At 41.3% G+C, this 124,760-nt stretch overlaps 5 protein-coding genes across 13 annotated transcripts; 2 read left to right on the top strand and 3 right to left on the bottom strand.

Annotated features, from left to right (window-relative positions):
* Window positions 1–10,817: 10,817 nt before the first annotated feature.
* Window positions 10,818–42,622, top strand: mcph1 (microcephalin 1; the record flags this gene model as incomplete). The annotated part of the gene is made up of 12 exons (XM_080016961.1): window positions 10,818–10,854; window positions 10,971–11,062; window positions 11,147–11,265; window positions 11,417–11,501; window positions 12,922–13,033; window positions 13,232–13,363; window positions 19,866–19,954; window positions 20,313–20,350; window positions 20,454–20,616; window positions 20,795–20,872; window positions 39,600–39,837; window positions 42,570–42,622. 12 exons carry the CDS (start codon window positions 10,818–10,820, stop codon window positions 42,620–42,622), a joined length of 1,236 nt encoding a protein of 411 aa, XP_079873087.1.
* Window positions 24,440–36,096, bottom strand: angpt2a (angiopoietin 2a; the record flags this gene model as incomplete). Its single annotated transcript, XM_080016257.1, has 9 exons — window positions 24,440–24,600; window positions 25,313–25,443; window positions 27,825–27,991; window positions 30,297–30,398; window positions 30,818–30,945; window positions 31,187–31,425; window positions 31,719–31,840; window positions 32,764–32,919; window positions 35,896–36,096. The coding sequence occupies 9 exons, from the start codon at window positions 36,094–36,096 to the stop codon at window positions 24,440–24,442; spliced, it is 1,407 nt and encodes a 468-aa protein (XP_079872383.1).
* Window positions 42,623–65,658: 23,036 nt separating the features above from the next.
* On the top strand, window positions 65,659–93,799 carry agpat5 (1-acylglycerol-3-phosphate O-acyltransferase 5 (lysophosphatidic acid acyltransferase, epsilon)). 5 transcript variants are annotated; one of them, XM_080016526.1, is made up of 11 exons: window positions 65,659–66,210; window positions 67,685–67,754; window positions 67,869–67,984; window positions 68,082–68,171; window positions 68,746–68,836; window positions 73,408–73,569; window positions 80,342–80,465; window positions 92,564–92,646; window positions 92,824–92,925; window positions 93,019–93,106; window positions 93,276–93,799. In XM_080016526.1, the coding sequence occupies exons 1-11, from the start codon at window positions 65,992–65,994 to the stop codon at window positions 93,316–93,318; spliced, it is 1,188 nt and encodes a 395-aa protein (XP_079872652.1). In that variant the 5' UTR covers window positions 65,659–65,991; the 3' UTR covers window positions 93,319–93,799. The 5 variants fall into 5 exon arrangements, with proteins under 5 accessions (XP_079872652.1, XP_079872648.1, XP_079872649.1 ...); XM_080016522.1 differs by lacking the exons at window positions 92,564–92,646; window positions 92,824–92,925; window positions 93,019–93,106; window positions 93,276–93,799 and adding an exon at window positions 81,167–83,199; XM_080016523.1 differs by lacking the exons at window positions 92,564–92,646; window positions 92,824–92,925; window positions 93,019–93,106; window positions 93,276–93,799 and adding an exon at window positions 81,144–81,241.
* Window positions 93,800–93,950: 151 nt separating this feature from the next.
* On the bottom strand, window positions 93,951–100,617 carry LOC307242188 (glutathione S-transferase 3-like). 4 transcript variants are annotated; one of them, XM_080016527.1, is made up of 8 exons: window positions 100,551–100,617; window positions 100,334–100,440; window positions 97,686–97,795; window positions 97,451–97,502; window positions 96,860–96,992; window positions 96,623–96,764; window positions 95,331–95,456; window positions 93,951–94,437 (listed from the first exon to the last, which is right to left on the bottom strand). In XM_080016527.1, exons 3-8 carry the CDS (start codon window positions 97,770–97,772, stop codon window positions 94,297–94,299), a joined length of 681 nt encoding a protein of 226 aa, XP_079872653.1. In that variant the 5' UTR covers window positions 97,773–97,795; window positions 100,334–100,440; window positions 100,551–100,617; the 3' UTR covers window positions 93,951–94,296. The 4 variants fall into 4 exon arrangements, with proteins under 4 accessions (XP_079872653.1, XP_079872656.1, XP_079872654.1 ...); XM_080016530.1 differs by lacking the exon at window positions 100,334–100,440 and having other exon boundaries at window positions 100,551–100,597; XM_080016528.1 differs by lacking the exons at window positions 100,334–100,440; window positions 100,551–100,617 and adding an exon at window positions 97,906–97,992.
* A 2,170-nt stretch (window positions 100,618–102,787) lies between these two features.
* LOC307242632 (serine/threonine-protein kinase ICK-like) lies at window positions 102,788–120,936 on the bottom strand. 2 transcript variants are annotated; one of them, XM_080017153.1, is made up of 14 exons: window positions 120,804–120,936; window positions 117,739–118,001; window positions 114,766–114,820; window positions 111,762–111,883; window positions 111,594–111,673; window positions 111,373–111,505; window positions 111,096–111,267; window positions 109,077–109,244; window positions 108,305–108,685; window positions 106,538–106,737; window positions 104,859–105,001; window positions 104,560–104,676; window positions 104,337–104,444; window positions 102,788–103,655 (listed from the first exon to the last, which is right to left on the bottom strand). In XM_080017153.1, exons 2-14 carry the CDS (start codon window positions 117,837–117,839, stop codon window positions 103,504–103,506), a joined length of 1,932 nt encoding a protein of 643 aa, XP_079873279.1. In that variant the 5' UTR covers window positions 117,840–118,001; window positions 120,804–120,936; the 3' UTR covers window positions 102,788–103,503. The 2 variants fall into 2 exon arrangements, with proteins under 2 accessions (XP_079873279.1, XP_079873280.1); XM_080017154.1 differs by lacking the exon at window positions 120,804–120,936 and adding an exon at window positions 112,389–112,421 and having other exon boundaries at window positions 117,739–117,816.
* Window positions 120,937–124,760: the final 3,824 nt, after the last annotated feature.

Below are 124,760 nucleotides of genomic sequence, written 5' to 3'. Positions count from 1 at the left end.
TACCAGACCACTGATAATCTCCCTCGATCTAGGGCTCCACGCAAGATCTCACCCCGTGGGGTCAAAATGATCACAAGAACGGTGGCCAAACATCCCAGAACCACACGGGGGGACCTAGTGAATGACCTGCAGAGAGCTGGGACCAAAGTAACAAAGGCCACCATCAGTAACACACTACGCCGCCAGGGACTCAAATCCTGCAGTGCCAGACGTGTCCAGGCCCGTCTGAAGTTTGCTAGAGAGCATTTGGATGATCCAGAAGAGGATTGGGAGAATGTCATATGGTCAGATGAAACCAAAATAGAACTTTTTGGTAAAAACTCAACTTGTCGTGTTTGTAGGAGAAAGAAAGCTGAGTTGCATCCAAAGAACACCATACCTACTGTGAAGAATGCGGGTGGAAACATCATGCTTGGGGGCTGTTTTTCTGCAAAGGGACCAGGACGACTGATCCGTGTAAAGGAAAGAATGAATGGGGCCATGTATCGTGAGATTTTGAGTGAAAACCTCTTCCATCAGCAAGGGCATTGAAGATGAAACGTGGCTGGGTCTTTCAGCATGACAATGATCGCAAACACACCGCCCGGGCAACGAAGGAGCGGCTTCGTAAGAAGCATTTCAAGGTCCTGGAGTGGCCTAGCCAGTCTCCAGATCTCAACCCCATAGAAAATCTTTGGAGGGAGTTGAAAGTCCCTGTTGCCCAGCGACAGCCCCACTAGAGGAGATCTGCATGGAGGAATGGGCCAAAATACCAGCAACAGTGTGTGAAAACCTTGTGAAGACTTACAGAAAATGTTTGACCTCTGTCATTGCAAACAAAGGGTATATAACAAAGTATTGAGATGAACTTTTGTTATTGACCAAATACTTATTTTCCACCATAATTTGCCAATAAATTATTTAAAAATCAGACAATGTGATTTTTTTTTTTTCATTTTGTCTCATAGTTGAGGTGAACCTATGATGAAAATAACAGGCCTCTCATCTTTTTAAGTGGGAGAACTTGCACAATTGGTGGCTGACTAAATACTTTTTTGCCCCACTGTATATATATATGTGTATGTATATGTGTATGTATATATATGTTTATATGTGTATGTATATATATATATATATATATATATATATATATATATATATATATATATATATATATATATATATATATATATATATATATATGTGTGTGTGTGTGTATATCTCTCGCTCTCTTTCGCCTTTCTTCCTTCCTTCCAGGATCCCAGAGGCAGGTGCTGTGGCCGTCCCCGAGAAATGTGAGCTGGTTGTGGATAGGGAGGCCTGCTCTGCAAAGGTAGTGCTGAGAGAAGACAGGACAAAGTTGTGCGACTAAACAGTCTTTTATTCTGCTTTGTTAACATTGTGAAGCATGGGGATGGTAGCTCAGGCGGTAGAGCTGGTGGTGTAGTGATCTAAAGGTTGCTGGTTGGATCCCAGGCTCCTCCTGCTAGCATGCTGTAGTGTCCTTGAGCAAGACACTTAACCCCTAATTGCTCCTGATGGCTGCGTCCGTCAGTGTTTGAACAATTGTAAGTCGCTTTGGATAAAAGCGTCTGATAAATGACTAAATGTAAATGTAAATGTAAATGTAATTAAAAGTCCAAGATAAAGTGAGGCGGTTTTTAAATGTGTTTTTGTGTTTGTGCGTATCACGTCTGCCCCCGCCCACCCCCCCAAAAATGAAAACCTATGTAAATGGAGACTAATGTACCCTGTTTGATTTAAATTCTGATATTGTCGTTGTGCCAAAAACATCAATAAAGGATGCATCATGTATTTTCCCAAAATCTCCCTCTCAATAAATTAATTTAGAGCAACATCTTGTGTGTCTTCGCCATTGGTTAGATATTTTTAATGCACACAACTTATTTTCTGTTTATGAACAATGGATATAGTGTTGAAATGTGTTAAGTGGGTCTATATATACTGATTATCATTATTGAATTGGGTGTGACTTTTTCTTTGTACTAAATATTGGCATATGGTGGCTAATGAGTTTCCTCTATGGGAATTAATGAAGTTATGTCTATCCTCTGAATATTTCCCATTCTAAGGTGTAGTTTAATAGTTTAGTTAGTTCTCTGCTGAGAATTGAGCTCTCAGTCCAGTGGATTCCCACCTTCAGAAAGCATCAGATTTTCAAGGCATCTCCATCACACAGACCTTCCTTTTGTTCCCTCAGTCTATAACAGGTTAGTGCTGTGGGCTTTCCACATCATGGAGGCCATTGGCAAATCACTGCTGGTATTGATTCTTTCTTTCCTTCTTTCTTTATTTCTTTCTACTAGTATCACTACTATAGTAGTATCTGAGTAGTAGTTCAGTCATCTTATAGCCGTAGTGTCTGTGTAGAGGCATATAGGGTTTGGGCTTTACTATTGCAATGTGTCTTTTAAATATATTTAAATGATAAGATTATAAGAGGATTGCATTGAAAATATCAGCTTACTGTTAATATTCATCAGTTGTGTGTGGCTGTAACCATGTTATTGTTTTTCTATAGGCAGATAGAAAGAAAAACACAGCTTTTGACACTAACAAAAGTAGTTGTCTTTGTGAGTAAATGTTGATCTAGAAGTAATAAAATGCATAGCATGAAATAAAAATAATAATTTTAAAATTTTCTGCAGTTAGAAACCAGATACGGTAAACAAATAATTTATCATTTCTTGTCTTTTAGCATATAGATATATTTTTTTCGTGTTTCGGGTGTTTCAATTCGCTGAATTTGTCTTCCTATTGGGAAAAATATTAATAAATATGTTTTAAATTATACTTGTGATTGTTTTCACTGGTTTTTCCTTGTGTGTAATGTGTTTCTGTAATGTCTGACTGAATTGTATTTTTTGTGATTTTATAAATGTTAAAAATAGTTTCTCTTGAGAAAGATATTCGGGATATTTTTATCTCACATTTCTAAAATCGCCAGGAGCAGTCAAATATGTTGAAAAAACCTTTCTAGACGGAAAATTTGATTTTATTCGTGTTCCTTTGTGGGTTTTTTTCTCTCTCAACGTATTTTCAAAACCAAGTTTGATTTATAGATAGTAGAAAAATGTTAAACCGTGGAGTTAAATAGTCCCATTAGATTAGATTGAAACACAGTTCACTTACCGATCTATTGTTTACTTTAAAACACGAAGCGGGTGGCGGAAGATCGAAATCATATCCCGGACCTTCATCTGACTCGTGCAATAGATCCAAGTCAGTGTAAGCAGCGTGTACTGGACTTCATTTTCCGCGATGATAGTCAGTTCTCCGACAGCGACGCAGAGAACGACAACGATGCTGAAACTGATACCGGCGTTATCCCAGACTTGGAGAATATTTCAAAGAGCAGATTTCAACTTGAATGTGATGATGAAACTAAATATTTTCAAGAGTAAAAGACATGCCCGTTGTTGTTACAACCAAAGAAGTTGATGATGTGATCAAGTCCGTTGAGGTTGGTGATGAAGATTATTAAAAAGTAGCAATGCACAAGATTCTCAAGTTTACCCGCAAATGCAGCTAGGGGCGAAAAGAAAATGAAAAGAGGCCCCAAACTCAGAGTGTAGCTGGGGTAGGGATGGGGTAAGCCCACATAATAACTCCATCAACTTTGAAGATATTTGGCATATGCACATTAATAAATTAAATGACACACCAAGGCTGATATACAGAGACTCATATTATTGATAGACTCTGATACATCTTGATAGACTGATACATTTTGTTGTGTTTTCTGTACTTTTAAATTCCTAAAAAATTCCACTTTTATAAAACATGTATATTCTTACTGTTAAATAAAAGCCTTTTTAAAAAACAGAAGATGTTGTGTGTCAATGGTGCTGTTCAACATTCCCTCAAAACACAAGAACAATGCAGAGATTGCCCCATTCAGCAGGCTGTCAAGTCCCCATTCAGCAGGGTGTCAAGTGGCCATGCGGCTGTGTTGGTCCTCCAACCATTTGCATTCTGGGAGCTGGCTGAATAAAGCCAAGTGTGGGGGGAAAACTTTGAAGATGATTACCTCAGAATCACAGTTTGCCACACCCTTGTAATTAACAAGTCATAGCTTTAAAGATATTTGCTTGATTTGCACAAGGGACACCTTGTTTTGAAGCTCTGATTCTTCACTTCCAAATTATGCAAAAAAAAAAGTCATAAGCCACCAAATGTACCTAAAGTCTGCAGTGGGTCACAAATATAAGATATATAAAAGAATGATTTATTTTTACACACGTGGATTATTTTTTACCCACGTTGATTTTCATTTTACACACATGGATTTTTATTTTACATGTGTATTTTCATTTTACACACGTGTACTTCCGTTCCACACACACAGAGTTTTGACACAAATTTCCTGACAGAACAAAAATCCACATGTACCACAGCTATTTTCGGATAGCACCTGATTGCCTGGATTTACAGCTAATGTCTTGGTGCCAGATATCACAGGACATCTTCAGAGGTCTTGTGGAGTCCATGCCTCGTCGGGTCAGAACTGTTTGGTGGCACGAGGCAGAGCTACACAATATTAGGCAGGTGGGTTTAATGTTGTGGCTGATCGCTGTATAAATTCATGAAAGTGGACAAAATCACTCTTTTAACATAATTTTGAAGCCACCTTTGATCACTGCCATGTTCCTTGTGCATTAGATGGAAAATGAAACTGTAGATTGTTTAATAGAGAGAGGCCAGAGCAATCCCCATCAAAACAACCATCTTTAAGACAACGTTTGAATCTTGAGACATATCGAAGCTCATCTTTCAGATTCTACTCCTCACATTGGGTGGACTGAGGACAGAGCTTGGTGGAAGATTTTCTCTGCAGGTCACACGCCGTGCTAGCGCTTATGAGGCCCAATAAAGGATGTTAGCAATTAATGGACTATCGATAAATTGCTAATTGTGAGAGAAAAATGTAGATGATCAACTATTTGAATGATGTTTTACATGTTGTATTATGGACAATAGTTTTTTGTATGTTACATAGTTTTAAAACTCATTATCTCTGGGGTTTATTGAGTCTCCCAGAGTTTATATGAAGAGACTATTCTTTCTAAAAAATGTCAATTGTAGTATTGGAAAAAAACAGACCACTTTCCATCCTCACTTAACCTTGTGTGGAGATAAGGATAACCCCAAGGGAGCCTTAAAAGAGCGCTGTGTGTTTGTTTTACGGCATAGTAGGATTGTGACCGGAGTTTGACTGTTAAATCACTGTTTGAGGAACACCCAGGGATATGATTGAGCGTCACAGTGTTGTAAATGACACCTGACCAATGGCACACAATCTCTCTTTGGTATAAAGCCCTCTTCATCAGTAATAGGGGTAGACTGATCAAAACACTGCTTTGAAGCATGACTGTATATTTTCTCTTTATTCTGCAGAATCTTTCTTTTTCTTTCGGCTGCTTCCGTTAGGGGTCGCCACAGCGATCATCTGCCTCCAATACCTTCTGTTCTGCGCATCTTCCTCTCTTACACCAACCGCCTGCATGTCCTCCCTCACCACATCCATAAACCTTCTCTTTGGCCTTCCTCTTTTCCTCTTGCCTGGCAGCTCCATCCTCATCCTCATCCTCAGCATCCTTCTCCCAATGTAACTCTCATCTCTCCTACACACGTGTCCAAACCATCTCAATCTCGCCTCTCTCACTTTTCCACCAAACTGTCCAACCTGAGCTGTCCCTCTAATGTACTCATTCTTAATCCTGTCCATCCTTGTCACTCCCAATGAAAATCTCAACATCCTCAACTCTGCCACCTCCAGTTCAGCCACCTGCCTTATTGTCAGTGCCACCGCCTCTGAACCGTACAACATAGCTGGTCTCACTACCGTCCTGTAGACCTTCCCCTTCACTCTTGCTGGAACCCTTCTATCACAGATCACTCCGGACACTCTTCTCCACCCACTCCACCCTGCCTGTACTCTCCGCTGCATTGGATGGTTGACCCCAAGTACTTGAACTCATCCGCCTTCTCCACCTCCTCTCCTTGCATTCTCAGCTTTTTGCCACCCTCCGTCCCATTCAGGCACACGTCTTTTTATTCTGCAGAATAAATATCATTAACACCCTGTTTTGTTTTCCTGTAGCGGGTAGATTAACCTCAACCTGAACCGCACAGGAGAATTTCTCCACTATGAATAAGCATTTAATTGATTAACTTGTATCAATGAGAGTCTTTGAGGTGCAGGGCTTTTTGTGAAAAAAAAAATAAAAATAAATAAATAAATAAAATATAAATAAGAAAAGTAAAAACCCAACTTGGAAGTAGTAATACTCGCCGGAACGAGTAGTAGTAGTAATAGAGTAAATGGAGGCTTCCGGAAGAACGACAAACAACAAACATGGCTGCACGTAGAAAACAGGAGCTTGTCGATGCCAAGGAGGAAACTATATGTTGAATGTTGCTCGACAACATGTGATACGCACTTGTCTACAAGTCAAGCCTGTCCGCTATGATTGAAAATGTAGAACATTAATTCTTCGAATGAATGAAGCTGTAGCAGTTTCGCCTGCCACGCGTCATCCAATTGGCAAGTTCAGGGACCTCCAGCACAGAGATACAGAAGACCGGGTTGTAAACACCAGTTTATTGTAGAGCGAGAGAACTTGTTGGCATTAGCCCAGGAGCACATAGACATGTGACATGACAAGGGCGCCTCTCCTGAGTGTGTGTGGGGAAGGGGGTTTTACCTGCTGCTCGTTAGACCAACCAACGAGCACTAGGTATGCAGCCTCTCTGATCCCACTCACCTAGATCCAGGTCAGGTGTGGCTGCTCAAACCACACCACATACCCCCGACACCAAACTCAGGCCAGGGAGAATACCTGGCCGAAGCCTACACTAACAATCAAGTATAATAATAAATCGACACTAATCCACACTCAAACTAATAAAACCGAACTAATACTAATCATGAAGTTCATGAGTCCTGCGCCCTCCTGCCGCTAATTTAGGGATCATCTAGACAAATAAATACACCAGTGTGATAACAGTGAACAGCTTAAAGCAGCATTATTTCTCCACTCAGATTTTCATGACTGTGTGCCCAAATGCAAGTCAAACAAGCGCTGCTTCATGAATTCCAGATCCATCAGGGAAGCAACTGCCCAGTCAAAGTAAAAAAACAAACGAACAAAAACAGTACGTTTACTGTATCTATCTATCGGTGTGTGTGTGTGTGTGTGTGTGTGTGTGTGTAGGCATACAACTGTTTAAGATTAATAAATGTTTATATTTATATAAAAAAAATTCAATAATGTATACACAAATTTAATTTAATAAATGACGAGAAACAAGGGCTATTAATTTAATAATGTTGGCAGCCTCACGGTGGGGCTGGACTCCGCATGCTTATGTCTGAAACGGTGGGTCTGGAACTGCTGCATCTAGTACAGCTGCTCTCCGGCTCTGAAATTGGATGACATTGGAAACACGTTTCTCTTTAATCAATGGTGTCATGTGAAGTTGGAACTTTCTTCAAGCTCGGCCTCCACAATGTTTCAATTAGGCACCGATAGCAAACATCATTTGATGACTTGTTTGAAAACATGAATAAAAAAATAGGAAACATTCACTTCAATGAACAAGACTGAATCTGTGTCTAGTTTATAGGACAACTAGTCTGATTTAACAATAAATCAAAATGTATATTATTAAATAAAATGTTGACGAGTGTTCTGCTGAGAACAAACCTAACAGAATGCAGCATGGGATGTATTGTAAAATATAAGAAATGCACATGGTTAAATACTGGAAACATGATGAAAAGGAGATTTTTTTTTTTGTGTGTGATATTGGTACTGTTACAGTCACTCTTGTGTATTAATTATTGTTTATATTTTGTGGTTAAAGTGGTAATCTGTAAGAATAATTTGTAATATTAATGTCATATTTTGAACTTTTTTTTAAGCTGGCATTTAATAATAATAAGAAAAAAAACAGCCATTCAATGTATTTGTGTTATACATATGCTCCTCTACATGGTGGTGCAGTGGTTAACTCTGTCACCTCACAACAAGAAGGTTCCTGGTTTGAACCCTGGTCAGGGCCTTTTTCTGCCTTTCTTCGCCAGGTACTCCGGTTTCCTCCCACATTCCAAAGACATGCAGGTTAGTTTAATCAGTGACTCTAAAAAATTGGCCATAGGTGTGAATGTGTGCGTGCATGGTTGTTTGTCTCTGTATGTCGGCCCTGTGATAGACTGGCAACCTGTCCAGGGTGTACCCCGCCTCTCGCCCAATGACAGCTGGAATTGGCTCCAGCAACCCCACAAGGACACGCGGTATAGATAATGAATGGATGGATGTTGCAACAAGCATCAGGCCTACTAATGGGGAACTGAGAAATATTGACAAATAGCCCCAAGTCACATGACCCATATGTAAAATCAGCTGTTGTAGAATCTGATTTAGACTGAACAACACTTTATATTAATATGATGTGTCTGACTTTTAATGAGTCCCCCGTATTTAGAACGGCCTATTGTTTTTTTGTGAGACTAGGATAACTAGAAGTGGCACTGAAACGTGATGTATTTTATTACAGTATTATTTTCTCTCTCTAGTCTCACACCTTCAGATTGCATCTCACTGTGCAAGCTGTATTTTATTTGATTTGCTCACCATTGTGTGTTCTTTACAGTGTAGGTTTTTGCCTTCTTGAATCTTAATAAAGACAATATCCAAGTAACAGGCATGTATGTGTTCTTGGCTTGTCTTCAATCATCAGTGGAACTTTGAAGCTTTTGCTAAAATTCGCTCATGTGTTCAATCTGTTGTGGTTTTCCCAAACACATAAAAAAAATAAAATAAAAATCATGCAAATAAGTGGATAACATGAATGTGATTGTTTAAACCTGAATGTCATACTAGTTTTGTACTTTTATTAACCTAGCAGCTTTATAAGAGAAACAATTTAGGTTTATGGTTATTTGTTACGATTACGGTCTGGTGAACCCTAATGCAGGACACAAAGGCTGTGGAGTAGGTGCAAGGTTTAATGTAGAACAGGGAGGATCAAAATCAGGGGAACAGTCAACAGAAAAACTTATCGACGGGAACCAGGGTCCAGGGGAAGAGGTGGCGGCAGAGGATCGAGGATCAGGTTCCAGGGACAGACAGGGAATGCAAAATATATATATATATACACACACACACACACACACACACACACACACCAATCTGACCCAAACACAGTGAATGGGGAACAGGTAAAATAAATGAGGTGTGTCGAGTGTCGAGGAAGGTGAAGAGAGGTTCTGATTGAGGACAGGTGTGTAGTGGCAGGGATGTGAAACCAGAGACAGACAGAGGGACCTAGAGACAGACAGAGGGAGCTAGGAAACAAGCAATCCGTAGGGCAGTATCCTGAATATATTAAAATCATTTGCTTGTCTATTTCTTTTCTTCTTTTTTATGCTTTAACGGTATTGTTTATTGTCCTTTTTATGTTGTCCTTGTTTGTTACCTTGATGGATCTTGTTTTATGCTGCCTTGTTCATCTCTCTTGCAAAATAGAGGAATTAATTAATCTCATTGAGACTTATGTGGTTACATAAAGGTTTAAAAAAAGGTTTGTGATAAATATTCCTTTCTTTTTCACATTTTTATTTTCAAAAAGCCTAACTGACGTCTTATCAACAATATTATCAGGCAATCACGTATAATAATACAAACATTTTTCATTAGAAGGTCAAAAAATATTACAATTAAACACACGAAGACAGACTTAATTAATATGACAAAAAGGGGAAATTATAGAGAAGTGATGATCAAATAATCAAAGTGTAGGAAGTTGAAGCGGGAATAAGGAACTTGACCGTGGTGACGGATATGACGTCAGTAACGTATCAACCAATGAATAGATTTTTTTCCCAGAGTTCCTAGCGTCACGAACAGCAAGCGCGAAGGTCTCGCTTCTCTATTGTGTAGATGTTGTATGTATGTTGTGTTATTCCTGCTAAATATAAGGTATGATTCACACATTTCTGTTATTTACACGTTTGATTTGTAACTACATGTCGATCAGCTTATTGACGTTATATATGTTTCATTTAACTTAATGATTCACACATTTCTGTTATTTACACGTTTGATTTGTAACTACATGTCGATCAGCTTATTGACGTTATATATGTTTCATTTAACTTGTGCTCAATACAGGTTTGCTATACATGTATATTGTCAATAGTTGCTACGCACAAGATGAAATTCAATCATATGAAAGTATAATATGTTTATTTTTATATTATTTTTCATTTTAATTTTTACAAGTTTTTGCTTTGGATGAAAGTAATGGTATACAATAGTTTAGTATAAAAATGTAAGTAGGCATAATAGTTTTATATAGTAGTAGTAGTAGTAGTAGTAGTAGTAGTAGTATTATACAGTAGTTTAGTATAAAAGTGTAAGTAGGCATAATAGATTTATATATAAGTAGTAGTAGTTTAGTATAAAAATGTAAGTAGGCATAATAGTTTTATATATTATTAGTGGTAGTAGTAGTAGTAGTAGTAGTAGTAGTAGTATACAGTAGTTTAGTATAAAAATGTAAGTAGGCATAATAGTTTTATATATTAGAAGTAGTAGCAGTGGTAGTAGTAGTAGTATACATGAGTTTAGTATAAAACTGTAAGTAGAGCCTTTTCGTGTTGAGAAACTCATCCCTATTAACATCATCCTCACACTTTGTACAATACACGCTACATTAATTCAAAATGAGCAAATCTAAGGTTTTTCTGGCTAAAAAATATGTTTTTGTCATCCGTGTTCTTTCTACAGGTGGATTAAAAGAGACCCATGATGGCCACAGGAAATGATTGTACAAGAATTCTCAAAGGTAAATGATTGATTGGGCTTACGGGAACAGCAATGGTTTGAGGTCAACCCTAGTACATTATGTTTTTTTTTTTGTTTGTTCGTTTTTATTTATGCCTGGAATAATTTTTTCTGCAGATGTTGTTGCCTATGTTGATGTGTGGTCCTCGAAAAAAACTGAAAACTATTCCAAGTCATTTATCCAGCAGCTCCAACAAATGGGAGCTCAGGTGAGTTTGGAGAGCCTTTTGGCATACACGCATACATTCATATAAAGCCCAAATTTTTGTGTGATATCCTTATTTATTTTACAGGTATCCAAAACCTTTACGAAACAGGTCACCCATGTAGTATTCAAGGATGGCCATCATGTCACATGGAAAAAAGCCAAGAAAACGGGTGTAAAGCTTGTATCTGTTCTTTGGGTTGCCAGGTAATTTACGATTAAGTGATGAATGCCTTCAAAGTTATATTCACTTTTTGTTGTATTCAGAGACTTCCTTAAGTACTTAAAATATGCTACTAACTATACAACTTAGATTTGCCGATTTTGTTTTCCTGATTTTTGGTTAAATCCTGTGCAGATGTAATGATGTTGGCGAGTTTGTTGATGAAGAGTTGTTTCCAGCCATTAATGATGAACATGATTCTGCACTGAAGAAAAGGACGGTGAGTAAAATAAGATTGACTTCTGACGTTGATCGATTTTCTTAGTCTTATGCTATGGGCACACTACACGACTTTCAAATACCCCTTTCCCACTGCACAAAAAATCCTGTAACACCCGCGAACATCCAGCATTTGTCACCACTGGGAAAGCAAAAACCCGGGTCTCACTCCTGGGTCCAATGACCCTGCAATGGACCCGGGTTTTATCATCTCCATCTCCGATCGGCTCTGATGTGAATAGGACACCCAGGTCGACCCACCAATTTTGGCTCCTTTCCTTGCACAATGCGACGTCCGTTAAAATTCCAGACGTTGGCGCATAAATCGACATTGTCCATGTATGCCATCATTTCATATCCAATTATAATTCCAAATCCTAAGTTATTGACTTTTTTCCACATTGGGGACCGTGAAATGTTGTGAGTGTGGGGATCACACCGTGGGGACCACAGATGAGAACCCCGACACTACCCTCCACTCCCCGCTGCCAAAGGACCGGTGGAGTTTAGTGTATCCATCATGGAGTATTTGTGTGCGGATATGCACCGGCAGCATGGAGTATCCGTGCTGCTTCTGCTGTCGTGTTGGAACGTTTATGAACGATCCGATTCTTTTGAAGAACTCAAAATACTTTATTTTCAAAGTTTTACAGTTTTATATTGTTGTTTGTTTTTAGTTGCTGTCTCCTCTACTGTTTTGTTCCCAATCACAGTGGAACCATGACACGGCCCTTTTTTGACGTGTCGTGACATAGAACGTAACGCACCAGAAGATTTTTTTATTTTTTTGTCAGAAATTTAAAACAGGTTCGTTATGTGTTTCTGGCTGCTGCTCTGGTGCACTCCCATCTCTTCTTCTGGACTCATCCCCACCCCGTGTCTGCTCTCATTGGCTGTAGCTTGTTGCGTCCCTCCTGAGTCTACCCCATCACGACCCAATATCAAACCTGCCTGATAGCTCGCCCGGCGTCTGCAAGTCATTGCAAGCAGTCGGATCACATTGTAGAGCAGTTCACACCACACGCTTGTCGCTCACAGGAGCGCGCTATGATTTTCCTCCAATCGGCGATCTCCAAAAACCTGTCAGTGAGTGGAAAATCAGGCCAGAATCGCATAGTCTGAATTCGGCATAATTGTTGTCAGTCCCAAACCGCCCATGCCTAGGATTGCAAAGTGTCTCTATCGATTGTTGCGTATTAGTGCAATGATCAATAGAGTAGAATCGTAATAATAAAAGTATTGCTCCTTGCTTTGTAAAAGCTTATTTGCCCTCGATTAAAAATTTGTATTAATATGCTGTTTAGTCATTCAGTTTGAAAAAAATAAAATAAAAAAATCACAAGTGGAAAGTTTAAGTCACTAACAAAGGCATGAAAAATGTTTTATTGTTTAATTAAAAATTGTTAATGTGTTTCTTACAGCATCGTTGCATGCAGCCAAAGGATTCTCCTGAAAACACTCCTGATAATAACAGGAGAATGAAGATAAAATTGGATAAGATGATGCAAGGCTTTGTGCGAAAATCACCAATCAGTAAGAGTCCACTGTGCTTTTTGAAATTGATTGTTACAAGATTTTTTTCCATTTCTATATTTCACCAGGTTGTATCATTGAGATTAAAATAAATTTTCTTAGAGAGACCCCCTCATAGCATTTTGTACGTTTAATACCCCAACATACAATTTGTCACTCCATTGTCACTCCACTCTGATTTCATTTTGAAACTTTTAGTTGCTGATATTTCTGGATGCATTATTGATGAGGAGCATGGGATAGTCTACAGCCCCTTATTGAAAAGGTCAGACTCTATGGCACGGCGTTTAAAAGAAATGAAGGAGAACAGAGTGAACCTTTCGCTCACAGGTAAGTTCCACAGGCTTGGAAAACAGGTCAAACCAAAAAAAAAAAACACACCCAACTGGGAGGTGACACTGATCTAAGGCATCTCTCAGCCTCACAGATGCTGGAATCCAGCTCATCACCTGTGCTTGAGCCTGATCTTGGAACTACACCAACTCTACTGAAGTTACTGGGTAAGAACTTTGTCCTCCTTACTGAAAAAAAGCAATTAAACTGTCACATGCTTTTAGTTATTTGGAATGCTTTTCCTCATAAGTAGCCCTGAAACCAATGTACAATATCACTATGCAGGCCCTAAAGGAAGACTTGTTTTATTAAACCTAAACCTTATTCATCAATCATTGGTAGTCTTTCCGAGTGATGGGTTTCATAATCTTTTAAATTGATCCAGTATTGAGAGAATAGCTTTAGTCGGTTGCTGTGCAAAAAAGAAAGTTTGTGTTAAAAATATGTATCAGTTTTCCTTTAAACTAATTATGGTGTATGCAAAACGAAAATTTATTTGTTTTTTTTTTAATAATGCAATTTATCCTAAACTTTAACCCTAATCTCCTTTTGTAGTTTAGATGCATTCATATTAGGTTGGAAAAATAAATATTGAACCTCCAGTACTGTGCAAAAGTTGTAGGGACTTGTGAAAAAATTCTGTAAAGTGAGGATGCTTTCAAAAATAAGGTAAACAAAAAAAAAAACACGTAAATCAAATAAATATTGGTGGGACCATCCTTTGCCTCTAAAACACCAACGGTTCTCGTAAGTACACTTGCACACCATTTTTTAAGGTACTCGGTAGGTAGGTTGTTTCACTTGCTTCTGTCTCTTCATGTAATCCCAGACTGGGGGCCATAGCGTCTGGTACAGGACTCTTCGTTGTTCTTTTCGCTGAAGTTACCTTTTTATGACTCTGGCTGTTTTGGGTCATGCTACAGACATATTGACACACTAATGCAGAAGATGTAAAACGGCCATCTAAGACAAATGTTGTTGTGAAACATCTAAAGTGCCTAAAACTTTTGCAAAATACTGTATATCCTTCTCTGTATAGCTGAAGCTTTATTTGGCCATCCCTCTCATATCATGAAAGAAGGTATCCTAGAATTGAAGCTTTTGTGTCTTCTCTTCTCATGCAGCTGGCCAATCCGATGATGAATCCGCTGCTTCTGTTCCTGCTCTGTCCCCTGACGGAATGCTTTCTCACTACCTCGCCGTTAAGGAAGATGAAATTAAACTCTGTCATGACACTGACAACTTTCCCCTTGAGCCACTCCACAGAGAGATCTCCAAAAAGCCCTGGCTGTCACCTTGCAGCCATGTACCGAAAAGGATATCATTTCAATCAGGGATGCCTTTTAAATTGCCTGATTTAGATTTCAAAGAGGTAGAGATGCGGCACAAAATAATTTCAGGGAGGTGCTCCATCAAAAAGGATCATGTTTCCAAAGACAATTCCTTTGGACTGTTACAAGTTCCCCGGCAGCATGACAGATCCACAGACCCGGAGAATGGTCACAAAAAATTAACACCGTCTCAGTTAAATTTTTATAGCTGCGCTTCTGGGAAAAGTGGACAATCTCCAAACAATTCAAAGATAGTAAAAGCGCCCCCACCCATCATTGGAAACTCTGTAGTTGATCCAGAACAATCGGAAGGAAAGTCTTTAAAGAGAGAGGAACCGATAGCACCTAAACTATCGGGAGCCTTGTTTTCTGCGCTTACACAACCTTTCACCCTTTCCAGGGATTCTTCCAGTGTTGCCTCAAGTTCTGTCCAGGACGATGATGGCCTATTTGAGGACTATTTTTCTGTGGCCAACTGCCGCCAGATGAAACAAAGACCCCTTTTGCCAACCCCCCCTTCCGAGAACAGGATTCAGGTTCCTTTTGAGCTGGAGTCTGTCTCGGGGAAGAGAAAAGAAAGGAATGCTGAAAGAACTGGCTCTGAGTCGGCACCTCCAGAAAAGAGAAAACCGGGATTAATTCAGAATGCCGGGAAAGCTTCCCATCAGTCCAATGACATGCATAGTGAACCCCAAAGGCATCCCAGACATCGCCAAGTCCCAGAATCCTTCCTTTCTGCCGACACCCCCGACGACAATGCAGTAGCCCCTGCGACCAGGAGAAATAGGAGGAAGAGTTCTGGGCCTAATGAACTAATGAGCCCAAGTGATTTAGATACCCATTCTACCAAGCACAGAACGATGTCCACTCCTATACAACCGCCACCGTCACGCCTCATCAGTGCCAGCGCGGCGTGTGACCTACAGAGAACATCTGCCGCCAAGGTCCATCCTCAGTCCACCCAATGTGAGTAGTAGAATCTGAAAGAAGAGCTTCGATATGTCTCAAGATTCAAACGTTGTCTTAATGATGCTTCTTTTGATGAGGATTGCTCTGATCTCTCTCTTAACAATCTACGGTTTAATTTTCCATCTAATGCACAATGAACATTGTGGCTTCAAAATTATATTAAAAGTGATTATGTCCACTTTCATAAATTGATATGCACATATCACTGGTATTACTTTTGTGACAGCAGCGAAAATGTTCTTTGTATTTGATAGTCTGTATTGTTGGTTTTTAATTGTTTTGAGTGATTACAATTACATTGTTTTGCATATGGCAAGACAGTCATAAAACTAACATCTTGGTCTTTCTAACGACATTTCTAACGTTTAATTCTGTGGTTCTGATTCGATGTTGGTGCTCCACTCAATCAACTCTGAAATTACATACATGGATGTAACATAAACATATTAAAAAATAGATGTGTTTTTTTTAATGGAAATTTCCCATGTGACCTTCAAACACAATGGTAATTAAAGATTCATAACATGACATTAGAGATTTCATGTTATGAATCTTTAATTACCATTGTGGATACAGCATCCTGTCCTTCATGTCAATACATCAGCAGAGATCTGAAATTATGCACGGGCCTATGAAATGCGTATAATTATGCTTCGTGGCATGTTATCCAAAATTTTCTGGAGGCTTAAGTCAGTTAATGCAGTGGATTTTAACGTTTGTGGTCATAATTACAGATTGTATTGAAACTCGTCGCAGGCACGGAATCAATTCCTCGCTGACTATTTCCCCCGAAATCAATAAATGTGAATGATCGCTCCCATGGATCTCTGAAACCAATGTACAATATCAATATGCAGGCCCTAAAGGAAGACTTGTTTTATTAAACCTAAACCTTATTTATCAATCATTGGTAGGTATTCTGAGTGATGGGTTTCACAATCTTTTAAATTGATCCAGTATTGAGAGAATAGCTTCAGTCGGTTGCTGTGCAAAAAAGAAAGTTTATGTTAAAATATATTAGTTTTCCCTTTAAAATAATTATGGTGTATGCAAAACTAAAATGTATTTGGTTTTATTAATATAATGCATTTTATCCTAAACTTTAACCATAGATGCATTCATATTAGGTTGGAAAAATAAATATTGAAAGTTACCTCCAGTACTGTGCAAAAGTTGTAGGGATCGCTCCCATGGATCTCTAAGATGGTTGCTCCTCGAATGGCGTGACAACTGTTTTTTTTGCCCTCGTGGTTTTTTATCCATCACAACTAGTAATAGGTTGTTTTGTTTTAGGTTTCTGTTGTGACATGGGACTAAAGAAAACGGCCGAAACTGAAGGTCCACTTTCACAGAAACGGCAACTATTCGGAAAAATAAAACTGAACACTGCATTAATCTACAGGAGTGTGGCTCTTGATATGTCTTGACTGCACAGCATTAGTGAACAATGTGGGTTGTGTCATGGCCGGCAATTTGTACAGAAATAATCAAAGAATTAGGTCGATTGAAAAGTGGAAAATGTCGTGGGAATCTGTCTCAATCTACAGATAGTTCTCAGTGTCGAGTAAGTAGTTCCATGGGATTGGCTTTTGCTTTTATTTGTAATTGTTTTAGTGTTTTCGCTGAGGAAGCAGATTAACATAAACACATAATAATAATAATAATAACTAAAATTTATATAGCGCCTTTCAAGGTCACTTTACAGGAGAGGGGCACGGGGGGGGCGATTAAGGCAGAGAGGAACATAACAAAACAGCAGCTGCCATGTGAGTGCTTTCATGCCCCCCCCCCCACAATGTTTTTTGCAGCACATTTTTTTTATTTAATTTCAGGTGGAGGAAGTGAACGTACTGTTGAAACAGCTGGTCCCACTGAGGCTGAAGATCAACAGGGTTACAAGAAAATGGACAAGAAATTGAAGGTACTGATGACATCCTAAGGCTTTTTTGGTGATATAATTTATATTGCTATGTATAATATCAGTCAATATCGGTTGAATAGATCAATGAACAAAACCAAACTATATCTGAGCAAATTGAAAAAATAATCCATTCGTTTGTCAACAATCCAGTGATGGATTGCATGGGAGCTGCAGCATTGCTTTGAATTACACAAGAAATGTGGGGGGAAAAAAGTTATGAAAAAATAAAATATAAATATTCTGTATTCTTGGCGGAACCTTTGTGATTCATCTATATGTAAATCTAATATGCATATTGTATAGGAATTTATCTCATTGACCAACTAAAATATTTGATGCAGTAATCTTTATGATAATGCAGAATCATCCATCCTTCAAAAATTACAATGATACGGAAGAAACGTGAAATTTGCTTGTACAATATAATCAGTAGAGGTTTCTTTCACTGTGGCTGCAACTCCTATTGATACACTTATTTAAGTTTACACCAAGACAATTAATGCAGCTTGCTTGTATGCGTTGTCTTTGTGTAGTACTTACAGTATGGTGTCCTGTTCTTTCCTCTGGGATGGTAGTTTCTAACCTCTCTGCTTGAATGCACCTGCGCTTTTTTTCTCCTAATGCTCACATGAAGGCAAAGTCAGTTGCAACAAAACTACTTTGATCTCAACTTTAGCATCTTGTTTACATTGAGAGATTAAAACCCAATCGGTGCAATAACGATGATGGACAGATAGAATATAGCAGAATAACTATGTCTCCAAGGGGAAGATGGATGGATAGATAGCTAGATAGAAATATACTTCATTCATCCCCAAAGGGAAATTGCAATTGTCTCAACAGCTCAACAGCTAGCAAAACAATAATAAAGTATTAAACCTACAATGAAAATATAAAGGAGAAAATGGTAATACATAGATACATTTGAAAATAGAAGATAAACCTAACAGTTAACTGTACACAATAAAATATGGCAATATACACTAAACCCGAATGATAAACAAGAAATATTAACTAAAAATAACAACAGAAAAACGATAAAAATTTAAAGCAAATAATTGAAGACCAAAAAACACAAAACAGGTGCAGGTGCACACTCGCTCCCTCTATCATTTTGAAAACAGTACTGTTAGGTTTTTATTTTATTTTGGATGTTTTAAATAGGCTATTTTGGAAAACAGTAACATTTTTAGAATGTTTTGAATAGGCCATTACAAAGGTGCACACCACATTTGCACACTGCATTTTTTTATGGGCAGCTCTTGAACGCCCCAATATGGCGACCATGTCGGACAGAAAATGGGTATGCATCTTGCCTCTTGTTTGGACTGATGGAACATCACGGATCAAGGCGTGCTGAAGACGTTTCTCGCCTTGTTGTTGTTGTTGTTCTGGCATGAAACCTCAGTAGCTGTTTGGTTCCCGCCACTAAACACGCGCACGCACACACTATAAGCAGTGAAGCAGTACATTGGTTCTTAAGGAACAATAATAACATCTTTTTATGACCATCTGGTGTGTGTGTGTGTGTGTGTGTGTGTGTGTGTGTGTGTGTGTGTGTGTGTGTGTGTGTGTGTGTGTGTGTGTGTGTGTGTGTGTGTGTGTGTGTGTGTGTGTGTGTGTGTGTGTGTGTGTGTGCGCGCGCGCATATTGTATATAGATACAGTATAAGCAAGAGAGCGAAGTCAGTCATATCCCATATGAACCATGCAGTATGTTTTTACCATCAGAGGTTCTTCTGTGTCATCGGTGCCGTGTGGGCTTAGTTAGGATCCTGACCTCTCTTTCTTTGTATGAATAGCGTTATTACAGTGTGTGTCGAGCAGAGACCATCAAGACCTCGTCATACTCTCAAGAATTTCCTCCATTTGTACTTTGGGGGCATGTGTGTTCAGGAGTCCCGCTATGGTTCACACCATCTCTTTGTGTGAAACTCATGTTATACGACTATTTTGTGCCTGCCTTCTTGAGCTCCTGCCAGAACGTGAACATTAGAAAAGGACATTTACCCTAAGAGGAAACCCATAAAGTAGCTGCTCTTTTTATTTGCTAGATTTATATGGACAAAATAGCAAATTCACCTTTTTTCCCTCTCTTTTTGATTTCAACAGGCGTCATACACAAAGGTTGTTATTGTCAGCAGTGTGCAGTGGAGTTGATGGACCGTTTGGTGTTCAATTTGTATTTTGACCGTGTATTCAGAAGCCCTTGACCCCTGACTTCCTCCCTGGCAGGAAAGAGCCCGTGTCCCCACTCCCCATCTGTAACTGCCACTCAGGTGTTTGTGCTGACGATGGCCTCTTGTACCGGAGCCAAACACATGAGCTGATGCATGGCAGTCGCCACAACGCACCCTCACCGTTCCCCGTAATAAGCTCTGACTGTTTTTCTCTCGTTCTGCTCTCGGGGTCCTATTTCCTCTCCTGGTCGTCACGATCAAATCCGGCTAGGGTTAAATGTGCGCAGAGTGCCATGGAGCAGTAGACTCCTCCACCTGCTGAGAGCTGTGAAACTGGACAGATAGTAAACAAAACAATAGTTGTATCCGAATTGCGTGAATGCATTGCAGTATGCAAATGCACATATTTCAGATTTTTGTGTTCCAGTCCGTGTAGCTGTAGCTTACGTTTAAAAAAATTAAAAAAAATACAATTTAAACCTTGAATTCAGTTTACACATCAATACTGTATGATGTTCCCTGATTTTCTGTGTATCTTTGTTGCAGACAGTGAGAACTCTAGTCATGACGAGCTTGTCCACTGAGTGAGTAATGAAGGCATTAGGAAGTCATTTTGCTGGAAATGTTATACTTTGTTTGTTGAATGGCTACCTTTGTCATTTTAATTTTGTTTTTGTTTAAATACAGCAAGCAGCGAACCGTTTCCCAAGTTGTTAAAGTGCTGGGTGGCTTCTCCATTGAGGACCGGGTCTGCGAGACCACGACGCACGTGGTGTCGGGGGGATACCGGCGTACGCTTAATATCCTGCTTGGCATTGCCCGCGGCTGCTGGATTCTCTCCTTTGAATGGGTGTGTAGTTGTTAGGTGGTCGATTTTCTTTCCCTATTGAATACAGAATTTAACTCCGACAATCTCATAGACTTGACATTACATCATTGACTGTTATAGTAACCTAAGTAACAGTCAAGTATAGTAATGTTTATGCAATAGCGTGAGCTTTGTAGCAGATTTGTGTATCCTTCAACAGATTTTGTGCAGTTTGGAGCAAAGACAATGGATCCCAGAAGAACCCTACGAGCTCTCGGACCATTTCCCTGCAGCGCCTGTAAGTAAAAATACCCCGCACTTAGAATGCAGGTTAAACAAGTGCTCATATTAGAATTCATGGCCACGACATTGCAGTCTTTTTTTGTGTTCCAATATTCAAAAATTGAATATAAAAGATATCATACCTAAAAATATCATAGTCGATAAAGTATTAAACATAAATAAACATACTGGGCTATTTCTGGTCCACAGTCTGCACTGAAGGTAGAACTTTTAAGCTTCTTAGGACTAAACTTGAGTGGACTTTAATGGAGGTTTATAGTGTGTGTTTATAGTGCTATGTATATCATATTTCACATAGCACTTAAATATCGATTATTCGGTTCCATTTGGTTATTTTTAAGTAAAAAAACAAAACAATCCTCCTTCACTCTTTTGTCCCTCAAATGTCTACTTTTCGATTTCTCAGCCCCAGTATGACCATTATATTATTGAAGGCCTGCTCAGAGTAAAGGCCCCAATACCCAGGCAGAAGGAAGTGTGTCTGTAACCTGCTAATTTTTATTGCCAGTCATCCACTTTGCTTGTTTTTCCCAAGCATCCTGTGTGAAAAGTGGATGTTGGCTCTTCCTGTATTCATCATTCATGAGGTTCTCTCCTAGCCAGTGTCTCTGGAGGTGGGACATGGGGTCTTGATACAGACAACTGTCATCACATTTCCTCTTGTCGTAAAGGTTAGGTTTTTTTGACAGTGGAAACGGTTTGGCTCCTGAAAGCCCTTCATCAGCCCTGCACTCTGTGGAAGCCTTCGGCCCGTGTTGCAAATCATATCTTAGACTTTAGTTTATCCTTTGATTCCTCTTTGGAATCCTTGCAACCTGAGAAAAGTGAGCAAGATAGTTACTGACAGGATTAAGAAACTTTTTCATTTATTCACCTCACCTCGTTCGAATATAATACATTTAAATCCATATAATGTAATAATAATAATGTATGTGCAGATATCAGATGATCAATGGAGATATTAATCTGTGAGCAGCTGTTAATGTGGAAAATTAGAACTGTTCAAACCGTCAGCCAGTAATTCATGTTCACTACTACTCTTACCTTACTCTGTTTTAACTTTCCATGATGTGTTGTAGAGGTGGAAATTATTTGCAGGGACTATTTCTTTTAAATTTCCATATCGTCAAAACCAGCAGCACTCAAATGCTGGTTGCCTTGAAAAGAGTATCCAAATCCACAAAATCCTAATGATGACAGACATGCAGTGTTTTTCTTTGCACTGTTTATTATGAAAGCATGAACATGCACAAGGGGAAGCGCTTCCTCGAACAGGATGAAAAACAGACCTGTTGAGATGTTTCGGTGTTGGACAACGGTGTGCAGCGTTATGACCAGAGGCATTGCAACAACTGTCATCACAGTGGCAGTGCAGTGTTTTTGGCTTTACATGTGATCAGTGACAAAAATGCTAAAAAACATATTTGGCATTACATCAACATCAACAGGGCTCGACAGTAATGGTTGCCACCAGATTGAGTCAATTGGCAACCATTTCATGACCTCTGGTTGCCCCCTTTGGCAACCACTTTTTAAAATAAAAAATAGGGACAGCAAACAGCAGAACTTGCACCCCACAATAAATACATTAGTTGCATTAGTAATATTCAAATATTCCTGTTACTGTCAAAACCAGAACAGCGCATGTGCGTTGGTGCTTTTTTACTCATGTACGCAGGCACCAATACGGTACAGCAGTAAAGCAAGGTTATTACAGTCAGGCATACAAACAACTTTCGGGGAATCTTTTTTCACATCAATTTGGGTGACTTGTGTGATTCGCCCAAACCGATGCAAAGAGGTTTTCTTAGGGGGGGGGGGACTCATTTTGGCCTATCCGAGAGAACGACACCATCCACGATTGATTAACTAGTGGACTTGTTCTCTGATATTATGTTAGAACTAAGAAAACTATGGCTTTAGGCTCCAAAGTGATGCTGCGTATACGGGCTCGGAAAACTGTAATGCGTGTCGGAAGCGATGCGTTCAGGGGAACCCGAAAAACCGTCGGCTACCACCGTAAATATATTTCAGGCCTTTTTTCACCATACATGTGTTTGCATCCTTGTACGGTTAACTAAAACTAAAAACTACAACTAGGTGTGAAAAAAACATTTATTTAAAACTATGAAAATGAAAAACGAAAACTAACTGAAACAATATTGTGTACTTACAAAACGAACTAAAATAAAAATATACATGAAATGTCTTTAGTTTTAGTCTTTTTTTGAGTCCATTTGGTCAAATTTGTCAACATATAGTAGTTACAATAAAATAACCAGTTATTATCTATGTAGACAGCATTAATAATGAGCATGGCTCAGACTTATCTGGGGGAGAGCTACTTTTAAATGGAAAGATGCAAAATTTGAATTTACCATTGTTAACAATGAGGGGACAAACAGGAATGTTGAGATTCTTATTGTCTGTGTGGCAAACACATACTGTACATGTGGGTGTAAGACAGAGACAGACACAGGCTAAGTGTGACCAGAGGAGTTAGTGTTACCACATCTCTTGTCTGGACTTGTGTTTCTTCCCCTCTGAGGATTCAAATTCTGTAAAGTATCAGATCAAACACAAACTACAAAGAATTTTGTTTGGGTTACTGTAATAAGGATTTCAAACATTCGTATATATGTTACATTTTCTTTTTTCAAACTGATGTAAAACTGCCAAGTATGTTAATAACTCAAAATACAAGGTGACTAAAAATGGCAACCATATTTTCAGTTTCAGCAGCCAAAAGCTGATGCCTGATTGCCAGCCTACCAACCACTTTTTAAAGTTAATGTTGAGCCCTGATCAACAATGGGGGCGTAGTCGTATGTTAAGCCGAGATCAATTCCTTGAACGTCTCCTGGAGTGTTTGTTCATTTTTGAAATACAACAAACACCACCATATAATTATCTTAAATAATAACCTAAAAATGTAAATATTAATTAAACTATAGTGTGTGTGTGTGTGTGTGTGTGTGTGTGTGTGTGTGTGTGTGTGTGTGTGTGTGTGTGTGTGTGTGTGTGTGTGTGTGTGTGTGTGTGTGTGTGTGTGTGTGTGTGTGTGTGTAATCTTAATGGAAAAACATTTGTGTGTCATTTTACTTGTATTTTTTTTTATTGCCTTCAGCAGACACTCATCAGAGTGATTTAAAACAAGCATCCTAAGCCTTTTCATGGCCTAAGTACATTACATTACATGTTGTACCGTGGATGTTTAATAACAGTGTGGGAGCTAATTATTGTTGCACCATATATTCAAAGAAATTCAGTTAATAAAAGTTGATTATTTTTTCAGCTATGTTAAGAGATATTTTCTAACATTGAGATTTGTTATATTCAAAACTGTTCTACAATTACATCTCTCCTCCAATGAATCAAATTTAACAACCATCTTAACAAAGTTGTTTTTGTTCTTTTCCTATTCATCTCAATTGAGTTCATGTAAGAAGTTCATGTTATTGTTGAAGTCCTTTGGTTCTCTTACATTTTATCTTTTTAATTGCCTTTGCAAGGCAGGTTTTCTCTCCTTATGTGTTTGAAGTGTGACTCATCACCAGGGAATTTAGAAGTCTGCTGGTCTGATCATCAGTGTAGTGGACTTCAATGAGTAGCCTGAGCCCTTCCAATAGTACCATTTGATTCCATTGAAACGGTTTGAATTCTGGCCTTGCTGGTAATACATTCCATTCAGATTGGATGGCCCACAGGCATCGAACCACCACCCTGGATGAGGGAAACAAAATGAATCCATTGTCAATCTGATGATGGTGTTATTTGACAGCTAGTGAAGAATGTATGCAATGTGAAGAAATATAACATTTACACAGTACTCGAAAATGAATATTTCATCATTTTAGAGAGTCTTAGAAAAAGATGTATCTGTTAAATTAAGAGAAATCTTTAGATTAGATTACTTCTTGCGTCTCCTGAATCTGTAGCAGTGTAAGAGTTTGCCAAGTTCAGTTATAATTGGGCTTTCCCACATACTGTATACGCCTAAAGGATGCAGTATATATTAAGCTGCCCTGCTCTTCCCACTGGCTCATTGCATAACTGTATGCAAATGTCCCTGGTTGTCCTGCATTCCTCTGTGAAAGACCCCTTGTGGAAAACGTCCCCAGTAAAGAGGGAGACAGAATTCTGGCAGCGTTGGTTAATTGAGGGCCCTGAACGCCGCCCTCTGCACTCTGTTCCCAGGCTATTAATGTCAGTGATCGTAAGGGCTTAATTCCCCAATGAGTTTATCAGTGATTCATTTTGAGTTTATTGTGCTCTTTGACCTAGCAAAATGTTGTATTCCTTTTAACTTTCTTGGATTTTCAGGGAGTGCAGGGGTTGGTTGTTGGGGGAGTTTCGTATAGTAGAAATCTGAAATTTAGGGATGCAGCAGTGAATCAAACATGCTGCTCTTGAAGGACAGACTACTTTTCTTTACCTCCTGTTGTCAGCTGCGAGCACTTGCAAACACATTTGTCGTTGTCTGCGTCTTTTGTGCTGAAATCACTTCCCGGCTGGCCAAGGCTGCTTATTTTGCCTGCTGTCCCACTGTATCCTTTGAGATTTATCCTGTAGGATAAAAGCGGGGGGAAAAGGGAGAAGAATTTCGAGGATGTCAATGACTGTGATTGGGTTTCCTCAGGCAGCAACTTCTCCTTAATACACTGAGCTACCTGGTAAATCCATTTCTTATATTACATGTGTATCTGTCAGTAATCTGGTTGGGTTTTGTGTATTTTGTTAAGACACAGACATCCAATATATTGCATTATTCTTAATATACAGTAAGCTTCCACTCATCTCTTGATATCAGCTAATACATGACAGTGTTTTTTCGGCTTGCGGTTCTGCAAAAGGTTGCATATATTTTTTCTCGTATTGCAAATTTCTTTGGACTTGTGCCAGATCTTGACATCTGTAACAGGAAAATGTAAACACAATAAAATCATCTTTTAAATCAGATAGTGTTTGGAAGGTGTATTTGATCATTAGTTATTGGCATCAGCAACATTCTAAAGCCCCTTTGACACATGGAATCCATAACCCGCATGGACAGTCTGGATACATTACGTCATTCCCGCATGAGAGGTGCCTAATATCATGCGAGACTGGATAACAGAATCGCTTTTTCGACCAGCGCTTTGCTCCCCATCTCCCCACCCCACGGACTCTTCCTTCTGTTAACTGGATGGAGGGGACAGATCCGAAACCCAAAGTTATTAAATCAGTGTGATCATTTTCAACCTGTCCTGCACTATCTGCCTCCGGAGAAGGAATGTTCTCCACCCATTCTAGCTCTCCCTGTCCGCTCACTCCCTTGCCAGCTCTGCACTGCGGTGCAGCCAGCGGGCAAGCGAAGAATGTCTGATGTACCCGCACGGTCGCACAGCACCCCAAACTGTAAAAGACACGTCTAGTGTCCAAGTGGAATTTTTAAGAAGAAAAAGAACAACATTTTAAAATATGAAGACCTGTCTCCGTAGAGACTGGACGTGTTTCAGTTTCTCATCTTTGCAGCCGAATGCCACGGTTCGGATCTGACTCGCTTGTTTCCGAATGTTTTTTTTTTTTCTTCCCGAGAACAAATAATTCTGTTAATATTTGTACATACTTCCATTTACAGCCGCACCAGCAATTTGCCGGAAATTATACTACTTCTAGAGTGGGGAAATTTAGGGAACAACTTTTACGGAACCACGAGACCAGCTCCCATTCCCACATGACGCCAAAACGGAACATTGCCGGTAGGTTTACGGCTTTCAGTGCAAGTGGGAAAGGGGTTTAAGATTAATTCAAATGGATCAAGCCTCTAATAGCCTCTGTAATATGTTTACATATACATGCTCTGAAGAATTGAGTTTCTGTAGAATTATAAGCCATACAGCATGAGGGTAAAGTTGAGAATAGAATGAATATTTCACTGAAAAATCTCCTTATAGTGAAGCTAATAAGTGTTTTTTGTCGGGGTGTCACGATTCTCCAAATCCACGATTCGATTTGACTTAGGATTTTAAGGTTATGATTCGATTTTCGATTTAAACCTTTTTTTTTTTTTTTTTTTTTTTTTTGTACTAAAAGCTATGCCATTTTTAGACTATCGAGTCTTGATTTGTAAAGAAAAACACTTGTTTCTCGATAAGTAACTCTGAGTCAAGTCACAATAAATCATTATAAATAATGTTGTTTTTTTGTAGTGGAATAAATCTAAACAAAATATTTCATACAATTTCACAGATGCTTGGGAGCAGTAAGAGACAAACTTTTCAACACACTCCAAGTGCATCTCTTCTCCCCCGCTCTCAACCTCCGTGCCCGCTCTGTACAATCTTCTCTTATCTAACTTTTTTCCTCATTGTACCTATATCACAGCATCATGATCTGTTTAACATTATCTTATCTTTGATGTCACAATCCAAATCATATCCATAGCATTAACTACTCTTATGAAGTACGTACCGGCACTTCTCACAAGCTGCCGGTCTCTGTTCTGCCCTCTCAAGTGGAAAGATCAAGTGGACATATTCTAAAATAATATTTTTTTGAATCAGAGCAGACTTTTTAAATCATTAGAAAGCACAAGCTGAGAACTCCGGTGCCGACGCCCCCTTCAGTGATAGAGTATGCAGTTTATTTTCAGATAACGTTACATTAGAGATCACATTCATCTCGTCTTGGCGGTCAAGATTCATGTCGGACAGTGTTACCCACATAAATACGGGCAGAACCGCAAACCTGATTGTGGTTTCGAAGTTTGAAATCAAACGCTCATTTAGATCAATTATGAATCGGAATCGTGACACCCTCAGTTGTTAGTGTTGAGGTTTTACAGATATAATAGATACAGTGCTGTTTTTAAAGTGACAAAATCTTTGACATCCTTTGATTTTGATTATTATGAATATAATATTTTATAATGTCAATATTTTCTTTGATTGTCGGGGGAAACATACCTGTAATTTTTGGCTTCGCCTTGGAGCGAGAACTGCTCATACTGTGAGAATGCAGCGTTTTCCTCCCAGTCGCTGAGCTGGATCCTCAGCTTGTATGGTTGCTGGTTTGTCAGTGTGGAGGTGAATTCGTTTCCTAACCAGTGTTCCCCTGAAGGGTCTCCAAACCCCTAATAGAGACATGCGGCATATCGTTAAACTTTTGTCGTTCTGCAAATCATTAGCATAAATCTTTAAATTGTTAAGGAAAAAAAAAAGATTTATCTCTTCGAGCTGAATGAGCTGTGTCATTGGAAGCTGCTCATTTTATTCACATGCCCTAATTTCTGTCTGACTGAAGGCACTTCAGCCAATAAAAGGCAGATTGATGCTATGCTTATGAAGATTTATAATTAAATTGGCGATCGACTCCGTGGATTTCTTTTTTATTTCTTTTTTATTTTTTATTTTTTTTCATTAGAACAGGAAGATGTTTTATTTTATGTACATACTGCGAAAGGAGTAGAAAATGTTAAGGATCATGTCATCCTGTGGGGCTAAAATGTGTGGCAGCAAATACCTGGAGTAAAACCAAGCACTGGGACAGGTTGGTGTGGCTCAATAAGACCCTGAAATAATCCCTGCAGTACCAGTTATTTTGAAGAACACACGCCCAGAAACACACCATAATGCTTCAAAACAAAACAACAAAAAAAAAGAAAATTCTCGATATTTAATTGTTTTATAAATAGTAGAAATTACAATATAACTTTAATGGTGTGAAGAGACGCAACTCGTCGGGTTTGAAAAACCATCCACTGCAGCAACATTCTCTCAATGTCATCTGTAAACTCAAAATATATCTGTTAAAGTAACTAGGTCGATAATATTGTAATGGTTCCTTTGTTTTGCTACATTTCATTAATTTAGCTTTAAATATGAAGAACTATTTTTCCGCGTGATTTTCAGATTGGAGTCTCAGGAAACGACTCCGGATAAGCTCAATGCGCTCAGAAACGCGAGGTCAAAGAGCTCAGGGCTCCTCATCAAATAACAGTCAAACAAAACCTTTACACTCAGGACAGGAGTCAGGATTGGACGACCAAACAATCGGCTAAATATCACATTCAAATAAAGACACATTGACGTTTTAGTCCTCACATCCAGTCCGGCGCTTTCTAGTCCTGCTACATCGGCTTCAGGTCGGGGGACACCTCAAAGTCCGTGCCTGTGCACGCCTTGATGTACTCTGAAGTCAGCCCCTCCCACACTTCAGAGTCAATCCCTTTGTTTTATCCACGTCGAACACAGCCTTTTCCATAATAATACGATCCACACACTGCTTCCCTGTCAATGGCAAGTGGCATTTCTCCAAAATCTTGTGCTTCCCACCCTTTGCTGAGTGCTCCATGGTGACCACCACCTTGGTTCCAGTGCTGGCCACCAGATCCATGGCTCCCCCCATTCCCTTCACCATCTTACCGGGAATCATCCAATTAGCGAGGTCCCAGTGCTTTGACACCTGCATGGCCCCCAGCAAAGTCAGGTTGATGTGGCCCCCTCTGATCATTGCAAAGGACTCATCGCAGTTTTCTTTTTCCATTTCTCCTCCAGACAGCGGTGCACAGTGTGCATGCCTGTTCCCGACTCCCGTGCCTGGGTTTATTATGCCTGATTATTTTAGATCAATTAATTTTCCCCAATAAAATCGCCAATTGACGATTGCTGCCCCCCAGCGATCAGCAATTGGAATTTTGCACAATCGCCCAAGCCGAATTAACACCCAACCTGGCAGCACGGCTACACCTGGTGTGGCACACTGCTTTGTGCAGAAGGTACTTTGGGCTTTTTTGAAGCGCTTCCGATCCCGAGAATGCACCCTTAGCAGCACAACTTTTAAAATAGCAAACTATGCTAATCTTTAAAATATATGGTTATTTTATGTGCATTTGAAGAAGCATAAATGGGCTGTATCATAAGTGGCAAGGATGCTATTTGTATAATCTATATTTGGGATCAGTTAGTGCCCTACCCTGCGCTATACACCGCTGTGGATTCTTCTCATGTGCTGTTGGCGAGTGACAGATTTCTCTTGTTTCTGAAATGCTAATTGAACTAGGTGATGTCTGGAGGTGGATTTATGGAATGGAGGTGTCAAAAATATTGTCTGTCATCCACGATTAGTGTCAGACCAGTGGCCAACTGGCCACATCTTGTGTGAACTGTGGTCATTTGAATCATATGTTACACAAATTTCCTCTTTTCATTCCATCCCTGATGAGATCATGCAAACCGCATCACCAACAGAAAACTTGAATAAAATCTTAATGGACCTTCTAATTTTTGGTTGGTCATTTCTGGAGACTCAGACTTGTCTTAAGCTCTTTTAGTGGATGGTAAATAACATTTTTGGCCTCTTGGCTTTGTGGATTTGGAAACTGTTACCAAGACAACTTTGTTTTTCCCTGGTGAAGGAATTCTCCTGATTGCTTTTACCATTTTGTACTCTTTCCACGTCCGATGAAAGTCAACATGACCATCAAATCGTTTCTGCAGTATTGTCCAGCCACCTCCTTCTGTCTCCATGTCACAGAAAGCCTAAGAAGCGAGCAGGGTACACGCGTTACAAAACCTAATCAGAATTAAATTTGTGATGAGAAATCTATTAGAAATGGGTAATGTGGTTTCAATTGACTTTGTCTCAAAAACAAATGATACAGCGAAACAGACTTCGCCCCTAAAAATTATCTGTGACTATTCTTTGAACTGGGGCATGCAAACCTCTGGTGAAAGGTTCAGTACATTTAAATTCATCCAGTCCGCCACCAATGACAGAATTCTCAATGACACAGTCTTCCCTTAATTATCAGAGTGATGTTATCACTTTGTTGTTATGACTTCCTTTACAGCTTTACTGCTTGACACTGAATTAACTGAATTTGAAATCTTTATAATGGATTTAATTTTATTATGCAACACATCCCTAGTGCATCTTAATGAAATTAAAAAAAACATACCTTTATCTCTTGTGTAGTATTGGGTAGTGTTAGTGCATAGACTCCACTTTCACTGTTGCCAGACTTGAAAACAGCCGCACAGTCCATGTATGTTCGAGGTGTGTCCTGCATCATGGTGGGTTTGCGCTCTGCAGAGGACATGATTAAATAATTAAAAAGCGAATCCCTTAACAACCAATGTGGAGCTCCATTGCCACTTGACACTAATTGCTCTGGTGTCTACTCAATGGCTAACTCCAGAAAACTGCCGTTTCCAGATGTGTGGATGTGCGAGAGCTGGAAATGGATGCCGTGAAGGCATTAATGCTCTGTCAGCAAGGACCAAATAAGGTTAAAAATGATTTCCCCGGGTCTGCAGTGGGAACCCACCTACAGCTGTGTTGACGGAGAGGGTGTGGATCAGGCTGTTTACGGTCTCAAGCAGCTCCTGGTGCTGGTGGAGAAGGACGGTGGTGTTGGAGGAGACGTGGAGTAGCTGCTGCTCCAGCTCTCCTATGACAGTCGTCTGACTCTGTATCAGGGCCTGAAGCTGTTCCTTCTCCTTCTGCAACGTCTTCTGCTCCACCTGCCTGCGCTCCTCCATCTCCCTTACTCGTTTCTCCAAGAAGCTGAGAAGACAAAGGCTTTAAGGCGGGCAATCGTCACCACTGATACCAATTCTGAATTGGTCTAATAGAAGGGGTCCAAGACACTCCAAGGTTGATATAGTTTTGCTAAAGCGTATGCTTATGTGTTCAGTCCAACTTAATAAAGGCTTTTTACGAATATATCCATCTCAGTGCCTTGGACCTCGAATGGAGGCTGTTTTTCGGCTCAGCATCAGCTTCAATCTCTCCTTTGCTACACAAAGTGTTGGTCAATCCCAACGCATCTGTAGATTTCACTCATTTTTTTCAATTACCTGTTTTTGTCGTTCAGCTTGCTTATTTCATTCGTTTGCAGGATTAGTTGCTTTTCCAACTTGTTGGTTGACAATGAGTTCTCAAGAATCTGGCGTTCAAGTCGAGTGGTATGATTTATTACCTAAAGATACAGGACAAAGGGTAATTATAAAAAAAACTTTAACGTTTTGAGTACTCTAACTCAGAGATTAGAGATTTTCTTAAATGCTTTAAATATTTGTGTTGGGTTGACATTTTATATTATCATTAGATCAAAAATTTAGCATTAGCCAAATTAAGATTTTTATAGGTTTCAGTTTCCACAACAGCGGAGAATGGCCTTAAGTTTCCAACTGGGGAATTTATTCTATTTTTGTATACATTACATTTTAGAGAAAGCTCTGTGGCTTGCTCAAACCATAACTTAAGACAGACTTAAAGATACTATAAAACCCAAAGTAGAAAGTATGGTTTGTGGAGGGAAGTAGACAAATTAGATATGTTTTGGATGTTATAGATACATCATGCCTGTTTATGCAGACCAAGGTAGGTTTACTGTTGGCAGAGATCTGTACCATATGTATTAAACTAAGGTGCTGGCTGCAGGATCGCCCCTCTTCTTTCACGTTTTTGAAAACTGAACTCAGCAAAAAGCAGGTTGTTTACTCGAATCCCAGTAATGTATCTCCAATGGGGCTGTTGATGTTTTTGAACAGACGGATGTCTGATTGTGACAAACTGATTGACCCTTTCTGTGGGAATACAATTGGGCTAATAACAGGAAATGCTGTTCACTTGGCTCACATAGGGACACTGGCCTTCAGCCAAAACAATATTCTCGCACAGTCGGATAATGCGGCCATCTATTCTTTTTGTTCATCCTTAGCACGCTAATTAAGAAGGATTATTTAACACAGCGAGTAACAGATTGAGTGTAGACTTAACGTATAATGATCTTTGAAAGGGGATTGGAATATAAAACTTGGAAAGAGAAATACGATTTATTTGTCGTGAATTTCTCATCAGTCAGTGATTCTTGTGAGTATGTGTTTATCGCAGCCTCACCTGTGCCTCCACATTTGTCAGTTTCCGTGTTTGTTCCGCTGTCTGACTAAGGAGGTTGGTTCCAATCTCAATCATGGTGGCGGTGTGATTGTGCACGGCGCTCTGTTGGAGCTGTACCATCTCCTGCTTCATGCTGTCCTGTATGTAGTTCTCCAGCTGCAGAACACGGTGGGAAGAAGCTTTTCATTTCAGTTCTCACACGGCCTCTGTTTCTGATTTTTCTGCCTTCAAATTTTCTTGCCCAATCATGTCATCTTCATCTGCCAATAGTGTTACTTGTATAACTGTCAATCATTCCATTCATATTTAATTTAATTTTTCCATCAATTTTATTTTTATTTACACCGTTCTGTCAACTCCTGCTTCTCTAGCCCCTGAATTTCCCCCATGGATTAAATTAGAAACCTTCCACTGATTCAACCGTTTTGAGGGTTTACTTTAAGCTGCCATAGCAGGGGTTGACCATGAGAAGGTTTTTGAAATTTTCCAGACCAGTAACTTTCTAGACTCACTCTGCCAGTGAAGTCACTCAGAAGATATAAAAATAGACAAATAATTATTTCATTATGAAAGAAATGGTTAATTATAACAATATAAAACTCAAATACTGTAGACTACATGCATCATTTAACTTTATTTCACTACTGTATTATTCTTTACCCCACCTGTACTGTTACAGGCATTTTTATTTAACTTAAAATCTATAGCACAGTATAAAGTGGACATTTTGTGGATTCTGCTGTCACACTGGGCCAATGTAAGGCTTCACCAACTGGCAAGGCAATACTATCAGACGAGCAGAGTTGAGTTGTAGTTGACGTGGCAGTCGTAGGATGTGTGGGCGGCAGCAGAAATGTCTTAAATTTGGCAAAGGTCAAAGCTCCATTGACAAAAGAACCTCAATGAAACTCTGACCATCTACCTTCGCCGCGATGAGAGCGGGACCAATCATTACTTCCTGCACTGTGTTCCTCAACGGCAATCAGGTCCCTGGGCCCGTAAACAGGATGGAAGTGATGAGTGAGGAGTTACATCCTTTATAAAAGTGTGACTGAGATACAAGTGGGAACCAGTGCCAGTCTAATATCTTTGGCATCGGCACTAAATTTGCGTAATCAATTAGGGTGTTTACTCGCCTGTCACCTAAAATAACCTATATTAGTGTAGTCAAAGAAAAACACATCTGCAATTAGTCTTGATTTTGTTTGTCTTCCCTTGATTCTCATTTTGTTTGTGTTCTTGGATACACGGATTCACACAGAAGATGGAAGCGTGTGTCATTTATGTTGTTGGCAGGATAAAACAATGGAAGCGACAATGATCTAAACGGTTGTTCACTTCTCAGAAGTTTTGTGAAGAATGCCCGTCTGTGTTCCTCATTCACATAAAAACATGACAAAGAATTTACACACTAAATTCAGTCGGAACAGTTTTATGGTTCGTGGAGGTTGAATGGTTAGTGGCCAGTGGACTTTATAATTAAAGATGTGTCAGACTTAAATTTACATTGTATAATTAAAAGCAGAGTTTTTAGGGCTGGGTTAAAAAAATAATAATCCATACTCATACTAATCCATACTAATTCAGTTCTATTGTTTAATTTTTTGAATCATTTTGAAAATGGGTTTGGAAGTTACAGTATGCAACCATTTTTCGGTTAAATTAAATAAGACTGTAGTCAATAGGCTGAATTTGTTCTGTTGTACCATACGTTTGTCAGATGGTGAAACTAAAAAGTTGGTAGCAATTTTTCATTATGTTTAAAATGTCAATATATCGACAATGAATCGTACTGGGAGCCATCTCATCGATATCAGATTTAATCAAATTGTGACCCTTTGTATGGAAATGGAATCGAATTGTGAGATCTTGCCCAATTTTTGCGGCTGAGGTTGTCAGGTTAAGAAGGTGATCTTTCCTTCAAAATCAAATTACATGCAGTAATTGCATTCAAAGCCTTATCAGAATATTTACAAACTGCTCTTAAAGAGAAACTCTGATATTTTTGGACCTAGGCCTCATTTTTTTTTTCAAGCACTGGGAGTCAATTCCTGTGATTGGCTTTAGAATAACTTTAGCCGACTGCCGTGCAACGGCGCTGAAAAACATTGTCGCGATGGCCCCATTGTTACAGATTCTGATGCCAATCACTTGGGTTGAGTCTGAATGATCTGAAAATAAGATGAAGGTAAATAAAAAAAAAAACAAAAAAAAACGATTCCTTTAACTGAGCACAACAACAGAGACATTTGCTTTTTTCACACACTCAAAAATGTGGATCTGGCAGCACTTAAAGGGATGCCCACTCCTCTGATGTGACTGCGTGTGTTGGCATGTTGGAACACACACAGCAGCATTTAGCAGACCTCCCAGTGAAAGTTCCACTTTGTGGAAACATCTTTCTATTTGGGGAAATTGATGACACAAAAAAACAGACCCTAATCAAAGTCTGAAAGTATGTGTTTCTACCCCAATAGCATTGAGAGTCTGAAGCTAAACAGTCGTTCATAATGGCATCATTGTTTGACTTTGAAAGGCTGTGAACAGCAGCCATAGTTATCTGAGGAGACTGTTCAATGATTCCAGATGGTGGACTAAGCAGCATTTAAAAAATAAAAATAAAGTTCAGGTACTATAGTTTATAGTATATTATATAGAATATAGTGTAAAAGTATATAGCAGCAATGAAACAATAATGTGCAATGGGCTTTACAGCGGCAGTGCAGAAAGTAATATTACAGTGAAAACAGCAGTACCTATAATCCATTTACATCTGTGACCCCCATTCATTCAGCTTTTGCAGGATAACTTTGCTCATTGTAGTTCTAGACTTCTGATTAAGTTTGTCATTAACAATTAACAAAAAAAATAACCAATTATCATTCATTCTCTTTATATGAGACTGCCAGGATACATGTCCTGGCAACTTTGGATGGGACGATTTGACTTTGTTTGATCACATTTTTATGCCGACAAAGCCAGGGCCCAAAATTCAAGAAGGATGAAGATTGAAAGGAAACAAATGAAAGGATCAAAGGAACTTAAAACATCATAATTAGGCTATGAGATGATGCCGTGACATTACTAACTGCGGAGACCTTCAGAGAGATGAGGTCAGATGAATGAAAGTACCTTGAGGAGCCACTGTGTGTTGTTCTCCATGATGGTCTCCAGTTGCTCCAGCTTTTGGAAGGACTCCTCGTAATCTGCTGGTCCGTCCTTCTGGACCAGGTTCCTGTAGCCGCTGCTTTGGCTCTGGCACTTCTCCTGCTCGGGCAGCAGGAAAGTGTAGCTGCAGGGACCGTTTTGGATCCGGTACTGTGTCTTACCCATGCTGCTCGCCAGAGTCTCCTTATGTTGTGTCCCCAGAGCCAGGTAGAAAGTCACCACCATTACGCGAACATTCAGCATTTTGGAAAGTTAAAGGTATGTGGCGGAGGAACAAAAAAAGCTGCCACGATTGCTCTGTCGTCTTTTTATGTTCTCTTAAACAAAGACGTTTATGCTGAGGTCAATTCCTTCTCAAACAAAGATCCCAGTGTATACAATCCTCTCTCAAAGTTGAGATATTTAATCTCACCGAGCCGCCGGGGGGGTGGAGTTCTGAGAGACCCAAGGTGGGGTGTCATTCCATCAGGTTACTGGTCCCAGACTGCATGTGTTCTCTATTCATTAAACCCCACCCCAGCCCCTTGTCCTCTCTGCATTTGCTCCCTCTGATTAGTTAGCTGTGTGAGTTGTATTAAAAGCACTCCCCCTTCCCTGTGGCCAGTGAAAAAGCCTCAGAGCCAGAGATTCCTTTCAGTCGTCCGTCTGTCCCCGTAAATACAATAACCACTCAGATGCAGATACACGCATTAAAGGTGTTCAGATGAGAGCGGGTCATCCAGAACGAGCATAGCACTACAAAGCAGGTGTGAGGCGCCTTCTCGAATCTCCTTCTCCTTCTGAAAACGTATTCAGGATGCAGCTGCCAAGTTCAAGCAGCGTCTACAATGGGGACAGCTCCGTCATGCCTTAGCCAAGCCCGCTACCTCCTTGACAAAAGCATAGATGTGTGTGTGTGCGGCTTCAAAGCAGAGAACAGTCTCTTGGAAAGCCATTTGCTAAGGAAGTTTGTATTACTATTTTTAATTTTTTTTAGTTTGCCACCAAAATGTGAACGGATCTGGATGTAGTTAGATGGATGTTAATGGAATTGTCAAAGGAAGAGAAAACATGTTGCACAGTGTTTCCTCTGTAGAGCTTTGTAGAAGTTACGCATGGCTGTCCTGTTTCACTTAAATGGCTCTCAACTCAAAAAATATATCAACATTGTTATTTTAATGCTTTGCCAAAATGATCACACTGATGATATTTGTGAGCTAGTTTAGCCAGAGTGTGGAAAACAGGCTGGTGGCAAGCAGACCGAGGACTGAGGCGATGTCCAGTTCAGAAAAGGCAATGGTACAGATTTATTTACGCTGAAGAGAAAATATTTATATGAAGTGACTCAAAAGAGTTATAACGTTATTTGCAAACTGAGGATAAAATACTCCGGCAGCACAGCCTCATTCTAAATGGTGAAAATGATAATTTGATGTGCAGAATTGGACAAAATTATACAATTTTATTTCACTTTCTTTTAAGTGACACAATGGAAGATAGAACTTTATAATGAAAAAAGTCTAACCTATACAAAGCAGAAAGACAAACAAATAAACATTATTTTAAGAAAATGGACCAAAAAAAAAAGGGATTGTGGGAATTCATAGCTAAGCTTTGAAAAATGAACTGAAACAGAGCTGTCTCTTTGTAATACTTCTGTTAACTTGGTAAATTGTAAAAAGTCTAGATTTGTGTTTGCTCCATCATATGAGATTAAAATAGCGCTTTTATTTTTTATAGACAAACTAGAATAGAATATTGTCTTATTCCTTATTTTGGGGGAGACTGGCTCTTGGACACCTTTTTAGTTCTGAATAAGACTTGATTGTAGCTGATGAACCTTAACTTATTAAACAGTTGAAAATATATTGATAGATCTAAATAAAATAGTTGTATATTGTTAAATTAGCAAGTTTATTCACTATATTTCATCACAATCACTATATATTTTTTTAGTTGGGGGTTACTTAATAAAGTTAAGCCTTTTGGGCGGTCTGTGTTCCTATGTCTATGTTCTCCGGTGTAATTTTAACTTGTAGAAAGTCTTTGCGGTGGTGATGTTATTTACCAGAGTGATCTTTATTCAAAAAGCTGCAGAGTGCTGCAGGTGTGCTGGACAGGAAGTGAGTACTCGCTGGAGGATGTTTTGTCCCGAGTCCAAGGGATGTTCCTCAGACACCGTCATCTTCCTATCTACTCAGAGGCTTTGCCCTGGACTTCCCTCAACACCCAAACCCCTGGAGAAAAAAGACTACTGTCTAACACAACATCAGAAGTAGCTTTTTGCCTCTGTGGGTCAACTTCTTCCTCTTCACAACTTCAGTACGAATTGAATTTCATTTTAGTTTTCCTTCACAGTCAGGACAGGCGTGTTACAGTAGCTGAGGCAGAATGGTAGGAAGTGGTCTGATAGGTGTAAAGGAAATGCAATATATTTAAGGCACATTACGAAAGAGGAAGGCCTTTTCCTCGTTCCAAAAACACCATATGGGTTCAGGTGTTAAGGCTGAGTCACTCCAACAACACGTACATGGGCGCCAGAGCTTGTAACTTCACTGTTTTGTGTTTAGAGAAAGCTTAGGAAGGAAGTGACATACACAATGACCTTAAAAGAAAAAAACAACTGACTTTCAAACTCTAATCCTGTTTTTCCCTCATTGTGGAATGTGAAACTTCTATCATGGCCCTGTTTATTTTTATATATATATGTATGTATGTATGTATGTATGTATGTATATATGTGTGTATGTATGTGTATATATATATATATATGTATGTATGTATGTATGTATGTATGTATGTATGTATATATATATGTATATATATATATATATATGTATGTATGTATGTATGTATGTATGTATGTATGTATGTATGTATGTATGTGTATATATATATATATATATGTGTACATATATGTATATATATATGTACATATATGTATATATATATATACATACATACATATGTATGTATGTATGTATGTATGTATGTATGTATGTATGTATGTATGTATGTATGTATGTATGTATGTATGTATGTATGTATGTATGTATGTATGTATGTATGTATGTATGTATGTATGTATGTATGTATGTATGTATGTATGTATGTATATATATGTATGTATGTATATATATGATATATGTATATATATATATATATATATATATATATGTATATATGTATGTACATATATGTATATATGTATGTACATATATATATATGTATGTACATATATATATATGTATGTACATATATATATATATATATATATATATGTATGTACAATCAACCGTTGCAGCAAAGCAATTACACCTCATGAAGAAAACTGAAAAACATACCCAAATTAATATTTTGTGTACACACACACACACATATATACACATATATATACACATACACATACACATATATATATATATATATATATATATATGTATATATATATATATATATATATGTATATATATATATATATATATATATATGTACATATATATATATATATATATATATATATATATATATATATATATATATATATATATATATGTGTATGTGTATGTGTATATATATGTGTATATATGTGTGTGTGTGTGTACACAAAATATTAATTTGGGTATGTTTTTCAGTTTTCTTCATGAGGTGTAATTGCTTTGCTGCAACGGTTGATTCTCTCCCTCCAGATTTGCCGGCTCCAGCAGCACCTCTCAGCCGGGGAACATCAGCAGGACCTGTTCCAGGGGCAGCCGGCCATGTTTGTCTCCCAGCACTCGCAGCCGCCCATCCACAGTCTGGTGGAACTCATCCAACTCTGCGGAGGAACAGTCTGCAAGAGCGTGCGCCAGGCGGGCATCTGCATCGGGAAGTACAGCGGCAGGAGAGCAGAGGGCAGTAGACTGCTGTCTGAGCAGTGGGTTCTGGGTGAGACGCCTCTCCTGCTACTACTACTACTACTAATGTACTACTACTACTATTATACTACTACTATAACACCACAGTACTACTGCTACTATAATACTACTACTAATATACTCCTACTTTAATACTACTACAATAATACTACTACTATTATACTACGGTACTACTCCTACTTTAATACTACTACTACTACTACTATTATACTACTGTACTACTACTATACTACTATAATAATACTACTACTATAATACTACCAATATATTACTACTATTATAATACTACTGTACTACTACCACTACTATAATACTACTACTGATATACTACTACTACTTCTACTACTACTACTACTACTATAATACTACTACTAATATAACACTACTACTAATATACTACTATAATACTATTACTAATATACTACTACTATAATATTACTAATATACTACTACTTCTACTATAATACTACTACTACTATACTACTACTAGTACTACTAATATACCATCACTATAATACTACTACTAATATACTACTACTACTATAATACTACTGTACTACCACTATAATACTACTACTAATATACTCCTACTATAACGCCAGTACTACTATAATACTACTACTAGGACTACTAATATACTACCACTATAATACTACTACCAATATACTACTACTACTATTATAATACTACTGTACTACTACGACTACTACTATAATACTACTAATATACTCCTACTATACTACTACTACTGCTACTTCTACTACTACAATAATACTATTATACTACTACTAATATACTACTAATATCACACTACTACTTATATACTACTATAATAATACTACTCATATACTAATACTATAATACTAATAATATACTACTACTACTACAATAATACCACTACTAATATAATGCCACTACTACTATACAACTACTAGTACTACTTAATATACCACTACTATAATACTACTACTAATATACTACTATTACTATAATACTACTGTACTACTATAATACTACTACTAATATACTTCTATAATAATGCTACTATAATACTACTACTATAATGCCACTACTACTATAATACTACTACTATAATACTACTACTATAATACTACTAATATACTCCTACTATACTACTGCTACTATTATACTACTACTAATATACTCCTACTATAATTCTACTTTTACTACTATAATACTACCACAACTACTTCTATAATGCCACTACTAGAATACTACTACTAGTACTACTAATATTATACTACTACTAATATACTACTACTACTACTACTATAATACTACTGTACTACTATAATACTACTACTGATTTACTACTACTCCTATAATACTACTGCTATAATACTACTACCACTACTATCATACTACTGTACTACTACAATAATACTACTACTATTATAATACTACTACTACTATAATGCTACTAGTACTAGTACTACTAATATTACTACTACTAATATACTACTACTATAATACTACTCTACTCCTACTACTATAATACTACTGCTATAATACTACTACTATAATACTACTATAATACTACTACTACCCTTTATGTGTATCATACCTTTCATACACTACATGCCACTTAACGTGCTTTACAGAAGACAAAATTAATTGAATAAAAATAGGTATACATAGGAATACCCATTTCAGATTTGGGTCCTCAATTTGGGCTTGGGTCACGATCATTCCTCAGCAAATTATTTTTAACCAGAATCTCTCCTCAGAACACAACAACGTTGTGGACTGACCCGCTGCTCCCGCCCAGTGCCACAATCGCCAACATAGTTGTAACTGATACGTCCTTAGTTCTCGATAGATTACACAGATATTCTATTATTACTCCATTTAATTCAATCATTCAATTGTTCTGTTGGAAAGGGATCTCAAAACTTTCTTTGAGTATAAGATACACGAAGAGAGTACAGACCGGGTGGAGTGGGTGGAGAAGAGTGTCCGGAGTGATCTGTGACAGAAGGGTTCCAGCAAGAGTGAAGGGGAAGGCCTACAGGACAGTAGTGAGACCAGCTATGTTGTACGGTTTAGAGGCGGTGGCACTGAGAAAAAGGCAGGTGGCTGAACTGGAGGTGGCAGAGTTGAGGATGTTGAGATTTTCATTGGGAGTGACAAGGATGGACAGGATTAAGAATGAGTACATAGAGGGACAGCTCAGGTTGGACAGTTTGGTGGAAAAGTGAGAGAGGCCAGATTGAGATGGTTTGGACACGTGTGTAGGAGAGATGAGAGTTACATTGGGAGAAGGATGCTGAGGATGGAGCTGCCAAGGAAGAGGAAAAGAGGAAGGCCAAAGAGAAGGTTTATGGATGTGGTGAGGGAGGACATGCAGGCGGTTGGTGTAAGGGAGGAAGATGCGCAGAACAGAAGCAGAACAGAAGGTATTGGAGGCAGATGATCCGCTGTGGCGACACCTAACAGGAGCAGCCGAAAGAAGAAGATGCTAATGAGAGAAAATGTAACACATTGCATTAAAAGATTAAAAGAAAATTTTTAGCATTTGCCTGAAAGCACCTGCAGAACTTGCCTTATATTCTTTGGTTCCATAATTTAGGAGTGTATTTAAAAAAAAAGGCTGCATCTCCAATCTTTGTCTGAGTGGGGTGTTGTACTTTTAGGCCAGCTACAGAACTGATCTGACTCTTCTCTGATGTCTCATATTCCTGAAGCAGGTCGTCCTCTTATATTGTTGTTGTTTCTCCTCAGACTGTATCACACATCTCAAGACACTTTCCTACGAAAGCTACACCTTGGAGTGAGAAACTGATTAAATGAAACACAAGAACTCAGTCAGTGTGTGTGTGTGTGTGTGTGTGTGTGTGTGTGTGTGTGTGTGTGTGTGTGTGTGTGTGTGTGTGTGTGTGTGTGTGTGTGTGTGTGTGTGTGTGTGTGTGTGTGTGTGTGTGTGTGTGTGTGTGTGTGTATTATATATATATATATATCTTGCATCTTAATGAACTTTTCCCTAAAAATTATTCAAAATATGGTCCAAGTCATCTCACATGCTCCCTTCGAGGTAACCTTTACTCAATCTGTGATGTTTTTATGCTCTTGTCTGTTTTTATTTTGAAAAATGATATTGTAACAGGTCTTACGAATAATTTACATTGAGTATGGGGAATTGAAATGGAAAAACTGAAAAAGGGCCAGATCATGTTTTTACTGTTTTTAATAATAATTCTAATTCTGTTGCTAAACCACATTAGATACATTATATATATATATATATATATATATATATATTTTTTTTTTTTTTTTTTTTTTTTTTTACAGAATATATTGTCATTTTGGTTATTTGATGCATTTCTAAATTAGTGCTGAACAGTTTCTCATTATATCTGACGAATAAAAACATACTTTTGGTAATCAAGCTGGCAGTGTTATGATTGTCAATTAACTGTTCAGTTCAATATCATTAAATTATTTATATTAGAGCAGCTCTGCACTATGCAAATTAAACTTAAGTATGTGCTGGAAAATGTGCCTGGGACATTAAATCAATGTGCAATGTCTGCGCTGAAGAAGGTATAGAGGGGGAAAGTGGTTTGGAAAACAGTTTCATCAAAGGAAGGTGATTGATGAGTTTCCTCGAATAAAAGAATTGCAAAACTAAGCCAAGATGTCTGTTAAAAATGTATTTAATTTATTTTAGATTTTGGCATTACTATCTGGTGCACATAATCTATAGAGATTAAAATGGGGACCCTTTGTGCTATAAAAATATAAGATTAAATTATTTTTTATTATTGAAAACTCTGAGATATTGTACAAATTGTGGTACCACACTGTGTGGTCATGTTAGATTGTTTAGTTCTCACCTTTAAGGCATTTGAAATTAGAACCAGAATAAAGTAAAAAAGTTTAAATAAAACCTATCTAAACATATTTATTCCAAAATATGTCATTCAAGATGAAAATAATATGCTGGCAATGAGCCATTAGCTGTTTTAGGGAGTCATGGTTTAAATACAATAGGTGGCAGATTCTGCTGTAACCTGTGGACAAAAACAACTGCAATTTAAACTGTACACAAATCTAAAAGTCATTAATGCCTAACCCACAATTATTATTTATGGTAAATTTACCATTTAATAAAGGATGACATTACAAGACCAGATGGGAAATGTGTTGGATACTTTGTTCTGCTGTCTTTGTAGTATAGTTTATTGGCTTTTGGTTGGGTAACTTAAAATAAATTATGTGTCATATGTGACCTTATCTTAATTCCCTAAATACCTCTGTGGGGTTATTCTTCAGCAGAATGTAGAACTTACATGTTTTTTTAATGGGAAAACTGAGGGGGTTAAGAATAATAAGAGCCAGTCAATTAAACAGAGTCAAATTAGTTCATTTAAAATGCATTATGTCAACTTATTGTAAGCAAAGGAAATAATTAAAGTTTGTTTTAAATGTTTCCAATTCGATATATTTTTCTGTGAAGAATGTGCTGAAAGTTCTTTCATGGTGTTTTTTTTTAATTTGCATGGTTATTTATTGTCCTATCTATAGAAGCCCTAAGAAGGCCACACATTCTCACTTTTTATTTACTTCGTTTTCCTGTGATAACGAGTTAGTTTCATTTGTTTTCTGGAGATCTCGAGTTATTTATGTCTATCTCGAAATAGCAAAAGTTGTTTTCCCGAGATAACGGGAGAATCTTCTCGAGTTGAGCCTATTTCTGTTTTGTGCTTTTATTCTTTCTATTCCAAATTAGTTTTTGAATGAATGAATATGTTACAACGTGTTACAACAGCTGTTACAACAACAACTCACTTGATCTTTTGCTAATGTAACCCTCTTCTTGGTTGGTAGTGTCCAGTCTTCTTGGCCTGTGGGCAATAAGCGGGCTACACTTTCTCTTTGTATACTGTTCTTTAATCGACACCAATACGGCATGACAGTGTACACCCAACGTCACTCTCTCCGAGTTCACTGCAGGCTTCTAAACAACTGTCGCAAATGCCTACTTGTATTACACTCATAAGAGTCCCTCGGAAACAATGCCAGGTAGGAACTAATATTAACTCTGAGGCAAGGGACATGAAATAGCAACCTAAATGTTATGCATGTAAATATATACTTAAAATAACAGTTAAAGTGCTATAAACGATAATTAAATAATTGTTGTATTTAAAGGTGCAGTGTGTAATATTTAGTGGTATCTACTGGTGAGGTTACAACTGACTGAATACCCCTCCCAATGGCAATGCAACATGGCAGCTTGAAACTCGCAAAAAACATGAAATTCCTCTCTCGAGTCAGTGTTTGGTTTGTCCATTCTGCGCTACTGTGGAAAGATGGCTGTGCAACATGGTGGCCTCCGTGGAAGCATACCTGCTCCCTATGTAGATGAAAACGGCTCATTCTAAGGTAACGAAAACACGATTCTTAATTTGATGGGATGGTACACTAATTAAAACGTACTTATTTCTAATTAAAATGAATTTCTGCCAAGTCCGTTCTGTAAATTCTACACACTGAATCTATAATAGTAAACCTAATTCTGCAAGTCCATAATAATACTGTGGAATTATTCCTACTGAAATATACAGTATATAATTTTCCACAATATACTGTTCTACTTAATAAGCAAGATAAATAAGTATAATAACCTAATTCAAAATAACCCAAAAGGGGTTTTCGTGTAACTTCTTCTTAGTGTAAATGGGGTTATACTAAGATGGCCAGTGAGGTTTTTTTTTTTTTAAACTCTTCCAGGACTAACACTTCTGTCATTCATTCAGCGACACCAAAATGGAGGATTGTCTCTTTGCTGCCTCGAGGGACACAGGAAAACCTGATGAGAACCTTGAAAAATGTGGCAGGACAAGATAAATCATGTCTAAACAAGCCTTTTAGACACCTGTTCAACCAAAGCTTCCAGTGGGAATGTAGGCATACTAAAGTCACCTGTTCAACTACTAGCTCTAGCAAATCAGTGAAACTCTGACAGGTTTTAAAGTTATTGCTCATAAAGCTTGTAGCCTTTCTGCATCTGTTAACGATTCCAAATGTGCCAATGTTTGTTAACAAACATGTGGCAGCTTTTTTATTTTTTATGGAAAACTAGTGTTCCTAATATTGTGGCCAGTATATATTGTTCCTAGCTAGCCCAGAAAAATGCTGCCCGCTTTAGTTAGCAAGAATGCTGAGCGTAGGTCATGTGATGCCTACTCTATGTACACAGCATGTGTGGGGTATTTAGCAATTGACTGAAGTCAAATTTTCACTGAGGTCTCCATTGATATCAATGCAAGATAAGTGAAAATTTGACCTAAGTCAATGGCAGAATAACAGAGGAATTCGGCTACCGCCATCTACGCCCCCGGCCTATGGATCACCTGGAACTTAAAGTGCTGAAAAGCCAGGTACCAACGGGTGATCCGTGCGTTTATATCCTTTATGCATTAGAGCCACTGCAGCGGGGAGTGGTCGGAACAGCGGGTGAAACGGAACCCCAAGGGGTAGTACCGGAGGGCTCCAACGGCCCACTTGATGGCCATGTCAATCATCAAGGGGGCATAAAATCTCTGTCTAGCCTCAATGTGGCACAGAGGCTTCTGTTTTGGGCCTACCCACGTCTGGCCTCACTCAAGGCTCTTTATGTACTGGGGATTCTGATCCGGGCAGCAGACCTTCTCTCCAGGTCCAGGTCTCTCCTGGAGGTGTGGAGACTGTACCCAGAGGTGGTGGTGAGCTTGTGGACTTGCTTTGGCATAGCCGAGGCGGATCTCTTCGCATCGAGGGAGACAACCCATTGTGAGATGTGGTTTTCCCTGAGACATCAAAGCCTGGATGCTCTGTCTCAAGAGTGGCTGCAGGGGTTACCATACGATTTTCCCCCACTACCATTAATTCGCCATACGCTGAACACAATCGCCCTGGGGAGCTACAAGGTGTTGTTATTGGCCCCATGGTAGCCAGGGAGACATTGGTTTCCGGCGCTCATTTGCCTGGTTCACGGCCGATCCTGACCCTTGCTGTCAGGGCAGACCTCCTTTCGCAAGGCGGGGATCTGGCATCCCAAGCCAGCTGTCATGCAGTTGTGGCCCTGGCCCTTTCTCAGTCCCTCTCTCAAGAACGGAATATGGCTGTCCTGGAGACCATAAGTAATACCAGAGCACCCTCCACATGCACCAGTCACGAAACAGAGATGGAAATTGTTCTCATAATGGTGCCACAATAGGGGTTGGATCCCATCAACTGCCCGGTGGCTGAGGTGCTCCACTTCCTCCAGTCCCTGCTAGATTTAGGGAGGGCAGCTAGCACCCTGGGGATGTACACCTCTGCTACCTCTGTCTTCCATGAGACAGTGGGGGGTCTTTCCCTGGGGAAACACCTCATGATGTCTGAAGTGTGCTAACCGACTGTGCCAGGAGACCCAATATGAACCAATGGAGCAGTCGGATCTGAAGCGCATGTCGCATAAGATCGCATTCCTCTTAGCCATATGTTCTACCAAGAGGGTTAGTGAGCTACACACACTGTCAATGGGTGAGGAGTGCTTGAGGTGGAAAGCCAAGAACACAGGCGTGTCCCTGTGGCCAAACCCGTTCTTCTTCCTCAACGTGGTAAGCTCCCAGACACTGAATCAGGCAATTGAAATGAAGGCATTCTGCCCTGATCCAGCTTATCAAGGGAGAGTGGCTCTTCATGCATTGTGTCCAATAAAGCCACTGAAGGCTTACTTTGATCATACACGGCTGCTGAGGCAGGCACATAGTCAGTTGTTTGTGTGTTATGGCGGTAAAGAGTTAGGCTTCCCATTGTCTAAGCAGTGTCTATCCCACTGGCTGGGAGAGACAATTTCCCTGGCCTACTCCAGCCAGGGTCTCTCAGTCCCTAGAAGTCTGCTGGCTCACTCCACTCCACTTCATGGGCAGCTTTAAAGGGGGTTTCCCTTGCGGATACAGTTACAGTATATGTGCATTGTGGAGTACTCCATGCGCTTTTGCTAGATCTTATATGGTAAATGTGACATCCGCAGCAATCGGCTCCACGGTTCTTATGTCGGCTGCTGACTCATTCAAGGTGAAGACTGTTGTGACGGTCAGAGTGAGGTCGAAATAGATAAAAAATCAGTGTGTCACAGAGAACTTAAGTTATGTCCATAACTATAGATTTACGAGAGCAAACGATGACCATCACTATGTCACTCATCACTCGGAACAGGCTGAGGCATTCCAGGCTAAGGCGTTCCATGCAAGAGGGAGACACGTGCTAACCGGATGCTTTATAGACTGCAGGTCCAGCCTCTTAAGGTCAGTCACATGATTCTGTTGATATAATTTTTTCGAAGATGGGTAGAAGTATGGCATCATTGAAGGTGAAGACTGTGGTGATGTTCATCGTTCGGTCTCATAGATCCATAGTTATGGACATAACTTAAGTTCTCTGTGACACACTGATTTATAAACCTCTTGCTTCTGAGCAGCAGACATCAGATAATGTTATCGAAGCTCAAAAAATGAAATATCAAATCGATGAATCTGCTATTCAGCAAGTGGATTCCAACCCTGCCTCCAGTACCAGAGATTGCAGAATAATCCAGCACGTGACAGAAACCGAGAATCCTCAATCTGTGATTGAAGGGCCAATTTCCAACCCTGTGCCCACAAACAGTGAATCAGAGACTTCCCTTGAGAGTCAACAATGAGGTGTCTTGGAATGAGTGGCGTCCCAAGACAGTGCCCATTGTATAAAATAATAATTATTAACATACGGTACCGGGGGTCTCGAGAGAGACAGAGCCCATTGTCAGGGGTCCTGGTGATAAGGGAGGTGAAAACGTGAATGGTGACCTATGTAGGGGAATCAGAGGGTCAACATTGTCTCTGGCTTAGCATAAAAGCACCTGCCTGAGTTTCATTCCACAGAGAATCCATCCGGTTCGGTTCTTTCCCGGACATCCTAGGCAAGTCTGGTCTGATGCTGTTCTTTTGTAATAAAGCTATTATTTTACTCAAGTCGGCGTCAGCGGCCTCTCCTTCTTCATCAATACATCTAATTCATCAAGAAACTACAAAGTGGCGTCACGGACAGGATCTACTGGGCCTCACCTGCCAATGCTGCCTGCTCCAGCAAATGACCACTCTCAGGGTGAGTGTTACCTCACAAAATTGAGCTGTGTGTGGTTCTTGAGGCGGTAGTATTTTGTGCAAATAGGCTGCACTGACAAGAGCATATTGTGCGGAGATGGAGATGATGTGTTGATGTATGAAGTGAGTTTCCGTCTAAATTGGGGTTTTCTTAAGTTGTAAAAGATGTAAATAAGGGGAATAAGAGAATAATAAATGAAGAAAAAGAGAATTAAGTTGAAATAGAGAATAGAGACGAGAGAAATAAAAGATGAAGTTAAAAGTAATAGATAAAGGCTTAAAAGATGTGGAGAAAGTAGAAGTAAAAAGTAATTGTAGAATGGCAGAACTAGTAGCCAAAAGTTATTTAAATAACCATGCAAGATTAACTAGTAGCCAAAAGTTATTTAAATAACCATGCAAGATTAACTAGTAGCCAAAAGTTATTTAAATAACCATGCAAGATTAATGGATACAGGGCCCGTATCTCCTTAAAAAGTAAGACATGTGTACATTAAATGCTGCGTGAAAGTTGGCAACAATAGTTGATAACAAAATGAGCCTTCTTGAGAGAAGGACTAGAATCACCAGAAAGTCTGCCTACACATGCATGTACACATTCAGAAAAGAAAAGAGAATTTCCTGCTCTGAATTATGAGTAGGATTTGTGGATTGTTTGGTTGGTGTGTGAGTTTTTTTTCTCTTTGTGCTTGGAGTGTGTGACAGTGCTTGTTGTGAGTTCTGTTGGTTAAAGGAGCAGATAGTCTTGGTGAAATAGAAGGAACAGTGGGATTTTTGATGCAAGAGAAGAGGTTTTGTGTTTCGGCTGCTGAGTGAAGGGAACCAGCTTTGATTTATGACTCTTTGTGTGGCCTAGGGGAGCTGAAACAGGATGTTTGTTCGCTGACGACCAGTGTAAACTGGAAGGTGTGACTACATTTAAGAGGTGGAGCAAGGGCTGGTGCTTAGTCGACTCTCCCTGACAAGAGGGTGTTGAAAAGAAGCTCCCCTCTCTCTCTCTCCTTTCTTAGTATGATAGAAGGAAATAAATAAAAATAGAAATAAAATTAAATAGGAATATAGAATAAAAACAATGAATTAGAGGGGATATTAGATTGACTAATATATTCTTTAGATTTAAATGCGTAGTATGAATAAAAGTAAAACATTGCTTTATTTCAAATGTGCAAGAAATAAAAAAACTGATAATGTATGTCTCATTGAATTGTAATACGTATAAGAATTTAGAGTGGTCTTAAGACACTGAACTCTTGTGTTGTTCTTTTTGTTTTTTCTTTCTTCCTTTCTTTTACTTTGCTGAGTGAGAGCTTGGGGAAAGTTGGAATGTGTCTGAATTGGATCATCCAAGGGGCAGATGACAAGACATCTGGCAGTTCTTCACAGACACCGGAAGCTTGCGGATGACAGCGCATAAGAAATTCTTAATCTCAAATGGACGGCGGACCCTGAATGAGGACATCATGATCAGGAGTGTCAAGTGGACTATTCTTAAAAATTGATGGTGTTATGCAGGTTTTTATAATATTGGGGTTTGTTTATTACAATATAACCTGTATTATTGATGAAAAGTCTGTATTCTACAGTAGATATTTTTAGTGAGACATATTACTTTGATTTAGTATTGTTTTCTTTTAAGTTTTCTGTAACAGGGTGAAATGGATATATTGGGACCTCAGGTGTTTTGTTTTTTTGCGAGGTTTTGAGGGACATTGATAATAGGCAGGGACAGGTTCATTGGAGGGTCCGATGGGTCGACCAGCCTGACTTTGAACAAAAATTTGATTTATTTCTGAGGTTCTGAATGTATGCATTTATATGTAACATCCTGTACAGTTCTCTAAACCCTTCTTCTTTGCGGTTAATTGATTTGGAGTGCAATAGGTGGTTGCCTGGGGCAGAGGAACCGTGAGAGAATATTCCTGTCTTGATTGTTTGTTGAAAGAACTAGAAAGGAAGCTGCCAGATGGGTTTTTCGCTCTCACACTCCACAAATGTATTGTATTGCTACGACTAAGCATGTTCAGAAGGGTATTATATAATCCGTTTGTTTGTTAGTAGGTGAGTTCTATTAGGCCAATTAATGTAGTAACTTCACTGACTCTTATCTTTGTCGAGACTTTGTGTAGTCTCGAAGGGGGGAAATATGAGGTGTCTTGGAATGTGTGGCGTCCCAAACAGCCCCATCGTATAAGATAATTACTAAGAGACTAAGAGACAGAGAGAATCCTTCTGGCTCGGTTCTCTCCCAGACCGTCCATGGCAAGTCTGGTCTGATGCTGTTCTTTTGTAATAAATCTACTATTTACTCAAGTCAGCGTCAGCGGTCACTCCTTCTTCATCAACACATCAAACAAATGAACAAATTGAGGTGAGGACTAACTGAGATATTGTACCGATCAAAGAAGATTGAAGAAAAAGCTATTGTGAAGGAAATATCTCTGAGTAGGCTTCTTTGTTAAAACTCGGAAATCCCCCCCCTCAGATAGACGTATCGCCGACCGCTTAGGTTCGGAATGGGCAGCGGATAATCAGTCTGGAGGACCTTGGAAGTGGTCAATATTGCAAGAGAATCAAGAGAATCGTGGTTTTTGTTTGTTTATCTTTATTTTTTATATATTTTTGTATGTTATCCAATAATAAGTTCACATTATTGAATACATAATTAGTATTCTTGATCCCTCCTAACAAAAGCGTTGAGGGCAAGAACTGGAATTGTACTCTCCTTGTTTCCTCCTAGCAACAGCGTTGAGGGTAGGACAGGAACTTCTGTTATTGTCAAGATTACATTAGATAAATTAATAAATAGAAGCAGAATGGTTCTCTCTTGTTTCCTTCTAGCAGAAGCATTGAGGGTAGATGAGAAACTTCTGGTGTTGTAAAAATACAATAAAATAAATTAACTAGAGTAAGATTGATTATTAAAAAAAAAGAATAAAAATAAAATCAAATACAAGAATAATAATTATTATAATTTGAATTTTTGTTTTGTTTATTGTTTTTACTATTTTTTATTTTATTTTATTTTGGAGGCATTCATAATACAGATATGCGACTTACTTTCTTACTAGTTTCAGTAAGTTTTAAATAGTTAGCAGACGTAGTTCAAAGGCCCACTGTTTGACTCTATTTGCAGTATAATACACTTTCACATGAATCCTGTGTGATGAAATTGGTGTCTGACCGATTGATCACTCTGGAACATGTATGGATGAGATGAGTTTGGAGAGATTCTATCAGTTTCTTGGGCTATGTTTAGCATCCTGGCTGATAAAAATCTCAATGAAACAACAAATGTATAAACGCAAGATAAGTGTGGTATGTGTGCTGTACATAACATGTCAAACTAGTTTCACACATGAGTCCTTGGTGAAAAGTAGCATTACAATCTAAAATATCTTGTAGGATTGCTAGAAAGGATACCGTAAGGTTTTAAATTAATTTGAAAAAAAAAAAGTGTAAATATACACTACTCACAAAAAGTTAAGGATATTCGGCCTTCGGGTGAAATTTCAGGATGAACCTAAAATGCACTATAATCTTTACAGGTGAACTTAATTTGACCTTCTCTAAACATTTCAATGCACATGTCTAACTGTTCAATGTTTCAGTACTTTTTGCACAACTTGCTGTTCTCTCACAAGGAGCTGACCGGCAAAATTCCCAACAGGTGTTTGATCCATGAATCGACCAATACATTTCCTGGTTAAATTAGAATTGTTATTTAAACAGTCCTCTTCATCATGCTGTTCACATTTTGACATCATGAGACCAAGACGACACCTAACAACTGATCAACAGTACCTCGCCATTGTGAGACTTCAAACAGGATGTTCTCAGAGGGAAGTGGCCACTGAGCTTAGAGTGTCACAGAGTGTCATCAGCAGGTTGTAACAGAGATACAGAGAGATTGTAAGAGTCACAGAAAGGCATAGAAGTGGACGTCCTTTGGCCACATCCCACACCGATGACCGCTTCATTGTGAACAGTGCCCTGCAGAACCAGATGATGAATGCCACTCAACTCCAGGCACATTTAAGGGAGGTGAGAGGCACCCAAGTGTCATGTCAGACCATTCGAAACCATTTACATCAGCGTGGTCTGCGTGCTGACCACCTGCAAGGCTACCAGGTGCAGGCATCATCGTCTTGCATGGGCCAGGGAGCATTTACGCTGGACGAGGCACCAGTGGGCCTCAGTGCTGTTCTCTGATGAAAGTCAATTCACATTGAGCAGAAATGATGGCCGCCAATGATGTTGGAGACGTCAAGGAGAGCGCTACGCATCAGCCACTTTTGTCACCAAATGAGCCTTTGGTGGTGGTGGTGTTACAGTCTGGGCAGGTGTGTCTAGTCATTCAGAACTGCCCTAAACTTTGTGAATGGTACAGTGACAAGCCCATACTACCTGAATAACATCATTAATCCAGTCATTGTGCCCATGCATAAACAACACAGGCCTAATTTCATCTTCATGGACGACAATGCTCCTGCTCATTGAAGTCGCATCATTGGGGAACTGCTGTTGGAGACTCGGGTACCTCAAATGGAGTGGCCTGCACTTTCTCCAGACCTGAATCCCATAGAAAACCTATGGGATCAGCTGAGTCGCCGTGTAGAGGCTCGTAACTCTGTGCCCCAGAACCTCAATGACCTGAGGGCCGCTCTTCAAGAAGAGTGGGGTGCCATGCCTCAGCAGATAATAAGTCGACTTATGAACAGCATGAGACGTGGTTGTCAAGCTGTAATTGATGCTCAAGGGCACATGACAAGTTATTGAGACGTTGACATTTTTGTTGTGTTGTACCCACCACTGTTGTTGGCTTTTGTTTCAATAAATTGTTTGAGATGAGGAAATCACCATTGCATGCTTCTACTTTAATGCCCTACTTTCATCCTATAATATCACTGTCGCGTGAACTTTTTACATTTTCCATAAATTTCACCCGAAAGCCAAATATCTCTAACTCTTTGTGAGTAGTGTACTGTATATATTTTTTATATATAACAAGGCGAGAGAGAGCTATAAAGGTAGATAGACTGAAAGGATTAGGGAAGTTGAGATCTGAAAGACAATGACAATGAAAGTGGGAAAGTTTGCCCGTGATGCATTTGGGATTCTTTGTTTAGGATGGAACTTGGAGCAAAGTGAGTGTAAAAGTCATTTTAGTAGGATATTGGTTCAGCAGAGGAAGCTGCAGAACTGAATGATTTAACTAAGAGTCAAATGGTGTACAACTGAGGTCTATGCTGTGGTAGTATGAATAGATATTGAACGGTTTGAACTGTTGGATTGTGTTTAGAGAGATGATTGTGATTGATAATAGTGGTGTGGTGAATTGAAGCAGGTTTTAAGTTGCTGGAAAGTGTCTTTGGTTCATTAAATGCGACTTTGGTAAGGTTAGGAGTATGGTGAGTTTTTTTTAGAACTATAGTTTGTGCTTTGTTAATAGAATTTATCGCAAAGCATTCCAAATTGATAAAACTAAATTGATAAATATCAATTTGAAAAAATTTGCTCCCAAAATATGTTTTTAGACATCACGGAGAGCAGATATGATGCATAGTAGCAGCAGAAATGAAATATTTTTTAGTTTATAAAGAGTTATTCTTTTTAAATGAAATTTATTTTTCCCTTTTGTGTTCTTGTGTCAAAGTATTCTGCTGGTTGAGATAAGATAATCCTTTATCTATCCCACAGAGGGATAGTCTGGACACTGCACAATGGCACAAAGCATAGTATAGCATAGTAAATTGGTAATTCTAAATCAAAGGATATGATAAATAATTAAACAGTATAGATTAAACACTATACATTAAATTCTGATATTGCACGAGTGAATTGTTAGTTTTGGTGTGAGACACTGTACAACTTTGTTTGTACGTTTCAAATCCTTACCGATTACTTTTTGTTTTTCTCAGTAAGGCTGGTGATTGTTTAAGCTTAATCAAACAACATTATTAATATTATTATTTTTTAAATTTTGTCTTACTCCAGAAGTAATCTCGATTTGACATTGAGTAAGTTAGATGTTGACATACAGTATAAAATTTAACAAGTAGTTTAACAAAGAGGAATAATTGTTTTGTTTTGTATACAAGAGAGGTAATGGATTGTGTACGTCCGCATACTAAAAACTGAAACACTGGCCATGTGGCCATTTAGATGTTTTTTTTAATTTGGACATTCAAAAATTTGAAGTTTAAACTTGAAAATATCTTGTGATTCGATTAATGCTGTAATTATGTACTGATGAATTAACCAACCCGTCTATTCAGTGTTTTATTTCCGCAGTTTTAAGCAGGAATCCACTGACTGCAGTTTGGACCAGTGTAGATGTGACTGCGTCTGATTGGGAAGACTTGGAGGACTGACAAAGAGATCATATCAAAGAGAATTGCTCTTGAATCGAGTAAGGTCATAACATGTCCAGCATTCAAAGGTCCTTGTAAATTATTGATATTATTACTATTTGTCTTTAACATATTTGCAAATTTGATTAAATAGGCTGAAATTATTTGAGATGATGTGCATGCAAGTATATAAAAGGAGAGATCTTGATTGAATTTAGCTCAATATCCCATATTGAGCTCCATCGTTAAAATCAGATATTATAGCATCAGATATTATAGAGCGCTTTACAGAACCAGAATAATTCTTGATTAGTTCTTATTTCAATTTGACATTCTAGTTGTCTAGTCTAGTTGTTGAAGCAATGTTCAGAAGCTGAGTTAAGGATTATTGTGTTAACACAGGGAAACTGTTGTCGGAGCACCCTGAAGTGACTATCTCTATGACACTGCCTCTTACACCTCTCCTTTCATCTTATGATAATCTATGAGAACAATATATTGAGCACCTTAGGGTTTTTCACACAAGCCCAAAAGAAAATTCCTATTTTCCTGGTATCCTGCTGAGAGACATGCCTACTCCTGCATTTCCAAGAAGGTCTGTGAAAACCTTGTATACGAGATCCAGTTTGGCCAACGTCAGGCTGAATAACTTGGGACATTTTCTGAACAACAAACAAACTTCAGTTATTGGAAATCAAATGGAAGCGTTGACTCCTGCTGATTTTTCCCTCCACCAATGAACATGAAGTGTTTGGCCTCCAAGTACAGCGAATGCACAATTGAATAAGATGTTGTGCACAGGTCAAGAGCCTAATCAACTGCGCTCCTTACGAACTGCATTCAGTGATGGCACTGCATCACACAAAACATCAAACTGTATGACTGCAATCTGAATTTTCTACTCCAACTGGGAGCTGTGGAATGACTGACCACCTGAAGTCCTGCTGGAAATGATATCTGTGTGATTACCATGGGGGGCTACTTCTGTTTTTTCTCAGCCATTTTTTTATCAATCTGTCTATCCTGATAGTACACAGATTATATATGAAAGTGATTGCTTCACTCATTGACAAATATGTTATTAATAGCCCTTCTAGATTTTAGATGGTCTCAATTTGAATACTGGCTATGTTTTTGTCATTATACGTTTATATTTGTTTTAAAAAGGTGTTAACTTGATTGGAATGCCAAATAACCTCTCAACTTTTCTCTAATCAGACTGCAGAATGATGGGACTTATAGTTGAATACTCCCTGTCCCAAAAGGTAAGACTAGCAGTTCAAAGCTTAGCACATAATATATGTAATTTTGAGGAGTTGAGTAACGTAAATTGACCGTGAGATAATGGATAGTTGATCAAATGTTATTTATCAACGCCAGTTAGGCTTATATTAGATTGACGACTGCTGACATCTGAGGCTTATTGTTTGCAGCAAATTGTACCTATAAGGGTATAAGTAAGAATTATACAAATGAATTAAAAATGATTGATTACTGAGATGATTACTAATATGACGGCGGGACAGTTTGTCTCCATACCACTAGATGATTGGAAACCACCTTATGATGACGGAGATGTTGAGACGCTGAGATGCTGATATATGAAGATGTTTGTCTAATTATGTTTATCCTTACTTATAGGATGTGTTAGTCATTACGTGCACAATTAATTTTGTGTGTCATTATTAAGTGATAACCATTGATTAATCTGCAAAGCATTATGTTTTAGTGGAATCTCTTATGTTTATTTTGTTTATTTCATAATGTGATTCATGATTTTTTATTTTCTAATTAGAATTGTAAGATGGCTTCACACAGGATTTTCCTCTGTATGACTAGGGGTTTTTACCTGGTACGTTGTCATAGTATAGTGTAGATAACCCTTACTGGTCTTTTACTCTTCTCTTCTTCTTTAGTATTAGATGTGTGTTTTCCCAGTAGATTCCAATAAGATAGAATTTAAGGATTTCTCTGCAGTATAATTGTATTGTATCCAATTTACATGTTATATTCTGATCCCTTTACCTAAATTAAAGAGAAATGTTCTTTCTCTTTACAATGTCAATTCCAACATTGAAGAACCAGATCAAGTTTCGCCCTGTTTACCTCGAATGGAGATGAAGAATAACCCCAGGGGAGCTTTGGGGTGCAGTTTGGTGGTCTAGTGATCTAAAGGTTGCTGGTTCGATCCCAGGCTCCTCCTGCTAGCATGCTGTAGTGTCCTTGAGCAAGACACTTAACCCCTAATTGCTCCTGATGGCTGCGTCCGTCGGTGTTTTAACAATTGTAAGTCGCTTTGGATAAAAGCGTCTGCTTAATGTAATGTAATGTAACACCCAGGGAGAGAGTTGAGGGGCACAGTCTTGTAAATGACTTCTGACCAAGACCACACCCTCTGTTTTTGTATAAAGCCCTCTTCATCAGAAATAATAACAGACTGGTCAGAACACTGCTTTGGAGCAGTACTGAATCTTTCTCTTTATTCTGCAGAATAAATATCTTGAATATTCTCAGTTTTTGTTTTCTTGTAGTGTGCAGATTCACCTCACCGATCATTGCAGAAGAATTTCTTCCACAAGAATTAGAGTTTCATAACAGTCACATTATTTCATTCTTACTCATTATTTCATTCTTATTTTCATGCTTCCCGTACAACAGGCTTTGTTTTATGTATTGGGATGTTGTCATAATAATGTAATTTAATTGTAATGGAATGAACCTTGTTGAGGAAATATTTTTGTATTTTATTTTTTTTATTCAAATGTTTTGTATTAAACTGTTTTTCAAACTTAAATAAGTCTTTAAACTTATTATTTCACAGTCAAATCATATGTGGTGAGAAAATACTGATTTCCAGTGCTGGACATGTGAAACAAAGTGGACCAGAGAGACTGTGGAGAGAAGCTTCTAAAAGTGCACACCTTTAGTGTTAGCAGTAACAGCATTTGTTCTCGTTCTGTCTCCCTACTCAAAACATTTCAAACAATGACTTTAAAGTACAGATAGTCAGCTTCGATTTGAGGGTAGTTACATTAAAAATCTTTCACTGTTTTGAAACAACCCTTTCTGAACCTAGTCTGCCTTTTTGAAAGCATTCTTTAGTATGAAGTGACTTCCTGAAGTCTGACCTGTCACCAGATTAAATATATTATTCCAAATATTAATCCAAACTGTGGACTAGATTCAACAGTACTTTACTCAAAAGTATGGAATACATGGTTGGTTAAGGTATAAAATGACCCATTGGCCACCACACTATCGCCAGAAATGCATGAGATAATAGAGAAATCCCTTTAGCAGCAGTTTCACTTGACTCATTTCCCCATTGACTTCAATTGGACGGAAGTAGTCAGAAAAACCTTCTGCTGAAGTAATCCATTCACAACTCCCTAATTTTTGGCATCAGAGTGATGGTTAATAATAATAATAATAATAATAATAATAGTAAACTTTATTTGTATAGCAATTTTCATACAGAGGATGCAGCTCACAGTGCTTTTACATTTCAGCACACAACACAAATAAAAAGAACAATAAATACACTACACAATAATAAACAAGAATAAACCACACAATCCAAGGGGCCTAAAACAGGGAAGATCATATGAGTAAAATAATAAAACTATTTAAAGAAAGATAATTTAAAAAATTGGATAAAATAAATAATTAAGTCATAAAAGTGTTTTAATTATAAACTACATTAGAAAGGTAAGTTCAAAAATGTTCACTGAGCCCACCTCTTCTTTTTGTTACGGTGTTCCACACTTTTAGGTGCATAGTGGATTGAAGCCGATATCTCGATTTTATTTTGGGGGACTTTTGGAATGTTTAAAAGACCTGCTATATGTATATATATATTTTTTTTTTATGTCCCTTCCCTGAAGGGACATAAAAAAACAGGGAATCAATGATGTAAGAGAGTGCTGAACCATTAAGAGCTTTGTACACAAGCAAAAGGACTTTAAAATACATTCTAAAAGATATACAGTCAGGAGGCAGTGCAGTGCAGCTAAAACAGGAGTTATAATTATGCTCTCTCTTCCTTGTTTTCGCTAAAAGTCGAGCAGCAGAGTTCTGAATTAGCTGTAGTTTCACAACTGAACATCACACTAGTCCAGTCTACTTGAAATAAAAGCATGAATGAGCTTCTCAGCATCCTAAACGGCCATACTTTGGCAGTATTTCTTAGGTGGAAGAATGCCATATTGGTCATCTTGTTTATGCGGGATTAAAAACTTAAATGAGAGTCTAAAACGACGTGTTACTTCCATTTTATTCTTTATTCTTTATTAATGGCTCATTCTATTCCATACATTCTTGATGACATGCAAGTAATTCAGCCAACCACTCTCTCTACGTCGTGCTCAGACGAGCCTTCCATCGGCGTCTCCAGTCATCCCTGTTCTCCATACATCTGGCCAGCTCCTTTGTGCTTTCCGCACCAGCATCATCCTCACATTAAGGTCCTTTTCCGTGGAGCCGACCCACGTGCCCAGGTATTTAAAGTCATTGACCTCTTTTAGCACTGAGCCTTCTGTTGTTATTAGGGGTAGGTGTTCCTGGGGGAAGTTGTAGGTCATGACCTCGGTTTTCTTTGCGTTTAGCATGAGGCCGACCTTAGCTCAACTCTGGTCAGGAGATCCTGTGCCCGCTTCATGTTGTTAGATAGGACCTTCTGGGTACGATAGTGAAGCCGAGCTCCGGCTCCCTTCCTTTGATGGCTTGTCTCAGAGCATAGTCCAATACTATAATGAAAAGGAAGGGGGCTAGGGTGTCTCCCTGCAGCACTCCGGTTTGGATGTTGAACACTGTTACCATCTGGCGTTGTCACTTGGGCTCTCGTTCCCGTGTACATGGTCCCTATGGCACGAAGTAGGTTGGGAGGAACATCGTAGGCCTTGAGTATTCTCAACATCATTCCTCTGTGGATGGTGTCGAAGGCCTCCTTGAAGTCGATGAAACACATCACCGCCGCCAGTTTGTTCCTCTTTACCTCTTCAATGATCCTCCTTAACGCAAGGATCTGGGCTAAGGTGGTTCTACCCTCTCGGAACCCGTTTTGGTTTTCCCTAAGGTGAGGGTCGCTAGCACTCCGTATCCTGTTTAGTATCATGCGGTTGAACATTTTTGCAATGATACAGGTCAGGCTGATACCACGGTAATTGTCAGGTCTTGAGAGATCTCCAGATTTTGGTACCGGGATGATGTGTGAGAGTGACCATATTTCCGACATTTTTCATTAGAGCCTGGTTGCAGACCTCCAAGATGACGTAACCGAGATTGCAGTTCTTGATAACCTCTGGGGGGATGCCATCAGGTCCAGCCGCTTTCCCCTGCCTCAGGGAGGCTTTGACCTTGGCTAATTCCCGCGATGTAAAAGGGCCGTCATCGATGTTGAGATCCCCCAGGACTGAAGGTATTTCCTGCTCAGCACCTTCCACTGCCTGGTGTGTGCCAAGGAGGTTCCTGAAGTGAGTTAACCCGGTGGTCACTCTCTCCTCTGGGCTGTTTCCTGCCACCTGTCCTTCTTTCGGTCTTTTCCTTCCACAAATCTCATTAATCACCCCCCATGATTCGCTGTACTGTTGTTCTCCCTGGGAAGGGCGGACATGCGCTGGGTCCAGGTTGGTCCTGGGGGGCGGCTCTGACCTTCTCTTCCACCTCCCAGGTGAGTGTGGCAACTAGACGGGAGGACGGTAGAATGGTGTCAGGGTCAGCAGCGTCTTCCTCCTCCCCCTGGAACTGCCGGGACAGGGCGTCAGGTTTGACATCGCGTGACCCCGGCCGATAGGAGAGGGAGAAATTGAACCTGCTAAGGAAGAGCGCCCAACGGGCCTGACGGGAGTTCAGTCTCCTGGCGGACTGAATATACTCCAGGTTCTTGTGGTCAGTCCACACCAGGAACGGCAGCTGGGTTCCCTCTAGCCAGTGTCGCCACTCCTCCAGGGCCAATTTGATGGCGAGAAGCGCCCTATTCCCGATGTCGTAATTCCTCTCGGCCGGGGTCAAACGCCTGGAGAAGAAGGCGCAGGGATGAAGCTTCTGGTCGGAGGCGGTTCTCTGGGAGAGAACAGCTCCAACTCCCACGTCGGAGGCGTCCACTTCAACCACAAACTGCCGTTCAGGGTCAGGCAATACCAGAATGGGGGCTGAAGTGAACCGTGCCTTCAGGGCCAGGAAGGCGTCGTTGGCGGCGGCGAACCACAGAAACAGCACCTTGGAGGAGGTTAGGGCTGTGAGGGGGGCAGCCACCGTGCTGTAGCCTCGGATTAACCTCCGATAGAAGTTGGCAAAACCGAGGAAGCGCTGGAGTTGTTTGCGGGTGTCCGGGGCGGGCCAGGAGGTGACGGCGGAGACCTTGGTGGTGTCCATCTGGATGGTCCCCCTCCCCACGACATACCCCAGGAAGGAGACGGACTGGACGTGAAACTCACACCTCTCCGCCTTCACAAAGAGTGAGTTCTCCAGGAGGCGCTGCAGGACCGTCTGGACCTGGTGAATGTGCTCAGCTTGGGATCGGGAGAAGATCAGGATGTCGTCGAGGTACACAAAGACGAATTTGTTGAGCATGTCCCTGAGCACGTCATTGACCAGGGCCTGGAAGACGGCGGGGCGTTGGTGAGACCAAAGGGCATCACCAGATATTCGTAGTGACCGGAGGGAGTGTTGAACGCCGTCTTCCATTCGTCCCCCTCTCGAACCCGGACCAGATGGTAGGCGTTGCGTAGGTCGAGCTTGGTGAACACCGTGGCCCCCTCCAGGAGTTCGAAGGCTGATGAGATGAGGGGCAGGGGATAGCGGTTCTTGACCGTAATGTCGTTGAGACCGCGATAGTCAATACAGGGGCGGAGCGACTTGTCCTTCTTCTCCACGAAGAAGAAGCCAGCACCCACCGGGGATGAGGAGGGACGGATGATGCCCGCCGCCAGAGCATCGTTAATATAGGTGTCCATGGCCTCTCTCTCCGGGGCGGACAGGGAGTACAGGCGGCCTCTGGGGGGGGGTGGAGCCGGGCTGGAGGTCGATGGCAATATCGTATTGCCTGTGCGGAGGAAGGGATGTTGCCTTGGCCTTGATGAAGACCTCCCTGAAGTCGAGGTACTCGGCGGGGACCCCCAACATGTCAGGTGCAGAGCTGGAGCTGGTGGGTGGCTGAGGTGCGGCGGCTTGCTTCAGGCAGACCTGATGGCACGCAGGACTCCATCCCAGAATAGCCCCTGTGGTCCAGTCGAGGTGTGGGTTGTGACACCAGAGCCAGGGGAACCCCAGGAGGAGAGGGTGACGAGGTGAGTGCAGGATGCAGAACTGTATAGTCTCGTGGTGGTTGCCGGACAGGAGCATGCGGATGGGTACTGTCTGATGGGTGACTGTCCCCAGGAGGCGGCCATCCAGGGCAGTGGCAGGAACCGGAGAAGGCAGGAGAACTCGACCAACACCCAGCTGCCGTGCTAGGTTATCGTCGATGATGTTAACATCGGAACCAGAGTCAAGTATGGCGAGGGAATGTGAGCATTGGGGCAGCAGCAGCCGACCCTGACACAGGGGGCGTGGGTTGGAGGAGGGTTTGGAGGTGTGGCTCACCAGGACCTCCTCCCTCACTGGTGAGCCCAGCCTTTTACCGGACACCCGGAGATGTAGTGTCCAGCTAGACCGCAGTAGAGACAAAGGTTCCCCACCCGGCGTCTCTCCTTCTCCTCTGGGGTGATGCCATCGAGAGAGGTGGGCAGGTCGTGGGAAACTAGCTCTTCCTTCACGTACTCTGCTAATCCCATCAGGAATGCGTTAATCTGGGCTGCCAGGTTCCACTTGCTCAGTCGAGCCTGGGTGCGGAAGTCGATTGCGTAATCGACCACGGAGCGGGACCCTTGACTGAGACCCAGGAGACCACCAGTAGCATGGGGACCCCGTGATGTAACCCCAAACACCTTGCGGAGCTCGGCAGCGAAGGCATGGAAGGAGGAGCAGGCTGGTGTGCGTCGTTCCCACTCGGCCGTTCCCCATAGCCGAGCGCGGCCCGTCAGGGGATTTGGCATCCTGGCATCCTCGGAGGCGAAGGTGTGGGGCTGCAGAGCGAAGAGGATGGAACAGTTTGTGATGAACGGACTACAGCCGTCTGCGTCTCCAGCGTAACGTTCTGGAACCCCCACCCGGGGCTCCAGGGGGTACCCAGGCTGGTGGAGATGGGTCCGGGGAAGCGGGCGGCGGGATGGAGAGCGATGGCGAGCTGCTGGACCTGGGTGGCTAGCGTGGCGAGCCCTTGCTCCTGGCTAGCTGCTGCTAGCCAAGCGTCCACTGAGGTGGAGGCTCGGACAGCCTCCTGGTGTTGAAGCTGTGACTCCACCCTTCCCAGGCGTGCCAGCAACTCGGGGTTGTGTGCTGGGTCCATTGTTGGCCAGATTGTACTGTACAGGTGTGGTTAGCACCCAATTGCAGCACAAAGAAAGGCAGGGATATTTGGTAATGTCTTTTATTTGTAGAGCAGACGGAAGACAGGCAGGGGGCAGGCAGGATACGTCGTGGGGGACAGGCAGGTTCGATAACAAGGAGTGCAGACAGAAGACAGGCGGGGGGGCAGGCAGGGTACGCGGTCGGAGCGAGGCAAAGTCGGTAGCGGGGAATCAGTCCGGAGAACGCTGGAGAGTCTGGTGCAAGCATCAAAGACAATCTGGCAATAGGTGACTGGTGAGAGAGGCATATATAGTAGTTTGATTACAGATCGGGAACAGCTGTGTGCGCAGGTGAATGGAGTTGGACTAATGGGACAGGTAAGGAGAGGGAGGGGAAAGTAGAAGAAGGCGGCGATCATGACAAGTCGATCTTGTTCCAGGAGTAGGGCAGCAAGGTATGCTCCGTTCCGGTTTGTGTCGTCATGGAAAGTGTAAGGTACATCACTTTGGCCGACTTGCATTGAAGTCGCCCAGAATTGCAAGGAAGTTGTGAGCTGGGACGCTACGGACTGCTGTTGCCAGGTCCCTGTAGAACTTCTCCGCCTCCTCGGCTGACGCCACGTTGGTGGGTGAATACACTGCCATGGTCGTTGTCACTGGGCTGCCATCAAATTTGGCAATGAGGATCCGCTCTGAGTAAGGGTGGACTCTCCGGAGCGCCTTGCATGCCCAGGGGCTCAACAGCAGCCCTACACCTCCCGTTGCTGCCTGGGCTTTGTTTCGCCACGCTGAGGAGGTGACAAAGGTGTAACTGTCAACCCTGCAGTATTTGATGTCAATTTCGGCATGCACCCTTGTGTGCTCATGGACTCCCAGGATCTCCACTCCTCTGCTCTCCACACAGTGTGAGAGTTCCTCCAGCCTCCTGTCTTCTCTGACTGTGCATGCGTTGAAGGTCCCCATTATAAATGGCCTCCTGCAACGCATGAGTGCATTGGACAGGGTGCTGTGATCGGACAGGACCCTCCCTGGGCCATTCCCAGGGTTTGAGGTCCTGTCGTCATGCTGTCCTCCAGGAGGAGGACCAGCACCACCGTCCGCTGCGATGCTCCTGCGGACTCCCGCCGCTGGAAGTATACGGTTTGGGATGACTTTGTACTCCATGGTAGGCTTTACAATGCTGATTAAGGACTGTGGGGCGCAACTCCTCGCAGTCCTGGTTTTAGTTCAGAGTGTCCTTCTCCTAGGTGGGTTGCCATCCAAGGCTATGAGCCCCACTTGCCCATGCTATTTGCCCATAGCTGGGACAGTGGTTAGGAGGCGCGTCCACACGCCGGTGGGCCTGCGTGCCGTGCCACTGGGGCCCACTGCTGCTCCGAGATCCCCTGCAGTTTAGCCTGGGACCTCAAGGTCCCAGTATCTGTGTGTGGTGCCGCGAGGAGGCACTGCAGAGTCTTGGCGATGAAGAGGCTTTGTACCAGCAGGGGGAGACTTACGCACTCGGCTCCTCTTTCCTCCATTTTCAAAACTCAGAGCTCGTAAAGGTCTGAATCACTTGATCACATGAACTGTGTCGTTTTCATCCTCAGGCTGAAAACACTGTAATCTATGGACATGCACATTCCCTGCACCTAGATTCAATCAGATTATTTTTGGGCCATTTTGGGGTTTCCTGCAATGATTTAATATCCCAGAAATAAAAATGAATATAACACTAAAAATGCATATGGAATATATAAATTTTTTTCCACCATATATTTTTTAGTTTTAGTTCATGTAAATTTTAAATGAATACGCCGACACTCAAATTGTGGGCGGTGTCGCAGCAGCAGTGGACTAATCAGCGGCGGCGACGTGACGTAGCTTTGACGTCGCCGCGTCCGACGTCGCTTTTGCGTAACGTCGTTTGTGTGTTTGTGCGTGCGTGGGTGCGTTTGTGAGGTTGACATTCCGAGGATACCAGTGCGAGGGGAGCAGTGCGGCCAGCTAGCTAGCGGACTACAGCATGTCCCCCACGCCTAGCGGGCTAGCGGCCAGGACAGCGGCATGCCCCGTCTGAGTGGGACGCCCGCTTCGAGAAAATACCTTTAATGCCCACGGAGCGGTTAGATATGAAACCCACAGCGAGGAAGATAAGTCCGTCGGTGAGCTAACACTGTGCTCCCAGGCTAGCCCCGCTACACGGGAGCGTAAGGTCGGCGCTCTAAGTAGGTCAGCGTGGTGTGAGCGGAGGACCCCGGACCCCGCAGCCAACCGTAAAACTTAACTCGCTGGAACTTTAACAGGAGAGACAATGCTGCTCTCCCTGGTAGTGCACACGTACTCCCTGCGGTACTGGTTCCCAGCCGCCGTGATGCTGGGCACCGCTCCGGTCTACCTGCTGTCCTGGGGGCTCTGGCGGATGCTCGCCACTGCCCTGCCCTCCCGGGCTTACCACCGGCTGGACGACCGGCTGTACTGCGTCTACCAGAGCATGGTGCTGTTCTTCTTTGAGAACTACACTGGAGTGGAGGTGGGGGCGCCGCGGTCTATCACCCAGCCGCTAATAACAACAGATACGATCAGATAAAAAAAAAAGAAAAAAACAACACTTTATGAACCGAGGTGTGACCGCAGCAAAGTAGTGCAAGTCAAGAAAGAGATTACAATTAAATAGATTGAATATCTACATAACTACCCTTACCCGTGTATTAAAAAGGTAAACATGGAGTGACACTAACCAGTAGCACATGTCCAGACGGCAGCAACACCAAAGTTAAGTCGCAGCAGAGTAGTAATAATATGCACTGATACCGGTGATAAACTGCTATAGTAAATATGTGCATAATATAATGAATATGTGCATATTATAGTAAATATGTGCATGTTGTACTGTCTGGTGAGATGGCTGTAGAGTAGAGAAAACTGTGGCATCACCATAATCACAGCAGTCCTAATAACAACAATAGGGATAATGCTCATATTTCTATTCCACATGATACAGATTTTACATCACATTTGTATGAATCGTATTATAAAATGGTCAGGAAAAAAATACAAACGAAGTTTTGATGATAAATTGGATAAACACAAAAAATGCTTTGACAGGGGTAACGTGGCCTTGCATCTTTATTGCCACGTACACGCAGCTGCTATGGCCTTTTTTGGAATTAATCTTTGATTAGTGCGTAGTGTACATGTTATATATTTTGTATATATATATTTTTTACCGTATTCAAAAGATTTGTTTGTCACATACATATTGTACTGTACAGCATGTAGTGAAATGCTTTTTGGAAACTCCAGAGACGTGTGCTGTGCAGAGTAGTAAAAAGTAGATTAAAATAAAAAATATAGTATAACATATATAAAAGGGATACATCTGATTTCTCTTACCAAAACAAATTCATTGTATCTGAAATGTACTTTGCCAAATGAACAGATTGCGATCCTGATTGTGATTGAGGCTATGGATGGTGACCAAAAACTTGATGAACCAGATGCATGGATTAGTAAGCCTGCATTCTTGTCGACGTTTATAGGCACAGCTTACTGTAACACCAGCTCTTGAGTTGTAAATTAATTGCTATAAAATGCTTCAAGGCCTTTTTTAAGACCTTTATGCAGCCAGAGGCTTGATTTGCACAATAGGCGGCGTGGATTTGTGTCCGGTGCATTTAGGACCATGGTGAAGCGTGATGAGCTTGACACTATGGCGTCATGCCTGCAGCAGGCCTATTCAGCAGCACTCTAACTTTCATAGTTTCATAGTCTAACTTTCAAGTTGTGCAAGTTTGTTGTTTGTAAGTAAGTTAGTAATTGTTCAGCACAAGCTTAATTCCTAATGGATTTAAAAGGCCTTATATTGTTTTCAGGGCCAACTAGGCTGTTATGTTCCAGTTCTTTTTCAAAAATGCAGCAGTTATGTAAGGTTTGTAGCAGTTGGACACTGTTCTGGGGCTGGTTCAGTATGGACCTATTTTAAGCTTTTTTCCCTTTCGTTCTAGATTGTAATATATGGAGACATACCAAAGAACAAAGAGAATGTGGTCTACCTGTCAAATCACCAATGTACAGGTAGTGTGTGTGTGTGTGTGTGTGTGTGTGTGTGTGTGTGTGTGTGTGTGTGTGTGTGTGTGTGTGTGTGTGTGTGATAAAATGATAATATGTATTCTAAACCATTTCTTGCAGTGGACTGGATAATAGCTGACATGCTCGCCATCAGGCAAGCTGCCCTTGGTCACGTGAGATATGTCCTTAAAGACGGTCTCAAGTGGCTTCCTTTGTACGGGTGGTATTTCTCTCAGGTATTGTTACTATAGTTCTGTAAATGTTTAAATTGAATAGTTTTCTTTTTTATGCTTTTTAATCACTCTGTGGTAACCAGTCTCTGCTCTTGTTCAGCACGGAGGAGTCTATGTAAAACGAAGTGCAAAATTTGACGTGAAAGCAATGAAAAAGAAACTCCTCACTCAGACTGAGTCGGGAGCGCAAGTAAGTTGTTTTTTATTTAAACAGCCATTGGACTACATTACATTGTGTTCCTGAGGGAGATCGTGTCTTATCTTGCTGTATAATGTTTAATAATGACAATTAAATGTGGAGTATCTAAATATGACAGTTAAATATGGGCATCTATTTCTACCAGTTGTGGCTCATCTGTAAAATATCAGGCATTATTCTATTAAGGTGTTTCACCTGTTTTTGTTGTGAATGTGACAGAGTTGAAAATTCACACCACTTATAAAATATAATAAAAATATAAATAATATAATATAATATAAAATATATATATATAAATTTAAAAAAATACATGTAATTCTGCTATACATGCTCTATAAAGATAAAAAAATGTAAGAAAAATATCACCTTGTTAATTGTCGTGTTTTTTCTTTCTTGTTATACAGTAATTGATGTCCCACAGTGTTGTCATTTAAGCAGAACCTCTGACTTTTTTCTTCCACATTAACCTAAAAAATGTCTCTACTATGTCATAATATCATTTTTTATATTTGCTAACATCTAAAACAAACCTTGGGATTACACTGTTTATGTTCTTTCCTTGTAGATGTATCTGGTTATCTTTCCAGAAGGAACCCGCTACAACCCAGAGCTCCAGAGTGTGGTCACGGACAGTCAGGCATTTGCTTCTAGAGAAGGTACCGACAATTTGTAATGATTCTTAAAATGTATACTGACTGTGCCTCCTGGGACCCCCAGCCTTCTGTGTAGGAAGTTACTTTAAAATAAGTCCTTAAAATAGATCAGCGTCCCCTTGTTCAGAGCAGGTGTCCCTCCAAAAATCTAACCGTGGCATATTTTGCAGACTAAAAAATGCTCTGTGTGGAGTCCTCATGAACACATAGTGCTGCAAGAAGTTCTTGAATTTCATCATGAACCATCTTAAATCTTGAATAACTGGATATTGTCTTGTTAAAATAATAATAATAATAATAATAATAATAATAGTAATAATATAATAATTAATTATTATAAATATAGATGCAGGCAGCAACACACAGGGTCCAGCTTAGTCATGTTAGATACGTATTATAGTTCTCCAGATTCTGTGCAATGTAGCACAAGTTACAATTTTTTGAATTTTACAACCACTCCAAGACAAACCATGGATTCATATAGCATTGGTTCATAATGTTACAAAGTGACTGTGTTCTCAATGTAATGCCACACAGTCCGTCTTAAGTTTTTGGTGATTTGTCAAGTTTGGACAACACCACCTATGAAATGTTCCCATTGTTGTTTGGGAAAAGAACTCTGGAACATTTAGCTTCATTGGTTTCATCTCCAATAATGGTGCAGGGTTGTTCCCTTCTGCCGGTGCTACAGACATGTCATCGAAGTGCTGCTCTAATACTTCCTGTACAATGTCAACTAGTTGGAAACATATCCATAAACATTCCATGTTGTTGTTTTTCACTTAACGTTTCATCAATATTTTCATCCTCTGAACTTAAATCTGCATTTTCAATATTATCAATGCACATAGATTCATTGTTATTTTTTGTTGGTTTTGGTTCTTCTTCAATTTTGGAAAGAGGATTATTCCATTCATTGTTAATTTCTACAGCCTTATACCACTTGTTATGTACAGTATTCTCAAATACGCCAACGCGTATGAGTCAACTTTGACGTATTTATGCGGGTTTACGATAGTAGTCAAACTTACGTAATTTCAGTAGGGACTTAACCACACACTGGACACAGTGCCAATGTACATTCGGAACCAGAACCTGCACATTTATAGTAAGTAGTATGATGATGTCATAAAGCATCTTATTCTAAATCTCATGTTGTTCATTGTGTTTACGACTGGCGTTTCAGTCAAGCACGACCAGCTGAATACTGTCGGTCAAATTTGGTCGGTTTTTCACTTATCTCCGCTCCGTATGTGGATCGATTTGAATGAAACTTAAATCACAAGATGTTTGTGACATACCGGTTCAAAGGACATGTGAACCGTGTTCGTAGCTTCTGTTGTTCTTCTCTTTCAAATTGTTTTAGAGTGAAAAATTCTGATAACTTTTCCCAAACAATAACAATAGGGGATCCAACCTTGTTGGCTGGACCCCTAAAAATCCGAACAACAACAGTAGGGTTCCATCCCTACTGGATGGGCCCCTAAATATAGCTCCAGGTAGCAAAACACATGTTCCAGTTTAGTCTTGTTTGGTACGTAACAGTGGGCGCATGGTTCGGTATGTATCACATAGCCATGGTGAGTGAGTGAGTGAGAGAGTGAGAGTGAGAGAGAGAGAGAGAGAGAGAGAGAGAGCTCCCCTACAAGTAGCTAAGAGTAGTTGCAAGGTTGCATGCTCCTAAGCGAAACCAATGTCTTCACAACATCCGCAGATCTTAGCGCTACTTCAGCTCAACGTCAAAGCCCTCATCATCGGCAAGACCAATATCCTTAAACAAATAGCCAGCAAAAACAATGTGATGATGATTCTACTGCAGGAGACCCATGCTGAAAACAAAAACACCCCGAAGGTCCCTGGGTATACCCTGGCCGGATACATTGCCAATAAACACCATGGCATGGCTACGTTCATCCGCAATGATATGGCCTGGTCCGCTATAGGACAATCCCCAGAAAGTGAAGAGGTAGAGCTGCCAGGTGTCCCGTCCCTGCCGTGTACGCTGGAGACTTCAATAGCCATCATACAGAATGGGGCTTCAGTAGCTCCAACGCTAATGGTGATTTCCTGGTAGACTGGGCCTCTACTGCTGAGGCGACACTCCTATAAGATCCGAAGGAGCCGCGCACTTTCTACTCTGCATGATGGAACAGCACCACCAATCCAGATCTGGCATTTGCAAAATGGCACAACAACCAGCCACTTCCTGTTAGACATATCCTGGACATGTTCTCCCGGTCACACCATCGACCATCGCTCAACACCATCCCATCCCTGGTCCAACCAGTGCAAGGGAGGGATGCCAGGAGGTGGAACTTCCGCAAAGCAAACTGGGCAGGCTTCACGACACTAGTGACCAAGGCAGCTACTGGCCTACAACGCCCGTGCCGCAACAACCTGAACGCCTACGACTCGTACTGCAAGATGCTGCTGGCCCCCGCCAATAAGAACATCCCACGCGGTATACGCAAAGCCTACTTTCCCTGCTGGGATGACGAATGTGAAGACCTACTTTGCTCCCATGCAGAAGCACAAACCAGTGGAGACAGGAACAAAGCAGCAGACGATCTGCTCTGTAGTCTAAATGAGAAACGGCAGCAACGATGGACATAGACTGTGGAATCTAACGACTTTACACACTCCAGCCGCCGGGCATGGAAGACCATGAACAAGCTGACCGGAAGGTCAACATCCCCAGCACAGTGCCCCATCACCGCTAAACTCCATAGCGTTGCTCCTGTTAAGTAGTGGCCGCTTCCCTAATGCAGAGAAGGACTTTGCTAGAACAACATCAGCGAGAGTCAATGAGCTGTCCAGGGCCCTAGGATGCGATTCCAACCTATCCACTGATTTCACAACACCAGAAATCGAACAGGCCATCCAACGCCTGACGACCGGTGAGGCACCAGGTGTAGACAGCCGCCACCCAGAGTACAACCGACTGGCTGCGCTCATTCCCTCCTGTACCAAGACATTGAGGACAGCTTCCAGGCAGGAGAGAAGGCTGGCTCCGTTTTCCTGGACCTCACAGGACACTGTCTGGCTACGTGGACTACATATGAAGCTTCTGGAAACCATCCCAAGCACATTGTGAGCTTCATAATGGAGATGCTGAGCCAACCGCAGCTTTCAGCTACACACCAGCAATGGCCAAAGCAGTAGGGTGAGAAAGCTCAAGAACGGTGTCCAAAAAGGCTCAGTGCTGGCATCTATACTGTTAAACATATACATCCACGACCTACCTGCCACACAATCAAGGAAGTACGGCTATGCAGATGACCTGGCCATCCTACTGAGCAAGGCATCCTGGGAAGCAGTAGAGGAGGGCCTCTCTGAAGACATGAAAATCCTGTCTTCATACCTGAAGAACTGGCGCCTCAAGCTCAGTGCTGACAAGACTGTATCATCAATGTTCCACCTCTACAACAAAGAAGCGTTCCATGAAATGAACATCATGGTTGACAACACCCGGCTACAGTACCAGCCCTTCCCCATATACCTTGGTGTGAAGCTTGACACTGTCATTCAGACAACACCTGAATAAGGTCAAGGCAAAGACAACCTCCCGCGCCGCGCTAATAAGTCGTCTACCCGGCACCACATGGGGAGCCTCCACAAAGACACTGTGCATTTCCACCGAGGCCCTGGTGTTCTCTAATGCTGAGTACTGTGCACCGGTCTGGTGCCGTAGCCCCCACGTCAACAAGCTGGACACTGCCCTTTACACCACCCTTTGGACTGTCTCCGAATGCCTACGAGCCACAAACCAACTGCCCGTCCTCGGAGGATTCGCTCCAGCAGAGATCAGGCGAGAAGGAGCCATGCTGGCTCTTGCTCGAAAGGCACAGGCGAGTGAATCCCACCTCCTCCACAAAATCTCCACGGAGACACCACAGCGCATGCGCCTCAAGTCCTGGCGCCCCTTTGCCATAAACACCCAAGAACTGCTGCGCACAACATCAGCCGACATCTCCAAGACCTCATGGGTCAAGGCAAGATGGAGGGACCAGTGGAAGTCAGCCAAACCATCGAGGCTTCACCACTACATTGAAGATCCCACAGATGTTCCTGGCCAGCACCTGCCCCCAAAGCAGTGGACAACCCTCAACCGCCTGAGGACAGGTGTGGGACACTTCAGGGCAGCAATGCAGAAGTGGGGCATCGCGGACAGTGCCCAATGCGAGTTCCGAGACCCACTACAAGCCCAGTAATCCCAGTAAATCGCCCCAGAGATTGGGCATCATGTGATTACGACATTATCTGCTATTAGTGAGGGCAGAGGGATTAGCAGGAGAGTGGCGCTATATCTGCCCAATAACAGGATTTGGAAAAACAACAGTTTTGTTTAATTTCCTGCTGCTCTGCGTTTTCCGTTTAGCCTTTTGTTTTCAGTTTGTAATAACGCAGTTTCATGTTAAGTCCCTGAATATAAAAGGTAAATTTGAGCACCTGGCCAAGCGTGCTAATCTGTGGATGAAAATGTGATGTGGCTGTGTTGTTCCCATTCAAACCTGGGACACGATGCGCTTCTCGGCCACATGCAAATGATCCCACTGTCGTGTTTCTCTGCATAGGACTGGCTGTTCTGAAGCACACCCTCACGCCACGGATGAAGGCCTCGCACGTAGCCATTGAAGCCATGAAGGACCACCTCCATGCCGTGTATGATGTCACGGTGGCGTATGAGGGAACGCTGGATGCCAGAGGACAGAGGCAACCGGCCCCATCCATGCCAGGTACTTGGTGCTCCTTTTCCACATGGCATTAAGATGTGATCTGTATCTAGATACGTTGTCTGGAGTTTGGTAACGTTTTCAACTATGGATTGCATTCCCACCTGGCTGGGAACCAGACCAGCTCCAGATGTGTTCTGGCAGATCCCATAGCATTCCCGTTGCATTTACAAATTGCATTAACATGCGTACTTCCTTATTTAGATACAGATCGTGTTTTAATGCTCAGTTTTTCAAAATGGCTGCTCTCCTGTTTGGAGCTTCACTTTCTTCACACCCGCTGTGTCAGTTGGGTGCGATCATGTATCAAATTACAATTTGCGACATATTGCCTACATCTGGTTCTTCCTGTAAACATCACGCTCTTGTTTTGGAGATTTGGCTATTCCTCTGTTCACAACCCCGTTTTGACCAGCACTGTATTGTAAAAAGACATCCTGTTTCTCAGGGAATAATCCTGGATGTGTTTTGAGGAAAACACAAGTGGGAGATTTGGGGGGGTGGGGGGGACGGGGGGGACGACATGTTTCTCTTTGAGTACCTCCTGGTTCTGTTGTGAAGATTATTTTAATAATATTCACACGATGATGGAAAGCAGTGCTCCAGACTAACTTTTTATCATCACCGTACCGAAAAACAGTTTGAACTGTTCCACAATCAAAATGTTGCTTCTTTACTCTATAGTTGTTAGCGGCATAATAAAAACAGCAATAAAATGTTCAGGACATAAATAATCATATTTATTTGGCTCCATTCAAATAAATAGGGTTAGAACAACACTTTTGATTTCTATTAGAAGATAAATATATCAAAGAGGTACATGACAACGAGGTACGACTTTTTTTTTTTCTTGGCTAGTAGCAGAGGAGAGCAGAATTACTGTAGTAAACTAACAATAAATCATTTTTTTACATTAATGAAAAATATTCCTCTCGTGCACTTGTTCAAAAGCCTCTGAGATGTCACACATTCACATCTCTACTTTCATAAAAATATTATATATTATTGTCTGATAGTATCCGATATTTACGTATGTTTTGGCTTTGTTTTGATAGTTCCCTGTGATGACATCAAATTATTTAATTTTAAAGAAGAAAGTAATGCTGAGGGTCATTTACCACCACAACATACATGGACAAAGAAAATAATATAAGTTTATATTGCGAGACGTCTAAATACATGGAGTATCCATGCAAAAAAAAAAAAATCACTGTCACTTAGAAGTTGGTAACCTCATCCGCCATCTTGGGTTCTGTGATTACTCCACTGCATCATGCGTCATTGCATCATGTTCTCTGCTTCTAGGCTCTACCCAGGCTCCGCCCCTCGCCTAAACCAAACTGAGTTTTTCCAGTAGGTGTAGATGCGTCTGACAGGGACAATCTCCAGTTGTGTGCTACATGTGTGAAAGGGACCATGAAAGAAGTCTTTCAGTAGGTTTACCTGAACTTTGTGTGAAGGAGACTTAGAACTTGAAAATATATCCAAATTCTTTTTCACATTTAATTCATTTCATTTCATACATTTCATTCTCTTTATGTAATTTTTCTCTTGTGCTACATTGATTTGAATCTGAGACGGACTTTTGAGAAGGGTTTTCTTTAATTTCTTTTAGAAATTCGCAATTTCTCTGCATTTACCCATCCTAGTATGACATATCTAGAAGCAGTGGGCTGCCATGTAGAGGCGCCCAGGAAGCAGCTAGGGGGTTAAGTGTCTTGCTCAAGGACACATCAGCACACTACCAGGAGTAGCCTGGAATCGAACCAGCAACCTTCTGCTTACTAGACGACCCGCTCTACTGCACGTTCTGAACTGGCTTCGTTAAATCCCCTCAACCCAAATCACCTTGAAAGAGACTGTATAGATCTATAATATAAAATGTATAATCTGTGGCTGTAGACGGACCACATGATCATATTCATCAAAAAATAGTTCTCAGATTAAATGTCTTAATGAAACTACAATAATAACAGTAATTGTATTGCAATGTAAGTAAATTATGGAAGACAGTTTCATTACTTATTGATCTTTTGACACAAATCAAGACTCAAATTTGTGGAATTTGCAGTAGGTTTCTCTAAAACAATTTCAAATTTATACACTCACCAGCCACTTTATTAGGTACACCTTGCTTGTACCGGGTTGGACCCTTTTTGTTGGAACCTTTTGCCTTCTGAACGGCCTTAATTCTTAATTCTTAATTGCATAGATTCAACAAGGTGTTGGAAACATTCCTCAGAGATTTTGGTCCATATTGACATGATAGCATCACGCAGTTGCTGCAGATTTGTTGGCTGCACATCCATGATGCCAATCTCCCGTTCCACCACATCCCAAAGGTGCTCTATTGGATTGAGATCTGGTGACTGTGGAGGCCATTGGAGTACAGTGAACTCATTGTCGTCTTCAAGAAACCAGTTTGAGATGATTTGAGCTTTGTGACATGGTGCATTAGTCTACTGGAAGTAGCCATCAGAAGATGGGTACATAGTGGTCATAAACGGATAGACATGGTCAGCAACAATACTCGAGTATGCTTTGGCGTTTAAACGATGCTCAATTGGTACTAAGGGGCCCAAAGTGTGCCAGGAAAATATCCCCCACACCATTACACCACCACCACCAGCCTGAACCGTTGATACAAGGCAAGATGCTTTCATGTTGTTCACGCCAAATTCTGACCCTACCATCTGAATGTCGCAGCTAAAATCAAGACTCATCAGACCAGGCAACGTTTTTCCCAATCTTCTTTTGTCCATTTTTGGTGAGCCTGTGCCAATTGTAGCCTCAGTTTCCTGTTCTCAGCTGACAGGAGTGGCACCCGGTGTGGTCTTCTGCTGCTGCAGCCCATCTGCTTCAAGATTTGACGCGTTGTGCATTCAGAGATGGTATTCTGAAAACCTTGGTTGTAACGAGTGGGTATTTGAGTTACTGTTGCCTTTCTATCATCTCGAACCAGTCTGGCCATTCTCCTCCGACCTCTTACATCAACAAGGCATTTTCGTCCACACAACTGCCGCTCACTGGATATTTTCTCTTTTTCTGACCATTCTCTGTAAACCCTAGAGATGGTTGTGCGTGAAAATCCCAGTAGGTCAGCAGTTTCTGAAATACTCAGCCCAGCCTGTCTGGCACCAACAATCATGCCGTGTTCAAAGTCACTTAAATCCCCTTTCTTCCCCATTCTGATGCTCGATGTGAACTTCAGCAAGTCATCCTCACCATGTCTACATACCTAAATGCAATGAGTTGCTGCCATGTGATTGCCTGATTAGCTATTTGTGTTAACAAGCAATTGAAGAGCTGTACCTAGTAAGTGGCCGGTGAGTGTACAGTGGAGGAAATAATTATTTGATCCCTCACTGATTTTGTAAGTTTGCCCACTGACAAAGAAATTAACTGTCTATAATTTTTGTGGTAATTTTTGGTAGGTTTATCATAACAGTGAGAGACAGAATATCAAAAAGAAAAGCCAGAAAATCACATAAAAAAAAGATATAAATAATTTTGCATTTCATTGAGTGATAAGATTTTGATCCCCTGCCAACCATAAAGAATTCTGGTTCCCACAGATTAGTCCTCTCGCTTTAAGAAAGTACTCCTTATCTCAACTCGTTACCTGTATAAAAGACACCTGTCTCAACTTGTTACCTGTATAAAAGACACCTGTCCACGGAATCAATCAATCAATCAGACTCCAACCTCTCCATTATGGGCAAGACCAAAGAGCTGTCTAAGGACATCAGGGACAAGATTGTAGATCTGCACTAGGCCGGAATGGGCTACAAGACCATTGGCAAGAAGCTGGGTGAGAAGGAGACAACTGTTGGTGTGATTATTTCAAAATCTCACCTTGTGGGGTATCAATGATCATGAGAAAGGTCAAGCCCAGAACTATACAGGGGGAGCTTGTTAATGATCTCAAGGCAGCTGGGACCACAGTCACCAAGAAACCCATTGGTAACACACTACGCCGTAATGGATTAAAATCCTGCAGCGCCCGTAAGGTCGCCCTGCTCAAGAAGGGACATGTACAGGTCCGTCTGAAGTTTGCCAATGAACACCTGAATGATTCAGAGGAATGCTTGGGAGAAGGTGATGTGGTCAGATGAGACCAAAATCCAGCTCTTTGGTATCAATGCGACTCGCTGTGTGGAGGAAGAGAAATTCTGACTATGATCCCAAGAACACCATCCCCACCGTCAAGCATGGAGGTGGAAGCATTATGCTTTGGGGGTGTTTCTCTGCTAAGGGGACAGGTCGACTTCACCGCATCAAGGGAAAGATGGATGGGGCCATGTACCGTGAAATCCTGGGTGACAACCTCCTTCTCTCAGCCAGGACACAAAAAATGGGTCGTGGATGGGTCTTCCAGCACGACAATGACCCAAAACATACAGCCAAGGCAACAACGGAGTGGCTCAAGAAGAAGCACATTAAAGTCATGGAGTGGCCTAGCCAGTCTCCGGACCTTAATCCTATAGAAAATCTGTGGCGGGAGCTGAAGCTTGGAGTTGCCAAGCGACAGCCTCGAAACCTTAAAGATTTGGAGAGGATCTGCAAAGAGGAGTGGTCTAAAATTCCTCCTGAGATGTGTGCAAACCTGGTAATCAACTACAAGAAATGTCTGACCTCTGTACTTGCCAAGGGTTTCTCCACCAAGTACTAAGTCATATTTTAATAGGGGATCAAATACTTATTTCACTCAATGAAATGCAAAATAATTTATATCTTTTATTTAATGTGATTTTCTGGATTTTCTTTTTGATATTCTGTCTCTAAATGTTATAATAAACCTACCAAAAATTACCACTAAAATTATAGACCGTTCATTTCTTTACCAGTGGGCAAACTGACAAAAACAGTGGGGGATCAAGTAATTATTTCCTCCACTGTATATGCAGGGTCTTTTTTTTCTTATTGTGCTGAATATTGCACCATAAATTGAAAATTCCAATTCAACAGCAAATTTGGGCATTTCCTTTGTAACAGTAATATATTGTGTATATTATATATTTGGTGAAGAAATATACAGTTTGTGTTGAAATAATAGATGAATGGGTGAATAATTATTCATGTGAATTAACAAAAACATTCCCTCCAGAATGCCGTCTTATTCAAACATTTTATGTTATTGCATACATGTTTTGGGGCTTAGAGGGAGAAATGCAATCTGATAATCTGATATACACTACTCACAAAAAGTTAGGGATATTCCGCTTTCGGGTGAAATTTCAGGATGAACCTAAAATGCACTATAACCTTTACAGGTGAACTTAATTTGACCTTCTCTAAACTTTTGAATGCACATGACCAACTGTTCAATGTTTCAGTACTTTTTGCACAATTTGCTGTTCTGTAACAAGGAGCTGAACGGCAAAATTCACAATAGGTGTTGAATCGACCCATGAATCGACCAATAAATTTCCTGGTTCAATTAGAATTGGTATTTAAACAGTCCTCTTCATCATGCTGTTCACATTTTGACATCATGAGACCAAGACGACACCTAACAACTGATCAACAGTATCTCACCATTGCGAGGCTTCAAACAGGATGTTCTCAGAGGGAAGTGGTCACTGAGCTTAGCTCAGCAGCTTGCAACAGAGATACAGAGACACTGGAGGAGTCACAGAAAGGCATAGAAGTGGACGTCCTTTGGCCACATCCCACACTGATGAGCGCTTCATTGTGAACAGTGCCCTGCGGAACCGGATGATGAATGCCACTCAACTCCAGGCACATTTAAGGGAGGTGAGAGGCACCCAAGTGTCACGTCAGACCATTCAAAACCGTTTACATCAGCGTGGTCTGCGTGCTAGAGTCGTCGTGCACGGGCCAGGGAGTATTTATGCTGGACGAGGGACCAGTGGGCCTCAGTGCTGTTCTCTGATGAAAGTCGATTCACGTTGAGCAGAAATGACGGCCCCCAATGATGTTGGAGGCGTCAAGGAGAGCGCTATGCATCACCCACTGTTGTCACCAAATGAGCCTTTGGTGGTGGTGGTGTTGCAGTGTGGGCAGGTGTGTCTAGTCAATACAGAACTGACCTACACTTTGTGAATGGTACAGTGACAAGCCCATACTACCTGAATAACATCATTAATGCAGTCATTGTGCCCCTGCATGAACAACACAGGCTTAAGTTCATCTTCATGGACGACAATGCTCCAGCTCATTGAGGTGGCATCATTAGGGAACGGCTGCTGTAGACTGGGGTACCTCAAATGGAGTGGCCTGCACTTTCTCCAGACCTGAATCCCATAGAAAACCTATGGGATCAGCTGAGTCGCCGTGTAGAGGCTCGTAACTCTGTACCCCAGAAGCTCAATGACCTGAGGGCCGCCCTTCAAGAAGAGTGGGGTGCCATGCCTCAGCAGACAATAAGTTGACTTGTGAACAGCATGAGACATCGTTGTCAAGCTGTAATTGATGCTCAAGGGCACATGACAAGTTATTGAGACACTGACATTTTTTGTTGTGGTTTACCCACCACTGTTGTTGGCTTTTGTTTCAATAAATTGTTTGAGATGAGGAAATCACCATTAAATGCCCTACTTTCATGATATAATATCACTGTAGCGTGAACTTTTTACATTTTCCATAAATTTTACCCGAAAGCCAAATATCCCTAACTTTTTGTGAGGTGTGTGTGTGTGTGTGTGTTTGTGTGTGTGTGTGTGTAATTATTTCTCTAACTGTACATGCTCGTTGGCCGAAAGGCTGTTCCTGCTGTTGTTTGGTCTCTTATTTGTGTTTTTCTATTCGTCAGAATTCCTGTGCAAAGAATGTCCCAGAGTCCACATCCACTTTGAACGCCTGGACATTAAGGAAATTCCTCTGGAGCCACTTTTCTTCCGCAGGTGGCTGCACGAGAGATTTGAGATTAAGGACCGGTGAGTATGAGAGCCGATTGATGAATCACGTCAGAGTGGAAATGCAGAATTATACTGCATCTTCAACCAAAAAGCGGACACTTTTTTGCTGTTATTTGCTTTGCCTACAATCCAACACAGTGATCGCCTATAACCTGTCCAATAAATTGATCCCAGTGATTGCTATAAAATAAGCAATCCTGTTCCTACCTTCAATTTTGAAAAATGAAATTGGCTTTGTGTATCCTCATTGCAAAAACCTGCTGAAGGGAGACAATAGACTAAGCAGATATAGATATTCATATATATATGTGCTAACGTGTGTTTTCATACTGTACATATGTGAATTTTCAGTTATGCTGCTGAAAAATATTTTGGAGTAGTTGACATTTGCAGATAACATAGCTGATTTATATCATCATGCAAAAAAAGTTTTATGATTCTTGATATGACTATCAATGGGAAAACTCAAGTATTTCTTTTTAACATATGCTTAATTTTTCGGTCCTTGGGAGTCGAGGCTTGGGTTAGAATGAGTTTTCCTCTTAAGCACTTTTCTCAAAATCATCAAAATAATCTTGACAGTTTCACTTCCATATCACACAAGAACAACAACCCCCCTGACGGGGGGCCGTGACTTGAACTACTGCTTTGTAAATGTGAGCGGCCTCTGCACTCTGGTCCGTTTCTATTCCTGAGAGAACCCGCCTGTCTTCCCGAAGGCTGCTGACCGGCTTCTACGAGTCAAAGGACATGGGAGAAAGGAGCCGCTTCCCCGGGGAAGGCCAGAGCTCTTCACTGAGCATCATGAAAACCTTGCCGTCGTTGCTGATCTTGGGGGGACTGACCGCGCCTCTGCTGTTGACTGAGTCGGGCAGAAAACTCTACGTCAGGACCTGGATCTACGGGACCCTTCTCGGCTGGCTCTGGGTGAACCTCAGCCCTTGAGGAACGGGACGAATGCCGCTGCCATGCGCCACATGAGAGATCTGGGGAGGTACCGGAGCTCTCATCAGACAACACGAGCCGAGTGTTCCAGGAGCAAAGCATAAGTCCACCTGCGAGGCCAATGATGTTTCCTGGGCTTCCTGTTTCGTGGTGATCCGAAGCCTGAGAAGGGGGGGATTCGTTTGTTGAAATGCTATTTTTCTTAAATGCTTCCTTTACCTCAAAAATTGTTACCAATCTCCTCTTCCCTTCCATGTGCAATTACCCCCCATCATAAGTTAGTCAAACCTGTATTCTAGCATGCCCAAGGTTGTTTATCATGTTTTCCACCTCACACCCAGTCAGTCATGATCATCCATGGAACTGACACGCAGAATCCCATGTCTGATGGCTAATCAACAACATCCATCTCGTCTTATTGACTTTGGTTGTGATGGTCTGTTCTATTGATGCCAAGTTCATGTCAGGGGGATTATGCATTTTACTCATTTTGAGGCAATGTTTAACGTGAGTAGAACATTTTGATTTTAGGCGCGCACACACATACAGGAGCCCAGTGGTTCTACTGTTCAACTCAGTTTGATCAAGGTCAACCGAAAGACTGTTATTGTAAGTCGATCTTGAAGATTATTATTGCATCTTTGTTTAATGATTGACGTTACAGGTTGAGAACTCCACTTTACTTTGCTAGCCTGCTGATGGCACAGGTAAAAAGATATAAACTTTAAATACCTTATTGTAGCCTCCAAAATTATGACAAATGCAATTGGGGAAGAGGGGAAGGGGCGTATATATTTTTTATATAAAAGATCCGTTCATGTCGTTCTCTAACAAATCTGTAGTTGAGGTTAAAATAAAAGATGGCTCCTACAGATTTCCGGCTCAGGTATTAATAATTGTTCATAAACAAATATTTAAGGTTTGTGTGCTTGAATATTAAAAGGTTCTACAGTAAAACTTTGCTCCAAATTGAAAATTACCTGTTGCCAAAATGGCCTGTTTTGATTTTTGTTGATGTCTCCCCAATGTTCTGTTGACATCTTGAGCTTTGTGGGATCCGAGGACCTGGATATTGATAAGGTCGTTCCCTTAACTTTTATATGTACAGTATGTGCTTTTAATGTTCATGTTGCAGTTTGAAAGTATCTTCTTTGCAAAATGTTGAAAAAGCCATCTTGACTGTGTGCTAAATCCATGTTCTTTGCACAAAACATCTGTATTATATCCATGGAAGTATTGTAAACTGCACTGTCTGTCCTCGTTTTTTACTTTAATGAAATAATCACTCTTCTCTCCAGCCACTTTACATATTGGCTTTGTTATTCTGTGGAATTTTGAGTTATCCTGTGGGTAACTCCCCACATAAAAGCAATATCTCATTGACAGGTCACTCCGATACCTCACTTGAAAAGTCCTTCCCTTATTTTTGAATGACCCTTGTCAGCCATTTTATAACCATTTTTATCAATGGACTGCGACTCATCCAACAAAACGTCTGTTAATGCCAACTGTTCCCAAAATATGTGCCTTCTCTTTGGAGGAGATGGTCCTCAACCCTCATCCAGGGAACCGCAGGGTTTTCTTTCATCACATGGCTGCGTATAGGGGCTTTTTGCTGGACAGGACTGGAACCACTGGGCAGATTATCTACGCTCATAGTGGCTTATTTTCTTCCAACAGATGCATTGATTAACACTTTGGGGGACTGATGTTGAAGAACAAATCCTTTGAAATAATGTCTGTACAATTTTGGAGAAGGGGTCAGAGTTAAATAAAGTGGCTTGGTGCGCTCTCAAGTCGGTTATTATTTTGTTTGTATTCATATTTTGATATGTTCTAGCTCAAGGCATCAAATAAGGTGGTATAAGATTTTAACAACAATGATTAAAATATAGTCACGTACTAATACCGGTGAGTAACAGTTCATGCACAAACTGGATGTTAATTATGAGCGCTGTATTTGCATGTAGTAAGCTATGATTTCTCTTTTGCTTTTAAGAAACGCTATTGCTCAATGGTGAGATATTTGTTATTTTTTTGTTTTGACATTTTGTCTGTGTTGATGTAAAGTTGTCCTCGACACACACGTATGGAGGTTTTTTGGCCTCTATTTAAATGGAAATCAATTATGCAATTGGCAATTCAATGTTCAAAGTGGCAATGAATTTAAGATTAAAAATTAAAATGAAAGCTAAATTGCATTACATTTTGCAGTGGATCTTTGGTCTATATTCAAATAGACAATACATTTTGCAATTGGCAATTGAATGTGAAATTTGGTCATGCAATTTGAAAATGCATTTTGCAATTGGCAATTCAATGTGCCAGCGAAACAGCGACCCCAGTCCATTGCATTTACTTGTCAACACACTCTTTTGGTTTCAAAATTCAAATTGAAACGCAATCTGTCAGCCTTCTCAACAAGGCAAGCCTTCAGTTAGGATATCACATCCTCGTGCAGTGACTAACAAATTGGATTACAAGCTTCCACTTAATTGCTACGATCGATAAGTTGCTTTCTACCTCAGATTATGGCCATGTGTTCGACCTAGAATTCAGACGTTAGTTCATAACAGTAGGGCCATTGTTGGTATTTTGCGTTTATCTACATCCTCAGGCTGAGTTCCCTCTCAATAGTTCCTGTAAGTTAGCAGCAAATACTGGCAGTGCAGCTTGTGTTTCATTTGCTTTGCAGACCACATCTAGCCACCCTCCCATTCAGACAGATTTCCACCCGACCTCCCCACGGTTGGGCCAATCACAACCATTTATCTGTTATTGGGCCGGTTTGATGTAGAGGAGTGCTGTTGAGGCACCTTACCAAGATGGCTGCCACTGATGTGTAATGGTCTGTTGAATCCGCTATTGTGATAGTATTAAACCATTGGACAGTATATTTAAAAAAAATGTTGATAAGAAAGTTGTGTTTGCCGTACCTCCGACAGGATTCGGTAAAAGTTTAAGGGTTCACAGTCCATAATGGACAAAAATTTAGTTTTAGCTCTTAAGCTTTGAAAACCTATTGTAAAACATCTCCAATCTCTTTCAGTGTGCATGGATTTGACAATAATTACGAAGAAATCTTACAAAAAAAAAAAAGTTCAAAGACTTTTCAATTGAAATTTTAAAATTTCCAAGTTCAATAATGCTCAGACTAGGTAATAATAGGACTTAAACTACATGTTGTACAGGCTTTTGATTTGAAAATCAGTTCAAAGACCTTTATTTAAAAATCAAAAATCAAAGGCCAAAGACTAGATCCTATAATTATATAGACATAGTTTGAGTGCTTCCATGACAAAGAAACGCTATTAAACTTTGTTCTTTTAAATTCTAAATTAAAAAAAACAGCTTTTATTTTGAAATTAAAAGGCTGTGAAACATTTAGATCAGAAATCAGAAGCAGGTGTATTATCACCGGTGTATGAAACATGTATGAAAGACATATGTATGAAAGTATGTATATGTATGTGACGAATAAACCTCTTGAATCTTGATAGACTTAGTTTGAGTGTTCTCGTTCGTATGACAAAAGAAGCTGTTGAACTTTGAGGATCGAGTCTTTAAAACAGTGAGCGACACTCAGCGCTGCCGCTGTCCGTTAAGCTGCGTCTCATTCCGGGGATGCGATCAGCCTTGGGAGTTCCGGACGAATGTCCGTCATAACGTGATGTTTATCACGCGAAAACCGTCTGAATAACATTTGCCCTAATGAATGCAATTTGTGTGTGTGTGTGTGTGTGTGTGTGTGTGTGTGTGTGTGTGTGTGTGTGTGTGTGTGTGTGTGTGTGTGAGAGAGAGAGAGAGAGAGGGAAAAACGTCCACGCGCATGCGCAGTCCGGGTCTGACACCAGGAAGTAGAACCCAGCAGCAGCGAGCACTTCTCTGCAGGCGTCAGGGGTTTATCGTAAAGTGTTTCCATTTAAGGTCAGAACTGTCGTACAATGTTGACAAACTGCCATGTCTACATGTAACAGTATGTACAGTATATATTCTTATTTTAATCCGTTGTGTTTAATACCATTGCTGTATATTTAGCACTACGTAGACAAAAGCGAGCAGGGACATCTTGTGGCTGTTACTGTTTATTGCACTTAAAGACTTTATTCATCTCCGAGGCAAGATTCTGAAAAACAGCGAATCAAGAAAGATTTATACACACACACACACACACACACACACACACACACACACACACATCTATTTTGCACATTGCACCTTAACCTACACACTACTATTTAATGATTGTGGTTATTTTTCCCATCCATCCATTCTGTAAATACTGTTAATACTGCTCATACTGTATATATTTTAGTGCATTCATATTCATTCTGTCTATACTGTTTATTATGTTTATAGTGTACATAGTTCATATATCCATACTATATGAAATCTTGAATCTATTTATATATTTTTCATATACCTATATTTTACATGTACGCTGCACTTCACTGCCCCTTTGCACTCCTGGTTGGATGCTAAACTACATTTCGTTGTCTCAGTACTTGTACTTTGTGCAGTGACAATAACATAGAGTCGAATCTAAGTCGAATATATATATATATATATATATATATATATATATATATGTGTGTGTGTGTGTGTGCGTATGAAATTAAAATAACATGTACATCCATAGAATTGTTTAGAATCACCAGTTATCCCATTGCTTATTTTGTATATTTATATATTGACTATTCTTGTACTGCCGTGTCTGATAAGAATCCACAAAATCCGTCAGATTCTTTCTTTGTGTTTGGTTTATTTAACAGGTGAACGCACATTATAGTATATTTAGAGCTTATTGTGCGTAATCACCAGGTATCATGACATTTCACTGCATATATATATATAAAACCCTATGTATATGACAAATAATGTCTTGAACTTGAACTTGGACACAAATACAACTGAGCACTCTCCCTCATCAGCCAACAACTTCTGACATGCGCAGTGGTAACGCACAACAGTGGCAGCCTGCGCATGTTACTACTGCACATGTCAGTGACAGCCTGCGCATGTTACTACTGCACATGTCGGTGGCAGCCTGCGCATGTTACTACTGCACATGTCAGTGACAGCCTGCGCATGTTACTACTGCACATGTCAGTGACAGCCTGCGCATGTTACTACTGCACATGTCAGTGGCAGCCTGCGCATGTTACTACTGCACATGTCAGTGACAGCCTGCGCATGTTACTACTGCACATGTCAGTGACAGCCTGCGCGTGTTACTACTGCGCATGTCAGTGACAGCCTGCGCATGTTACTACTGCACATGTCAGTGACAGCCTGCGCATGTTACTACTGCACATGTCAGTGGCAGCCTGCGCATGTTACTACTGCACATGTCAGTGACAGCCTGCGCATGTTACTACTGCACATGTCAGTGGCAGCCTGCGCATGTTACTACTGCACATGTCAGTGACAGCCTGCGCATGTTACTACTGCACATGTCAGTGACAGCCTGCGCGTGTTACTACTGCGCATGTCAGTGACATCCAGCGCATGTTACTACTGCACATGTCAGTGACAGCCTGCGCATGTTACTACTGCACATGTCAGTGACAGCCTGCGCATGTTACTACTGCACATGTCAGTGACAGCCTGCGCATGTTACTACTGCACATGTCAGTGACAGCCTGCGCATGTTACTACTGCACATGTCAGTGACAGCCTGCGCATGTTACTACTGCACATGTCAGTGACAGCCTGCGCATGTTACTACTGCACATGTCAGTGACAGCCTGCGCATGTTACTACTGCACATGTCAGTGACAGCCTGCGCGTGTTACTACTGCGCATGTCGGTGACATCCAGCGCATGTTACTACTGCGCATGTCAGTGACAGCCTGCGCATGTTACTACTGCACATGTCAGTGACATCCAGCGCATGTTACTACTGCACATGTCAGTGACAGCCTGCGCATGTTACTACTGCGCATGTCAGTGACAGCCTGCGCATGTTACTACTGCACATGTCAGTGACAGCCTGCGCATGTTACTACTGCGCATGTCAGTGACAGCCTGCGCATGTTACTACTGCACATGTCAGTGACATCCTGCGCATGTTACTACTGCACATGTCAGTGACATCCAGCGCATGTTACTACTGCACATGTCAGTGACAGCCTGCGCATGTTACTACTGCGCATGTCAGTGACAGCCTGCGCATGTTACTACTGCACATGTCAGTGACAGCCTGCGCATGTTACTACTGCGCATGTCAGTGACAGCCTGCGCATGTTACTACTGCACATGTCAGTGACAGCCTGCGCATGTTACTACTGCACATGTCAGTGACATCCAGCGCATGTTACTACTGCGCATGTCGGTGACAGCCTGCGCATGTTACTACTGCACATGTCAGTGACAGCCTGCGCATGTTACTACTGCACATGTCAGTGACAGCCTGCGCATGTTACTACTGCACATGTCAGTGACAGCCTGCGCATGTTACTACTGCACATGTCAGTGACAGCCTGCGCATGTTACTACTGCACATGTCAGTGACAGCCTGCGCGTGTTACTACTGCGCATGTCGGTGACATCCAGCGCATGTTACTACTGCACATGTCAGTGACATCCAGCGCATGTTACTACTGCACATGTCAGTGACAGCCTGCGCATGTTACTACTGCGCATGTCAGTGACAGCCTGCGCATGTTACTACTGCACATGTCAGTGACAGCCTGCGCATGTTACTACTGCACATGTCAGTGGCAGCCTGCGCATGTTACTACTGCGCATGTCAGTGACATCCAGCGCATGTTACTACTGCGCATGTCAGTGACAGCCTGCGCATGTTACTACTGCACATGTCAGTGACAGCCTGCGCATGTTACTACTGCACATGTCAGTGACAGCCTGCGCATGTTACTACTGCACATGTCAGTGGCAGCCTGCACATGTTACTACTGCACATGTCAGTGGCAGCCTGCGCATGTTACTACTGCGCATGTCAGTGACATCCAGCGCATGTTACTACTGCGCATGTCAGTGACAGCCTGCGCATGTTACTACTGCACATGTCAGTGACAGCCTGCGCATGTTACTACTGCACATGTCAGTGACAGCCTGCGCATGTTACTACTGCACATGTCAGTGACAGCCTGCGCATGTTACTACTGCACATGTCAGTGACAGCCTGCGCATGTTACTACTGCGCATGTCGGTGACAGCCTGCGCATGTTACTACTGCACATGTCAGTGACAGCCTGCGCATGTTACTACTGCACATGTCGGTGACATCCAGCGCATGTTACTACTGCGCATGTCGGTGACAGCCTGCGCATGTTACTACTGCACATGTCAGTGACAGCCTGCGCATGTTACTACTGCACATGTCAGTGACAGCCTGCGCATGTTACTACTGCACATGTCAGTGACAGCCTGCGCATGTTACTACTGCACATGTCAGTGACAGCCTGCGCATGTTACTACTGCACATGTCAGTGACAGCCTGCGCATGTTACTACTGCACATGTCAGTGACAGCCTGCGCATGTTACTACTGCACATGTCAGTGACATCCAGCGCATGTTACTACTGCGCATGTCAGTGACAGCCTGCGCATGTTACTACTGCGCATGTCGGTGACAGCCTGCGCATGTTACTACTGCACATGTCAGTGACAGCCTGCGCATGTTACTACTGCGCATGTCAGTGACATCCAGCGCATGTTACTACTGCGCATGTCAGTGACAGCCTGCGCATGTTACTACTGCACATGTCAGTGACAGCCTGCGCATGTTACTACTGCACATGTCAGTGACAGCCTGCGCATGTTACTACTGCACATGTCAGTGGCAGCCTGCGCATGTTACTACTGCGCATGTCAGTGACATCCAGCGCATGTTACTACTGCGCATGTCAGTGACAGCCTGCGCATGTTACTACTGCACATGTCAGTGACAGCCTGCGCATGTTACTACTGCACATGTCAGTGACAGCCTGCGCATGTTACTACTGCACATGTCAGTGGCAGCCTGCACATGTTACTACTGCACATGTCAGTGACAGCCTGCGCATGTTACTACTGCACATGTCAGTGGCAGCCTGCGCATGTTACTACTGCACGTGTCAGTGACAGCCTGCGCATGTTACTACTGCGCATGTCAGTGACAGCCTGCGCATGTTACTACTGCGCATGTCAGTGACAGCCTGCGCATGTTACTACTGCACATGTCAGTGACAGCCTGCGCATGTTACTACTGCGCATGTCAGTGGCAGCCTGCGCATGTTACTACTGCGCATGTCAGTGGCAGCCTGCGCATGTTACTACTGCGCATGTCAGTGGCAGCCTGCGCATGTTACTACTGCACATGTCAGTGACAGCCTGCGCATGTTACTACTGCACATGTCAGTGACAGCCTGCACATGTTACTACTGCACATGTCAGTGGCAGCCTGCGCATGTTACTACTGCGCGTGTCAGTGACAGCCTGCGCATGTTACTACTGCGCGTGTCAGTGACAGCCTGCGCATGTTACTACTGCGCATGTCGGTGACATCCTGCGCATGTTACTACTGCGCAAGTCAGTGACAGCCTGCGCATGTTACCACTGCGCATGTCGGTGACATCCTGCGCATGTTACTACTGCGCATGACGGTGACATCCTGCGCATGTTAATACAGCGCATGTCAGTGGCAGCCTGCGCATGTTACTACTGCACATGTCAGTGACAGCCTGCGCATGTTACTACTGCACATGTCAGTGACAGCCTGCGCATGTTACTACTGCACATGTCAGTGACAGCCTGCGCATGTTACTTCTGCACATGTCAGTGACAGCCTGCGCATGTTATTACTGCGCATGTCAGTGGCAGCCTGCGCATGTTATTACTGCACATGTCAGTGGCAGCCTGCGCATGTTACTACTGCGCATGTCAGTGGCAGCCTGCGCATGTTACTACTGCGCGTGTCAGTGACAGCCTGCGCATGTTACTACTGCACATGTCAGTGACAGCCTGCGCATGTTACTCCTGCGCATGTCAGTGGCAGCCTGCGCATGTTACTACTGCGCGTGTCAGTGACAGCCTGCGCATGTTATTACTGCGCGTGTCAGTGACAGCCTGCGCATGTTATTACTGCGCATGTCAGTGGCAGCCTGCGCATGTTACTACTGCGCATGTCAGTGACAGCCTGCGCATGTTACTACTGCGCATGTCAGTGACAGCCTGCGCATGTTACTACTGCGCGTGTCAGTGGCAGCCTGCGCATGTTATTACTGCGCATGTCAGTGACAGCCTGCGCATGTTACTACTGCGCATGTCAGTGACAGCCTGCGCATGTTATTACTGCGCATGTCAGTGGCAGCCTGCGCATGTTATTACTGCGCATGTCAGTGGCAGCCTGCTCATGTTACTACTGCGCAAGTCAGTGGCAGCCTGCGCATGTTATTACTGCGCATGTCAGTGGCAGCCTGCGCATGTTATTACTGCGCAAGTCAGTGGCAGCCTGCTCATGTTACTACTGCGCAAGTCAGTGGCAGCCTGCGCATGTTACTACTGCGCATGTCAGTGACAGCCTGCGCATGTTACTACTGCACATGTCAGTGACAGCCTGCGCATGTTATTACTGCGCATGTCAGTGGCAGCCTGCGCATGTTATTACTGCGCATGTCAGTGGCAGCCTGCGCATGTTACTACTGCACATGTCAGTGACAGCCTGCGCATGTTACTACTGCGCATGTCAGTGGCAGCCTGCGCATGTTAATACAGCGCATGACGGTGACATCCTGCGCATGTTACTACTGCGCGTGTCAGTGGCAGCCTGCGCATGTTATTACTGCGCATGTCAGTGACAGCCTGCGCATGTTACTACTGCGCATGTCAATGACAGTCTGCTCATGTTACTACTGCGCAAGTCAGTGACAGCCTGCGCATGTTACTACTGCGCATGTCAGTGACAGCCTGCGCATGTTATTACTGCGCATGTCAGTGGCAGCCTGCGCATGTTATTACTGCGCATGTCAGTGGCAGCCTGCTCATGTTACTACTGCGCAAGTCAGTGGCAGCCTGCGCATGTTATTACTGCGCATGTCAGTGGCAGCCTGCGCATGTTACTACTGCGCGTGTCAGTGACAGCCTGCTCATGTTACTACTGCGCAAGTCAGTGACAGCCTGCGCATGTTATTACTGCGCATGTCAGTGGCAGCCTGCGCATGTTACTACTGCGCGTGTCAGTGACAGCCTGCGCATGTTACTACTGCACATGTCAGTGACAGCCTGCGCATGTTACTACTGCGCATGTCAGTGACAGCCTGCGCATGTTACTACTGCGCATGTCAGTGGCAGCCTGCGCATGTTAATACTGCGCATGTCAATGACAGTCTGCTCATGTTACTACTGCGCAAGTCAGTGACAGCCTGCGCATGTTACTACTGCGCATGTCAGTGACAGCCTGCGCATGTTATTACTGCGCATGTCAGTGGCAGCCTGCGCATGTTATTACTGCGCATGTCAGTGGCAGCCTGCTCATGTTACTACTGCGCAAGTCAGTGGCAGCCTGCGCATGTTATTACTGCGCATGTCAGTGGCAGCCTGCGCATGTTACTACTGCGCGTGTCAGTGACAGCCTGCTCATGTTACTACTGCGCAAGTCAGTGACAGCCTGCGCATGTTATTACTGCGCATGTCAGTGGCAGCCTGCGCATGTTACTACTGCGCGTGTCAGTGACAGCCTGCGCATGTTACTACTGCACATGTCAGTGACATCCAGCGCATGTTACTACTGCACATGTCAGTGGCAGCCTGCGCATGTTACTACTGCACATGTCAGTGACAGCCTGCGCATGTTACTACTGCACATGTCAGTGACAGCCTGCGCATGTTACTACTGCACATGTCAGTGACAGCCTGCGCATGTTACTACTGCACATGTCAGTGACAGCCTGCGCATGTTACTACTGCACATGTCAGTGACAGCCTGCTCATGTTACTACTGCGCAAGTCAGTGGCAGCCTGCGCATGTTACTACTGCACATGTCAGTGACAGCCTGCGCATGTTACTACTGCACATGTCAGTGGCAGCCTGCGCATGTTACTACTGCTACTACTACTCAGTGGTTCTATAATATGACATGTTTGCTTCAAGCTTCCTTCAATCATGAAGCATGAAACAGGCCCTGACGAAACAAAGGCAGCGTCTCACTCTAATGTCCGTTTCTCAGCTCTGTCATGGCGGTGGACTGGCTTGGGTTTGCATACGCCGCAGCCATCACACTGGGAGGATTCATGGGCTACAAGAGAAAAGGTTGAGTTATTGTAGTCACTTTAACAACTATTTTTCGAAACTGTTATTGTAGTTTGGAAGTCATTGGCGTTCAAATGTGTCTGCGAAATGGCGTAGCGTAAAGTTTACTCGTAAACTTAATTCAAGGGAAGCCATGCCATGAAACTTAATTACATATATATATATATTGTTTTTCAGGCAGCATCATGTCCCTTATTGCTGGCTTGGTTTTCGGGGGCCTCTCTGCCTATGGCGCCTTCAAGATATCGATGGACCCAAATGACACCACAGTCTTCTTCAGTAAGCTGCCCTCAGATCAACACAGTGCTCCTGATGTCAGGTTCTCGCTTTTCTTCCTGCAGAGGCTTATGACAACCTTTCCCCTTCTTCCAGTTGCCTCAGGAACTCTGGCTGTCGTGATGGGAATGAGATTTAAGAAATCCGGGAAATTGATGCCAGCGGGCATTATGGCGGCTCTGAGGTGAGAATCAAACTGAGAAGTTTAAAACACCAAGCCAGATTGAGCTCATTTTAGTCTACTTTTTACAGGGATTGTGTTCTGTTATGTTGATATACATGGCAGTAATGACACTTGTTCTCACTTGACTCATGCAAGTTATTAAATAGTTTGTATTTCTGTCTTCTTACAGTTCACTGATGGTCGGGCGACTGCTACTCAAGATCATAATGTGATTTTAATTAAAAAAAGCCACGACCCATAACAAAGGAATTTTGATTCCTTGCAGCTCATCTGAAAGATTTCAGATGAGCTGCACAGAGAATGTGTCTCCCTTGTTTAAAAGGAAACATTCCCAACCAGCTTGAAACTTTTTTTTTGGTACAGTCGACCGACAGTATCTTCCCTGTGACTGTACTACATAAGCTAATAATGGTTTTTTTTATGTTATTAATAACATTTCTAGCCGGATATATTCTATTATTGTGTGCTTGGAAATTTAAACTAATTGCTTGTATACATATACCGGTACATATCTATTTTTTTTTTTTTAATCTCTTAACTCCAAAAATGTCTTTATATGCAGTATATTGTCTTATACTGCATTTGCACTCGAAAGAAAACAAAAGCAAGAGTAGTGGTGTGTGTATTATAATGAAAAGGTTTTTACTTTTTTTTTTTTCCAAACTCATGTTTGAAAAAGTTGGGCTTAAATGTTTGGTATAGTAAAATGCCATTAGAAAGCTGAATTAAAATAAGAATCGTACCCCTTGCTGTGGTTTTGTATAGCCAAAAGTCTTAAAAGAAATAAGGTTTATACTCATCACATTTTCCAAAATGAAAATAAAGCTACATTAGAACACAGGGGTCAACAGTTTACCAGTTAGTTTAATAAAAAAGCCATTTAACATTAAAAGGGGAAGTATAGCATGGGTCTTTAATCACATTTAATTTCAACAATGAAATGTACTGAAATAAATGGTTAAAATCACATCTATTTCTAAATTGTTAGACCTTGTGTGATAGCAGGATCAGGGTATTAAAAAGTATTGCGGATATACGGTATTTGAGTTAAAACTCATGCATATATCACATTATGTGTGTGTGTGTGTGTGTGTGTGTGTGTGTGTGTGTGTGTGTGTGTGTGTGTGTGTGTGTGTAGGGGAATAAATGTGCACGTCCTTTGCCGTGAGTAAGACTTAATGTATTTCTTTCTATCGAATGATCGGTAATTGAATATTGAACACCTCCATGACAGTTTTCACATAAGTTTGATCCGGTTGGGGCTTCCTCATACTGCCCGTCTGCAGGAACCTGCTGATGGCGGGGACTCTGGTCATTCTGCCCTGGAACGCCTGAAAAGCAGCATTTCTGGATTAATAAACACATTCCATCACCAGATCCTCTTCAGTGTGGAGTTCAGAAGAAGTCACCAACATGTTCAAATTAAGTGCTGGTATTCTGTGACGATGTTCACTTCACTTGGGTAGGAACTCTTAAAATTCTAATAATAATTATTATCATAATCATTATTATCCAACCCGCGGGCTGGACCCCGAAAACATAACGCGGAACCAAATGTCACAAGTGAGAGTTCCACCCGGATACCTTAAGCTTAAGCCGTTAGCAACATGCTAAGCTTTGCTAAAGCCGACCGAGTTGTCCCACTATGGTGAGTGCAAATGAGTCTGACGCATAGGAGCTGGAAGACCTGCCTACTTCCCATCAACCGTTTGGCAAAATGTTGGGTTCCCAGTTAACTACTACAGCAATGGAGAGCGAGTGGTGGATCGGAGGATGACGGTGTGTCACAGTTGTACGGTACTGCATATGTGAAGAAACCGATTGAAACGCTCCTCCTAATGCACACGTTTTATTTGTTATTATTCTACCATATATTGTCATTTAAAAGTCAAGAGCACGAATATAAGACGGCACCAATTTTCTTGACGTATTTCCGGGGGGGGGGGGTGTCTCGTATTCGGGTCAGTACGGTAAAAAAAAGAAGTCACTTAAAACTACTTATTTGCCAACAATACCCAAATAAATGAATGCAGCTTTGTGCACGTTCATCTGTTTATACGCTGCTAATGGCAACTCATCAGCGACGAGTTGAACAGGAACAACCACAAGCGACAGCGATCGCTTCCGGTGTGAGCGCACAGCGACACCTCTTCGACGATTGAGCGACCAAACGCGATAAAATGGCTTTAGATGCGAGCGTACGGCCACGGGGCCTGTTTCTCACCTTTACGTTGGAGAAGTGGGCGAAAATGCCGGGAAACTTCTCCTCCAGCATCAAGGAACATTCCAGGAGCTGAACGTCGGCGACGCTGAGTTTCCCTCCGACCAGGAACACGGGACCACAGAGCGCCTGTGGGGAGCGCCACACACCAAATACCATGTTCAAACCATTCAGCGTCATCTTACCTAATACAGAATCTTCTTCTTCTTCAAGGCTGCTCCCGTTAGGGGGCGCCACAGCGGATCAACACTGAATGCTGCTGCTATATTAAAAGCAAAGCCCACAAAGAGCTGAAGCAAACTACGAAACTATTTTCTTTTTTTAATCTGCTTTATCCAACTTGTTGCACCTTTGCAGGCCTTTGCAACACGCGGGCTCATTGGTGGCCTGGCACTGCCAGACCAATTTGCAAATGCTTTGGTCTGCAATATCTCCTTTCGTATTCAAGGGGCGTTGCCAACTGGCGCAGACCAAAATGTCTCCGGACGAAATTGGACGGACCTACAACCGATCAGCGCAGTGGACAGATCTCCAACCAATTAGAGCCGTCCAGTTCATCTAATACTGTCACGATAGCGGGTTAAAAAGACCGTTCCACGTTAGCAGCAGCCATCTTGGTAAGGTGCATCAATGGCGCTTCTCTGCATTGTCATTGTATCAAACCCACCCCATATAAGATAACGCTTGTGATTGGCCTGTCCCTGGGGAGGTTGGGTGGAAATCTCTTTGAATGGGGGGGGTGGCTAGACATATTCTACAGAGCAAATTAAACATGAGCTGCAGATTTTTCTGGTTCCCAAGCTAGCTCATTATTACTGGAAAGAAAAGCGAGTTTAAAGCAGTTGATCCTGCTGGATACAACTTCCCCTCGGGGATGAATAAAGTAGTTATCTATCTCTCTATGTAATGGTGGTGAAACAAGGCAATGAACCTTTTTGACCTATTGGACTGAGAATTGGTTCGCTACTCAAAGCTCCATTCAGCTCTTGGGGGAAATCTGCTGGTGAAATGAATGTACCGCAACAAACATGACACTGTGAACTGATCAGAACTTTGCCCGTTGATTGGTGTGCCAAAACTCTGCCCTTTTAGACTGTGTCCCATCTTGTTTCCTCCCATGTCAACAAGCTATGTTTGTTCAGTGACTTACCTTTTTTATACATGCATTGGAGCTTCAGTGTCAGAAGTAATATCGCTACTGGTACCTGTTATGTTTAATATTCAAATGATGATATCCCAATCAAAGAAAGGAAAATATAACCTAATACCCTTCTGCTTGATACAACTTGTCGCACCTTTTCAAACACAGGGAGATAGCGCTCTGTTGCTTTGCTTTCAATCGTGTCCAACTTAGTTTTTAGGTCTTCAGGTGCCGTGAAGGGCAACATCATCATCATCTCCATCAGGTCCATCAGGCCCTCTGAATACATGTTGATCCTGAAATGGAAATGTGTGCTTTAAAAAGTGACCTCAGTAAGCCTTGGTTTGCACTGATAAAATCAATTAAAAATGCTAAAATAATAATGTCATACATGGCCCGATCCTTGATGTCTTTCCCGTGAAGATTGTATTTCTCCGCTATGTAATTCAGGATGGCCTTTGTCTGAATCAGCTTCATGCCGTCAATTTCCACCATGGGTACCTGCTGAAACATGAGCACTCCGTCTACAAAAGACAACAGCAAGTATTAAGGAATCTTTTATCTTTTTTTTTTTTTTTTTAAATCAATCCACTAGAGTACGTCCTTGGTATTCTCATGGTGGCTCCATTTAAACAGAGGAACAGGGGCAGAGGTTCAGATAAACAAGAAGCGCTTTAGCACATGGCCCATTCCTAAGTAACAAGGTGTAATTAAAAGGCACACCTTTGAATTCAGTCCAACCTTTAACCTTTAATCTGGGCATGCTGTATCAAGCATGCTTCAGCAAGCTTTAACCCACTGAGGCAGTAATGGACCTGAGGACATTTTATGTTTTAGATTTGTGTAAAAAAAAATGCTATAGAAATCGATGTACATTAGAAATAGATCTGCACTGTCAATGCATCAATTATTTACCTGGGTCCAGGTTACCTGCACTTCTGTAAACTACAGCATATTGAAAATATTTCTGCCGCAAACTTACCACTCAGTAGTTTTTCATATTGTTCACGGTCTGTCAAATGCACCTCGTCAAACTGCAAATATGGAATTGATCAAATATATTTGCGTCAGTAACACTATAACACTGTACGAACTGTAATAAAAAAAGTAAGTACATGACAATCTTTAATTATAATTTATATCCTTATATCCACACCAATAATGTATCCTGTGCATAGAATCACACCTTGTACCATTTGTGTTCGTGGTTTACTCACCTCAACCTCCGCAACTGTTAAAAGCCAACGGATTGACTCCATCTTCCCTCTCCCGTTGAAGTAGTGCAGCACGACTCTCTCAGCCATGACAGTATGAGGAAATTCACAATCTGCAAGAGAAAATCTGACTTTTTCGACAAATACATATTTTCAAAGCACAGACATTTTGCAAACTTACATGTTGTGACACTTGCATTAAATAACCAGTTTGTGGACTCACCTACAGACCTTTCACACCGCAACCGCGATCTACGTAGTTATACAACTTAATACGACAACGTTGAAAACGCTTTTATCCGGAGGGAGGGACACACCGTCTACGTCACATGGTCAATTGACCAATAGCAAATGTATGATTTGCGTTACGCCTGATGCATCGTGGGAAATCAGCTGAACTAAACGTTTCAAATCAAGTTTTCACACACTGAAAATCACAACAAAACACGTATTTAGATTGAATTGTATCAAATAAAAAACAAGACAATTGTTCAATATTTTGGAGACACAACATATATACACCAAGATGGCGTGGTGGTGTCCACACGCCCACCTGGCTGCTGCCTTTAGGGTTTGATGGTTTGAGGGTTTTGTTAGTTGTTCTGCACCAATTTCCGATGTTGATTGATTTTTAAAATGCATATAGTTTTTTATTTTATTCCTTAAAAAAAGAGAGAGAGAGAGAGAGAGAGAGAGAGATAAATCTATATCTGGATTACGTTACAACCACACTCGATCCTGGTTAGGCAATTGCCTGTGTATCCCAATAAATAGGATTAGACAAAAAAAGGCTCATTAGAGAACATACAGAGGGGACATTGTCGGCTGACATACTTAGGACAATTGACAATAACAAGTCTAAATTCAAGGCCAAAAGGATTATCGTCAGTACAAATCCTAGTCTGATAAACTTTATTACACCGTTCACCGACTATTGTCATTTATATAGTATAAAATAACCCATAACTGATGTGATACAATATATACCCCCATATCCACATGTTGGCACAATGGTTCAAACGCTGCCGCTGCAGGTTGAAGCCCAGATTTTTCCATCCCAACTCCCATTCCGTTCATCAGATGATTGGATGAGACAACCAAGCTCAGTGGCTCGAAGAAAAAGCCACTGCAGCAGGACTTGAGGGTTCAATGCCGGGTGAGCTTTTGAAAAGCAGCAGTCTAGGCCTTAGGGTGTGTTTAAAAGGCCAGAAACCAGGGCCCAGACTGAAGGAGCCTGGTGCCATGATGGTTCCAATGGAAGCAAAGTGCAATGCATTAAAGAATAAATCATGGGATGTGCAAATAAAATTAACAAAATTACATTAAAAGAAAGCCAAATTTCTAACAGTTACAATGAAGACTAAATATTAAGCGTTTTAGTATTAAATGTTACTCCTTGTTGTAGTTATTAAGCCAAAAACATTTAAAGAGAAAGTTAAAAATAAATTTAAAATACAGGACAGGGATCAACAGCTTGTCAGTCAGTTTAACACAAAGCCATTTAACACCAAGTGGTCATTTGTAACATGTTAGAAATAACATTTTAAAAAAACATTGTGTATTTGAATTATGCATGTCCTCCTGTATTTGCTTTGTAATTGAATTAATAGTACATGCCCTTGGCCAAAGGTCAAACTTAATGTATTTATTTTTATTGACTGAAAGGTAATTTAATATTGAACACCTCCACAACCGTTTATAGAAAAGCATCATCTGGTTGGGGCTTGGGGATCCTAAAATGGAAACACGTGACCTCAGTAAGCCTTGGTTTGCACTGATACAATTAAAAATGATAAAATAATACATAATGTCATACATGGCCCTATCTTTGAGGTCTTTCCTGTAAAGATTGTATTTCTCCGCTATGTAATTCAAGATGGCCTTCGTCTGAATTGGCTTCATGCCGTCAATTTCCACCATGGGCACATGGTGAAACATGACCACTCCGTCTACAAAAGACAACAGCAAATAATAAGGGTGTTTACAAACAGGTTCCAAACAAATTATTTTATGTTGGTGTTTCTCTCTGAAACTTGCATATTACATCCTACATACTACATGTACATACTTTAGCATGTGAGTAAAATGAACAATGGCATTTTGGACATATGCCATGTGTCTACCCAACATCTGCAGTGGTCCTTGTGATGTGTTGCAATGCATTATGGGATATCCTCGCCAGCAAATACTTGCACACTGGAAGGAATATCCCATATCTATTAGATATCCTATGGATTCCTGGTACTTTTCACACAAAAAACTGAACTAAATATTGAAACGTTCAATTTGGATGAATATACTTACGGTGTGTGTGTGTGTGTGTGTGTGTTTCCTTTAGTTGACGTCCAATCACCTGTCTGTGCGTGTGTGCACTCGGTCAGGATTTATACGTACGTGCGTGACGTCATCTTGGAGAGATTGCGATTGTTTATCACAAACTTCACGCGCTTTCGTGACCTGTGCACGCCGTCGTCTGCGCATGCGCGAGAGGCGATGATAAAAACTTACATTTGTTTTACTAAATTATTCCACAAACGAACCCATCTGGATCAACCTATTCATTTGATTAATATCTTTTATTAACAAAAACAATAGGGCTACAATGGAGGCTGGACGCCTAATAATAATAATAATAAACATGTTTTATTCACCTCAACCTCCGTAACTGTTAAATCTAAGGCATGGACTCCATTTCCCTCTCGTTAACGTAGTGCAGCACAACCATTCCAGCCATCGCAGTATGACGGGAAGCTAGAATCTGGGGAGAAAAGGACCAAAAAAAGGGACTACAAGGGACATCTTGGGGGGAGTGGGTGCACGTTTCTAGACATTAACACTCCATAGAACCGAACAACAAACTTTACAAACCTTGATTTGATTCTTTAACGAGCAGCTAATTTGCCGAATCCAACTTGTTTCTTTAGGGACGAAAAGGCTTTCAACTAGAAAGAGGGAGGAGCCACAGCGACCAAGTGCGGATCGGTCCAATAGAAAACATCCAGATCTGAATAATAGTCAGGTTGCATTGTGGGAACAAACTAAAGCTTTATCGTAATAAAGTTCTATACTTTAATAACCACACAAATCACGACAGTTGGTCCGAATTGTAAGGAATATTAAACTGAATTTTACTTATGTTACATTTTTTTTTTTTTTTTTTACGATCAAGCACCGCGACCTAAACACGTCTCCGTACCGACCGCCATAAATACACCGGACGGCCCTCGTCGCTCGGATGTGAGGGCGATCTGGCTGCGACATCTGTCACCCCATTGATCGCTAGGGTTGATTCGGCTGATCTGGCTGGCTAGGCGGGTGTCCCCTTCCTCCCTCACCGCTCCACCCGTGTCCCTCCCGAAGCTCCGCGCTCGGTGGATGAGGACCATTCCCGGCGGACGAGCATCGTTGGTATTACCAGTAGCTGCTCCCCTGCTAGAACCTCCAAACAAGCTCAAGGCCCATTTGTAGGAGCAGCGTAGGGAAGTCAAGCTCCAAGACTTCAGACACATCCAAGTGAGGCGCTGCACGTGGCAGTCTGCCCTGCTTTTACATCATTATACGCTTCAATTTGTACCTTTTCTTTTTATGTCAGTGCAGTATCACACGGCTGACAACAGATTATCAGCAAATGACACAGCTCACACGATAGCATTTCGGTGATTGGTCAACAACAGAGTCCTCACCAAGATCGCAGATGTAACTGACATGAGAATTTTGTGCGTGCCATGGATCCGACAAACCCACAGACAATCTCAATGAGATTGTGTATTGAGGGCAGTTCCAATATGGCGTTGTCAGAGTTTCATCCAGATCGCTTCAGTATTGTGGATGGAATTTGTGATCAACAATCCCAACCTCACCAAGATGGCCGCATGTGCAAATTGACATAGTACAGATTACGGGATAGCACTGCAGTCTAATGACACACAGATATAGGTACAATTGGACTTTTACTAAAGGAATGTAAGATAAAAACTCCTAACCATACAAAGTGATAGATATTTTTATTACTATTAAACTTTGTTTGAAATTCTGACAAACACGATTATGTTTGAAAAAAATGTTGTTAAAGTATTACCAGAGGAGAATTGGATAAAACAAAGCACAGCATATTAAACATCATAAATATATACACTTCTGAGGACAACTGACATGCACCAGAGTAAGTTCTACAAAATAAAAACCAATCACTGTCAAAATGTATCGACATTCCAGAGATATTAATGTATACAAACTTCCTGAATTATAATTGTGTTTTTTGTGTATTTATTTTGAAATATTTTTTATTATTTTGGGGTTTTTGGGTTCCCTTCCAGATGCCTCAACGATTTGTTACAATTACAACAAAAAAGTGTAGCCCACTACACACAATTCATTTCATTATATATCCTCTATAACTGAAGTCAGTTAAACCACTAAACTTTGTTTTTTTATTTATAGGTTTATTAAATACATTATTGTGGAGGCAGTTTTCTGTTGATTTACAAAGTGCCATAAAATAATTCTGTTCCCCAAAATGGATTAATAATCCAAAATGGATTAATATTCCTGATAAATAATTGTGATCACACTATTGACTAAAATAATCGTGCAATAATCATGCAGCCCTACTTCAGAATGATAATTGCCGTAAGTTGCGGAAACTCACCCACAGCTGCAAACACCACCCGATCATAGAATTAAACTGTAACCAGGTCGGAGTGAATGAACTTCTGCTGTCACAAAACACACCAGGACAGAGAGCCAAAGCACACTCGTCTATTGAACTTTAACGAAGGGCCGACTTCCCTGGATTGAGTGTATTGCTGCCTGCAGCTGTATTTATTATCGTATCTGTACTTATGCTAACTGTACTGCATTTCTCACAGTAAAATAACTCTTTTGTGAACTGTAATCTGGATCTGCATGAACACTTTTAAGTACCTTTTAAGAGCAAGTATTTTATACTTTTACTCAAGTCGAAATGTAATGTGCTAACATACTTTCACACTTGTACTTTTACTGAAGTACAAGTCCTCCTTCCACCACTGACAGGGACAGATATTCAGATATTCAACTTAACGCCCAAAATAACACTGAAATCACTGAACACCGGAGTCTTCAAACATCTTTTAAGGATAATTCTCCTTGCATTTATTTTCATTGAATTGAAGCACTGACTTTGAACCAAAATCAGAAATGATGTTGCTGCCGCAACACAATGCATCAGAGTACAAAATGACAATAAGGCAAAGTAAACGGCTATAGAGACAGCTATAGTGAAGTAAAAAAAAAAAAAAGAAAAACTCAGATATATGTAGATACATACCATGCTGTCGCCTTTAAGTATGACTCCCTTCCATTTTTTTTTCGTTTTTTTTTAAGCGTCATCCAAGGATCGGAATACTTGTGTTTGAGACATATTGGTTGTTTTTGGATGTGTAGAGGACATGTGTAGATTGGCCACCTAACCTATTTTAAATTAAGGCTTCACTAATACAAAGAGGGGTGAAAATGTGAAGGGTCTGAGCACTTTCTCGTAATAATTGTAAACTACACATGAATTAGAGGATGTGAATGTTGGTTCATGTACAAACCCGTCAATGTTTAGTCCTGGTCCACAGACGTACAAATGTGAACACTGAAGGAAATCTTTAATTCATTCATGGATTAAGTCGTGGGGGGTTGCTTTGCATCGAGTTATACACAACACATTCATACCCTTAGAAATGACACATTGCACAACATGGTAAATATATAGGGAAACAAAAGTTATTGCTGTATAGAATTTATGTACAAATTTAAAGTTATAAAAACCTTTGGGCCTCCTCTCGGGAGGCCACTAGCGGTGCCCGTACTTGGCTGACCAGTCCGTGCGGCCGTGGACGTTGTGCAGTGCGTGGTGAGGCAGCGCGGCCGCAGGACTCTTGTTGGCCACGGGGGCATACGCAGAGCTGCTCATCTGACCACGGCTCGACCTCCAGGTTGCATAATCTGACACCAAACACAGGGAGAGATTGTTGACAACATCATGGATCATATAGAACTTGTGCAATATCCCTGAAATATATTCAAATAACACTGTTTTAACAACACAGATTACGTAATCATTTAGTAAGTGCATAGTAATAACTCATTATTTATAGCCTGTATACCCGGACAAATCATATATGCTGTGCATACATGTGCATTTTGTATATTTGGCTATTTCTGTTTTGTGTTTTTTTGGCTATTTGCGTATATTTGGCTATTTTTATATTTTTTTATATTCATTTTATTATGATGATTTTATTTTCCTCCACAGACTGTAAAGCTTTTTTGATGCTAATTGTCAATTGTCAGTGCTAAACACACCAATCCTCATCACGGCAAATTCCTTGTATATGAAAATATACTTTAGAAACAAATTCTGATATAATAAATAAAAGGTAATAATAATAATAATACAAATAACATAATTAACAAATTAAATTAATGACTAGGGCTTATCCCCAGTGTTGGATGCTATTGTTCATTGTTTTTCTAATCAGTTTCTAACGTATAAATCTGGTGTAATATGAAGTATAATAAATGTTTTTCAACAGCTGTACCGGGCTCTCCAGATTCTCAGAGCATCCAGCTGGAAAAAATTAGATTGAGAAAACTGAATCCTAAGTGTTAACATTTAATTCTCACTTGAAGCTGTGGAATCCCCCATTGACCCCGCCGGCACTCTGTGACCTGCGGAACCAAGCTCCTTCTTGAAATAGGACGGGACGTACGCACTGGGAATGGTATTGGTGCCTGGAATTAAAATGACATCTATTCATCATCTTCATCCTCCTCTTCCTCCTTCTCCCAGGCAGTGTATATCCTGTATGTATGTGTCTTCCTGGTTGCAAAAATCTACTCAGATTACCGTGCGTGCCTCTGTTGGGCAGCGTCCCTCCAAAGGGAATGCTGCCATTTCCCCAAAGATGGCTTCCACTGAAGTCTTTGCTGGAATTCAACATGACATTCCTTTTGGTGCTGATCCCTGAAGAAATGGTCAAAACACTGGATATCACTACATCAATACATCAATCTGTATTTTACAAAAGCATTTAAAAAAAGCAAGCTCAAAAAAAAAAAAAAAAAAGGGGGCAGTAGAATCTAGACTGGACAGCTATCGTGCAACAAAGCACATTTTAAACAATTCCTCATCGTCATTTCACCTACCGGGGAGATATCTGGACTGCTTCAAGTAATGCTGCTTTGCGGAGGTGCTTCGCGATGGCTCCTGGTACGTGGAGGCCTTGTTCAGGTTTAACGGCGCCTCCTCCTTCCCGTGGGGTCGGCTAAAATCCAGAATGTTTCCATATCTGAAAAACCGAGGTCATCACATGAACCCAAGATCATTTGTTACGTGTATTGTTTACTGTTTACCTTTTAGGTTTAGTGCATTTTTTTTATATTCTTTCTTGTTTACTGCTTACTTTTTAGGGTTATTGCTAGTTTATTTCACATTTTTTAGGTGATTTATATTTCTATTGTTTATTGCCGTGGCACGGTGGCGCAGTGCATTGCACTGCTGCCTCACAGCAAGAAGGTCCTGGGTTTGATTCCCGCCTGGGGCGCTGTTGGCACCGTGCTCCGGTGGGTTATCTCCCAAATAGGAGCCTTTCTGTGTGGAGTTTGCATGTTCTCCCCGTGCTCACATGGGGTTTCCTCCACCTCACGTCAGTAAGGACCCCCACCAAAAACATGCACCCATCATGGTCTGACCAGCGATGGACACTTATCACCTGGTCCCCGGGCGCGTCCACGTACGCTGCCCACTGCTCCTGGCTGTGCCCCCGGAGGAAGGACAAGCCAGGATGGGTCAAAAAGCAGAGAATCCATTTCACCAGCCACCATCAAGCATGTGCATGTGTGTGCAAGCATGTGTTGTGGAGTGTCGTGTGACGATTAAAGACTGTTTCTTCTTTCTTCTTGCCAGATGTTATCGTCCATTGCTTATTTGTAGGTTTATTTTAGTGTTCATTTTAAGTTATGTTTGTCATTTAATGCAATTTTTATTCATGTCATTGATAAGATTTATTTTATTCTGTATTTATAGGTTTCTAGATAAGATCTATTGGTGATTAGGGTTATTGTATATTTGCCAAAGTTTCCATTATTCACAAATTCTCAGGTTTATTTCTTCTGGTTTATTTTGTAGTTTGTGGTTAGGTTATTAGGGGTCCAGACCACAGGGCTCAACCTTTCGAACGTCTTGTTGTTTGATCCATATCGATGTACATTTGGAGCAGAAATTAGTGAATAACTGTCATAATTTTACGAATGAATCCACTAAGAATCCACTATTTTCAGAGACGTCTGGTCTGAGACAGCCAGAGAGAGTCCCTCTGTCCGCTCCAAATGTATATACACATATAAACGCATATAATATCCTATATAATCACAGAGCACAGATTTGGGAACTTCGGATTACACAACCTTGGAAACCTGTAATACGTACCTAAAATGACTAAACTGGACCCTGTGTTTTGCTCCTTGCAGCTGTATTTGTATATTATAAATGCTTCCTATGCTCTCATTAATTCTAGGTCAGGGTATATTGCCAGTTATTTTTCCTTTCTGTTGATTTCGAGGTTTATTTTACCGTTTTTGTTCACACTTATTGTCTATCAGCAGTTTATTATAATAGCCAATGATATATTTTATTGTTTCTCCTAGGTTTATATTTCATTAATTTTTTTGTTCATTGTACATTCCCTATTTTTCAATCTTCAAGTTAATCCTAAGCTTTACTGTATATTGCACATCTATCTATATTGCATCTATCAATCACAACCCCTACAGATCATTTTTACACTAAATTGATTGGGTTGAACTTCTCTTTTCTCAGACAGCACCTGCTGGGAGCGTCTCCGGCGTGCTTGGGCTTTTCCATAGAGAAATTGCTTTTCCCACTCAGAGACGCCAGCTCTCCGTCCTCGTACTCGTCCCACTCGTCTCCCTTGAGGAGCCCGGCGCCGTGACCCCAGCGCCGGCGCCCAGCTTTCGCTTTCATCTGGTAGCCCAGCGCGTTGGTGAGCTCAGGCTCCTGCCGCAGCTTTTAAGGATAACAAGGAGGAACACAACAGATACAGTGAATTCACAAATCAAGCAGTCATTTCACCCCTCCTCCATTAAAAAAAAAAAAAAAAAAAGGAACAGGAAGTGGGTGAAGGAGGCCTGTGTGATGCAGGGGTTGGAAACATCCTTTAAAATACCAAGAACTATTGTAGAAGTGGAATAACAGTAAATTAAGAAAAGGGTAAAAGGTGAGGAGAAAAATGCAATAACAAGGTTAACAAACTCCTCAGTTGTGTCTCCATTCCAAACAATTTCTCAATCAATTTCCAGAACTTTTTTGTTACTTAGTAGGCCACTAAAAGCACTTATGTCAGTATTCATTCTGGCATTTCAAAATCAAATTCAAGGACTTTAGAGTCGTTTTTAAAGCACTATTTTCTCTATTATATATTATCTATTATTAATCTCATTGTCATCTACTATTATGAAGCGCCTTTCACACATGCAGTCTTTCCCAGCAATTTTCTGGAACCGTTCCTACATGGGGTCATGGGTTCCTTTTCTGGAGGGAGTGTGTAGGACAGGTTGAAAATGATCACACCAACTTAATAATATTGGGTTAGGGTTATTGCGTCTGGGGACGGGGGCTTTGTCCATAGCTGTAACTCTCTGTTTGTCTCGGGATTCTCCCGTATTTTACCCTTCTTTCCCGCTGTCTCCCGATTTTTTCCCCCCGCAAATATCCCTGTTTTTCACCTTTCTAAAACATGTAATAAAAGGTTGTTGGCGCCGACGATCTCTGCTCTCTTGACCACTGTGCAATCCGCTGTGTCCACGCTCCCCTTTTCTCCCAACAAAACCAATAATAACAATGTTTTTTATTGTAGCTGTTTTCATTGTAATTGAATGAAACAAAAAAACACTGTGCGTGCATAACCGTGCGTAATTGAGACACCCCCACACCCCCGCCAACGGTGTGCCACTGGGACGAGAAATTTCCCTTGTTTTCTAATCCCAATGTTGACGGTAGCTCTGTCCCTGCTCCATTAGGAGGGAACTGAGTCCGTCCGGGCGGGGTGGGGAAATGGGGGGTGGGAACTGAAACTCTCGTCTCTGACAGCCAGGAAAAAAACAAACCAATTCAGATTTTACGTCCATTGCCGACAGATTGTTCAAATGATTGCAATCACACTGGAACAGACATTTACGACATCTGTCAAAAAATTATTCTGGAAATTATTTGTGTTACGATTTGAATAACAAAACCAGGAGGAATATCAAGTGATAGTTTTTTGTTTTTTCAAGGACTTTTCAAGCACTTCAGCACAAAATCGGTTATTTTTAAGGTATTCCAGCACTTAAATTTCTGAGGATGAAATTAAAGCACCTCAAGGACTGTGTAAGGACCCTGCTACAGTATCTGCGCCACTCATCCTCCCTGCACACGATGTGCTGACTACAACCCCTAGATAGTGCTGCTGAGCAACATTTACTCTCTGTAAAGCAGATATGATCACATTTGTAAAGTGAATATTCTGACCAGAATCTATGTGTTTCATTAGAGAGTACAATCTATATATTTGAGTTTACAGCAGTGTTCTCACTTTGCTCTGGAGGCCTTTATCCATGATGAAGGGGAGGAGACTCTGCGGGGAATGCTCAGCCTCCTCCGGCTTCACCATGTGGGACGGCTGCTGTTCCCGTAGCAAGCCCCCATGCCGCTGGTACACGGGGGCCTGGCCAGCAGCCGGCACTGGGGAGGCCTGGATCTGCTGCAGGGTCCTTGAGGGTGAAGAGTGCTGGTGGGAGGGCGGAGGTTGGGGCAGGGGCACTGGCTTCAGGAGGAGGGTTTGCTGATGCAGCATTTGCTGCGACTGAGGCTGCGGCTGCAGGGACACCAGAGCGGGCTGAGGACGACCCTGCTCAAGGATCTGCTGGGGAGTGCCCAAGGCCTGGCCTACGTAGAAGTAGGAATACTTGAGAGCCTGAGGGGGAAAGACAAATACAAAAACATCCACATCTGGGCGTGGTCAGAACCTTGTTCAGCTGACTTTGTGCAAATGTGGAGAGCAAAAGTCCTTTGACCCTCCACACGCATATGGATATTCCTGAAAAAGCATGTTTCCACCTCCTGTCCTCACCAACAGTGTTTTAGAAAATCTCAGAAAGTCCTGACGTCAGCGTTTTCAAGTCGCTCCGTTTAACTTCCTCCACATCAACACACGGAAGACAGGGTTTTGATAAATCTCCACCCTGGGAAGCTTTGTTTCCAGTAACCTGAAACGCCATTTTGGTGTGGACAGGAGGCCAAAACGCAGAGAAAATACCAAATATCTGTATGGACAGGGCCTGAGACGAGGTGCGGTGCAACACTACCTGTCCGGACGCTGGCCTCTTCTTGGGATCCCACTGGAGCAGGTCTCTCATCATCTGAATGGCTTCGGCGCTCGCATTGGGGATCAGTGTCCGCAGGTTACTGGGAACGCACTGAGGCCAACGGAAGTTCATGGCACTTGACAGCTGGTGGCCCTCTTGCCAGTCGTTCTGCAGGGGGGTGGATGAGGTCACCACAAGCACACTTCATGAGGGAATCTGTTATTATTCTGTTTTTTTTAATGTGATGGACTTGTATTTAAGGTGAGGAGCTGCCTCATAGCCATAATTTAACATTTTAGTGAGGACATTCAAAACCAAATTACTGTGACTATATTATAATAACGATATAATATGAAACAATACAATTTTATTTATATAGTGCTTTTTAAGCTACTCAAACACACGTCACATGAACAGAAAATATCACATTGTAAAATACATAAATAAAAATAAAACAATTACAGGAAAAAGTGGTGGAAAAATAGCAAACGAATACGAGTCAAAAGGAAAGTGGAAGAAAAGGAAGAATTTCAGACATTGAAAGCAAGATGGTATAAATTCATTAGTGCATTGAAAATAGTACAATTTGTTCATATATTTTTTTATTTTCATTATTTGTTTTCATAATTATCATTATTATTATTATTATAAAACATTATTGAAGATTAGATTAATATTAAACTGAGCAATTTTAGTTCTTTATTATTTTGTCACGCACACACGCACGCACACGCGCTTTATGTGCAGCTACAGCAGCCGACACACACACACACACACACACGCACATACACAAGAAAATGGAGGCCGTGAAATGTGTTTTCCGCTGTTTACCCCATCGAGGCTTATCCGTCCTCCAGGGAGCAGGCCAGGAGCAGTGGATAGGTTACCCCTGGGCCCCTGGACCGAACCAGAAGCGAAAGCGTCACGAAAGCGCTTCAGATACACCGCTGCCATGTTAATCACTATGGAAGGTCACACCAAGCAGAGCCGGTGTCGCAAAAGTGGCATGGTCCTCCCAAACCCGCCTCAGCTCTTTCCGGCAAAGCATAAACTGGAGTGTAGATTCCCATCGAGGTCCATTCAAAAGATGTATTCTGTCAAAATATTTAATAACCAAGCCTGGTATGCATCAACCACGATGTGCGATCCTAACGTGGATTACTTTTTCACCACAACAAATTAAACCTAACTTATGTAAATAAAATATTATCATTCCAGCAGGAAAACAAATATGGGAGGTTGTTCTGGCAGTTTTGTTTGCATTATTTTAGTCAGGCATCTGGCATGGCAGCTCATGTAGTCTCGGGGGTCCTAGTCCCCGTCAAGCTCCGTATGAATATCCACAAATGTGAAATATAAACAATGAACTCTAATCTGACAAACTAATCATCTTCATAAACATACTCAAAATCCGAAGTAAATGAAAAGCAAAGGGTTGAAAACGGAAGCAAAGATTCATTTGAACACATTAAAGGTTGATACATTTTACAATTTGTAGTTTCATTGATAGAGAGTCAGGAAACTGCTGCTTTCGCTAGTGCGTCGTAGACAGGGACCGGGTGAATTGGGTCCGGTGTGAATTGACGAATTAACACAATGACGTGACGATTTTGCGATTGTGACGTGTCGCTTCTGATGTGGTCCAGTAGGTTACAGCGCCCAGGAACCAACTTCAGTGTCCATAGCTTGTCAGAGGATGTTCTTCCGCATGTTTTTAGTGGGGGGTTCTTATAATGTTATACAGAAGAACCCCCATGTGAGCATGGGGAGAACATGCAAACTCCACACAGAATGGCCCCTAATCCCAGACCTTTTTGCTGTGAGGCAGCAGTGCAATGCACTATGCCACCGGTCAAAGGTGGCACAGTGCATTGCACCAATGGTACCAGTAATTATACCAATTAGTGCACACTGGCACATATGATCTTTTCTTTTTTGAATCAACTACTGAATTTCCCCATTGATGACCATTCATTCTCTGGGTTATTTTCCAGTTTTGGGGGATGTGTCTGCTCCTACCTTCTTGGGTGTCCCCAGGACCTGGCAGATCTTAAATATAGTGTCCACTTCGCTGGAGCCTGGGAACAGAGGTCTGAGGGTGTAGAGTTCCGCCATGATGCAGCCGACTGCCCACTGGTCGATGGGGGAGCTATAGGATGTGGATCTGAGGAGAACCTCCGGAGCTCTGTACCTGGGGGGGCCGGCGATTGTGGGGGGCGGGGGTCAGGGCATCAGGATCAAGTGTAAAACTAATTTAGGGATCTGGATCAAAACCATAACAAGACAAGCGTCTCACCATCGAGTGGACACGTAGTCCGTGTATGGCGGGCGAGAGCGGATCTCGCGGGCGAGTCCAAAGTCTGCGATCTTCACCAGCTCTGGTCCCATGCATAGAAGATTCTCTGGTTTCATGTCCCTGTGGAAGAAACCTGCAGCCACACATGTCAAACTTCATCACCATCGCTACGTTTCTCAAATTGTTAAGACGTGTTAACAAACCCCACCCATCCTTCATACCGTGCTTGTGAATGAATGCGAGGCCTTGCAGGATCTGGAACATGATATTTCTGACGGCAGATTCTGGAAACAAGCGAGTCCTGAAATATGGAACATGCCGATCAGACTACAGAAATACATCAGGTTTTTTTTTTTAAATAATGGCAAAATGAAACATTTAACACATACCTGTCTTTCATGAGCTGATACAAGTTCTCCTTCATGTACTCAAAGACAAAATATAAGTGGTCGTTCTCTCGGATGACCTCCTTGAGTTTGACCACATTGGCATGGTTGAGTTTCTTTAAGGACTGGCAGGAAATAGAAAACATTTATTTTTATTTTTTTAAACACACCTAATGTATAAGTAAAGCAAATTAAAATGTGCCACAACATGCCAGACAGCACACAGATGTCACTGCAGCACATTCAAAAAGCAGATCCCTACTTTAAAACTCTACGGAAAAGGGCTTTTGTTTTTTAACAATGTATTTCGGAGTTGGAATGCAGTAAAAGTGGGTATTTGAAATCAACTGAGAGGATAGAAAGCAGGATGGAAAAAAGCTCCAGCTACTCCATGCACTGGTGTGGTACATGTCGAACCATGCTACATTTTAGTACGGGAGAAGCCATGATGGGGGTGGGGTTTCTTTGGTTTTCGAGGCCGACATGCTATATTCCTAATCTGAGTGACGGGCCCCTGGGGGACTAGAAGGTTTTAAGTTGGATGGGCTGGTCGGCTGCTGCTGCTTCTAGAAGGAACTGAAGCAAAGGGACGGGAACCACAAGTCAAACCAGAGAGCACACAAGAATCACCTTCTATCGTTAGGGCGGCTTTCAGAGTCTGGGCTGTGAGAAAGTGTTCAAAAACAACGTTGAAACACAGAGAGAGAGAAGGAAAAAAAAAAAAAAAAAAAAAAAAAAAAAAAAAAACATCACGTAGAGGACAAACACACTGTGGTGAAAATAACTTTTTTCAAAGGTCAAACTCAATTAAGACTACACCCTGAATATTTCCTTACATTATGCAATGTTTTTTACTCCGGATGTTAAAATGTGTCGACTCATCGACCGACTGTCGACGGGTTCTCTGTGTCGACAGGAAGAAGTAAAAAGGAAAATCTTTTTTTGTTGTTTTTTAACTTTCTAAGAAGGTAACTATTTATAGCCTATTCAAAAGGTTCTAAATAAAATAATAAACTAATGATACCGTTTTCAAATGGGAGAGGGAGCTGAGTGTGTGTGTGCACGTGGCGGTGTGCGCTGTAGGAGTTTCGCTCTCACAAATTCTTTCTAGGAATTCCGAGGCAGACATCAGACATTGCATTAAAACAACCACTTAATAATTTCAACAATAACAGCCGATTGCTTTGAATGTTACGAAATTATTGAATAAACGTTGGTGTAGGCTATAGGCCGAGCCCAAAAAATAGTAAAGAGAGTAACATCAACATCATCCGTCTTCGCACAGTTTTGGAAGGACACAGCGCAGTAGTGTTGGGTCGTTGGCAAACGAGTCGTTCTTTTTGACCGGATCTTTTAAGTGAACGAAATGAACTGAATCCTTCCCCAAAACGATTCATTTGGTTTGAGACTTCCACCAAAAGATAATGCTAGAAGTCTTTTACTAACAAATCGGTGAACGAACCTAAAGAACTGCCATAAATAGTTCAGAACTGTTTCCAACAGTTTTTTTAGTTCCTTTGATTGGTTCAGTGATTCCCTCTTTAGTTATTTTAGTCAGGACGCTGTTATTTCAGTTTGTGCGCTGCAAACCGTATTGGGCAGACATTACACATGCATGATCCCACCTACACTTGGCAACATTGACACTTAAGTCGAAGTAAAATCTTTGTCAGGTTAAACTGTTCATTAAAATATTTGTATTTTCTATTTCTATTTTAGAAAGTTTAAATTTAAATGTCCTATTGATTCAAAACGGGACGCAAGATTTAATTGTCAAATACAGGAAAGTGGCGACCTTGTTTTTCCCTTTGATTGCTTAATAGAATATGAATAAATCGTCATTATAATCAATATCAATCAAAAACCCCGCTGACGTCAAGCAGGTAAGACGATACACAGACAGATGATGATGTCACAAAGCGTCTTGCTCTACAAACTCTTCTCTCTTCACTGCCCGACCGTAAGTTTTAAAACCTTGGCGTATCGGCCATGCACTAACGTTGTGCTACTTCTGGTCACATGTAATCTTTTTTTTTCCACTAATTCCCACTCTGAATGTAGATGGATATGCATGCAACTTGAACCACGAGATGGCTGAGGCGTCCCGGTTCTAACAGCCCCTCAACCGTGTCAGTGGGTCCAGCAGCCGTTGTGTTCTAGACACTTTTAGCCCGAAAAATGCCAAGGAGAATAATAATAATAATAATAAAAATCTGAACAATTACAACAGGCAATTGCGGGATGGACTTCTAATAATAATGAAAAAAAAAGAAGAAAATAAATAAAAATATGAACAACTGATATTATTTTCATTAATAATCTTTGAATTTGAAATTTTAAATCAAAATATTTTCATAAAATTTAATTAGTCATGTCAAATTAGTGCTTAAAATAATATATCAAAGGCATACTTTTTGGTGCCCTCCCCTTACAATTTCTCTGCACCCCACTAGGGAGAGCACACGCCACAGTTTGTGATGTCAGAGTCTAAAACGCAGTAGATTAAACATCCTATACATGTTAATTGCGATAATGTCTCCTCCGTATTGTGTCTATGATGAAGAGGGACAAAGGGTAAAGGCTTCTTGAGAGAGTCAACATGAGAGAAGCAGGAAGCCACTAAAGGACAAACGTCGCAACCTAAAACTAAACAACACAGTGATGGAATAAAAGATGACAAAAAGGACAACGACGCTGGATTTACTGTAAGAGGTATCTTCCGTTTTAACAGAAGCTTGCTGTAAACATCCATCCGTCTTCCAAACCAGGATCTAAAGGTTCTGCTCATTCTCGAGCCTGGTGGCTGGTGTAATAAATCATGACCACTGTACCTTTTGAATAATGAGAACCCATCGGCTATAGAGGCACTCTGTAGGGGTTTATTACATCTGATATATGCAACTAGAGCTGGGCAAAAAGTTAGACTGAGGTTGGTTTTTTCTTATTTTTAACAATGGTTGCAGTTAATTTGTTAAAGCATCAAAAATGTTGAAAAAGTTTGACTTACTTTGACCTCACGAAGGTTCATGCATTCTTCCCAGGAGTAAAACTTCCTCTTCATTCTGAAAAAAACAACTATTAGCTATTGGTATTTCCACCAATAAAAAAAAAACAAAAAACAAGTATTTCATTCAGTCTGCCAAGCCAACTTTAGCCAACATTAATATGTATATTTTATATGTATAGTAATAATAACATATGTCCAATAACACTGTACAAACTGTAACAAATTAGTAAATATATGGCAATATGTGGCGCCGCCCCTTGCAGTTGCCTGCACCAGGATTCCGGTCGACTTTTGCACATTTTAGTATTTTTTTCCGTTTTTTATCATAATGTCCGCCAAAAAAGCATCGGCAGTTAACTCTTACGGCCGCGATGCACTCATGGACATAAAAACTTCCCTAAACAAACAACTTTGGGACTTATCCGTGGAAGCAGAGTGGCCGGCTGAAATTCTACGCGGGAAGACGCTTAACAACAACAAAAATGGAGCCGCTGTTTCACGGATGACGCGGTCTCCCAGGTACTGCACACCACGCTCACGCACCTGGATGGCCGGAAGGGGACCTAAGTGAGAATGCTGTTCATCGATTACAGTTTAGCTTTCAACACCATAGTCCCTACCAGACTGACTGTCAAGCTGAAGGAGCTCGGACTGAATACTCTGGGATACAGCCCGGCCCCAGGTGGTTAGGGTGGGGAAGCACATGTCAAGCTCCCTCACCCTGAATACAGGATCCCCCCAGGGTTGCGTCCTCAGCCCCCTACTGTACTCCCTGTACACACATGACTGTGTGGCCAGGTCCAGCTCCAATACCATCATCAAGTTTGCTAAAGACACAGCGTCTTTACCACCTCAGGCAGCTGAGGAAATTCCAGGTCTCGGTGAGGATCCTCAAGTCCTTCTACTGTGGAGCGGTGGGGAGCATCCTGACAGGCAACATCACTGCCTGGTTTGGGAACTGTACTGCTCAGGACAGGCGGGCCCTGCAGAGGGTGTTGCGTTCAACTGAACGTACTACTGGATGTACACTCCCCTCCCTGCAGGACTTCTACACCAGGAGGTGTAGTAGCAGAGCCCGCGGGATCATGAAGGATCCTCATCACCCTAACAATGGACTGTTCCAGCTGCTGCAGTCAGGCAAGCGCCTCCGCAGTCACACAGCAAGACCAGAGAGACTGAGACAGAGTTTTTTCCCTCAAGCCATAAGAACTGTCAATGCTGACCTCACCAGGGGTCCTCATTGAGCCACACACATAGGCTCCACTACCTTACTGTACTGTATGTAGCATGCTGTACTGCATACTGTGTCACTGTTCCTTCGGTGTTACCGTATTGCTGTGCCGTACTGTTGTATACTGTGCTGTATTATCCCACAAACACTACCTCACTTTATTCACATGACACTTTAATGCACATATCTGTATATACATAATTTCCTATCCTATATACATAAGTCTATCCCATATACGTAAGCCTATTCCTTTTATCTATTCCATTTTATTCTATATATTTTTATTTTATTCAATAAGTATTCAACTTACTGTATTACGTTTTAGGAATTAGTTAGTTGGTCTAGTATAAAGAAATTTTCCAAGGACATATTGTGTGTAATCACCGGGAGCGTTGCATTACATTTCACTGCATATACAGTGGGGCAAAAAAGTATTTAGTCAGCCACCAATTGTGCAAGTTCTACCACTTAAAAAGATTAGAGAGGCCTGTTATTTTCATCATAGGTACACTTCGACTATGAGAGACAAAATAAGAAAAAAAAAATCCAGAAAATCACAGTCTGATTTTTAAAGAATTTATTTGCAAATTATGGTGGAAAATAAGTATTTGGTCAATAACAAAAGTTCATCTCAATACTTTGTTATATACCCTTTGTTTGCAATGACAAGAGGTCAAACGTTTTCTGTAAGTCTTCACAAGGTTTTCACACACTGTTGCTGGTATTTTGGCCCATTCCTCCATGCAGATCTCCTCTAGAGCAGTGATATTTTGGGGCTGTCGCTGGGCAACACGGACTTTCAACTCCCTCCAAAGATTTTCTATGGGGTTGAGATCTGGAGACTGGCTAGGCCACTCCAGGACCTTGAAATGCTTCTTACGAAGCCACACCTTAGTTGCCCGGGCGGTGTGTTTGGGATCATTGTCATGCTGAAAGACCCAGCCACGTTTCATCTTCAATGCCCTTGCTGATGGAAGGAGGTTTTCACTCAAAATCTCATGATACATGGTCCCATTCATTCTTTCCTTTACACGGATCAGTCGTCCTGGTCCCTTTGCAGAAAAACAGCCCCAAAGCATGATGTTTCCACCCCCATGGTTCACAGTAGGTATGGTGTTCTTTGGATGCAACTCAGCTTTCTTTCTTCTCCAAACACGACAAGTTGAGTTTTTACCAAAAAGTTATATTTTGGTTTAAAAATCCTACAATGTGATTTCCTGGATTATTTCCCCCCATTCTGTCTCTCATAGTCCAAGTGTACCTATGATGAAAATTACAGGCCTCTCTCATCTTTTTAAGTGGGAGAACTTGCACAATTGGTGGCTGACTAAATACTTTTTTGCCCCACTGTATGTATGAAAGTATGTATATGTATGTGACGAATAAACCTCTTGAATCATGAATAATTGTAATTATAACCTATACCCTTACCAATAACTATCCTGTGCATATTCTGTATATTTGACTATTTCTGTTTAGATTTTTTTGGATATGTGTATAATTGGCAATTAAGTTTTTTTTTTTACATTTTTGTACTTCACTTTTTATCCAATTCTATTTAATTTTTTCAGACTTTTTTAAAAATGCTAGCCAGGACAAAATCCTTATACATGTGAATGCACCTGGCAGAATAAACTCATCTATCCTGGGATTATGATACAACAGAGGTCCCTGTTGCTTGAATATCATGTATTAATATGATGTGTAGACTCTTTTAGTCCGCACACTTTCTTGCGACTCACCTCTTTATGGCGACCAGCTCCCCCGACTCCAGGCTGCGGCCGAGGATGACCGAGCCATAGGTTCCGTCCCCGAGCTGCCGGATGGTCGTGTATCTATTCATGGCGAGCCTCCGTCCACATCATTGTCTGGGGGGAGACCACGCGGGGCTCAGCGGTTAAGCTCTCTGCTGCTGCCGCTGAGTGTAACCAGATTTTCCTGTGACAACAGCAGTAGACCCTGTGCAGTGCTGGCAAACTCATGCTGTCATGGGCTGTTCTGCTTCCTAAAAAAGAAAAAAAGGTGGAGACAAGGGTATAAATACCAGGTTACCCACAGCAGTCAGAGTAACGTCCGTTCTAGGTTTCCTACACGTTCCCAACAGGAGATAATGGTACATTTAAATAAGTTATGTTTATAAAACAATCCCCCCAATTATTTGATCACAGATCAGGCGTTGACTGTTTGCAGTTGCTTCGATCCTACATTAGTTAAAAACGAACTTAACATTGCTATTACATCTGGCCGATATTGACAAAATGACGAATACCTTGATGATATTTTGGAGATGACTTGATGCTTTGTAAGATATTTACACACAAACAAGAAATAATATTGAGAAACTGGTATGTTGATATTCTGACCTTTGATAGCTACAAAAAACAGTCAATGAAGTTCAGAAAACTGCATTACAGGACTGTGATGACCTTTAAAGCAACACTATGTCACTTTTTTACCTGAAAATAACAGCTTCAAAATCTTTTTGATAGTACACTGACTTGTAATATGGAAAATGGCACAACACACATAACTTGTGAAATAATGTACATGCAATAACACTTGTTACACTGTACATACTGTAATGAGATAACAGTTATAATTATTATAATTTATCATTTTTAACCTATACCCATAACAATATTTCATCCTGTGCATAGTATTGCATTTGTATATTTGTATATCTTAGATATCCAACGATTTCTGTTTTAATATCTGTTTTAATTTTGGAAAATAGCGCACACACACACACACACACACACACACACACACACACACACACACACACACACACACACACACACACACACACACACACACACACACACACACACACACACACACACACACACACACACACACACACACACACACCCCTCACAAAAAGTGAGGGATATTTGGCTTTCGGTTGAAATTTATGGAAAATGTAAAAAGTTCACGCTACAGTGATATATCATGAAAGTAGGGCATTTAAGTAGAAGCATGCAATGGTGATTTCCTCATCTCAAACAATTTATTGAAACAAAAGTCAACAACAGTGGTGGGTATACAACAAAAAATGTCAATGTCTCAATAACTTGTCATGTGCCCTTGAGCATCAATTACAGCTTGACAACCACGTCTGATGCTGTTCACAAGTCGACTGATTGTCTGCTGAGGCATGGCACCCCACTCTTCTTGAAGGGCGGCCCTCAGGTCATTGAGGTTCTGGGGTACAGAGTTACGAGCCTCTACAAGGCGATTCAGCTGATCCTATAGGTTTTCTAAGGGATTCAGGTCTGGAGAAAGTGCAGGCCACTCCATTTGAGGTACCCCAGTCTACAGCAGCCGTTCCCTAATGATGCGACTTCAATGAGCTGGAGCATTGTCGTCCATGAAGATGAAATTAGGCCTGTGTTGTTTATGCAGGGCCACAATGACTGGATTAATGATGTTATTCACGTTGTATGGGCTTGTCACTGTACCATTCACAAAGTGTAGGGCAGTTCTGTATTGACTAGACACACCTGCCCACACTGTAACAACACCACCACCAAAGGCTTGTTTGGTGACAACAGTGGCTGATGCATAGCGCTCTCCTTGAGTCTCCAACATTGTTGGCGGCCATCATTTCTGCTCAACGTGAATCGACTTTCATCAGAGAAAAGCACTGAGGCCCACTGGTCCCTCGTCCAGCGTAAATGCTCCCTGGCCCGTGCAAGACGATGATGCCTGTGCCTGCTGGTGTGGTCAGGTACCCTTGCAGGTCGTCTAGCACGCAGACCACGCTGATGTAAACGGTTTGGAATGTTCTGACGTGACACTTGGGTGCCTCTCACCTCCCTTAAATGTGGCTGGAGTTGAGTGGCATTCATCATCCGGTTCCGCAGGGCACTGTTCACAATGAAGTGCTCATCAGTGTGGGATGTGGCCAAAGGACGTCCACTTCTATGCCTTTCTGTGACTCTTCCAGTCTCTGTATCTCTGTTGCAACCTGCTGATGACACTCTGTGACACTCTAAGCTCAGTGGCCACTTCCCTCTGAGAACATCCTGTTTGAAGCCTCACAATGGCGAGGTACTGTTGATCAATTGTTAGGTGTCGTCTTGGTCTCATGATGTCAAAATGTGAACAGCACGATGAAGAGGACTGTTTAAATACCAATTCTAATTGAACCAGGAAATGTATTGGTCAAACACAAGAACATATATATGTTCTTGTGTTTGACGTACATGGGCCAGACGTGACTGTCAAACAGACGGAGGTGTAAATCAGCATGCCATGCACAGCCAGCGGCATGGATCAAACACTAACTATATATATATATATATATACACACACACATATATACATATATATATATATATATATATATATATACACACACACATATATATATATATATATATATATACACACACACACGCATACATACATACATACATACATACATACATACATACATACACACACGATTTCTGTTTTAATTTCTGTTCTAATTTATACTAATTTCCAAAATTAGAACAGAAATTATATTTCCCCAGACTGTTTAGCTTTTTTTAAATGGTCTGTGCTGAAGTACACCACACCTCACCAGAGGAAATTGCTAGTATATGTAAATGTACCTGGCAAAAATAAGACAACTCTGATATATATATACATACACACACACACACATATATATATATATAAAATTGATGTGAAACAAATCCGTTTGACATGAAATTCACATATCGGTGAAACGGTTCTGTTGGGGTCGGTTCCCGGGTGGTGCAGACGACGGCCTACTAACGCAACACCGCAATAATAACGCAATTAAGGAGAGTCTCACCCTCCTTGTGTCAACTGTGCGTCCACTCATATCCTGGCATTTGTAAGCAAGAGCGAATAAACGGAAGAAGAGAAGCCGTTGGAGGACACCAGGGTATCAGTCCCTTCACAACATCAACAACCTATGGCTGGCGGGGAGCAGGGAGCGCGGCGGGTGGGGAGGGGTGCGACGGAAACACTGTCGCCTGCTGGGGGTGGAGCTTCTGCCGAACTGTCCTCGTCACCTGATTGTGACGTCATTGAACCGCGGAACCGGAGGTTTGGAAAGATTCATTATTATTATTATTATTATCTCGTTTAGATTTCTCTCACCCCTATTTCTTGCAATGTACTACTGTGTATTATTCAAGATTCAAGAGCTTTATTTGTCACATATATATATACATACGTTCAGACATATATGCAGTGAAATGTGTTAAATATTATATTCATATTATTACAATTTTCGTGTAGAATGATTTATATCTGTTGTACTCTTTAAGTTATTATAATTTATAATGTACTTGTTTGAGCACTTTATGTGTTTGTTAGTTGATTTGTTCTAATAAAAAAAAGGTCCCACTCAGGTTTTAGTTACATAAGATACGATAGAGTACTTTATTAATCACCAAAGGGAAATTCCAGTGTTGCAGTAGAAGTGACATACATGACAAAACACACATCATTTCCAAAAACACAGATTGCAGCCCTTTAATAATTGGACAACATCCAGGTTAAGTAGCTGCTGTAACCCCCACAGTCCACCACCAGATGTCGCGGTTGTCGCAGGACTTCGTAATCTCGCGACATCATGCGGGACTAGGTCATTCTGTACTAAAGTAAAACACAAAAGCACCCCTCTTCCAACATAATTCCCAACCCTGTTCTCCCTTTCTATCACTGAAACTACTGTATATTCGTGAGCAGTTTATTACTTTTTATTATTTCTTTGTTGAGCTGTTTATTACTTTATTTGTTATTATCACTATCTTTCTTTGTTGAGCTGTTTATTACTTTTTTGTGAATTGAGTACATTACACTACGTCATTGATCAGACTCTTTTGTCCAAAGTTATATATAATAAGTACATTTGTCACAGTATCAAACCAACTGTAGGTCACAGTCACACACATCTCGCCAGATAAACATTCTTTAGAAACAAGCAGAACTAGACAGGTCAGTGCAAGTATGGCCAAGGTGGAGTCTCCTACCCATTGTGCTTTAACGCTTATCTTTTCACTCTGTACTCTAACTCTGATTCCTAAGGAAATTAATAAACTACTATATTATCTTATTGTCTTTCAGTATAGTACCCCCCTATCTGTATACACTCCCTGAAAATAAATGTACAAATGTTACGCCAGCCTAATACTACACACTAACCCTGCCGTTCGTCTTTTATGTCCAAATCCACCATGAACAAAAATGATAAAACAGATCAAGTGATCCTTTAGTCTGTCTGTCCAAATCCCTAATAAACTTCCCAACAAATATATCTGCAGGCCAGATTACAAATAATATTTTCATTCGTTTCATAAGTTTATCTTTATTTTTGTGACAGCCTACATATTATTGTAATGTATTTGATTTGTATCTAACCAAATTAACCTTTTTGCCATGCATAGAACCCACCTGACATCAGGACAGTTCTATTCATGATGAATCGAGATTCATTGGGTTCGTTTTTCGTTTTCAAAGCATATATATATATATATATATATATATATATATATATATATATATATATATATATATATATATATATATATATATATATATGTGTTTAGTTGTTGAAACATTCAGGCAGGTTGGTTTTCCCACCCTCTTGCTGTAATCACGTCATAAGGGGATTTTGAACTATTTGCTTGCTCGTAATACCCTCGCAGAATCAGAATCGTATAAACTCTGAGATTATGTAGATTTTATTTGGCCACTGGCCCATGACATTTTTTAATGTTATATACAGTGGGGCAAAAAAGTATTTAGTCAGCCACAAATTGTGCAAGTTCTCCCACTTAAAAAGATGAGAGAGGCCTGTAATTCATCATAGGTACACTTCGACTATGAGAGACAGAATGGGGGGAAAGAATCCAGGAAGTCACATTGTAGGATTTGTAATGAATTAATTGGTAAATTCCTCGGTAAAATAAGTATTTGGTCACCTACAAACAAGCAAGATTTCTGGCTTTCACAGACCTGTAACTTTTTCTTTAAGAGGCTCCTCTGTCCTCCACTCGTTACCTGTATTAATGGCACCTGTTTCAACTCGTTATCAGTATAAAAGACACCTGTCCACAACCTCAAACAGTCACACTCCAAACTCCACTATGGCCAAGACCAAAGAGCTGTCAAAGGACACCAGAAACAAAATTGTAGACCTGCACCAGGCTGGGAAGACTGAATCTGCAATAGGTCAGCAGCTTGTTGTGAAGAAATCAACTGTGGGAGCAATTATTAGAAAATGGAAGACATACCAGACCACTGATAATCTCCCTCGATCTGGGGCTCCACACAAGATCTCACCCCGTGGGGTCAAAATGATCACAAGAACGGTGAGCAAACATCCCAGAACCACACGGGGGGACCTAGTGAATGACCTGCAGAGAGCTGGGACCAAAGTACCAAAGGCTACCATCAGTAACACACTACGCCGCCAGGGACTCAAATCCTGCAGTGCCAGACGTGTCCCCCTGCTTAAGCCAGTACATGTCCAGGCCCGTCTGAAGTTTGCTAGAGAGCATTTGGATGATCCAGAAGAGGATTGGGAGAATGTCATATGGTCAGATGAAACCAAAATAGAACTTTTTGGTAAAAACCCAACTTGTCGTGTTTGGAGGAGAAAGAAAGCTGAGTTGCATCCAAAGAACACCATACCTACTGTGACGCATGGGGGTGGAAACATCATGTTTTGGGGCTGTTTTTCTGCAAAGGGACCAGGACGACTGATCTGTGTAAAGGAAAGAATGAATGGAGCCATGTATCGTGAGATTTTGAGTGAAAACCTCTTCCATCAGCAAGGGCATTGAAGATGAAACGTGGCTGGGTCTTTCAGCATGACAATGATCCCAAACACACCGCCCGGGCAACGAAGGAGTGGCTTCGTAAGAAGCATTTCAAGGTCCAGGAGTGGCCTAGCCAGTCTCCAGATCTCAACCCCATAGAAAATCTTTGGAGGGAGTTGAAAGTCTGTGTTGCCCAGCGACAGCCCCAAAACATCACTGCTCTAGAGGAGATCTGCATGGAGGAATGGGCCAAAATACCAGCAACAGTGTGTGAAAACCTTGTGAAGACTTACAGAAAACGTTTGACCTCTGTCATTGCAAACAAAGGGTATATAACAAAGTATTGAGATGAACTTTTGTTATTGACCAAATACTTATTTTCCACCATAATTTGCAAATAAATTCTTTAAAAATCAGACAATGTGATTTTCTGGATTTTTATTTTTTTTCTCATTTTGTCTCTCATAGTTGAGGTGTACCTATGATGAAAATAACAGGCCTCTCTCATCTTTTTAAGTGGGAGAACTTGCACAATTGGTGGCTGACTAAATACTTTTTTGCCCCACTGTATATATATATGCGCCATATATATATATATTAATATATATAATTTATTTCCAACAACATCAACGTTGAGCATTGTCAAACAAGAAAACATAACATAACATAACAAAGAAGCAGTTCCACCAGAATACAACCAAGCTTTAAGTAGGTTAATATTACTTTTTATGGGTTTCCCTCTTTTAACACGTATTGAGGCATTAAGAAAAATTAAACTCGGTCTTGAAAAGTTCTATTTTGGGTTTCATTTTACTACACTTACATTTGTGAATAAACTGTTTTTTTTTGTTAATGTGTATTCCAGTCAAAACCTACATTCCATTGAAAGCAGCCGAGGAATTTACAGTGAATAAGACAATGGAATAATTGCTTTACCGAGTACACACGTAGCATTTTATTTATTATTGCATTAATTA

The sequence above is a fragment of the Zeus faber genome, assembly GCF_960531495.2.
Source record: "Zeus faber genome assembly, chromosome: 16".
In the NCBI taxonomy this organism is placed as follows: Eukaryota; Metazoa; Chordata; class Actinopteri; order Zeiformes; family Zeidae; genus Zeus; species Zeus faber.
The sequence above is the reverse complement of the archived record's forward strand: the minus strand, read 5'-3'. Positions and strand labels throughout refer to the sequence as shown.

Bases quoted from the DNA above. Each gene is read 5' to 3' on its own strand.
- LOC307242188 (XM_080016527.1), bottom strand. From the start codon at position 97,772: ATGGCTGAGAGAGTCGTGCTGCACTACTTCAACGGGAGAGGGAAGATG. The intron at 96,993-97,450 runs GTAAGTTTGCGG...TGTCTTTTGTAG, and splicing joins ATATGAAAAACTACTGAGTG to ACGGAGTGCTCATGTTTCAG. The intron at 96,765-96,859 runs GTATGACATTAT...TTTCCATTTCAG, and splicing joins GACATCAAGGATCGGGCCAT to GATCAACATGTATTCAGAGG.
- agpat5 (XM_080016526.1), top strand. From the start codon at position 65,992: ATGCTGCTCTCCCTGGTAGTGCACACGTACTCCCTGCGGTACTGGTTC. The intron at 68,172-68,745 runs GTAAGTTGTTTT...CTTTCCTTGTAG, and splicing joins AGACTGAGTCGGGAGCGCAA to ATGTATCTGGTTATCTTTCC. The intron at 92,926-93,018 runs GTAAGCTGCCCT...CCCTTCTTCCAG, and splicing joins TGACACCACAGTCTTCTTCA to TTGCCTCAGGAACTCTGGCT.
- LOC307242632 (XM_080017153.1), bottom strand. From the start codon at position 117,839: ATGAATAGATACACGACCATCCGGCAGCTCGGGGACGGAACCTATGGC. The intron at 114,821-117,738 runs GTGAGTCGCAAG...TGTTTTTTTCAG, and splicing joins GAGCTGGTCGCCATAAAGAG to AATGAAGAGGAAGTTTTACT. The intron at 104,445-104,559 runs GTAATCTGAGTA...TTTTAATTCCAG, and splicing joins GCCCAACAGAGGCACGCACG to GCACCAATACCATTCCCAGT.